Source organism: Eleutherodactylus coqui, chromosome 7, assembly GCF_035609145.1.
Source record: "Eleutherodactylus coqui strain aEleCoq1 chromosome 7, aEleCoq1.hap1, whole genome shotgun sequence".
NCBI classification, from domain to species: domain Eukaryota; kingdom Metazoa; phylum Chordata; class Amphibia; order Anura; family Eleutherodactylidae; genus Eleutherodactylus; species Eleutherodactylus coqui.
In genome coordinates this window covers 148321790-148447803 of record NC_089843.1, presented here as the reverse complement: position 1 = coordinate 148447803, position 126014 = coordinate 148321790, and the positions used below count along the sequence as shown (strand labels likewise).

Here is a 126014-nt window from a genome sequence, read left to right as displayed (position 1 = left end):
GCTTAGCTAAGGTATGCATTGCTAATGAGGGCTTTTCAGATGTAAAAGTTGTTGGGGGGAGCACTCTTGCTGCTATTGTGGCTTAATAGTGGGACCTGGGAACTTCATATGCAGCCCAACATGTAGCCCCTCGCCTGCCCTATCCGTTTCTGTGTCTTTCCCATCACTTTCTTGAATTGCCCCGATTTTCACAAATGAAAACCTTAGCGAGCATCGGCGATATACAAAAATGCTCGAGTCGCCCATTGACTTCAATGGGGTTCGTTACTCGAAACGAACCCTCGAGCATCGCGAAAAATTCGTCTTGAGTAACGAGCACCCGAGCATTTTGGTGCTCGCTCATCTCTACTAGTTACAATGCAAAAACTGTACTAAACTGTGAACAATTACAAAATTCCTTGGCAGTTGGCCTGCTATTATGTAACATCATTGCATTACTTAGTTTCTCCTTTGTCCATGAGTAAAGATACACTGTGGAGAAGTCAACATGGAATTTCCTGCTTCTAAAAACTCTGGCAGAAATCTGTTGCTACGACATGTCATTTCTTTATGCAAATCCGCTTAGAATCGCATTGGAAATTTTGGATGGGGATTTTGCTCATAGACAGGGGTAGATCTGCATGTGAATCTGTGGCAAAATCAGCAGAAATTACTCTACCACTTATGAGGGAATGGGCGTGGAAGTATTGCAGTAGATTTTAAAGTGATCAAGCAATCACAAGTTCCTCTATAAGGACTAACAGGAGAAACAAGTTTAATAAATGTATTAAAAAATTACATATATTAAAAGCAAAAAACCAAACATTTTCCCAGTCTATCCATAGGAAAATGAACCAAGTAGAAAATTAGCAGAATTTGTGCCAACAAATCTGTAAATGTCTGATCTATTAAAATATTGTATTATTTATCCCACATAGATAATATCACAAGAAAAAAAAAACGAGCAATGCACTTTTTTTTAGTAACTGGCTGAAAAAAAAATGGAATAAAAATCAATCAAAAAGACATATGTACCCCACAATGGTTCCAATACAAACTACTGCTCATCCTGCAAAATACAATCATACTACATATAGAATAAAGTTTCCCTGTCAATTTTACTGCATCATGAACACCGTAGAAACAAAAGTTTGGCAAAAATATAATTTTGTGGTTTTTAATATCAGATATGTTAAATGGTAAAATTTAAAAATACAACTTTTTTTCCAAAAAGAAAACCAAGCCCTTATATGGCTAAATCAAAGGAAAAAAAGTTATGATTTTTTGAAAGTGAGGAGGAAAACTGTAAAGGTAAAAAACTAAACTTTTGTGGTCTTGAAAGGGTTAAAGAAGTTCAATAGAAGTCTTACCATACAAAACCTCATTTGACCTTAATTTGGTATGCCAGATATTTTGCAGGAAAATTTAGTCTAGTTCCAATCGCAATCTAAATACAAAAAGTAATATTTTTAACATTTACTAAAAAGTATTCATGTTCAGATAAAATCTACTGGTCGTCCCAAAGCAGAACTTGAGATATCATTATAGCAGGGTCACTAGTGTAAAACAAAGCTGCGGTAATATATAAATCACCAACAACTCGCATCTGTCAAGAGAGGTAAGTGCTGACCACAAGCCACAATTTCCCCTTTAGGTTCTATTCATATCTGCGTTAGGGCCTCCGGTGCAGATCCTGTATGAAATGCAGGATGGAAAAGTCACGCATGCAGGATGCTGAACTGTGTAGGAAGGGCTTAAATATTGTCACTGGGATTCCTTTTGGTATAGGTTGTTTCCGTTATGAGACAGATCTGCTCATCCAGGGGATTCCATAACGGAGCAGAAAAACGGAATCCCTAGTGCAGATGTGAATTTAGCCTTATTCTACCAGCAGTGTAACATTGGTACACCTACATTGGGTGTTGCAGGGCCACTCCGGCAAAAACACATTTTTCCATAGCTGCCCCCTCACCTAATTGCCTATCACACTCTGAAGGTTTTCTCTGTATATTGCAGCTATGTCCCTGCAGTGCAGCTTCCCATCTGATGCTTATCAGGCACCATCTTGATGAAAAATTTTGATTTCTCTTTCACATCTATCTCATGATGCATCAGCACACAATTCGCTAGAGGCTATACCATATCTGCCTGATGGGGGGACAGTTTAATTATCATTACTGCTAGATTCATCTAAATCAGGAGGATGAGCTGTGTGATCATTTTCAGTAACTGCGACAGGATTGTCTGCATCCACCTCTAGGCAGATCCTGTGGTCGGTTCCATGTAACAGCATTACTCAGACTGAGAAATTGACTAGTTTCACACAGCATAAACCCGAGTAGATCTGAGCTGGCCAGAAATGAGATCACATGACTAGCTGAGGAAAAAGAGGCTGGAAGTCTCAGACATAAAGAAATAAGGCAACACTAGCTCACTTATATATACTGGGGAAAAAGCTAAAAAAAAAACACAAAAATCACTGGAGTGCCCCTTTAAAAGACCATAACCTTCAAGGTACTGATAGAAATAGTGTGTATGTGTAATGTTGCCCTTGTATTATTTTCTTATGAAACACTAGCAGCAAAGCGTTTAATCAGTAACAATGGTGAAAACAGGTTAGAATGGACCCTTTAAACAGTCATTACCCCTCCAGTATTCATAATGGAGCCTTGACCTGATGGTAACATTGGCTTAGATTGGATTAGGGTTCCTTTAATTTTGATGGCAAGAATATCATCAAAAGTACCAGCTGTACAGAGATGATGCCAGTGTGGACTCAGCCATCAGTCTTGGTCAATCTATGAAGCCTGAGAAAGTTCTCTAGATACAGCTGCTTTCACACCTGCGTTAAGCCAGCGGCACACGAACGGGTTGAATTACGCATGCGGGAGCCCGCAGTGGAATTCGGCCCTGTGCCCAGCCAGCGACTATACATACCTGTTTAAATCTGTATAGCGGATAGCTGCGGCGAGCCGCCGTCAGACAAGCACACTACAGATTTTTTTTCAAAACTTTGTTTTTACGCAAGGTGATGACGCGGGTACACGTGAAATATCCACAATGTCAATGGGCCACGAGTAGGACGGCTTCCATTGTCTTCAATCCGCATGAAAAATAGAACATGCTGTGATTTTTCCTCTACTCGCAGAAATCGCAATTAGTTTCCAGGAGTGTGTAGGAAAAAGCGATTTTACAAAGCATGTTCCGAACGGTATTTGTTGCGGATCTGCAGTGTGGATGCCGATCGTTGATTCCGCAATGTAAATACGTTCATGTGCTACTGGGTCAGTTCAGGGTTTCTGTCTCCCTGTTCCGTTTTTTGGGGGGGGGGAGAAACTGAACTAAAACTGTAATTAATGGGAAAAAACTGATCATTTTTGTCAGTTTTATTCCAAAAATGGAGCAGAGAGACGTAAACCCTGAACTCACCTGAATGCAGGTGTAAAAGCAGCTTAAGGCCGCCTGTGGACGGGCGGGTCGGATTCCGCATGCGCGGCTGACAGTACAGAATAGGCTGCGCGTTACTAGGCAATGGCGCAGATCCTGCGACCTTTCCGTAATAATGATTGCGGAGGGGCCACGGGACAGACGGCTTCCATTGACTTCAATGGAAACCGCCCATGCGGAGCCCGCACAAAATTTCCGCTCGTGGACATGAAATTGCGTATTGCCATAGCATGCTGCTGGCGGTATTTGCTGCAGAGTCCGGAGGCAGATGTCTGCTCAGTGTCCGCAATGCAAATCCGCCGGCGTGCAGGCGGCCTTGGGAGTACAACAAGGGGTCGCATAATAAAACTGCTTTTTGCCCCCTCATCAGCAGTGCATTCTGTCTTTAGGAACTCCCAATCTGCACTAAACAAGAACACAATACCTAAATTCTCGATACTGACAAACTCTGACTTTAGTTGATCATAGGAAACTACCCCTAGCAGCAAGAGTTAATCTTAAAATTTTAATGGCTACGGACATATGTGACATGTTGAAAAATAATTTTCATGTTAGGGGTTACCTTGAGTTAAAAAATTGAACTAAGTTTCCAACTGCAATCATTAATTTTCAGGCATCTGATATTCATCCATCGACAGGCTCCTCCTTTCATACTTGTCTCATGTGACTGTGTTCCTCCCAGCAATACATGCTAGATGTGAATTCTCTGACCAGATGCCACCACTTCTCCAGTCTCTCCCCCCTATCGTTATCTCAAAGGGTGAGCCAAAACCGGAAGTGGATTAAAAAAAGAATGAGAACTATGAAGAAAGGACTTGTACTTCTCCTTCCTGCTGGATCCACTTCTGGCTTTGGCTCAAATAAGTGCATCAAAAACTCCAAGTGCGTTTTCCCAAAAATTCTGTGTGAAGCCACCCTATGGGTGAGCATACATGTTATAATAGAAGTCATCCTGGAGCTTCTCCTTTGCTATATATGAAATGCCAACAATGAAGATATAAGCTAGTTACACCATATATAGGCAGTCCAGCATTCCTCCGCAAGTGAATCACATCATCCGGTTACTGCTGTGTCTCACCACCACCAACTCTGTCATGTAGCATTCTTTTCCAGACCTCTAAAGAAACTGTTGCGTGGTCGGTATGGTCAGGCTTGTTCACCTCCTACATGTCACTGGTCTATCCTGCACTGCTGTGAGATTACTGCACCTGTGCATATAAAGAAACCGGACGATGATCAGCAACTTCACCAGGAACAGCCAGTGGGACCAGATAATGCTTATTGGATGTTCATCTGGCAGAAGTTGGGGAAAAAAGGATTGGCCATGTTGAATTTCAACATGGTTCACTATTACTTTAAGGTCGCCTGCATACGTTTAGGAATTGCTGCGGAAACTCTGCAATGTTTACAGTATGACCATGTGAAAGGGTTTGTTTTTTTTAAATCACCATCACATGGTGTGGATGTTTTCCGCAATGAATCTGCAGCTGACGATTTTGATTCTGCAGTATGTCTATTTATGCTGCGGAATTTAACCCTTGAAATACACCGGTTAAATTCTGCAGCTGTTCCGCAAGTAAAAACATGGCCAAATCCACACCAATTAGGTAAGGATTTGGGCACCGCAAAACCTTTACGGAAGCCCTCAGCAATTCTGCCACGTGTGAAGGCAGCTGAAGGACTTGTTGAAGGTGCAGAAAAATTAGTAAGAGGACAAATAATTTAAAAATAAAAAAATAAACAGACTCAACGCTCTGATCCTTGCCCGTCCTGCACCACGATCTAGTCCTAACCACCAGTCTGTGTTTACTTGACTGCAGCAGTGACACTCCATATACATACATGACTATTGTAGCCAATCACCCCTCTCTCAGTATTATACGATGGGGGATGGGAGCAAACGAGTCTTAGTTTATTTTTTTAACATAACCTGCCCTGACAACCACTTTAAGGGATACAGAGGGGGCTCTACTACTTTTTGGAGGCACACAGAGTACACTCGTTGTAAAAAAAAACAAAACCATCCAGCACCTAGAAGAAGTTATCAAATGAAACTTTATATTGTAACGTTGCTATAAGTAAGTTATTATAATATCAAAGCAAAAGGCTCTAGTACCCTGTTGTATCGCCTCTAGCTTGGATACAAGATGTGATACTTGTGGGCATGGAGGCTCTAGTACCCTGTTGTACCACCTCTAGCTTGGATGCAAAATGTGATACAGGCGAGCATGGAGGCTCTGGTATCCTGTTGTACCACCTCTAGCTTGGATACAAGACATGATACGGCCAGGCATGGAGGCTCTAGTACCCTGTTGGGCCGTTTATAGCTTGGATACAAGATGTGATAGAGGCGGGCATGGATGCTCTAGCTCAGTGTTCCCCAACTCCAGTCCTCAGGGACCGCCAACAGGTCATGTTTTCAGGATTTCCTCAGTGTTGCACAGCTGATGTAATTATTGTCAGTGCCTCAGACATTGCCACAGGTGTTCTTACCATAGGATATCCTGAAAACATGACCTGTTGGTGGTCCCTGAGGACTGGAGTTGGGGAACCCTGCTCTAGCTTGTATACAAGATGTGATACAGGTGGGCATTGAGGCTCTAGCTTGGATACAAGATGTGATATGGGTGGGCATAGTGGCTCTAGTACCCTGTTGTACCACCTCCAGCTTGGATAAAAGATGTGATATGAACGGACATGGAGGCTCTAGTAGTCTGTTGTACCGCCTCTAGCTTGGATACAAGATATGATATGAGCGGGCATGGATGCTCTAGTACCCTGTCGTACCGCCTCTAGCGTGGATGCAAGATGTGATCCGGGGGGAAGGAGGCGCTATTACCCTGTTGTGCTGCCTCTTAGCTTGGATGCAGGGAGTTATACAGGTTCCGTATGGTATCCTGCAAAATATTGCTCCACATTTACTGTAACTGAGCCTCTAGATCATGCAGACTCATAGGCTGTGAAGGTGGCATCCCAGATGTTCCCATATATGTTCTATTGGCGATAAATCTGATGACAGGGCAGGCCACGGAAGTGTGGTAATGTTGTAAGGACATTGCTGTGAGACCCTTGTGTACGGCTGAGCATTATCCGGCCATAAAATGCCTCTTGGAAGCCGCCATGAGAGGAACACATGTGGCTGCAGGATGTCCTGAACATATCGCTGAGTTGTCATTGTCCCTCGTACTACTACTAGTGGTGACCGTCGCATGCGTTGACCCCCCCATGACCATCACCCCAGCAGAAAGAGTGAGGGGGGGGGGGGGGCGCAGAGTGCCAGAGATAGCCCCCTCCATCAAACTACTCATTGACTGCAGCATTTAAAGGGTTACTTCCATCTCAGGAATCCTATTTCAATGTGTTTGAATTTACATCAAATTGCATTCACCCATAAAAAAGTTAAATTTGAAACCGCTCTAGTCTACGGACACCTCTGCCCTCTGGCTGGTTACTGCTCACTGCCAGATGATCCAATCCCCTCCACTATGGAGCAGGGGCTGCCAGCACTAGCGTACTTCATACACCTTTCCCTAATCTAAGCCTGATGGTCAGGAGAACATGCACACCGACTCCTGGCCCAGGCACCAACAACTGCTGTGCTCTGCTATTCCTTCCCATAGAAGAGGCACTCAGGTTCCTGGCCAATGATCCGTAAACGACCAGATGGCGGAGGACTCTGTATCTGGAGAACAGAGCATTTTGGAAATAAAGATCAGATAGATGAGTGCAGATTCTCAAAACAAAATTCCCCTTAAGGGTGCCTACCCACTTGCGGGTTTTTTTTTTTCCTGCGATGCTAAAATGCGTTTTTTTCTCAAGAGCAATTCGTATAGAATGTGTTCTTGTCCATCTGGGTTTTTTTTACCGTTTCTTGGGGGTTTTCTCACATAGGAACTGTCAGTTGCATATGTCTCCTTATTTTTCTCTTAATGCACCCATGATTGTCAATGGAGAGCTGCAAAAATGCAACGCCTCATGTTGTGCTCCGAAATTAACACGTGAAAAACCGCCGCGAAATTGGCACGGAAAAACATGCAAAAACCGCCACGTTTTTCATGCACGAAAATCGGCAACGCAAGTGGGTAGGTACACTTAGTGTAGGTTCACACATAGAAAAAATGCTGCGCATCTTACGGGGTTAGACAATCAGGCTTGGGAAGATCTGATTCTGGTCCCTGTAGTAACATGAAGGCTGTGGATTACAGACATTGGTGCTCCGTTTACAGCACAGGCTTGCTTCTGAATCTTCTATTCACTGTCTCACATGCCTGCCCCCTTGTGTCAAGTTTGTGAATGACATCCAACTTCCTTCATGTAATATCTTGTTAGAGGCGTCATCCAACTCTTTAAACATGGATGCCAGCAATAGTAGAGCTGTGGCAGTCTAACTCTTGACATCGCTGCTGATCAGCTGTTTGAAGGTACCTTTGCATACCAGGCACAGCTCTGTGGTTACTAGTGGCTGTGACTGGTATTACAGTTTGCTATTCAAGTGAATGATACTATGCTGCAATGCCACACACCTGCTACTAAAAAGTATAGCGCTGGGCCTGTTAACAAAAAGGCTTAAAGAGCCAAGTTACGCCTTAGGCGCATTCAGACAGGCGTATTTATGCCACTTTTTTTTTTTAACACGAACAGAACACATAGATTTCAATGGGTTCATTCACGTGTGCTGTTCATGCGACTTTTGGTTGTATGAAAAAGAAAAAAAACAAAACAAAAACACAAAGCTCATGGCCGGTCCTATTTTGGTGTGCATTATGCACTGTAATAGGTAATTCAAGTCAATGGCCATGTGTAAATACACAGGAAACCTGTGTATTTACACATCTAGACAATGGGCCATTCTGTTTTTGTGAGCATGTGCAGGACCAAAACACAATGAGACACGTAAATACGCAGTATATTACACAACTAGTGCAGTATGCAGTGGGTGGAGCTCAGCTCCCATCCCTTGTCCATAGCCAGCGATGGGAGTGGGTGGGACAGAGTGAAGCTTAGCTCCACCCCTCATCCCACCCCCTCCCATTGCAAACACCAGGTGTAATCTCATTAGTTTAGATGCTACAACACTGCAAGCCGTAGATTCACGAGTTTTGGCATGACTGTAACCAACTGTTCTATGAAGCAGGGCTGTATGTGTTACCACACATCACTTCTGATCTGTAGACTCAAGTATATGGTGCCATGTGCAGCAGCCTACATCTGTGCCAACCACCAATATTTAATGTTGGTTTTGTAAGTTAAAAAAAAAAAAAAAAGTTTACTTGCAAAGTCATGATCATCAGCTTAAGTGCACCAACCGCATGTCAGTGGTGTTCTTCGCTGCCACTAAGTGGGACTGTAACCAGGTACCAAAGTGTCACAAATAATTTGACAACGGAGATGTCTGATCAGTGGAGATTCAGCCATGGGTAACCCTGAAGAGAACATGGACTTGTCTGATCATATTCCTTATGCCAGATACGAGCACCCAACAACCTCCTCCATACTGAAGGCAGGAGATATTCTACCAGGGTTGATCAGGTAAAGTCCCCTTTATTGTACATCTATGAAAAGGATCACAGGAATCTGAACGATTATTGCGTGTAAATGCATGCAGCAACTGAACGACGGATCATTACGTGTAAGTGGACAGTCAATCACTTATGAACATCTGCCTCCTTACTGTGAATGAGGCGGGTTGGCACGATCCCCAGCCCACTCCATCTCCATTCATTAGATATGATGGTTCCTGTATAAAAGCACAGGAACGATTATCACTGGGACAATCTGTCAGGCATCTGTGTCCAACAGGGTGCTTTTAACATGTCCTATGTCCACTGCAAGATGACACAATGCTAAATGATCCAGATGGCCTATTTGTCATGTTCAGGCTTTTGTAAAAATCATCAAAAAGACAACAGAACATTCATCATTTTATTGACTCCCGCTTGGTTATGACACTGTACAAAAAGTATTTTGATCATGGAACGATTCCTTGTTCTAAGGCACTAGAGTATCAATGTGTAGTGTGCTGGGAAGACTGATGTCAACCAGCAAAACGGACCAGTCAGAGCTATCATGTAGCAAGCAGCACAGACTATAAAAATATATGTATTTGCAGGGCAGCAGTTACTTGTATTTATAAAATCCCTCTCCAGTCTTCTTCCCCAGTTTCTTGTCAGCCACTAGTTTATTCAGCAATTCACTGGGGGCAAAAAGTGGGTTTTCAGGCTCCATCTGGTACCAACCTGGTATGCGGGGGATACAAAAGTGACAGAATTAATAGAATTCAAGATAATACAGATAGCTGAAGTTTTTATAAATCCTAGTTACTTCCCCACCAACTTCTGCTCCTGAAATAAAGCATTTCTAAGGCAGCCTGCAGACGGCTGAGTCTGATCCAACTGCGAGCATTCTTGCAGTGGGATCAGACCTGCGCCACCTGCAGGGACCAGCATGGCTCACCTGCTTCCACGTCACCGAAGCTCTGTGCCGGCTGCCGCATGCGCAGAGCGGAGCCGGCGGATCTCTAGTGACGTTTCTGTGCAGGCCTCTGAGACCCACACAGAAATAGAACATGGGGCGATTTGTTTTCCACATATGTTTTTGTGCAGACAAGTCGCGGCTGTGTGCATAGGATTGCATTTTGTAATGCAATGCTATGGCAGCGGGCGGCAATTATGCGGGAAATCCCGCTGCAGAATTTTTTGCCCGTGTGCAGGAGGCCTAACATAATGGATTAGGCAAGAGAAGAAGAAGATCTGAAAGACGTCCACTTGGAAGATTCTTCCACCCAACAGCTTGTATTCTGCTTATTCAGGTAAGTGGCTGTGCCTACCATCAATGATGTATTTACTGGTGTCAAGGCCAACGTAATCCAGGAGTTCAAAAGGACCCATTGGGTAACCAGCTCCCAACTTCATTGCAACATCAATGTCTTCCTTAGATGCATGACCTGGAAAAAAAACCAAAACACCCTTACACACGTACATTAAGCTGTAGCGACGCAAATTCTTTGAGCGTTCTCTGTACAACCCATTAGGGTGTGCATAGAATAGGAAAACTGTTCACATGCCAGCTTGCTTAGTTTTTAGGGTATTTGTAGTTTCTAGATGCAGGAAGGGGGTGGAGATAGAAACCAAATTAGTGGTGAGAATGAATTCTGAGAGGCCCTCCATGACAGCACCCTAGGAGTTAACCGCCTTTATTATTTTAAATAACCACACAGTTTTTCCAAAGGATTTTTAGTTCACTTTTTTAGTCCTAAATTAGTTAGCAGTTATGAGATTTTCCCTAATTTTGGATGCAGCCTTGAAGATAAACAATAACTCTAAGTCTTGAACAAAGTAGATGCCAAGTACTGGAACTTGGACCCTCAAAGTACTGGGTTTTCACACCCTTAGTGATGCGGCCCCTTTTTCTTTTTCCTCCCACCTTGGGGGGGGGTGGGGGGGGGGGAAATCGTAACTCCTTTATTTATCCATCAAGGTTGCTGTAGGAAAGCTTGTTTTTTGCGGGATGCGTTGCATTTTTAAATGGTGCCATATAACATTAGATTTGTATGCCCAGTCATGAGTTTTTACACCACACACTTCACATATGTTGGCTGGCTGTGAAAACGGTGGCCGATATACACTCATGTGAAAGAGCCCTTGGCAAGATAAATTGCATGACCTGTCATACTAAATAAAAAGACATAAAAAAAACATATACATGTGCAAAAAGCAACAAAAAAGTGATCACTACTTTACTGTTGATCACCAGCTCATTTCAATTTATTTTGCCGTGTTGAATGATGCGTCTCCCCTGGAAGGGAAATCTGGACCATCCTAATATACATATAGTAATGTACTCCCCACCAGATAACACTGAGACCGGGGTTGCTCCAGGCTCTGCAGTAGCAGGGCCAGAGGAAGGAACCTTAGTCTCATGCAAGAAAACTTTACATCCTACTTCATTAGCCATAGAATCTGCAGGATTCTATCAAATAGAAATTGCCTCAAAACACTCTTAAGAATTTCTATCCCCTGGTCTTCCCCACTATGGAGCTGCAGGAGGACCGAAGCAGAGCAGGGCAACAACGTCTGCTTTAGGCCTCCCTGTCCACGGCTGTGACGGAATATAGTCAGCCAAAAAGTGGATCATGCGATTTAAACACCTCAACAAAAAGGTGTGAGGGGGATGTCAAGAACTGTTCTGAGGAACAGGTGGTGCAGCCAAGCAAAAACTGCTGGTGCTCCAACCAACATGCCTGAACACACAACTCATTGGTCCTTAGCAGAGAAGGGCTATAACAGAAGATGACTAGTTTGGTATTATGGGTGTGTACATGCATTGGCACCCAACACAAGATAGGAGTTCTTGATGTGGAAAAAGCCAAACTTACAAGGACCAAGCCATTAGTTGCTCTTATGGCAATGTAGATTGGGCTGCTAAGCAACAAGTGACGCAGTGACATACCTTTTTCATGGAGACGGACGGATTCCATTAGGTAGGGTACCAGAAGGCGGTTAACAATAAACCCAGGGGTGTCCTGGAAAGGAGCAATATTGCAATATTAATTCTTGTCCACTTAAAGAAACACTGGTCATGCATGATCACAGTATTACTGGTTACCACAGCAAGTGAACAGAAATACCCATAAAATAAGGAATTAACCTGACATAAGAGCATAACAGCTTACCTGACACGACACGGGGGTCTTTCCTAGTGCCTTACTAAAATCCATGAGAGAATCGAAGGTCGTCTGGCTGGTCATTGGTGTCTTAATAACCTGAAAGATCAACGCAAGGCCTCAGGAAAACTGTCCGCATTCATTTTTTCTTCTTTCGACTGACACAAGTTCAACAGTTCCATGTACGGAGAGAAGAGACGGTTGTACAAACCTTTTTTTTTGCCCAGAATAAAGTTGTTTTAGTTTTAAAAGTTTTGCAAGGAAGAAGTTAAGGTGGTATTCCAGACACAAATTGTCAAACTTTCCTCAACATTTCAACTTATTGCCATTATTCCAAACACTCATCTAAATCAAACTGAACTCCAGTAGCTTTTTGCTGACCTGCACCATGGTTACATTCCAGCCAGATCAGATTTTCACATAGTTATTTAATATGGTTGCCAGGGAGTGCAAAGACTACATCTCCCACAATGCCCCATTGGCAGTTACTGGCAAGTGCACATTCAGCTTTGTTAAACAAGCTATAACATATTGCAAACTTACAGGTTATCACCCTATGAAGCATAGAACTCTTTGAATCACTGGATTACCTCGTTTAGAGAAAAAAAAAATAAAAATAAAAAAAATTAAAAAAAACTTTACTAAGTCTCCATGAAACTTACTCCGGAGTGGCCACTATAGGCCCCCTGCACACAGGTGGAAATTCCGCAGCGGGATTTCCCGCAGAATTTCCGCCCGTGGCTGGTGCCATAGCATTAGAAAACGCAATACTAGGCAGACGGCCGCGATTTGTCCACATGAAATCATGCGTGGAAAACAAATGGCGGCATGTTCTATTGCTGTGTGGGTCTCGCAGAGGCCCGCGCAGAAATGTCACTCCCGGTACCCCGGTTCCGCTCATGTGCCAACTGCCTACCAGCTGGCGCATCACAGAGCTGGAGCCGCGGGAGAAGGTGCGAGCTGCACTGGTCAATGCAGGGGCGCAGGGTCGGATCCCACTGCGAGAAATCTCGCTGGGGATCCAACCTAGCCGTCTGCAGGCAGGCATACACTAACAGAGGGCAGGTATTCTCTACCTTTCTGGTAAGGTTTCTGTGTATAAACCCAAGGTGGAAATGGAAAGTCATACACATTTGCCAGTTTAAGGGTGGCTTCACACTGGCAAGGGAATCGCACGATTTCCCAGTGCTGCGAGAGATTACAAAAATATGAAGCCAATGGCTCCATGTGCATTCGCGATGTTTTAATGCTTGCGATGCAGCATTGAAACAGTCCCGGCAAGTCCATTCTTTTTGCGATCTTGCCCTTTATTTCCAAAGGGTCCAGTGGCAGCCCCATTGGAGGTCAATGGGTGAGGATAGTGATCCCCTGCCAATGCTGCAACAGGGGACTCCCCACAACAAGGATTTTCGGGGAAAGGCTTGAAATATAAGAGCCCCCTGAAAATCATCAATAACTGTAGAAAAATAAAAATGTAGAATACAAACAACTTAGAAGCGCTGTCATCTCCAGTGCTTCTTGCAGGTCCCGGCACTTTTCTGCTCTTCTGGCTGGGGATTAAAAATCCCCAACTCCTGAAGCGCTACCTCTGATTGGCTGAGCACTGTGACCAATCAGAGGTAGCGCCCAGCAGTGATCAATTATATTTCAACACCTACCCTGAAAATCCTTGTTGCGTAGGAGTCCCCTGTGACAGCAGTGGCAGGGGCTCGCGATCCTCGCCCATTGACGTCAATGGGGATGGGGCTGCTGCCACCGTCCCTTTTGGGAAGCAGTGGGAGAAGACCACCATCTCCTGCCGTGGCTGTGACAGCCACAACAGGAGATTCCTTTAGCCCTGCAGGGATGGGAGACTGTTCCGCTGCAGAAACGCCTCGCATCCAGGGCTTTAAGAAGGATTGCGAAAGTGATATCGGGGTGTCAATCACATCCTGATATTGCTCTCACCAGCGTGCAGGAGCCTTAAAAGGCTAAGAAAGAACAAAAATAAAATATCTTTCCCATCTATTGTTGGGTATGGTGAGTACGTAGACAGAATTTCAGCCAATACATACAGGTTTGTGCGACTTCTGTGAAACTGTTAAACACTCAGTCCTAGCGCACAGGCTTACCTCAACCAGCTTCATCATTGGGACAGGATTGAAGAAATGCAGCCCTCCAAACCGGTCCTGCCTAGTCGTGGAATTGGCTATGTCAGTTATTGGCAGTGAAGAGGTGTTGCTGGCAAATATGGTATGTCTAAGAAAGGAAGAGCAGTTAAAGGGATTCACCAGTCAAATATGGGACAAGGCTTTTTCTGGCACTCTATAGAAATTAGCCACACCGCCGTTCTCACCTGGGTTGCCCCCACATAACACGACACCGTATTTGACTGCACTTTTTAGCAAGGCTAAATCTAGCTTAAGTGTCCCTGCACTTTATAGGCTGAAGGGTCCCTTCCCTGTCTGTTCAGTGTCCTTCCAAGAGTAGAGATAACCCTTCTAGACCTGGCAAGCCAAGCTTTCACTTTGACTAAATATTGAGTAACCGATCCTAGCCTATTCCAACTGCAGCCTATACTTTTCTCACCCAGTCTGCTGTCTCCATCCGCCAGCACAGAGGCAATCTGTGACAGTGAGATGAGGCTGAACTTCTAGGCAGAGCATTCAAGTCAGAGAGGAAGCCATACTGTTCAATAATGTGCAGTTATTGGAGCTAGAGAATTACTGAGTTGGAAAGGGGGGAGTAAGTGCACAGGAGACAATACCATAATGTGTCAGGAACGCAGCAGTCCAGTCTCACAGTAAACTCTGTGCACAGAGATGGCATGCGTGAATGTACAAGTTTTCAGGAAGATATACACTAGTGTGTGGTCCTACAGCACAGCTGGAGTTTAAAAACAAGCATTTCTATTTATCTATATCAAGACGAAAGCCCTCACTGACTGACTGACTACTAATTCTCCAACTTCCCGATGTCATAGAAACATTAAATTGGCACAAGCATTGATTAGGTCATGAACAGGAGAAGTTAATGGGTCCCAACTCAATTATTCAATTCTAAGCACAAAAGAATTAGCACCCAAATTTTACATATGGAGTCTAATTCTCTCACTTCCTGATGTCATTTTATATAAAGGAAACGTCGCATGGTTACCCCCACATGGTGTTTCCTGGGTAACGCAAAGAACCATGCAAAATGGTGAACATATTTTTTCCGGTATCTCTAAAGTAACCACGACTGCATAAGATTTTCCGTGTGAACAGCAGAAAAACACCAATATGAAATTAACTCGGGCAAAGCCGGGTATATCAGCTAGTTAGAACATATGGCTGAAAATAAAGGATTGCCATCCAAAGAGAAAAATCCATGTGGATACTTCAGTGCTGGAGAATATAAAGGCTCATTCTGGCAAGCGGTCTGTTGTGCTCCTCCCATCCCCTACTATTACAGATAATACTATTATAATAAATTATTAACCCCCTTTCTATGCTACAACACAAACCTGGCACTACTTGGGCAAATTAGTGACATTATGATATTTTTCTCTGTTTTGCCTTCCAGTAAGCTCTTAGCACCTCGGCACACAGACACGCTGCAGGTGACGTAGGATCATTAGTCAACGCTTGGCATGGTTCTTGAGTTTACCCAACACTTACAGATTTAGTATTTCTTCAGGCGTAATGAATCTTGTAATAATAGGTGCCCCAGGTGACACTAGTGTACTGAATTATCACATTTCTTGGTGAAGTCATGCATTTCCCATAATTAATGGATGAAACATCAGATAAGTCTTGGGGCCACAACAGGGTGTGTATAGTCATTTAAAGGAATAGGTTCTGGATGGGACAGTCAATTTTGGCATTGTGCTCTGTGGCAGGGAAGAGGGCTAAAGTTAGGCAGGTAAGTAGGGGCAGACATTTTCTCCACATGATACCAGTTAACCTGCTCCACTTTGTTAGATTTTCCCACTACCCTTGTTACAGGAGAGGCAATTACTTATCAATTTCATCTGCCTGTCATGAAGGGACCGGTAAGATGAATCTAGGTTTGTGACCCCAGGAGGAGTGTTTATCATGTTTGCATGTTTTAGATTGAGGCCATTTTAATGTGTACTTATTAAATGTTACATTTTAATATTTATACACCATTCTGCTTTCTTCAATATGTGTACATGATAGGCAGCTGTGATGTACAAGTACATAGCCAGAGGGTTAACCCAGCATTTCCTAACTAAAGGCCTCAAGGCACCCAAAACGGTTGGGTTTTCAGGATATCCTATAGTCAAACACCTGTAGCAATGTCTGAGGCACCGACAATTACATCACCTGCGTAAGGGCTTATTCACACGAGCGTATATTGGCCACTGGTTTCACGGCTAGCCGATATACACTACTATCTGATGCATTGCATTCCAATGTATCAGATCACACTGGTGTATTCCTGCGGTGTAAAAAACGCCTAGCGCCTTTACGCTGGCCAGAAAAAAAAAAAAAAAAAAAATAGCTCCAGGACTATCTTTCTGGTTCAAATATGTCAACGGCTGCATAGACTCCTATGAGAGCCTACGACAGCTGCCAGAGACCATCTCCCATTGCCAACAGTTTGCAATGGGAGGGGACATATTTAGCTGCCAAGCTCCTTCCCCATTCCATTGCTGGCTGCCGACAGAGTGGGCCCTATTGCTGAGAGCTGGCGAGGGGGAGGGAAGAGGGAGACAGCTTAGTAGAGCTAAACTGTCTCCCCCCGCCAGATGGCATTGCGGGATCATCGTATATGCGCCAGGCCGTCTGAATGGGCGCAAAAACTTTAACTTTGTGCGCCCATTTATGCGCTTTTATGGCACCGGCAGGCACACGTAAAAAAGCCCTAATACTGAGGAAATCCAGAAGGCATTACCTGTTGGGGTGCCTTGAGGAGTAGGAACATTGGGTTAACCAGAGAAGAGTCCACCAGAGTCGATAAGTTACATAAAATCCTACAAATTTCATTGCCGTGTTATGCAGTATTCGCAGCAAGGGAAGGAGCTTTAGAGCGTACCATCACCCCCCACCACCCCCATTATAGTATTACATGGGTTACCCTCTTACCATTCAATACAACTGACACTGCTATGCAGTTATGAGTGTATCAGGTAGTTGCATTGCACTTTTTCCTGACCGTATTTATGATATTTAAGTATTTTATATAATGTATTTGCACACCATATTAGGAGATTTTTACCACTATAAGTAGCAGAAACTGTTGCATAAACTAATAATTCAATAATGTGTCCTACTCTGGAGCAAATTTATCCAGTCTCTTGAAGAGTTCGTTTTTCACTTCCAAGTTCTCAACGATGGCCTCCACCACTAGATCAGTGCTGTGCACCACGGCCGCTGGGTCTGTGCTAGTACTGAAGTTGGACAGGGTTTTCGCAATAAACTGAGAAGCAGCCTGAAAAATAGAATCCATGAAGAAAATCAGCTACACAACCAATTGCTTTCATGGGGATTTAACAGACAGGTTCCAAAACACATTACAAGCTCTGCAGTGATCAGAGTCCATTACTATTATAGCCCCCGTTATAATGAGTCAGCCCGAGCTCCAGTGGAATACATCTGTAAGAGTTAAGATGTACCTCAACTTCCTGACATTTCAAAAAAGTTAAGATGTCTGCAGGTTGTGACCCCCTTTAGCTCTTAGCTTGTAAATGTGAAAATCTGTTGGCTATGTCGGCAGGTGCTTCCTCGATTTCAATGGAGCTGTATCGCACAAGAAAAGGTTGAGATAGGGAAGAGTATACAGCTTTTGAATGGAATTAATCATTGTGTAATGCGTATATGTTCCAACTTCAAGGAGTTTGAGGGTCGCCTAGCAGTTGTCTGATTGAGCTGAAGTTTTGCCCGGCTTTTTGTTGATTGGAACAGGATTAGGGGGTGGGAGCAGCTAAAGTTTAACTTTTGGAAAATTACATAGAGCTAAGGGCCACCCTAGTGTACCGCTTGCCTTATGGCCCTTTTACACGGGACGATTAGCGGTCAGAATCATTCAGATTCTTGTGCTCCCGCGAGAATTTGAATGATAGTCGTCCTGTGTAAATGCATGAGAATTTTCAGTTACTGACCGACGTGCCATTCAGCGTAAACAGCAGTACTTCACTTTTGAAAGACTGCTTACCGTGAACTGAAGCGGGCAGGGGAGGGTAAACGCTCACTGGTCCGCTCCGCCTCCATGCCAGCAGCACTGTGAGCTATGCCTGCAAAACCTGCAAGCATCACTGGGATGAGTTTCCGGCCATTGTTTGTCTAACACCTCGTCCGTGTAAGGCCTCGTGTCCACGGGAAAAATATGGCCTGCACGGATTTCCTCAGCGGATGCACTTTTAATTGTCTTTTTGTATGCGGCAGATCAATTGAGATAGAGGGCAACTGAGCCCATCCGTGTTAAAAATGGAGCGTTTTAATTTCCACACAGGCCATCCGCAAATTGCTTAAAAAATCCCATCCGCAGCCATTTAATTAACGGGTGGTCAATGATATCCTGTGGGCAATTTTATATGCGGATCACGCATGTGGGAGACCCACACGGATTTAATAAATGTATTTTCCCCGTGGACATCAGGCATTAGGCTCCAAGGGGGCCGGAGGACTTTTCGAAGCTTCTAGAACCCTCATATCACAGAGGAGAAGTTAAAGCAGAGTAAGATACCAGAATGTCACCTCAGGCTTGTCTGCAAACATCTTTTTGGTGACTCTTTTCAAGCTGTCTTCAATACTTTTGGAGGACTTTTTCAAGAGGTCATCAGTCTGGTCCACTAATACTACTGTGTGCCCGGTTGCTGCGGCCACCTACAAAACACAAGCGTGAACAATATCAGCATTACATGTTGAACAGCCACTTTCAAGCAGAGGTCTTATTTATGCGCTCTTAAAGTCCAGCGCTATTGAGCAAGACATTAGTACTGTGGCACCTCAGCGTTATCTTGCTGCCAGGTTCTCTTAACCCTTTTGCTACAAGAACCATCTCCAACAATCCCACTGAAGTAGAAAAGGTGCATATGCGTGACCTCTGCTGCCCAGATTTTGGGATGCGCTGGGGGCTGAAATCTTAGCATTGGTGGAAGGGGGTACCAGTCCACAGGCCCCACCAATCAGCAAGCTAACCCCTATGCTATGATAAGGATAAAAACCCTTGAAAGGGGTTCTGACATGAATGTTTTTATGCTTTAACAGCCATTGTTCCCTGGTCTACCTAATGGACACAGGGAACCCACGATTTAATGGCTGTTAAAGCATAAAAGCATAATACTTACCTTGTCTCCTGTTGTCGTCGACCGCTCCTGCTCTGCTTCTACAAGCCACAGAAGAAGATGCCAGACGATCGGTCCTGGCGAGTAATTTTTTTTTTTTTTTTAATGTCAGAACCCCTTTAATACAATTTCATAATGCCAAAACTGTACTGTAATTTCTAGTAGAGTTTTTGGTGCGCAATGCTCATCAGAAGTCCACAACTAATCTCCCACCGCATAAAGCCTGGTTTAGACAATGATCATTGCTCAAAGAAAAGAAAAAAAAAAGTCTTGAGCGATTATCGTCGTGTGCTTTTTGATAACAGCGCTAGATGATTGCTCAAACGTTGAGTGATCACCTTGTGCTCCGAGCGGGGGATTCAGAAGACAAGTGGAGCCACCCGCTTGTCTTCTGCATCCAGCTGTTCCCTGCTCGGAGCGCCCAGCTGTTATACAGCAGTGCGCTCAGATCTGGTATGGAGAACACAGCTGGACCGCTGTGTTCAGGGAGCGGGATACAGCTGAAACCATAGTATCAGCTGTTTCCGGCTGCGAATTCCTGATCTTTCCGCATGCTGAGAGAGAATGATCAGCGGTTCCTTAATGAAAACTACACTTGGAGACAACGATTTATCGCTCAAAAAATGGCTGAGCGAAAATTGTTGTCTAAAAGGGCCTTAAGTAGTATTTTTCAAATAGGATAGTCTAACACTTTGAAAAGTTGACCTTTACCACATAAGATAATCAGTGATGACTTTAGACCAAAGGTGAAGCCTTGAGACAAGACAGGCCAGTAAAACTCAGCATTTCACAGTTCAGCACAGACCAGATTAAACATTAACCTAATCGGTCAGATCTGCAGGGCACATCACAGGGCCACAATCCAATGTCCCGGCTGCACTCCCTTTACAGCAGTACCTTACAAGTGCTCAGATGTCCTTAGATGAAGATGCATTTCCTCTGAGCACATCAATCTATTATAACAGAGTTAGTTTCCCTTTAGCCCCATTTCTAAGCATCTTCGGGTCTGTGCACCCAGCAGTCAACTGTGGTATGGTTTTGCGCTGTCAGTTCTAGTCCCCTGCCCATTTCCCCACTAGACACAAGTGTGACTACAGCAGCTTCTACTGAAGCATATCCCGTTAGCAATCAAGTCTGCTGTGAAAGTTCATTCGCACCAATACAGATCACACCACCGTCATGACTTACTGTAAGTAAAACTTAAAGGGGTTGTCTCGCGGCAGCAAGTGGGGTTATACACTTCTGTATGGCCATATTAATGCACTTTGTAATATACATCGTGCATTAAATATGAGCCATACAGAAGTTATTCACTTACCTGCTCCGTTGCTGGCGTCCCCGTCGCCATGGATCCGTGTAATTCTGATGTCTTATGGCGTTTAGACGCGCTTGCGCTGTGCGGTCTTCTGCCTGGTGAATGGGGCAGCTCGTGCCGGAGAGCTGGTCACCGCGTCGTCATCGTAGCTCCGCCCCGTCATGTGTGCCGATTCCAGCCAATCAGGAGGCTGGAATCGGCAATGGAACGCAAGGAAGGAGAAGAAAATCCACGGTGCACCATGGGAGAAGACCCGTGGTGCACCGTGGGAGAAGACCAGCGGCACCATCTTTAAAAGACGAATAGAAGAAGCTGCAGAACGCTGATGCAGGTAAGTGCAATGTGCTTTTTAAAAACTAGCCTATGCTTTCTTTTTAACAGGGCAGAATGCGGGGGTAAGTGAAAAAAAAATTTCGCTTTCGCCGCGAGACAACCCCTTTAAGCGTTCACGATATGCCTCCATTTGAACAAAATCCACCGTAATTAATGTCACGTCAGACCCCTTTGTAGTGGATTTTCAGTGGGGTTTCGACATCAGAAGTCCACAAAACTACAACACAACAAGTGAATATGGATTGGAAAACCCCATTCACAAGACAGCAAACAAAATCAATGCAGACTTAAAGGGGTTTTCCAGTGAAATACTGTTGATCCATCATCAGATTAGGTCATCAATAGTTGATTGGCCGGGGTCCGCCGCTCGATCAGCTGAGCGGGCATATGCTGTCAGCACCGCAAGGACACTGAGGTTGGAGCAGAAGCGTCCAGGCCGACCTCCGTGTAGTGGCTGGCGCAGCTCATTGAAATCAGCGGGAGCCGTGCTTGCAGTTACAAGTGCCGTCCACAATACGGAGGTCTGTGCTGAGGCCTCCGCTCCAAAATACACAGAGGTCGGAGCAGAAGCCTCCATGTCAACCTCCTTATAATGTCCGGCGCATGTAACTGCAGGAAAGGCTCTCATTGATTTCAATGAAAGCCATGCCTGCAGTTACAAGCACCAGCCACTATACGGAGGTCGGTGTGGAGGCTTCACTCCGACCTCAGTGTCATTGCAGTGCTGACAGCGTGCGCCCGCTCAGCTGATCAGTTGGGGTCCCGAGCGACAGACCCTAACCCAACTATTGACAGGTCATCAATAACATTTCCCTGGAAAACCTCTTCCCAGAGTCGGGGTATGTATGAAGAGAGATCGTGGGCCAACCTTTTTTTTCATACAGCGCAGGCGTCGGCTGTTTATTACAGCTGACACCCGCCAGCAATAGTTGCAATCAACGCCACAGTTGATCGGCACCATTAACCCTTTACATGACTCGAAAAATGTTCAGGGATCCCATGCGGCCCACCTACGATGAGATTGCAGGTAGCTGTGCGGGTGTCATGGCAGCTGGGGGGGGGGGGGGGGGCCTTCTGAAAAGCCCAAAGGCTGTCTTGGCAGACTGCATATCAAGCCATCTTGATAGACTGCCTGCCCGATCACAGTATGATGTAATGCTATGGCATTACATCATACTGCAGGAGCGATCAAAGCGTCGCTAGTTGTGTTCCATGGGGACAAAAAGGTAAAAAGAATAAGGTTTTACTAAATATTAGTAGAAATAGGTGAAGAGGTCCTTGTCCTAGTCAGGTATCCCGATGGCGAAGCAGTGAACGAGGAATCTGCATGGAATGTAGGGTGCAGCTAACCCAGTACCCGTACAGCCCGCAGGTGGACGTGTAGTCAATGAAGTGATAGAGCACAAACTCCCGGGTTCTCATTACTTCATTGTAGAACACTTGGCATCACCCAATACCCCACTGCTTGGTCACCGGCTAAGACTTTGCAGCTTCCCCACAGCACCAGAGTGTTTCGGCAGTCCAATCCCCAGGCAGATAGCTTTCCACATGAGGTTGTCCAGTTGATATGTTACCAGCTGCTGCAGCCTAGAGATTACCTTCTGTCAGCGTATTACCATGGCTGAGGTATGACCATAGACAGCGAGGAACCATCTGCATGGGGGTGGGGTGCCAAGAGGATAAGTAGATTTTTCTTAAATTATAACTAGAGATGAGCGAGTACACTCGCTAAAGGCAATTGCTCGAGCGAGCATGGCTCTTAGCGAGTACCTGCCCGCTCGAGACAGAAGGTTCGGGTGCCAGCAGCGGGCAGGGAGCTGCGGGGGAGAGCGGGGCGGAACGGAGGAGAGATCTCTCTCTCCCCCCTGCTGACAGCCGCTACTCACCGCTCCCCCGCGCCGGCACCCGAACCTGCAGTCTCGAGCGGGCAGGTACTCGCTAAAGGCAAATGCTCGCTTGAGCAATTGCCTTTAGCGAGTATACTCGCTCATCTCTAATTAGGAAGAGCAGTAAGACTCCAAAGTTTGCAGCTTGTCAATACCTGAACTCTGGCATAAAGCATGTTGTAAGCATCCACTTGGGGGATATATATTTGCATAAATAGTTGGAAAGCTTCACAGTTCGTGAATGTCAGGAGGAGCCACATCACACATCTGCAGAAAGGGGGCAGTCATCCCCGTACCTGCTGCGACATCAACGCTGAATGGAACAATGCTCTTGGTCATTCTAGATCTGCACTACGGACCCTCGTCATCCAAGCGATATAACTAACCCCAAGATGTCACTACCACATGGGTGCATGAGGACTAAAGGCGGCCGCCACATCTGTGCTGGAACCGCTCTTCAGAGTTCCCAGAACAGAATACCAGAAGAAGTAGGGCTGGGATGCCGGTAAAATGCCATGCAGCCGAGCAGAATCCAAACGGACCCCAATATAGTCACTGGGGTCCATTCAGCGCTGTTCATACATTTAGTCTACCTTCACATCTGCAGCAACTATTCCGTTTTTCCAGACCGCACAGAACAGACGCCATTGACTAACGGGGCTCATTTGGTTTCTGCTCAGCTGGCCGGCATGCAGCAAAATTTTTTTACAGTTGGACCTGCAACAGATCCCACAACCGGAGGTTCCAGTGCAGACGCCAAGCTAGCCTCCCTTTGCATACCCGGGGGACGCCAACATCCCCCTGCCAGGCAGCCTTCCCCATATACCCGGGGACACAGATGCCACCCTACAAGCAGTGACATCTGCAGCTCAGGGACTGCTGGGTGTAGCTGTAGTGCAGGACCTGCAGATGTCACGTGACAGGTGCCACCCGCTCCCATACACATGGTATGTACGGTATAGCACTCTCCCGAGCCTCATAGCACGCCGCTCACCTGCGCTATCCCCGCTCCCATCAGGCCTCCTCCGATCACCGTTACGTGCTTGATGGCGAGCTTCTTGGCGGAGGCGGCGCTGGTAGACATACATCTTGCAAGGAGCTGTCGGCTAGCGGAGGCCATGTCTACAGCTGAAGGACACACTGCCAGTGCTCCGCCTACAGCCTCATCACGCCGCGCCGGGAGGTTATAAGGAGATCACATGACCAGGGGCGGGGCTACAGCGCGGGCTAGGATATAAGGGGAGTAGCGCTGAGAGCCGCGCTGGCATCCGCGCTGTGGTAGACGGGGATGACAGGAGAACGCGCGGTCTATGAGGGAGGGGGCGCCATGGTAACCGTGAGAAGCCTGTGAGGGACGGGCTCGTAGAGCGGTCTGTGACACGGGGATTCGGCTGTGAGGACATTGTCTCCTCACGTTTCAACAACTATAACTTTATTTTCTGTCAGGGTAGCAGTCTGAGGGCTTGATGTTTGCAGGACAAGCGGCATGTTCAGTGGTACTATGTAGTGCACCGTATAAAGCGTAACGCTATTATATAATACTGGTTAGCGGTATTATGTAATACTACTTAGTGGTATTACGTAATACTAGTTAGCAGTATTATGGTATACTGGTTACCAATATGTAATATTGGTTAGAGGTATGATATAATACTGGTTATTATATGACTGGTCGATTGCCTTCCGTAGGTGTCTGGCCACAAGCCTGCGTAACATGGATGCACATTTTTCCTCCTCATACAGGCCTATATCCAAACGTTAGTAGAGGCATGCACCCCACACAGCTTTTTTACAATATTGGACCGTTGGTGGTATATGCGCCATCACCAACTCCTGAACCCAGATACAGACGGGTACGGGCCCAGTTTTCATGAACAGGGTCCTAATTATGTGGAACACCAGGGGCAGGCACAGTATAGGCTACATGTGCTGGACATGGGCCAAATGGACTGTTGTGGTCCATCACAAAGCCAGTCAACCATCATGGCCATGCTATGCTTCTGGCCACATGTGTGACTCGCATTCCACTAATCTCTACTTTTTATTTATTCATGCTTTTTTAAGAGTGGTGGTGGGGTATTTGTTTACTGTTGGGAATTTTTGGTTTACCTGGTTTTCTATAATTTTGTTTAATAAATGTTAGCTGTGCAATGCTGCGAGTCCCTAAACTTAAAAAAAAAACAAAACAGAAAGCTGGTTAAAAAAAAAAATACATGGTTTGGATGACTGGATTTCAGAAAGACAGATTTTAATGAAGAAAGAGGGTTGGAAGAATCCAATGCCTGGATGTTCTTAAGGACAGAAATGCCCAAGAAGGTTGGGAAATATTGCGAAATTAGATTCTCAAAGCGCAATCGTTAACAATCCTTAAAAGTAGGAGGAAATCGAAGCAGGATGGATGAACACAGAACTTGCACACATGTTAAAAAGGAAGAAAAATATGTTCATCACATGAAAAGAGGGGGGAATATCTAAAGAATATAATGGGGTCTGCAGAAACTGCAGGGCAAGTGTCAGAAAAGCTAAAGCTAATAATGAATTGAGGCTTGCAACAGAGGCCAAAAGCAATAAAAAGGATGCGTGTGTGTGTGTGTGTGGGGGGGGGGGGGGTGTCAAAAGCAAAAGAAAAGTCAAAGATGCTATTGGATGCTTACAAGATGAAAATGGTGAATTGGTTAAGAATGATGGAATGATGTTGGGAAGGCCGAACTTTTAAATTCCTATTTTGTATCTGTTTTCTCTCAGAAAGTAGATGGAACATCAGCTGATCTTCCCTGTGCTATTGAGGGAATAAAAGAATGCAGGCTATCTGTAAGCAGAGAGATGGTGAGGGAACACTTAGCTAACTTAAATTAATTCAAGTCTCCAGATGAATTACATCCTAGAATACTAAAGGAAGCAGTGGAGGTGATTGCTGAACCACTCGCCATAATCTTTGAAAATTCCTGGAGAACAGGAGAAGTCCCAGAAGATTGGAAAAGGGCAAATGTTGTTCCTATCTTCAAAAAAGGGAAGAAGGTGGATCCAGGAAATTACAGGCCTGTGAGCCTGACTTCTATACTGGGTAAGATCTTTGAACAAATTATTAACAGTATGCATGCAAGTACTTGGATAAAAATGGAGTAATTAACAAGAGCCAGCATGGGTTTGTAACAAACAAGTCATGGCAGACTAATCAAATTTCCTTCTATGACAGAATCACCGACTGGGTTGATCAGGGAAATGCGGTGGATATAGTATATCTTGACTTGAGTAAAGCATTTGACAAAGTATCCCATACCATACTTATTGAACAAATGACCAAATATAGGATTGACAAGGCAGCTATTAGGTGGATTCACAACTGTCTGAGTGATTGTACTCAAAAAGTGGTCATAAATGGCTTCACATCCAAGTGGAAGAATGTATCAAGTGGGGTACCACAAGGCTCTGTCCTAGGCCCAGTGGTGTTCAACATTTTTATAAATTATCTGGAGGAGGGAATTGATGGAAAAATGTTCCAATTTGATGATGACACAAAGCTAGGAGGGATAGCTAACACTATGGAAGACAGAGAGAGAGTATTCAAAAAGATCTACAAAAGCTTGCACAGTGGGCAGTGACTAACAGAATGGTATTTAACAAGGAGAAATGCAAAGTCCTACATCTGGGCAAGAAAAATGAAAAAAGCACATACAGAATGGGAGGAATTGGGCTAAGCAGCAGCACATGTGAAAAAGACTTGGGTATATTAATAGATCATAGACTGAACATGAGTCAACAATATGATGTAGCAGCCAAAAGGGCAAACACAATTCTGGGATGTGTTAAGAAAAGCACAGAGTCTAGATCATGTGAAGTAATTATCCCCCTCTACTCTTCCTTAGTCAGACCTCATCTGGAATACTGTGTCCAGTTCTGGGCACCCCACTTTAAAAAAGACATAGACAAACTGGAGCAAGTTCAGACAAAAGTTACCAAGATGGTGAGCGGTCTGCAAATCATGTCCTATGGGGAACGGTTAAAGGATATGTAAATGTTTAGCTTGCAAAAAAGAAGTCTGAGAGGAGACTTAATAGCTGTCTACAAATATCTGAAGGGCTCTCACAGTGCAGAGGGATCAGCTCTATTCTCATTTGCACAAGTCAAAACTAGAAGCAATGGGATGAAACTGAAAGGGAGGAGACACAAATTAGATATTAGAAAAACTTTCTGACAGTAAGGGTGATCAATGAGTGGAACAGGTTACCACAGGAGGTGGTGAGTTCTCCTTCAATGGAAGTGCTCAAACAAAGGCTAGAGAAATATCTGTCTGGGATGACTTAGTGAATCCTGCACTGAGCAGGGGGTTGGACCAGATGACGGTGGAGGTCCCTTCCAACTCTACCATTCTATGATTCTATTCCACTAGGCCATCCAGCACTTGGACAGCTCCTCTGCAGAAAACTAGCCATGCTCATCTGTTTCCCTGTCTTGGCTCCAACCTGGACCTGTTCCCTCCTTCCTTGCATGATTATTGTGCTCCACAAGCCTTGATAAAGCTCCACTGCTGCCTGCTCCTCTGCTAACTAAACTGAGACCTCCTGATACCGACTTCTGGCTTGCCTTTTGACACCGCTATCCACCTCCACCATTTGTACTGGAACAGGAGACCTTCTGATACCGACTTCTGGCTTCCCTTCTGACAATGCTACCTGCCTCCTCCATTTGTACCGCAACATGAGACCTCCTGTTGCTGACCGCTGGCTTTTCCCTTACTGCTCTCCAGACCTGTGACTGCTACAATTGAGGCTCCAACTTAGTACCTGAAACTGCTACATGCTTACTCATTCTGGAAGCCTTGAAGATGCAAGCATGGGACCTGATATCAGCAATTATAAATCGATAGTTGCTATCGGTGAGAGCCAACAGAACTACCAAAAAGTATGGTTTGTAATTGTAATATTGGAACCCTGAGTTCGCCAGCTTCTTCACATGGATGTGCTTACCATCCAGTGCTCCAACGCAGTTCTGAAACTGCGATGCAGTTTCAAAACCATTGGCAATATCCATCCATGCTTGCGGAGAGGTTGGAGACATCACCAATGGCTTCAGCTGTATCCAAATTACCTTGCTCGTACTCCTGACGATTCCGGAAAGGGTGGAGATGCCCAACAGGAACTCAAAATGCAGTGGTGCAAATGAGTTCCCAGTGGCGAAGTATTTGGTAAGAAAAATGATTACAAAACTTTAGGCACCACACCAAAAGTATACTACCTAGGGAACACATGTGAGAAGGAAAGGGAGCTCTACACTGAATATTTTCTATTCCAAATTCCTAACCCCCTCCAAAAGAAAAATTTATCTCAGGGTTACCAGAAGATGTTCCTCAGAAGAGATATATCAACTCATGTTTGTATAGGTCAGTCCAGAACGTACTACCTCCAGCTTGTCAAATGTGGACACCAACATACGACTAAAGGCAATTAACTTCTCCGGGTGCTGTCTCAAATCGCTGTAGAAATTTACAAAGTAGTCCATAAAGCCTTGCTGTGACAACAGAGGGTGAACCCAGAACCTCCATGTCTTTCTTCTGGGCTCTTCCTACAGCATCAGACCTGGCTGTCCAAACTTAGTAGACACTAGCCATGCCAGAAGCATGTCATCCTGAAAATAAGACATTCTCTCCAGATAACAGCTAGCACCGAACCATTACCACAATACAGGAAAGCTCACTTAAATGGCCCCAGGGGGTTAAATGGCTGTTTATGGGGTGTTTCCTGTGGGTTTGGCCAGTTCTGGCATCATCAGCTTACTTGTTTCACACTCACAAAAATGCAGCTCTGCATGCAGAAAAACTGTGTTTTTACATAGGCTCATGTAAGAGTGGCCTTACTTTCCACTATTAAATACGTGTCATATCCTATAATGTCACAATAGATGCAAATAAACAGTTTTAAATCCTCCTTTACAATAGGTAAGTGCAATTTTTTAGAGTATTATAGATTATTATTGCTAGTGTCAAATACTTTACAATATAAGTTGTGACATAAATTACAGTAAGAATATAAAACCGTATCCAATGACAGAACGATAGTGATAATTTTAAAAGCTCATTTCAAAGACCCCCAAAGATGATATACTAATGTATCTCATGTGGTGCAGAGTGTTAGGGCAGTAGAAATTCAGTCCTAAGCTCTTGCTCATGAGCTGAAGGTTGTGAGTTCATTCCCCGCATGGTTCAGGTAGCCGACTCAAGGTTGACTCAGCCTTCCATCCTTTCGAGGGATAAGTTGGCACTCTACAAGATTTTTTTTTAAATTTAAATGTCATGTGGGGAGATAGCTGCATTATTTAAATATGAACATAGAAAAGATCCTTTCAAAAAATGTCGAATGGGGCTGAGTCGGGATATGGCCACTAGTGTTTTTTTTTTTCTAGCAATATTTTATTTGTTTTATTAATAAGTCAGTGAAATACAAGAACATGCGCATAGTAACAACGAATTGCATCATTTTACATTTTGCTCACGCCAGATCATTTGTATGAAAAGTAACATTGTACTTGAACAGACGTCAATGATAATAATAATTCTGACAATATTTTCCTGCCATCAACTATGTGATTTTTACTTAGTTTCTACATTCTTTTTTGGAAACCGGAACAGTCGAATCTTAAACTCTTTATCATGAGGTAGTTTCTGAACAGCCTTAACTTATAATGCCCTTGACCCATTCCGATCAGACCCTGCTTACTCACCGCTAGCCTGCCCAGCTTTTCCCTCAATTCCTCCATTAAGTCCAAATATAATCCACAACGATACCAAATTTGTATACTTTTTGTCTTACTATTTTCTTTTATTTCTTTTGGTCACCATATTCTGAAACTCATAACTTTTTTATTTTTCGGTCAATGGGTTGTGACGGACTGCTTTTTACAAGTTAAAGGGGTTGTCCCGCGGCAACAAGTGGGTCTATACACTTCTGTATGGCCATATTAATGCACTTTGTAATGTACATTGTGCATTAATTATGAGCCATACAGAAGTTATCAAAAGTTTTATACTTACCTGCTCCGTTGCTGGCGTCCTTGTCTCCATGGTGCCGACTAATTTTCGGCCTCTAATGGCCAAATTAGCCGCGCTTGCGCAGTCCGGGTCTTCTGCTGTCTTCAATGGGGCCGCTAGTGCAGAATGCCGGCTCTGTGTAGCTCCGCCCCGTCACGTGCCGATTCCAGCCAATCAGGAGGCTGGAATCGGCAATGGACCGCACAGAAGAGCTGCGGTCCACGGAGGGAGCAGACCCCGGCGGCCATCTTCAGCAGGTGAGTATGAAGACGCCGGACCGCCGGGATTCAGGTAAGCACTCTCCGGTTTGTTTTTTTAACCCCTGCATCGGGGTTGTCTCGCGCCGAACAGGGGGGGGGGGGGGGGGGTTAAAAAAAAAAAAAAAAACCCGTTTCGGCGCGGGACAACCCCTTTAAGCTGCAATTTATGTAGGTACCATTATGGGACGTATAGTCTTTTCATAATTTTTTATTTAAAGAAGTTCCTGCAAAATGCCACACATTTACGGCATGTAGATGGCACAGGCCCAGAGCGTCCTTCTGAAACGGTGGGGATTGAATAAATTACCGATCCACTCTGTTGACCACTCACATGCCATGATCATCTAACAGAGGAAGGTAGTGCCTTTGTGATGTCATCGTCCCTCCGAGTCTGTCAGGGCTTTCATTTTGAATGAATAGAGATAATAAACTACAGTAGAGAATTATCATAAAATCAAAAGGTCAAGTATAAAAATAGTAAAATTTTTTTTTTAAAAGTGCACTTTTTCCTTTTTTGCCTAAAAAAAGGTTTGATTTCACCATATGCATAAGCACTAGAGATGAGCGAACGTACTCGTCCGAGCTTGATACTCGTTCGAGTATTAGCGTGTTCGAGATGCTCGTTACTCGTAACGAGTACCACGCGATGTTCGAGTTACTTTCACTTTCATCTCTGAGACGTTAGCGCGCTTTTCTGGCCAATTGAAAGACAGGGAAGGCATTACAACTTCCCCCTGCGTCGTTCAAGCCCTATACCACCACCCTGCTGTGAGTGGCTGGGGAGATCAGGTGTCACCCGAGTATAAAAATCGGCCCCTCCCACGGCTCGCCTCAGATGCGTTGTGAGATAGCTGAGGGACAGTGCTATAGTGTTGAAGCTGCTGTAGGGAGAGCGTTAGGAGTTAGTGTAGGCTTCAAGAACCCCAACGGTCCTTCTTAGGGCCACATTTAACAGTGTGCAGTAGTGTGGAGGCTGCTTTTAGCAGTGTTGCACATTTTTTTTTTTGCTATATCGGCCGTGCAGAGCATTGCGCCCTGCAGTAATAGTCCAGGGACAGAAGTGGTGGTTAGGCAGGGAGAGTGTTAGGAGTTAGTGTAGGCTTCAAGAACCCCAACGGTCCTTTTTAGGGCCACATCTAACCGTGTGCAGTAGTGTGGAGGCTGCTTTTAGCAGTGTTGCACATTTTTACTTTTTTTGGTATATCGACCGTGCAGAGCAGCGAGCTAAGTGTTACAGCAGGCTTGCGCAAAATTATTTCCTGGCTCTGAAATCACCGCTCTGTTGCACTTAATAACAGACAGTGCAACACTGCAGTTCCCTGACACACACATCAGGGACAGAATTGTGTAGGCAGGGCCAGAAGACATATATAGATTGAATATACGCAGTGGTCCTTTTGAAAAAAATATTTGAAAAAAAACTATTTGGCCTGCCTGTCACTCTGCTCAGTGTTCTGGGTCTGTGTCTGCTGCGGGTTGTAGTTCTCCAAATAAATACGCAGCCAGCTAAGTGTTACAGCAGGCTTGCGCAAAATTATTTCCTGGCTCTGAAATCACCGCTCTGTTGCACTTAATAACAGACAGTGCAACACTGCAGTTCCGTGACACACACATCAGGGACAGAATTGTGTAGGCAGGGCCAGAAGACATATATAGATTGAATATACGCAGTGGTCCTTTTGAAAAAAATATTTGAAAAAAAAACTATTTGGCCTGCCTGTCACTCTGCTCAGTGTTCTGGGTCCGTGTCTGCTGCGGGTTGTAGTTCTCAAAATAAATACGCAGCCAGCTAAGTGTTACAGCAGGCTTGCGCAAAATTATTTCCTGGCGTTCCGTAAGCGAAGTCAGCCTCCAACCACAGGCCAATAAGCGGCACATTTAATTACAGCGTTCTGTTTCTGCATTACTGGTAATACAGCATGCTGAGGGGTAGGGGTAGGCCTAGAGGACGTGGGCGCGGCCGAGGACGCGGAGGCCCTAGTCCAGGTTTGGGCACAGGCCGAGCTCCTGATCCAGGTGTATCGCAGCCGACTGCTGCGGGATTAGGAGAGAGGCACGTTTCTGGTGTCCCCACATTCATAGCACATTTAATGGGTCCACGCGGTAGACCTTTATTAGAAAATGAGCAGTGTGAGCAGGTCCTGTCGTGGATGGCAGAAAGTGCTTCCAGCAACATATCGTCCACCCAGAGTTCTGCGCCGTCCACTGCTGCAACTCAGAATCCTCTGGCTGCTGCTCCTCCTTCCTCCCAGCCTCCTCACTCCATGAAAATGAGACATTCTGAGGCGCGGGCAGACTCCCAGGAACTGTTCTCGGGCCCCTGCTCAGATTGGGCAGCAGTGGTTCCTCTCCCACCAGAGGAGTTTATCAAGACTGATGCCCAACCATTCGAAAGTTCCCGGGGTCCGGGGGATGAGGCTGGGGACTTCCGGCAACTGTCTCAAGACCTTTCAGTGGGTGAGAAGGCCGATGACGATGAGACACAGTTGTCTATCAGTGAGGTAGTAGTAAGGGCATGAAGTCCGAGGGAGGAGCGCACCGAGGATTCTGAGGAAGAGCAGCAGGACAATGAGGTGACTGACCCCACCTGGTTTGCTACGCCTACTGAGGACAGGTCTTCAGAGGGGGAGGCAAGGGCAGCAGCAGGGCAGGTTGCAAGAGGCAGTGCGGTGTCCAGGGGTAGAGGCAGGGCCAGACTGAATAATCCAACTGTTTCCCAAAGCGCCCCCTCGCGCCATGCCACCCTGCAGAGGCCGAGGTGCTCAAAGGTCTGGCAGTTTTTCACTGAGAGTGCAGACGACCGACGAACAGTGGTGTGCAACCTTTGTCGCGCCAAGATCAGCCGGGGAGCCACCACCAGCAGCCTCACCACCACCAGCATGCGCAGACATATGATGGCCAAGCACCCCACAAGGTGGGACGAAGGCCGTTCATCGCCTCCGGTTTGCACCGCTGCCTCTCCCCCTGTGCCCCAACCTGCCACTGAGATCCAACCCTGCTCTGAGGACACAGGCACTACCGTCTCCTGGCCTGCACCCACACCCTCACCTCCGCTGTCCTCGGCGCCATCCACCAATGTCTCTCAGCGCACTGTGCAGCCGTCGCTAGCGCAAGTGTTTGAGCGCAAGCGCAAGTACGCCGCCACGCACCCGCACGCTCAAGCGTTAAACGTGCACGTAGCCAAATTTATCAGCCTGGAGATGCTGCCATATAGGGTTGTGAAAACGGAGTCCTTCAAAAGTATGATGGCGGCGGCGGCCCCGCGCTACTCAGTTCCCAGTCGTCACTACTTTTCCCGATGTGCCGTCCCAGCCCTGCATGACCACGTCTCCCGCAACATTGTACGCGCCCTCACCAACGCGGTTACTGCCAAGGTCCACTTAACAACGGACACATGGACAAGCACAGGCGGGCAGGGCCACTAGATCTCCCTGACGGCACATTGGGTGAATTTAGTGGAGGCTGGGACAGAGTCAGAGCCTGGGACCGCTGACGTCCTACCCACCCCCAGAATTGCGGGCCACAGCTCGGTGGTGGTATCTGCGGCGGTGTATGCTTCCACTAAACCACCCTCCTCCTCCTCCGCAACCTCTGTCTCGCAATCAAGATGTGTCAGTAGCAGCACGTCGCCAGCAGTCGGTGTCGCGCGGCGTGGCAGCACAGCGGTGGGCAAGCGTCAGCAGGCCGTGCTGAAACTACTCAGCTTAGGAGATAAGAGGCACACGGCCCACGAACTGCTGCAGGGTCTGACAGAGCAGACCGACCGCTGGCTTGCGCCGCTGAGCCTACAACCAGGCATGGTCGTGTATGACAACGGCCGTAACCTGGTGGCGGCTCTGCAGCTCGGCAGCCTCACGCACGTGCCATGCCTGGCCCACGTCTTTAATTTGGTGGTTCAGCGCTTTCTGAAAAGCTACCCTCGCTTGTCAGACCTGCTCGGAAAGGTGCGCCGGCTCTGCGCACATTTCCGCAAGTCCCACACGGACGCTGCCACCCTGCGCACCCTGCAACATCGGTTTAATCTGCCAGTGCACCGACTGCTGTGCGACGTGCCCACACGGTGGAACTCTACGCTCCACATGTTGGCCAGGCTCTATGAGCAGCGTAGAGCTATAGTGGAATACCAACTCCAACATGGGCGGCGCAGTGGGAGTCAGCCTCCTCAATTATTTTCAGAAGAGTGGGCCTGGTTGGCAGACATCTGCCAGGTCCTTGGAAACTTTCAGGAGTCTACCCAGGTGGTGAGTGGCGATGCTGCAATCATTAGCGTCACCATTCCTCTGCTATGCCTCTTGAGAAGTTCCCTGCAAAGCATAAAGGCAGACGCTTTGCACTCGGAAACAGAGCCGGGGGAAGACAGTATGTCGCTGGATAGTCAGAGCACCCTACTGTCTATATCTCAGCGCGGTGAGGAGGAGGAGGAAGATGAGGAGGAGGGGGAAGACACAGCTTGGCCCACTGGTGAGGGTAGACATGCTGCTGGCCTGTCATCTTTTCAGCGTGTATGGCCTGAGGAGGAGGAGGAGGAGGAGGATCCTGAAAGTGATCTTCCTAGTGAGGACAGCCATGTGTTGCGTACAGGTACCCTGGCACACATGGCTGACTTCATGTTAGGATGCCTTTCTCGTGACCCTCGCGTTACACGCATTCTGGCCACAACGGATTACTGGGTGTACACACTGCTCGACCCACGGTATAAGGAGAACCTTTCCACTCTCATACCCGAAGAGGAAAGGGGTTCGAGAGTGTTGCTATACCACAGGACCCTGGCGGACAAACTGATGGTAAAATTCCCATACGACAGCGGTAGTGGCCGAAGGCGCAGTTCCGAGGGCCAGGTAGCAGGGGAGGCGCGGAGATCAGGCAGGATGTACAGCACAGGCAGGCCAACACTCTTTAAGGCCCTTGACAGCTTTATGGCTCCCCAGCAAGACTGTGTCACCGCTCCCCAGTCAAGGCTGAGTCGGCGGTAGCACTGTAAAAGGATGGTGAGGGAGTACGTAGCCGATCACACGACCGTCCTCCGTGACGCCTCTGCCCCCTACAACTACTGGGTGTCGAAGCTGGACACGTGGCCTGAACTCGCGCTGTATGCCCTGGAGGTGCTTGCTTGTCCTGCGGCTAGCGTCTTGTCAGAGAGGGTGTTTAGTGCGGCTGGGGGAATCATCACAGATAAGCGTACCCGCCTGTCAACCGACAGTGCCGACAGGCTAACACTCATCAAGATGAACAAAGCCTGGATTTCCCCAGACTTCTCTTCTCCACCAGCGGACAGCAGCGATACCTAAGCAATAGGTAGGCTGCACCCGCGGATGGAAGCATCGTTCTCTCTCACCATCAAAAACGGGGACCTTTTCGCTTCATCAATCTGTGTATAATATTCCTCCTCCTCCTCCTGCTCCTCCTCCTGAAACCTCACATAATCACGCCGAACGGGCAATTTTTCTTAGGCCCACAAGGCTCAGTCATATAATTTTTCTAAACAATTTTTATACGTTTCAATGCTCATTAAAGCGTTGAAACTTTCACCTCCAACAATTTTTATTTTAACTGGGCTGCCTCCAGGCCTAGTTACAAATTAAGCCACATTAACCAAAGCGATTAATGGGTTTCACCTGCCCTCTTGATTGGCCATGGCCAATTTTTCTGATGTACATTAGTACTGTTGATACAGCAATCTTTGTGGGCCCTCGCCTACAGTGTAATCAAATGAATTTTTAGCCCACCTGCATTACAGCTGACGTTACATCCGCTGTGTTGGGTAATGCAATGGGATATTTTTATGTACCGCCGGTGGCTTCCTGGCACCCACCCATGCTGTGGGTCCACAGGGAGTTGTAAATGCATCTGTTTCCACTTCTAAAGAACCCCAGCCTGACTGGGGCATGCAGTGTGGGCCGAAGCCCGCCTGCATTAAACATGACATTACTACCTCAGCTGTGATGGGCACTGCAATGGGATATTTTTATGTACCGCCGGTGGCTTCCTGGCACCCACCCATGCTGTCGGTCCACAGGGAGTTGTAAATGCATCTGTTTCCACTTCTAAAGAACCCCAGTCTGACTGGGGCATGCAGTGTGGGCCGAAGCCCACCTGCATTAACCATGACATTACTACCTCAGCTGTGATGGGCACTGCAATGGGATATTTTTATGTACCGCCGGTGGCTTCCTGGCACCCACCCATGCTGTCGGTCCACAGGGAGTTGTAAATGCATCTGTTTCCATTTCTAAAGAACCCCAGTCTGACTGGGGCATGCAGTGTGGGCCGAAGCCCACCTGCATTAAACATGACATTACTACCTCAGCTGTGATGGGCACTGCAATGGGATATTTTTATGTACCGCCGGTGGCTTCCTGGCACCCACCCATGCTGTCGGTCCACAGGGAGTTGTAAATGCATCTGTTTCCACTTCTAAAGAACCCCAGTCTGACTGGGGCATGCAGTGTGGGCCGAAGCCCACCTGCATTAAGCACGACATTACTACCTCAGCTGTGTTGGGCAATGCAATGGGATATTTTTATGTACCGCCGGTGGGTTCCAGGGAGCCACCCATGCTGTCGGTCCACAGGGAGTTGTAAATGCATCTGTTTCCACTTCTAAAGAACCCCAGTCTGACTGGGGCATGCAGTGTGGGCCGAAGCCCACCTGCATTAAACATGACATTACTACCTCAGCTGTGATGGGCACTGCAATGGGATATTTTTATGTAACGCCGGTGGCTTCCTGGCACCAACCGATGCTGTGGGTCCACAGGGAGTTGTAAATGCATCTGTTTCCACTTCTAAAGAACCCCAGTCTGACTGGGGCATGCAGTGTGGGCCGAAGCCCACCTGCATTAACCATGACATTACTACCTCAGCTGTGATGGGCACTGCAATGGGATATTTTTATGTACCGCCGGTGGCTTCCTGCCACCCACCCATACTGTGGGTCCACAGGGAGTTGTAAATGCATCTGTTTCCACTTCTAAAGAACCCCAGTCTGACTGGGGCATGCAGTGTGGGCCGAAGCCCACCTGCATTAAACATGACATTACTACCTCAGCTGTGATGGGCACTGCAATGGGATATTTTTATGCACCGCCGGTGGCTTCCTGGCACCCACCCATGCTGTCGGTCCACAGGGAGTTGTAAATGCATCTGTTTCCACTTCTAAAGAACCACAGTCTGACTGGGGCATGCAGTGTGGGCCGAAGCCCACCTGCATTAAGCACGACATTACTACCTCAGCTGTGTTGGGCAATGCAATGGGATATTTTTATGTACCGCCGGTGGGTTCCAGGGAGCCACCCATGCTGTCGGTCCACAGGGAGTTGTAAATGCATCTGTTTCCACTTCTAAAGAACCCCAGTCTGACTGGGGCATGCAGTGTGGGCCGAAGCCCACCTGCATTAAACATGACATTACTACCTCAGCTGTGATGGGCACTGCAATGGGATATATTTATGTACCGCCGGTGGCTTCCTGGCACCCACCCATGCTGTCGGTCCACAGGGAGTTGTAAATGCATCTGTTTCCACTTCTAAAGAACCCCAGTCTGACTTGGGCATGCAGTGTGGGCCGAAGCCCACCTGCATTAAACATGACATTACTACCTCAGCTGTGATGGGCACTGCAATGGGATATTTTTATGTACTGCCGGTGGCTTCCTGGCACCCACCCATGCTGTGGGTCCACAGGGAGTTGTAAATGCATCTGTTTCCACTTCTAAAGAACCCCAGTCTGACTGGGGCATGCAGTGTGGGCCGAAGCCCACCTGCATTAAGCACGACAGTACTACCTCAGCTGTGTTGGGCAATGCAATGGGATATTTTTATGTACCGCCGGTGGGTTCCAGGGAGCCACCCATGCTGTCGGTCCACAGGGAGTTGTAAATGCATCTGTTTCCACTTCTAAAGAACCCCAGTCTGACTGGGGCATGCAGTGTAGGCCGAAGCCCACCTGCATTAAACATGACATTACTACCTCAGCTGTGATGGGCACTGCAATGGGATATTTTTATGTACCGCCGGTGGCTTCCTGGCACCCACCCATGCTGTCGGTCCACAGGGAGTTGTAAATGCATCTGTTTCCACTTCTAAAGAACCCCAGTCTGACTGGGGCATGCAGTGTGGGCCGAAGCCCACCTGCATTAAGCACGACATTACTACCTCAGCTGTGATGGGCACTGCAATGGGATACATTTATGTACAGCGGGTGGGTTCCAGGGAGCCACCCATGCTGTGGGTGCACACGGAATTCCCATTGCGGAGTTGTACCTGCTTGTGACTATTTATAAAAAAACGCGGTCTGACTGGGGCATGCAGACACCTTGACAGAATGAATAGTGTGTGGCACATAGGTTCCCCATTGCTATGCCCACGTGTGCAGCTCCAGATGGAGGTGGCACAGGATTGGATTTCTCATTGCTTCTGTACAGCATTGTGGGCTATCATCCCGCCCCTTTTAAAGAGGGTCGCTGCCTAGCCGTGCCAACCCTCTGCAGTGTGTGCCTGCTTTTCCTGTGGCAGACGCCCTTATAAATGGACATGAGGGTGGCGTGGCATGAGGGCAGCTGAAGGCTGGGCAGGGACAGTTTGGTGTGCGCTGTGGACACTGGGTCGTGGGGGGGGGGGAATTGGCAGCATGTAACCCAGGAGAAGTGGCAGCGGAGTGTCATGCAGGCAGTGATTGTGCTTTGTTGGAGGTAGTGTGGTGCTTAGCTAAGGTATGCATTGCTAATGAGGGCTTTTCAGAAGTAAAAATTGTTGGGAGGGGGGGGGCCCACTCTTGCCACTATTGTGGCTTAATAGTGGGACCTGGGAACTTGAGATGCAGCCCAACATGTAGCCCCTCGCCTGCCCTATCCGTTTCTGTGTCGTTCCCATCACTTTCTTGAATTGCCCCGATTTTCACAAATGAAAACCTTAGCGAGCATCGGCGATATACAAAAATGCTCGAGTCGCCCATTGACTTCAATGGGGTTCGTTACTCGAAACGAACCCTCGAGCATCGCGAAAAATTTGTCTCGAGTAACGAGCACCCGAGCATTTTGGTGCTCGCTCATCTCTAATAAGCACCCGTACAATAAACTGAACACACTTTTAGTACTGAACAAACAGTACTGCAAAAAACAGTCCAAATCCCTTTTTCCATTCATTTTGCCTCCTAAAAAATGCAATACAGGTTATAAAAAAAAAATGTACCCCAAAATAGGGCCAATAAAAACTACAGCTTGACATGCATAAAACAAGCTTTCATAAAGCTCCATCCATGGAAAAATAAAAAGTTATGGGTCTTTTAATGTTCCCATGCCAAAAACAAATTATTTTCCAAAAAATGGTTTTATTGTGGAAAAGTCTAAAAAAAAAGATATATAATTTTGGTGGTGTTGTAATTGTGCCAATGCACAGAAAAAGTTAACATGTCGTTTATACCATATAATAAAGGGGGTGGAAGAAAAACCCTCAAAACGCAATGGCAGAATTGATGTGTTCTTTCACCCTGCTCCTCAACAACCAAAAATAAATAAAAGCTATAAATACATTATATGTACCCCAAACTAGTACCGATACAAAAGTACAGCTCAACCCTGTTGTACTGCCTCTAGCTTGGGTACAAGATGTGATATGGGCAGGGCATGGAAGCTCTAGTACCCTATTGGGCCGCCTCTAGCTTGGATGCAAGATGTGATACAGGCAGACATGGAGGCATACTGTTTCCGTGGGTTATCTTGCGGCATACTCATTGATTTCAATGAGTTTGTTCACATGTGCCTATTATCGTGTGTGCAGAAAAAAATAAAGCAGCATGCTCTACTTTTGTGTGCATTTGCACACCAAAGGTTTTCATAGAAGTCTATGGGGGTGCCTAAATGCATGTGCAGTAGAAAAGGAGCTGCGCAATTTCTTGGGGGAAATAAGCACATCTAGAAAACCCATTGGACGTGTTCGCCTGCTGCATGCAAATGAACATGCCCTGCAGGTGCAAGGGATATGGTAAAATATACCAATGCAAGCGCAAAAAAGACTAGTTTGCAGCACAAATACATTGCGCTGAGGTGTGTGCAGTTGCGCATACACCCGTGGGAAGAAACCCTGAGTTACTGGAGTTAAAGCGATTTGTCTCATTACAGTGAGGGTGCGGGCAGACGAGCGTAGGCGTATTTACGTTCGCACGAGCGCAACGTATAATCGCCCGAGCGATCGTTTTTCACCGATCACGACCAGAGCTAGAAAGCGTATTTTCGTTTGTTCCTACTTTGCAAACGGTCTTTTCGGCGATCGAATATGCGTTGGCGCGTATTTCGGTCGCATATGTTCCGTTTTTTTCGAATTTCCGTTTTTACGCGCCGTAAAATCGCCCATGTGAACGAATACATTCGAAAGCATTGCCTCAGATGGTCACGTATATACGTTTGGTCGCAAAAACGCGCCGTATATGCGCTCGTCTGCCCGCACCCTGACTCCTATTTAGGGATCCAACGGTGACAATAGACATAAGAGCCATGGAATATGCCATCTTGTGTTAGAGCACACCAAAATAGTCCATTAAAGGGATTGTATCACCTATATTTTTTTCCTAATTAAAACCAGATGGTAAAATGTTATGCATTTCCTACTCTCTTTTTAAGTTCTGATTCTAAATTTTTTTATTCTGTTGTCCATCTGTATATTACTATGGGGGCAGCCATCTTGCCTTTGCGTCACAGCTCCTTTTAGAGATCTATTTTACAGCAGTCTAGTGGGCCCTTCACACATGAACTAACTCATTGACGTCTATGGGAGACCGTTCTACAGATGGTCTGTAACCTGTTCAGGGGTCGGGATGTGGGGGAGGAGGTGAGCTGTGACCATGATCTATTGTGAATGATGTATCCCGTATTATCTATATATAGCTGATACCTTTCATTGTAATCCTGCCTGTGATGACAGTGAGATGACTGCTGAAAAGTCTTCTCTATAATGCAGTATGTGTCACTCTGATGCTTTACTTACACAAGCTTTTTATCGTGCCAATTTTGCTGCGATAAAACGCCGACCGACTATCTGATGCATTGTATTCCAATGCATTTGTTCAGATTTGCGATTTTTTTGGTGCATAAAATCGTCTGGGCTGAAAAAGATAGCGCACACTGACTGGACCTGTCTTTTGCCGGAATACGTTGACTGGTCTCATAGGCTCCTATGGGAGCCTATGAGAGCTGCCAAAAAAGGGAGGTGGGAGGGAGTTTAGCAGCAGCTCTGTCAAACTCCCATTCCTTCTCTGCCCCTTGCCGGCTGCTGGCAAAGGGTTGGGCCGGAGATTAGCAGACTAGCTCTGCTAAGCTCCTGCCCCCTCCCCTTGCCAGCAGGGGGCGGGAGTTTAACACACTAGCTCCCGCCCTGTCTCTCTAAACTCTCTCGCCATCACCCAACGGTATTCCAGGCTGCGCCGTATACACGCCACACCCGGCCGTCTGAAGGGGTGTAAAAACACGGGCGGCTGTAAATCACAGCGCTCGTGTGAAGGAGCCCTTAAGGCAAGTTCACACATCTCTTATTTCACCCCACAATTAGAGAGCAATTTAAGTAAATGGAGTTTTAACAAAAACTCGTTTACTTCCAGCGCACAAAATCTGCAGTGGAAGAGTCATGCTGTGAATTTGGAAATCCACAGCATGCTCTATATTTGCAGTGGAAATGGCGCAGGTTTTCACTGAATTAATTCATTTTAATACAATGACTGAATTCCTTGGTTAAAACTGCATCACAATCCACACGTGGATTATTTCCACTATGGATGAACTTACCCTTATTAGGCTTAGTGGTCCGTGCAAAAACTGCAGGAATTTAGGATTTTTTTTAAATATAGATCTTGACATCACAAATGAATAAATGAAAAAAACCCACCAGAGAATCTTTAAAAGTAGGTTTGCCATGAAAAATTGATTCATGGGATAGATAATTCTTTGATAACACATTCCCTTTAATGTAAGGAGGAAGAGTAATCTGATCCTATTGCTTTCACAAGCAGGTAGCTAGTTACCTCTTTTTCTCTGTGGAAAGAACATGTACGAGTCGATTCTCGTTTTAACGCGCGAGTGATGTCACCGCTTACTTGTTGGCTCGTGCAAACGAGAATCATTCAGTCCCTGTATAAGTGAATGAGAAGGACTGAATGATTGCTGTTTAAACCGAATGATAAGTGAATGAGCCAATTTTTGTTTTTACAACTGCATAAATTGAATGATGAATAAGAAGCGAACGATTCTCAGTCATTGGCCCGCGTTTAGACCCAAACGATTATCGCTCACTTTCGCTTGTTTTAATGATAAGTTACATCTACAAGCACCTCAACCATTTACATGGGAGAGTTATTTGCTCCCTGATTATCATTATGCTCTCCAAATGATATTGCATCCCTAGGATATCCTAACATACTGCGCTCTTCTAGCACAATCACTTCTGTTATGAGCGACATAGCAGATCTGTCAGTGTACAGAGTGTCCCCTACTTGCGAACAGGTTCAGTTCCAGAATTCTGTTTGCAAGTACATTTGTTCGTATGTCCAAACAAATGGTAGTATGGAGGGAATCGCAGGTGGATCCCGCTCCATACAACGTCGGCTGTCGTCTGTTTCTTACAGCGGACACCCGGCGGCAGCAGTTCCAACAAGCCATGCCACTTATCGGAACTATTAACACTTTAAAAGCCGCTGTCAGAATTAACAGCGGTATTTAAAGCATTAACAGTAGAGATGAGCGAGCATACTCGCTAAGGACAATTACCCGATCGAGCATTGTCCTTAGCGAGTACCTTCCCCTCTCGGAAGAAAAGGTTCGGCTGCCGGCGCGGGTGAGAGGTGAGTTGCGGCAGTGAGCAGGAGGAAGCCGGGGGGAGAGAGAGATCTCCCCTCAGTTCCTCCCCGCTCTCCCCACCAAACCTTTTCTTCCGAGCAGGCAGGTACTCGCTAAGGGCAATGCTCGATCGAGTAATTGCCCTTAGCGGGTATGCTCATCTCTAATTAATAGTTCCGACGAGCGGCGCGGCTTTTTGAAACTGCTGCTGCCGGGTGTCCGCTGTAAGAAACAGACAAGGGTCCCGTACGGTATTCCGCAATAAGATCGCGGGATGCTGTGCGGTTGCTAGGCAGCCAAGGGCCTTCTGAAAGGCCCCAGGGCTTCCTATGCAGAGCGCCTATTAAGCGCATGGCTTGATAGGCGCTCTGCATAGGAAGCCCTAGGGCCCTTCAGAAGTCTTTAGTCTGCCTAGAAACCGCAAAGCGTCCCGTGATCTTACCGGACAGGCTTGATAGAAGCCGGTCCGGTCCCTGTACAGAATGATGCAATGCCATAGCAATTACATCATACGTTGCAGGACAGATTGCTCGCATCTTGCGAAGTTCGTAACTCGAACATTCGCAGGTAGGGGACTATCTGCATTTAAACCACTTTTCTGCTGTAAATGCATAGAACAACAGGGCATTCAGGTGGAATATCACATTTATAAAGCACATGGGGCATTTTTTCAACATAAGGCTGGGCTCATACGGGTGGGTTGGATTAATCCACATGGACATTAATGGAGGCCGTCCATGTGGATTCTGCAGTAAATCAGAGCATGCTTCAATTTTTCTTATGCTCGCTGAATATGCAATTCTTATCTGCGAGTGTAAAGGAAAATTAAGATATGCATGCCTTTCACTGCCTGCATTTTACCATGGAAAGTCCACGGGGACACAGTCTGCAGAATCAGCAATTCAAATTTGATCATGTGACACCGGCTTCAGGCAGTTTTCATACAGCCGAGAAAGTCGCACAAAAATTGTGCGTTGGGAGATTCACAAATCTTGCACAAATATGAACCCAATTCTTTTGAATGGGGTCATACACATGGACAATTTTTCTTTTCTCTCCCTTCCCACAGCGCAGGAAACAAATCATGGCATGCCCTATCTTTGGGGTTGCCCACACATCGCATATTATCGAGTGTCGTTGAGCCTGAACGAGGGAGCTTTCTTCTCTGTCGCTGGCAGTTCAAACTCCACACTAGAGTGCAGGAGTTTGAAGAAAGAGGCGGGAAGAGCTAGGTGGCACCTGATCTTCCCCGCACAAAGTGGATATAGGGCATGCCCTACATTTTCTCGGCTGTACAAATCACAGCTGAGAAATCCACGCAGTGAAAATAAAACCACTGAACTCCTATTGAGATCAGTGGTTTCGTTTTGTCCCTTTGTAAAGGGATGTAAACACATCCGTGTGTTTAAACCCTTATTCTTTTATGAGAGTTTCATTTTTACAGAAAACCTTTTTTTTTTCTTTTATGACACATATCAATCGCACAAGCACTTGCACTCCGTGTGATTGCTTAGATAATACACTGCACTACTTATGTATAAGGCCTATTACTGTCAGTAAACAAACTGAGCCAAGGCACATGTTAGATTTGGAGGCCATAATTTGGCCTCCTGCAATCTGATCGTGGGGGTGCCAGTGAAGTGAAGGAGAGAGCATCCTCCCTCTCCAAAACACCTAAATGTTGTTATTTGCATTGCAGTCTACAGGATAGGGAATAACTTTATGATCCCTAGAATGGGGTGCTGATGATCACCACCTAAATGGAGCGGAGATAGTTGCCACTTCATTCATTTCAATTGCGTTGCCACACATTGCCGAGTATTAGTGCTTGGCAGTCTCCAGTGCAGTCATTGAAATGAAAGGAGCGGTGGCGCGCATGCACAATCTCTGCTCCTTTTTATGTGAGGATTTTCTTGACCCCTGTTCTCAGGATTTAAGTACCATCAACTAAACCCTTACCGATCATAAAGATATCCTTTATCCTGTGGATAAAGGCTGATTTACACGCAACGATTGCTCAAAATTCGTCAAACGACAGCTTTTGAGCAATAGTCGTTGCGTGTAAATGTGTGCCCATTGTGTACTTACCGTGCACTCTTCGTTCATTGCAGAGTGAAGCTCAGCATAAAAGCTGTCATCCCTGATAAGATGGACGGCATCCTGTGTTCTCTGTTATAGCATCCATGGCAGAACAAAAGCGATGTATTTAGAGAGTAGACTACCCGCTGTTCTCTAAATACATGCAAATGAAGCTAGTTAGCTACTAATGGGCTGATTAGCCTATTAGTAGCTAATGCTAAATGATCGCTTAAAATTGTCAGTTTCTGGTGAATTTTTTAGCGATCATCTTTGATTGTAAAGGGACCTTAAAGGGGTTGTCCCGCGAAACAAAGTTGGGGTATACACTTCTGTATGGCCATATTAATGCACTTTGTAATATACATCATGCATTAATTATGAGCCATACAGAAGTTATTCACTTACCTGTTCCGTTGCTAGCGTCCTCGTCTCCATGGTGCCGTCTAATTTTCAGCGTCTAATCGCCCGATTAGACGCGCTTGCGCAGTCCGGTCTTCTCCCTTCTGAATGGGGCCGCTTGTGCCAGAGAGCTGCTCCTCGTAGCTCCGCCCTGTCACGTGTGCCGATTCCAGCCAATCAGGAGGCTGGAATCGGCAATGGACCGCACAGAAGACCTGCGGTCCATCGAGGGTGAAGATCCCGGCGGCCATCTTCGCAAGGTAAGTAAGAAGTCACCGGAGCGCGGGGATTCGGGTAAGTACTATCCGTTTTTTTTTTTTTAAACCCCTGCATCGGGTTTGTCTCGCGCCGAACGGGGGGGCTATTGAAAAAAAAACAAACCTGTTTCGGTGCGGGACAACCCCTTTAAGGCATAACTCTAGATCTTGGTACAACCCCTTTAATCCTCTTTACTGCTGTACACTGATCAGTGTGTGTTTGTGTTGTAGAGGAGTGTCAGCCACTGCATTTTTAATGCAGAAAACTCAATATAATAGTATCACAGTGATCAGTAATACCCCATTTAGACACAACGATTATCACTCAAAAGCCATCTTGAGCAATAATCGTTGTGTTGAAACACGCGGCCATCGTGCACTATTTGCTCATCGCTAAAGTTAACAATGATCCTTATCAGATACTATTGTTTCAACTGGTATCACGCTCTGAGAACACAGGAGTATGCAGAAGACAGCGCTCCAGCTGTTTTCTGTATACCCTGCTAGGAACGCTCAGCAGGATACCAGCTGAGAGCTCAGAGAACGCAGCGCGTAAATGCACACAACGATTATCGCTCAAAAGAGTGCCTTTGAGCAAATTTTGAGCAATAATCGTGGTGTCTACCTGGGCCTTTATACATTGGCACATTTGAATAAAAACTGCAAAGGGCACAGAAAATGCAACATTGCTTGCTACTGTCTTGCAGATCAGGCATTTTTTTAAAGCTATCTGTATTCTACAGCAAACTCAAGAATTTAGTTAACTATAGGGGTTTTAAAGTACAGTCCCCATGCATCTCTATTGGCTAATGCATATTATTTAGGGTGGTGAAAGTTTAATCCACATTAAAAAAAAAAAGTCTAGTACTGGATCTCAGACCTAGTTTTACCCTCATTGCACAGTTTAAGGGTTTCTAAGGGAAAAACACTTTATGGTGCCTCACTAGACCTATGCAGTGTGAATATGATGCCATTTTAGACACCTATTGTGGGGAGCAAAATGCACAAGAATCCGATTTGATTATATGAGAGGATTGCCAATATATTCTTTAGTCAATACACCAAATACACTCAGTGAAACCATGCAAATAGGAACTTCGCACAATTTTTAAATAAATTCATTTCCTTTATTGCTTTTATTACAAAAAGAAATATCATTGTTAAAAATTCAGGTGTACACACATTGATTTGTCATTGACATCCAATTAAGTGTTAGTGGACAGGGGAGTGCCCACAACATAAGCGGAGGAGAGACAGCGATATTGGTCATTTCTTTGCATTGACATGTCATTAGCACACTTTGTTCATAGCAGTAGTCAAAACTATAGTGATAACTGGAATGTGATTGAAACTTTGTACTATTGTTTAAAGGCAAGCGGTCACATTGCAAATGCCTGCAGAATGGGGTGTATCATGTTATAGAGCAGGAGGAGCTGATCAGACCGATCTATAGCTTTATGGGGAAAGATTATAACCCTTTCCAATCCACTGTCTGACGTCTTAAGACATTCTGATTGAAGGCCGTACAGCTCTGATCCGGCAGGGTATTCTTACTGTATTACTGGCTGCACTGTTGTCGGGGGGCCTCTCCAGCATGTCCCATATCGCAGTATTGGCTCCAGCCAGCAGCTGGTGCCATTGTATAATAGCAGAAAGAGAAAGCCCCTAGGAAACCCTGAATCCAAAATTGGATTGCAAAGGGTTAAAGGAAACCTGCCATATTGAAAATGCAGTTCATACAGAGACAACAGAGCGGCCAGTAATATACAGTAAGAATACCCTGCCGGACGTCTTCCGACATCGGGAGCTGTACAGCCTTCAATCAGAATGTCTTTAGACGTCAGACGGTGGATTGAAAAGGGTTAATATGGAATGTAATCACAATAAAAGGGCTGCACAGCCGAGATAGGAGAATTAGTGCAATCATAATGCTGGATGAAACCTAATAATGAATGTGCCCACCCTTATTCCCATCACAGGGAAAGCACATTGGTTGCTACAGAGTTATAACAAAAGCATAGGTTATTAAATGAAATGTCCCAACATGGTATATCCGCTGCATGAGAGAGATACATCTTTACCATACACTTCAGAAGCATTTTTCTGGGCGTTGATTATAATAATTTATAAATTAAAACAACGCAAACTGTATAAGAGATTTCCTATACTGTATGAATACTAATTAGATGGTCATTCAAATCCTCAAGATTCTTTTAATGTTAAATGTTTCATCTTCTCATGGTCCATGTTCACACCAGTCAGATGTATAGGATCATGTATACTTGGAAAGGTTTTAGAATTTTTCTACCCATATACTATAAAATGTGCCCATAGCTTTCTATGGGGGCAAATGCATGCCAAAAAAAGTGTGGCATGTTTGGTTTACTATGGTAGTTAATACAACAAAAAATGAAAGTAAATGAGCAGACATATACAGGTGTATATGTTTTTGAACACTGTGGGGTATACAATGCCCCTACAACTGGGTAATACATAGTGCATCAGGTACCACAGTATGACATAATAAGCATTTCTGCCCATGATAAGTTGCAAATGCCCCGCGGCCAAACCTATCCCCGGAATTATCATTTGTTCCAAAGACTCACTACTGTCCCCTTCCTAAACTTCAGACCCAAAGACGATAAACTTGGACAAAATCATTAAAATTGCATAAAAAAAATCTAATTTGGGTAGAGGTTTTTTTATTGGATGGTTCTAAAACGTTTTCTGTTACTGTGAGGGACGGCTCAATTGCCACTTATTCCAAGTAGCTAAATGACTGCTTGTGCTTTCAGACAGTATTTACCTTCTAAATGTCAAGTGCAACATAGAAGTGCAGTTAGTTCACGGTACAGTACTGTGTAAAAAATGTAGGCAGAGCTGGAAAAAATGCTGCAAAATAAGACTTTTTTTTTAACAGAAGGCGTCTGATTGGCTCCAAATTTATTCTGCAGCGGGACAACGGCCCCGAACATCCAGCCAATGTTATTAACAACTATCAGCAGCGTAAAAAAGAAGGAGTCCTGGAAGTGCTGATATGGTCCCACAGAGCCCCTCAGTACCATCCAATCTGTCTGGGATTTCACATGAAGGATTTGAGCAGGCTACATGTAGTTTATTCTCCTAAATGTATACGGTTTACAGCAGGTTATAAAACAAATCAGCCTGAGTACTTTGCTCCATGGCACAAAAGTTGTATACTCATGAACTTTAAAGGGTTTGAAGAGATAGTGCAATAAATATGCGGCCCTCTGCCAGCATTATGGATACCTGACTGCGGACCACAAGCATTTATTTTCTGAAATCATTCTAAAACTCAATAGTTCTTTTCACACAGCAGCCATAGAAGACAGGTTAAAGTGCAATCATGGAAACATGTCTGGAAAATGAATAGTAACGATATTATGTTGGCAGATGGTGCTGAACATAAGTATGGGCATAAGAGAACACATAACACAAATACATACCCGCCGTACGGAGGGAAGGCCAACAAGACACATAACATTGCTACACAAATACATACCCGCCGTACGGAGGGAAGGCCAACAAGACACATCGCTACGCTGATCAGACAGACAAGGTTTACTTTGCTTACACGCCGATTTATACTGTATTAGGTCCGTCTTTTCCATTTGGTATAATGGTCTAATTTAAAGCATCTAAAAGGGGTGATTATTGCCCAAATTCTCACTGGAAACAGAATTTGGGCGGTAATCTCTGTGTATACAAAGCCATCCACAAGGCACTGAGTGAGGAATCACCGGAGTTGCTTGGTTTGTAGCGATAGCTGGGCAGTAATCCGTGGGACGGCTGTTGGATGCTTCCACACCCGACAGTCATCCCTTTAAGGCGACTATCCGCATAGACTGTTACAATCTTGTAAAATTAAGAAGAAACCTTTTCATTCATGTAGACGATTGAACGGGGAATTATTCTGCTCCCTTTTAACAATTCACTAAAACTCTGCATTTCTTAACCCCTTAAATGACAAGGCCTCTTTAGGCCTTAAGGAGGCACTACATTTTTCGTTTTTGCCTCTGCAACCTTTTCATTGATAAGGCTGTATGAGGCTTACCATGTGAGAAGTTATATGGGGTTACATATAAAATTACTTACTTGTAATGTATACTTTGCAGCACAAATAGGTGAAAAAAAGATACTTTTAGTTTATGCCTTAACGCCTTATACTAAATAACCTGTTAAATTCCTTAGGTTATTCTGATTGTGTGGATTCCCCTTTTTTGTAAGTTTTTAATACTAATCAATTATATTAAAAAAAGCTAAAAAAAAAAGTTACAAAAAAATATGTATATATTACTTTTTTTTTTCTTAAAATCCAGTTAAGGGATTATGGGTGTACAGGTTTAGTTACAACTTATACTTTAGTAGCATACGTCTGTATGCTAATGCATTATCCTCTGAGTCTTTATGACCACAGGCTGCTGCTAGGGAAACAATTAAGGGCATTACATAGAGCAAATATTGTGTAAAAAAAAAATTAAAAATAGTTAAATTGAGCAAATGTTGCTAATCATTGTGCAGTGTAAATGGGCAGTAGATGCACAATCAGCAGGAATATGCCGGCTTGTTGCTGATCAGAGTTTTTCTGATGACCTAAAAATGATGGTTTGTCAGTGCTCTAAACCCACTGGTAAGTAGCATCTGCTAGCAGGGGAGACAGGAGAGAGACTAACTCCATACGATTATCTGCACATAATTACATGTTTTCCGAATGTTAAAGTGGTATTTTGGTTACACAAAGTTGCTGTCAAATGAAAGCTAATCAAATATTAAAGTCTGCATTCATTCATGATGTAGAGGAGATTATAAAGGACACTCAAGGGGCCGTTTCTTACAGTGATAAGGGCCCTTTTACACGGGATAACCTGTGAGGCCTGGATGCCCGACAGGTCATCCCAGCGATAATAGCTCTGAGCTTTTACATAGGAACGATCATTGCTTAGCGATCTGAGGCGGAGTCGGCCGGGGATCGCAGGCCTCCATTCGCAGTAAGAAGGCAGTCTTTCATAGATGAACAACTGTCTGTTTACACGGGACGCTCCATTTTTCAGTTCTCTGCATGCAGAAACCAAACAACGAGTTGGGTGCATGTATTTACATTGAATGATAATCGTTCAGATTCCCGCTGGATTTATCGGCCCATGTAAAAGGGCCCTAAGCAAAGTTCTATGCAAACAAGTTAAGGCAAACACTCAAGGTGACGTGTTCTCTTTAAAGAGTACCTGCACTTTCAAAAACCTTTGACAGGTCATAGAGACATGTAAAAAATATTGATCAGTGGGGGTCTCGCAGCTCGCTAGAATGAGGGGCTACAAAGCTCACTCGAGTGCTCTGCCCCCTAGTCTATGTTTGCTCATTTCTGTCTGCTTCTGGCAGCTGAAGTTGGCCTCACAGGAGGTGTAGAGGAAGCATGTCAAAGGTTTTCGGAGAGTGCAGGTACTCTTTAAGATATGTTCTAATGTCAAGTGCCGTTAATTACAGACGCTATGCATATGAGCCGAGGAATGGGCCATATGCCAGCAAACAATTGTACTCTTTGTACATTATATATGACGTTTTATAAGTAAGCACTCTATTTTCACCATTTTTGGTTGTCCTGTAGGCTGTAAGTTGCAAGGTTCTGAACGGATTTTTTTAAAGATTTAAAAAGAAAATAAAAAAAACCCCCAAAACTTTGAACGAATATTCCAAAAACAAGATTATCCTGTAATTATCATTTACAGATCATCTTGTAACAATCTTGATATCATATGGGTACGGCGCTAGAGTCAATCCAAAGCGACCCTCCAATTCTGGCTGAAATCTGTCATTAGCAAATGAGAAACTGAAAGACTGCAGTAGGTTGACGAACATCAAGAACAGCTCCATCTTGGCCAGCTGCTCACCCATACAGACCCGACGACCTAAGTAGACAGAATAAATAATAATGAGATACAAGACACAAAGAAACTAATTTCTTACTATTTTCCCATCTAGAAATTCTGACATCCATTTTGGTCTTCCACTACAACAGGAATTAAACATCTGCTACAGGTCTACAAATTTACCCTGCGTGTGAATGGAGTAATGAACCGAAAGACAAAAACAGTTAGTGCGTATACAACACTTATTCTGAGAACTTCTACAAATCCAGGAAAAAGCCTCCATTTACCCAAAGTTTAGATTTAAAGGGTACTTCCACCAATTTATACCATATCCACAAGAGATGGCATAAATGTCTGATAGCTGTAAGTCTACCTTTCAAATCTGCACTTCTCTTTAGAAAGGAGGTCCAGCGACCCCTGTCCTACCTGGAGAGGGCGCTGTTGAATAAAAAAAATAAAAAAATAAAAAAAGAATAAAAGAGGTGACCCTGCAGGTTTGGGGTATTCTTCATTCACTTTTATGCGAGTTACAGAAACAGCTGGGAAAACTGCAGCAGTACTGCATGGTTTACATACATCACATAAAATGATTAAAGGTCTGCCAGGACATATTGGTCTCAGTCCTGTCATGAAGATGTGGATACAGTCCATATCGGACCCCCACTGCCTCTACCAAGGTTAATGGCATCTTCCCACTCTCATTCCCTTTAGGCAACGGTACGCTCCTCCGCAGCTGCTGTCAGTGTGTTATCAGCACTCCTCTATTACTGTCTGCACTAGACAGAACAAGACGATAGAAGATCGCATACTGACAACAGCAAGGAGGATGAGGGAACTTACTGCACAGTCGGTGGGCCACGGAAAGTGAGGTGGCGGGCCGGACATTGTGTTGGTCTAGGGCAACCTGCCTTGATAGGTGCGCCATCCTTTTGCTCGAGGAATGGAGCATACTATGATTAGCATTCTTTAAGCTGTTCGTAATGTTACTGATTGCACTGCCCTCTCAGAGGGACCTGTTCTTTGTTTTCTTCTTTAATAATTTTAAAAATAAATTCTTTATGGTTTTTATGAATTTTCCAAAGGTCATTACCAATGCCAAATGGTATGAAAGCTTCCTTCTTCAGTATCTGTCCATGTTCATCCAGGAATCTGCTGGGGATGAAGTCATTTGGTTTCTCCCACACCTTTGGATCTCTGTGTACGGCCCAGAGATTTGCCAATACCACACTCTCCTTAGGAATAGTATATCCCCGGAACACTAGAAAGATTAAAACACACAGCAAACCATAGTTTGTTTTTATATCTATCTATCTCCATAATATATGTATGCAACACACAGCAAGATCCCTTTAACCTAGTGCCAATGGGGCCAGAATGGTGCTGAATTATTGGATGGTTGTAAAAAAAAGGTGCATAAAACTCACTCATATAGAGAGTCCGCTAAAGAAAACTGTCCCAAATAATATGTTAATGTAGAACCTACTACTATAATTTTTTTTCTAACTGATTCTTTACAAAAGTTTCTAATTTGCCATCTCCACTGCTTTTGGACTTGTGACATTTTTTAACCCCTTAATGATGCAGATTGTTTTTTTTAACAATTAGTAAAACTTTATGGATCTGATTTTTACTTTTTTTTTTTAAGCCCTCCTAGGGGACCACAACTAGCGATGCAATATGACAGTCAGTCTATCAAGCCACCCCACGAGGATGGCTTGATAGGCAGTCTGCCGAGACAGCCCTGGGGCTGCTCAGGAGGACCCCGGCTGCCATGACACCCACATGGCTCCCTGCGATCTCACCGCCGTTGTCAGAATTGACAGCGGAATGTAAAGGGTTAATAGCCGTGATTGGCCGAGTGGCCAATTGCAGCTATTGCCCGCGGGTGTCAGCTGTAATAAACATTTAATAAAGTGCCTGCGATCTCCCTTCATACATACCCCGGTGCTGCATGACGTAAATGTACGTCTTAAGCGGGAAGGGGTTAAAAAGGTTTTCAGATTTCTTTCCTTAATAAGCCCCTCTTCACACAGGAATGTTTGCGAATGCAAAATACGCAGAGAATAGAGCCTACTGATTTCAATGGGTGTGTTCACATGTGTATTTTTCCTGTGCTTTTTGGTAGTGCCAAAAAAAAAAAAAGCAGCATGCTCTATTTGCCTGTTCGTTTAAATTGGTGCATCTTTGTTTGTCGCGAAGAAGTGAACATGCCGCGGGCGGAAAAAGAACAGTAAAATATGTCGATGAACGCACAAAAAGAAAGCCTAGTTCACTCCAGAGACATGCAGAAGTCAGGCAGGCGCAAATAAGCACAAAGCAGAAAAAAAAAGAAAAAACAGGCAAAGGGGGAAAAAAAAAGAAGAAAAACACAAAAATAAAATAGGCTGTACTCGCTGGTTCTGGAAATGCTGTAAAAACAGTGTATGCGAGAGCGGCCTAAGGCTTATTTATTCCTACTGGAGTTGACTTACAGCCGCCATAATGACAGAAAAAGGTAGAACTACTCTTCACGGGTTAAATGCACCCTACAGACGGTCAGTGTGGGCGCCATTGGCGACACAGGACGAATAAAACAACGTACCTCCGGATTCAGTGAATTCAGTAACAGAGAATCTGCCAGGACACGTCTGGACTACCGACCTGACATCGGCCGCGTCACCAGCGGCGCTTGTATCAAACGTGTGTAAGGTGCATTAAAAATCTGAGGAGTTTTTCTACCCTTTTGGCTGTTTTAGGTCAATTCATGTATAAATAAATCAGCCCCACTGTTTCCATGGTTCTTTTTTAATCCCCCTGTGTTTACATTTCCAAGAACCATTTGTAGTTACCGTATTTTTCGGACTATAAGAAGCACCTGACTCGAAGTGCCCAGGTTCAGAACAATAGAAGATATATTTTTTTATCCTATTTCATACTAAATTAAAACTTCAAAAGGGAGAAAAGTCGGTTCCTTAAAAAACACTCCTTTTATTAAAAAAAAAAAATCCACAAAATTACAAATTATTGGTACAGTTCGTAATTTTATGGATTTTTTTGAAATAAAAAGAAGTGTTTATAAGGAGCCGTTTTTTCTCTTTTGTTGTCGCAATTTAACTCACGGTCACCCAGAGCACCTGAAAACCTTCACGCTAAACCGAGGTAAATAAGATTTACTGACCAGATGACAATAATGTGGTGTTACGAGTTTTGGAATTTATAATTAAAACTTCCACGGTGGGCTAAAGAAGTGGAGAGTTTAGTTTCGAATGGACCTAGATAGCCACAGCGACCCTAATAGTAACTGTGCCCCTTCTGAGTTCTCCCCAGTAGTAATCATGGCCCTCAAGTAGTAATAGTGGTCCTTAGTAGTAAGAGTGGCCACCAAGTGGCCCCAGTGGTAAAAGTGGCATCCAGTATTAACAGTGCTCCCAGTAGTAATAGTGGCCTGGTAGTGATCCCAGTAGTAATAATGGCTAGCAATGATAACAGTATCCCCAAAGGTAAAAGCAGCCCCTAGAGGTCCGAGTTGTAATAGTGACCCCTAGTGATAACAGTGCCCCCAGTACCTCTGGTGGGGCAGCAACTCCACAAGGAAATACTTTACCTTCCATGCAGTGTTCTAGTCCCGGCACTACTGAGTATCACATGCTCTGATCTCAGACACTTCCACCTGGCCTTAGCGTTACTGCACTTCCTGTACACACAGACTCCAGGAGGAAGTGTCAGAGGTCAGGGATTGTGATCATCACGTATGAGGGCCCCAATGTATTTGTACTATAAAACTTAAAGTGAATATCCTTGACAATGTTTTTAGGTCCAAAATTTTCTGACAATTATTGTCTTACTATACCCTCAGAGCAGTTGGAGCTCCTTTAATGTAGGCCGAACTACAACTATTAAAGGATAAAAATTTTTGCTACCTGCAGACCCCACTATGGAGAACTTTTGAGCTTGTGGTTTTACTATTCAGTTCCATTCGTAACCTATTTACAATAGCTTTCTAACCGCCTTCCTCCTAGTGGTGGCTGCAAGAAGCGTCAGTGCCTGACAGTCGTCCCACCAGTAATCGCACCTGAGCTTTCACACAGGAGCCCCGATTGCTCAGTGAATGGAGGCGGAGAGGAACACAACGATCTCCGGCTGTCTGCCTTCATTCACGGAAAACAGGACGTCATTCGTTGGTGAAGGACTGCCTGTTCACACGGGCTGATCGTCGTCTGATTTTTATGCCTGCATCAGCTATTCGTCGTTCAGTCGCTGTGGGCATTTCCATGGAACCATTACTGTTCAGATTCCTGTGATCTAGAGAGAATCTGCATGATGATGATGGGGCCGTGTGAGAGGACCTAAGAGATAAGCCATCACTTTATCTCATGGCTATACAGCGGGTTTGAAATTTTGTATCAGGAAAAAAAGTCTTCTCCCCTATAAAGATAAATTCGGTGCCAATTATTTTAATTCTAATAAAATATGTGTGTGTGTGTGTGTGGGGGGGGGGGGGGGGGGGGCTACACACTTCAAACCAATGGGTGGGAAGGGTAGACATAACGAAGCAGCATGGTTTTTGGTAAAATTGTACAGTAAACATGAAAAAGGGCAGCCAGCTTATTCAACCCACATACTAGTTCTGCCTTTTCAGTAATCAGCTATAGAAGTAAAAAATTTAATTAAATTAGTTTATCAATATATTATACAGATTCTAGAACCCCACAATGATCTAAAGCTATTGAGGAGGCCCACTGCAATGTGTGGTTATTAAGTACAAAAGTACAGACCCATGTGACAAGATAAAAGAGGACCTGTCACTGGATCAGGGTGAAGTCAGACGAGTGGTTTCCTTATGCGCGCGCCTATGTGCGCACCAGAAAAAAAAAAAAGCGCACCTGATGGAACCATTGGTTTCCTATGATGTGTTCAAATGTCCGTCATTTACAGACGTAATATACGTGCACCTGCAAAAGATGGGACATCCATGCAGTGGCAAGGTCTGTGCTGCGTGTAAAATATCGCCCCCCAAAAAAGAAGAAGGGGTATTGAGTCAGTGGGTCCCTTGCATGGCGCATTGCTCCAAAGCAGTCAGCCCCACTGACTTGATCCAGTGACAGGTCCTCTTTAAGGCTTAGTTCACACTAACACCATGGCTTCAGTTAGTAATGGAGCCATGACTAATATGATGGATGAATTTTTTGACAAAGCAATAGTAACACGGCTGTATTCTAACCATCGAATGTCTTACAGATACTGTGGAATAGGATGTCGCTTACCTGTAGTTTCAGATGCCATGTGTGGTACTGAGAGGGGAACAACCGCAGTCATCCTCTGCACTTCCATAATAGTGGCCTCTGTAAATGGCATCTTAGTCTTGTCAGTCAGGGACGGAGGCCTCTCACGGCCTACAACAGAGTCAATTTCAGCTTGGACTTTCTCTGATAAAGAGGAAAAGAGAACATGTACAGATTGTGTTCTGATACAAGTATGTGCTAGAGGTTTACTACGAAGGATGCATTCAGAAATCAGTGGGTTCCCCATTCACTTCTACTGGATTTCAGTTGTTGTAGGCCAATAAAATTTCAACTAATTGAAAACAGCAAGTAATGCTAATAAGGGTCATTTTACATGAGACGATTGTCAAGAGTTTAACAGGGATCGCTCCGTGAATGGAGGCGGAGCGGGATGGGGATCGCTGCCACCCATCTTCCCAAATTCACAGTGAACAGGCAGTTCATGTTTATAGAGGACGGTCATCGTTTGTTATTCAGTCACTGGCAGCTTTCACACTGAGGAAAAACCGATGTATATAGCTCCGACACTTCATTATAAAAATGAATCTTTATTAGAATATATCCATAGAAAGTCCGGGTCTTCTTTTTTTTGTACTGCGGACGTGTGTGGAGGTGCCGGCAGGAGCGCCAGCACACATGTGCAGTACAGTTTTTTTTTTTCCCCCTTCAAACTCCTGCTTTGCACGGAATAAACGCGGCCATCCGGCTTCCATTGACTTCAATGGAAGCTATCCACATGGAATCCGCACTAGAATGGAACTTGCTGCAATTTGTTTTCCGCATGCGGAATCTGGAAAACAAATCCGCATGTGTAAATTCAATTGTGGACGCCCATGCTTCTCTATGGGCGGCTTGAACTGCAGATCTTCTGCAATTCATATCCGCCTGTGGACATTGGGCCTTAATCATAGCATATAGCCTGTACAAGAAGTAGGTAATTTAAAAGGTAACAGTTGATCTGGGTCTTGGATTCCAGTAGGAACTTTCAAACATTGCTCCTGGGATTATTCTGACTGCCATTATGGGGTCGGGAAGGAATTTCTCCCCCACACGGCCTAAATTGGCTTCTGCCTCATTGGTTTTTTTGTTTGCCTTCCTCTCAAGGGGGGGGGGGGGGGGTTGAAACAGGTTGAACTAGATGGACATTGTCTCCCCTCAGCCTAACATACAATGTTTCTATATGAATATAACAAAAGCGTGACCACTACTACTAATGAATAAATAATGAGGAAATAAAACACATTAAAAACAATATAAAACTATTAGCATATAAACAGATCAGCTCTGGAGGTTAGGATCATGTAGAAATCTGTTTAACCACTTAACCCAATAAGCCTCTCTTGAAAGCAATCTGTTTAACTAATCTCCACTAAGGTTGGGACATCGAAAACCGATATATCGCTAATGCTTTGGCGATACTTTTCATCGATATTGTTATGTCCGATATATCGGTAACATCGATAGTTTAAGGCCATATATATATTTTTGTACAGATGAACCGTGTCTTGTGGTCCGGTGACCAGATCTTCTTTCTTTACATTCTGCCCTTTCCTTTGTGTTGTACAGGATGCAGTTTCCCTCGAGGCACTGATGAACTTATAAACAAGTTCTAGAAACTTTTGGAAAGTGTGAGGTGACTCTTTGTCACCAATGAGGTTTGCTTCAGGCAAAACGACTGTCAGAAAAAGTGGGGTCTTCGGCCCCGTCTCCACATGCGTTTGTTGATTGTGTTAGACCCATGCTCTGAACGCTTGCACCTAACGCGATGGCTGTGGGCAATGCTTTCTAAATGAAAGCATTTCCACATGCAGATGGAGGGCTGCGCTGAACACCTGAAGGTCGCGTCCAGAAAAGGAGATGCGACATGTCGTGCGTTCAGCGTCTAACGGGACGCAGTGCCCATAGAAAAGATAGTAGACCCTTGCCACCCCCAGGTCGTTTAGGAGACAATCCTATTAAAATATGGAGGGAGATATGCCAACCCTACTCCAATTTGTACCAGCTTGGTAGAAAATATCTTTCTGAAGTTGCTACTTCGGTTCCTGCAGAAAGAAGGTTTTCAAAGGCTGGTGAAATTGTGTCTGCTGGAAGGAGCATTGTGAAGCACTTTACAATAATGGATAGGTTGTTCAGCGATAGTCGATACTATCGACTATCGATATTTTTGTGTCAATGTCCCAACCCTAATCTCCACCTCTTGCTGGACGGAACACCCTTTCAGTGCCAGTGACTATAAAGGAGGATGCATCCCCTTGGAGGATTCCCAAGAAAGGTCTGGATGCTGCAGACGGGGGAACGTATCAATACACCTGAGGAGGGATTAGAGCCAGAAATGATCAGCAATACATAGTTCTAGTCTACGTGATGTGCATTCAACGTATGGCTCACAACGGATTTGACCAGAGGAGCGGTACAGGTTATACAAAAATTCTGGGATGTTGAAGAGGAATAAAATGTTTTGGTTTATTTTAATAGAGAGCGCGGACCACATCCTGATTGGGCCCATCTGAGACCACCTTTAGTCATGAGCATATTGTGAGACGTCAGAGAAGTATTGTTGTATTTGCTGGTCGCTTTCCTGTTGACTATCCTACATGTTTTCTTGGTGACCAGTTGGATACCCAGCTGGAGAATGTGGGCCAGGGAATCGTCTTGCAGAAGAACAGGGAGATTTCTCGGTAGGATTTGTTTAATGTTAAAAAAAAAATCAACACCAAGACTAGTAGAAAAAAAATGAAGAAAAACTAGATGCAGCATCAGGTGTGTCTGGTGGGGTCTGAACTGTCACACAACTGGACTGACATTTAGATGTGCAAAATAGTCAGATCTGGTTTTGGATGCCGCTATATTTTTGGCCCCATTTATAATCCGGTATTAGTGTATCTTGACGCCACCAGGCAGTTCTAACACAGGTGTGAATGGAAGAATGAAAGTCCATAGACTTTCACTGCCTCCATTCACCGCGTGTTACACACAGGAAATACACGGTGACAATATGCCCGTGTGAATGAGCCAATATACCGAGCCATTACTAGCTATAATTGGGTGTAAAGGAGAAGGAAAGTCATTTCATGAATTTTGGGTAATGCATGGGACATCGGGCAGACTGGAGAGTCTACCAACAAATAATCATATGGTTTTATCTATATTTAGTCTATCCCTGAGGACAAACCTTCTTGTAGTTTTTCGGCCTGATATTGCACTCGCCTGTGTGAGATTAGCCTTAGGCTTTATTCACACAAGCGTTTTATTGCAGCAATGTTGCCACACTAAAACGCTGGCCGAGAATTGCGACAATCTGCTGCATTGGATTCCAAAGCATTTGTTGAGATGGGCGATTTTTTAGAGCGGAAAAATCGTCCGGCAAAGATAGCACACACGGTGCGCATTGCGGCCGCTTTTACGCTGACCAGAAAAGATAGGACTGGACCTATCTTTTGCGGGAACACACCAGTTGGTCCCATAGACTCCTATAGGAGCCAATGAGAGTTGCCGGAAAAGGGAGGCTAGAGGGAATTTGCAGTCAGCCAGCCGAAGGGGGGGGGGGGGGGGGGGGATAGAAGGAAGGGGTGGGAAGGGAGTTTAGCAGAGCCGCTACTAAAGGGAGGGGCGGTAAAGTAGTTTAGCACACTAGCTCCTGCCCCGTCCCACTGCCGCCAAGCTGCGGCGGAGCCTGTGCCATCTGCATGGGCGAAAAAAATAGGAGATGCAGCTGCAACTTGGTTGCGGCTGCTTCTCATTCAAGCAATTTTCGTCCACAGCATGGGAGGCCGAAAACCGCAGCACCCGTGTGAAGCAGCCCTTAGTGATATATTATATTCCAGGCAGTACATAAGTTGGCAAGTTCTTTTTCCACTTGAATTTGAAAAGAGTCGATAACTGATGTTCTTGTTTAGAGAGGATATATTTGATTTATTAATGGTTATAAAACCACATCCACAGGAGAGATGGGCTCATCTTGTAAACTGATGAGAGCTGGAGTAGTGTATTGTTCATTTCCAAAGGACGAGCTTGTTGCTCAACGCTATTCAAAACATTACCTTGATCCGGAAAAAAAAAGGAATAACTGGAATAATATTTTCTATAGAAGAAATATTGGAAAAGTGTTTCTCCACACTTAAGGGCTCGTGCCCACAAGTGACGCAGGATATGCCCGTGGATTTCCGCTGCGGGAGTACTGAGATTAAATACAAACAAAAAAGAAAGTGCCTGCGAGTGATCGTGGATTTCCGTTGTCTCCCATTAAATGGAGACCTCCCGCTGTGTTAAACCACGGAAAATAGAACATGCTGCATTTTTTTCTCCGCTTGCGGAAATCTGCTGTAGGATTCCCCATGTGAACATTGGCAGGCAGAAAGTTATTAGGTTCAATAGAACCTAATCGCTCCGGAATTCACGCACGTTTTCCGCAGCGGGAAACGCATAGTGATTCAGTCCGTGGGCATTCACCCTAGTAGTCACATACATTGATTATTCACCTGATGCAGGTTCATATTACAGGTGGGCGCAAAACTGAGACTCTTTGAAAGAGCAGATAATTGTGCAGAATTCAAGATTGTCGCATATAAATTGACAACTGGTGAAACATTGTCCACATGGGATGTTTGTGGTTGTGTTTCCACATGTAGTAGTTGGTTTTTTTACCGGCTCAGTCAGAATTCTTGATGGATTTTTGGCAGTTTGCTGGATGTTTGCAGAGGAAACATGGAGTTGCCTGGTGAGCTGTAGAAGAACGAGCTTTATGTTTATTTGAAGCCACAAAATAATTGGAAGATGCATCCTTATCTGCATAATCGGTTTGTACATCAGACGTATCCGGATCTGAAGAAGAAAAACTCACATTGTGTTGTGGGTATTGGATTCTTTAGAGTACATTTTGGCCTCCTGTTAGGCGTTTTTGCACCGTGAGCGCCAGGTATACCCAGCATTAGTCTGATGGCCACGTGTGTCTCGCTCAGACTTGGATTTCCTGATAGAATTAATATGATTCTCCAATTTAGAGAGATTACCTTGTAAAGATTTGTGCAATGCTATAAAGTCTTTATGAGTCTGATATAGTTCTAGGAAGACTGAGTTTCCTCGAGGACTTTAAGGCCCATTTAGACAACGATTATCCCTCAAAAGCCATCTTTTGAGTGATAATCGTTGGGTGTAAATGTTCCCATCTTTCACTTTTCTGCCGAACGATGAATTTCAGTTAAGCCTGAAATCCATAGTTCGGCAGAACATCTGATAAGAAGGACTGCATGCTGTATTCTGCCCGGGGAGCACTGATTACATTGTCTTAGCTGTCAGCCGCAAGGTAGAACAAAAGAGAATGTATTTAGAGAACAGCGGGGGTTGTGTACTGTGAATACAGCTCCGGATGGCTCACATGCTACCAACTGGTACAAATAGTCATTAGTACCTAGTAGTTTATGCAAAAATGATTGTTTAAAAGCCATCTTTGTGTATAAATGCACCTTAGGCCTAGTGCCCACAGCCGTGACGGGCTACACAGCGGAGCCCGTCACGGCGCCCCCCCAGAGACCCCATACTTACCTCCGGATCCGCCGCCCATGACGCGCCGGCAGCGTCATGTGATACGCCCACAGCATATTAAGCGGTAGGCGGGGAAGTGTTTTCACGCTATCTTCCACTGTGCCACAGCGGAAGATAGCGTGATGGACGGCTTACATTGACTGCACTAGAAGTACGCCTGCGGCAAATAGAACATGCCGCGGGTGAGGACGTGTGATTTCACAGTGCGGAATTCCGCAGTGGAATTCAGGACTGTGAGCATTGCATGATTAGGTTCAATAGAACCTAATAGCTGTGGGGCAACGTGCTGGATTTCCGCCATGTAGTATGCGGTGGAAATCCACCCGTGGAAATTAGCCCGTGGGCTGCATTCCCACAAACGTATATCGGCTCGGTTGTCACGCCGAGCCGATATACGTTGCTCTCCTCTGCAGGGATGGGGAGGATGGAAGAGCCAGGAGCAGGAACTGAGCTCCCGCCCCCTCTCTGCCTCTCTGCACTATTTGCAATGAAAGGAGGTGGGATGGGGCAGGGCTAAGTTCTGAGAATTAGCCCCGCCCCTGGCCCACCTCTCCCCATTGCAAATAGTGCAGAGGGGCGTAGAGGAGGCAGAGAGGAGGCGGGAGCTCAGTTCCTGCTCCTGGCTCTTCCATCCCCCCCCCCCTGCACACGAGGACAACGTATATCGGCTCGGTGTGAAAACCGAGCCGATATACGTTCGTGGGAATCCAGTCTTAAGCTTATGTTCAAGTGAGATGATCAGCTGCAAGAAATCAAGTGAACATGTAGAAAGTATATAGTTCCAGTGAACCAAAGAAGATCCAGGATATCCAAATGTGGGAGTCTTTCTGATTCATCAGCCACGTTGTATCATTTTTGGTGACATGAAAATTGTAAAAGTAGTAACATGCCACCAAATACTCAATTTCTGTGTCATTTGTTTTTCCAAGGTGTTCACGAGGCATTTTATATTATAGGGATCATCATTCACATCAGACTGTCCAGAAAACAGTTCAGCAACTTTATTAAACATGCTGGGTTAGTTAAAACTAGAAGTTACACTGCTGAAGAAATATCCCTTGTAGGAAGAGTCATAAACAGGAAATCACCATCAACCCATTATTAACTTGATAATATCATGGAGTGTGGCAAGGGTTCAATATATATGTATAGAATGAATATGGAGTGGGAGCTCGTAGACATCCGGAGAGAGACACATATAAACAGGAAAATGGTTAAATACAGCTCACCAAAAATTACTCATGTAGAAACCTAAAAGGGTTTAATGGCAACATGCTTTTTGTCAAGCTGCATGGCCATCAACAACCATAATTAATTTGCTGGCTTTGCCGACATGCCGCTATGACTTCAGGCAGCTGATTGACTGGGATACTAAGTGTTGGACCCCCACTGAGCCTACACAGAGGACTCATCCTAAGGGTGCCTGCACACGGGCGGAATTTCTGGTATTTTAAGCACATTGTCCACTCCTGACCGCAGCCAATATACTTCTATGGGGATCCGCAGTTGTCCCCAGACGGACGGATTTGCATCGCGGATTTTCACTCGCTAGAAAAAAACCACGGCATGTCCTAATTTAGCCGCCTGCACACGGGCGGAAATCCCGCCGCGGGATTCCCGCCACTGAAAGTTTGCATAGGAGTGCATTACAATACGCACTCCTATGCAGACGGCCGCGGTTTGGCCGCGCGAAATCTCGCGCAGCAAACAAACCGCGGCATGTCCTATTTTTGTGCGGGGCACGCACTCACCCGGCCGCCGGCTCCGGTCTGGGCATGCGCCGGCTGCGCGGCAGCCGGCACATGAAAGAGCCGGGGCCGCCAGGCGCGGGAGAGTACGCGCTCGTCCCTGCAGGCTCTCGGGTCGGGTCCCGCGGCGAGAATTCTCGCTGCCGGATCCGACCCGCTCGTCTGCAGGCGGCCATATGCGGGTCTGTTGTGTTTTTCCTTCAAAGAATGCTAAAATGGTTATACTTTGCTCTCTACAAAAAAAAAAAATTGATTACGTGTGATGTGATATGTTATCAGTAATCTGACCTGATCCTAATGTCACTTGACAAACTGTTTACTTTTAAAGGACAGCGATCCATGTACTTTGTGCCTGTATGAACTGTTCAATTACATGATTATGTACTATCAGCCTCCACTGCCATAATCACTGCAACAGACCGCAATTAACCGTGAATCCGTTGTAAACAATGTGCTCATTCAGCTGGATATATTGATTAGACTATCCAAGACTGATGAGATTTTCTACGTACTGTAGGTCCAAAGCCCACTCTTTTGTCAGAAATGTAAAAAAAAAGAAAAGAAAAAAAAGACATAAAGAAATTTTTTTTATTTTGAGAATAAACAATTCCAGGGAGCTTGGACTGCGTGAAAAACTTCTGTGCTTTATTAAAAATTGTGCTCAATACATCATGGCTTACAGAGTACACGTTTCAACCTCAATACAGGACATGATCACCTGTATTAAGGTTGAAACGCGTACTCTGTAAGCCATGATGTATTGAGCACAATTTTTAATAAAACACGGAAGTTTTTCACGCCGTCCAAGCTCCCTGGAATTGTTTATTCTCAGCAAAGAGCCAGCTGAACCGAGTGGCGGTGGACAGAAGAAAACTTCTGCATCTGAAGGAGTATAATCATTGCCAAGGAACATAGCAGATTGTATATACACGAGACGTCTAGGTGAGCACGGTTTTCATATTGTTGAAGTTTTTTGTTTTTTTGTTTTGGAGGCAGGAGAGGGGGGCATTCCCACCAAAGAAAATTTGAATTACGTGGCATAGGTCATCTGCTTCCTGGGCAGAAAGAGGTGCCAATCCCAGTTCATTGCTGCTTGGGCTCTTCTGGACACTTTTTTTTCTTACACATATTAGCCCCATGCACCTGCACAGGAGCTAGTATCGCTGGCTCACAGCAGGGTGGCTGGAGATTTCTCTCGTCACCCCCCCCCTCCATTGACTTAACATAGCGGCCGTTCAGTACTGAACAGCTGCTATTTACACCGTACGATCAGCTCATCGTCCATAGTTTATGCAGCATAAATCATACAAGATGAGCTGATCGCTCACTTTAAATAGCAGCTGTTCAGTACTGAACGGCCGCTATGTTAATTCAATGGAGAGGGGCGGGGGAGCGCGAGGAGAGAAATCTCCAGCTGCCCTGCTGTGAGCCAGCTTTACTAGTTCCTGTGCAGCAGCACAAGAGCGAGTATGTGCGGGGACGAGTGTCGGGCATAGTTTGCCTGACATTCATCCTGTCTAAATGGGCCTTAAGTGGTTAATGAGATTCTCTTACAGATAACATCTTCCTACAGCAGCACTAACCTAGCAAAGTGGTTTCCTTTCCATTCATGATGTTTAGTCAATTGCCTTGAGTGCTACAGGAGTGCAATATTTTATATGTATTTCTTATTTACATAGTAATGCAGGAATATAAGAAAAGCCAACAATTCTAAATAAGTTTTCCATGAATATTTAAAAAAAAACAAGCAAAAAAAAACAACACTCCTTTCTGATGGAAGCGCCCCTTTAATAATAACCTTATTTATATATTGCCAACATATTCCACTGAGTGACCCTTAACCTCTTAGATGCCACAGTCAATAGCAGCAGAATCAGACCCTGTTCCCGACTGGAGACCTCTGCATACCTGTCCCGATGGTTATTTTCTGTGCTGTGGATGTGCCAGCTGGCGCGCATGCGCAGTACGGAGAATGCTGCACAGGCACTAGGCAATTACGCGGAATCGGCGACCCTTCTGCCATGTCACTGCGGAAGGGCATCAGAGCAGACTGCTTCCATTGATTTCAATGGAAGCCATCAGCACTAAATAGGACATGCTGCGACTTTCTATAACATGTCTATGGGCAGTATTTCCTACGGAATCCAGAGGCGGACACCTGCCCTGGATTCTGAAATGCAAATCCGGCCATGTGCATTGGGCCTTCAACAAGAAAAAAAGCAAAACAAAAAAAACACAACTTGGCATCACTGCATACATAATAATTTTATCATGTGGGTTGTTGTGTTCTTTATGCTGCACAGTTAAAACAAAAGAAAAAAAAAAAACTAATATAAAAGGAGTTTATAAAAAAAAATATATATATATGATCAGTTAGTAAGTTGGATGTGCAATAAAATGCTATCAATGAAAACATCTAGTCCTGCAAAAAAACAAGCCCTCACAAAGCTCCACTGATGAAAAATAAAGTTACGGATCTTGGATTTACAAAAAAAAAAAAAAAAAGTTTAAATAGCCATTATACAGCTATGTCAAGGAAAAAAAATAGATTTAAAATCACCATGGCCATAAATTCTAAACAAGGCAACATCCTTAAAGGGGGTTGTCTGAATATCCCATGCCGAACTCCTGGTATCATAGCGCCCAGGATATTGTGTGCGGATACCAAGTCGACAGAAGGTGATGCTGCAGCCTCTGATTGGCTGCAGTAATCACCTGACTTCCATCCAGTGCTGACAGCAGGATATTTGATGGAGCAGCTTTGCTGCTTCCAGGTGAGAAGAGAGATTCATTGGATATAAAAAGTTTACACACCCCTATTAAAATGCCGAGTTCCCCCCCCCCCCCCCCCCCCCCTCATGTTAAAACCGCAGACAAGGATGAATGATTTCAGGTTATTTCCTTCCATGTGCCCCGTTATCTGCTCAATTCCACTGAAAATCATTTTGAAGTGGAAAAATAAAAACAAAACCAAAACAATGTGGTTGCTCAAGTGTGAACACCCTCTTATATTTTAGGATGTGGTTGTGTTCAGAATTAGCCAATCCCATTTAAACTCGTGATAATAGTTAGTACATAGCTGCCATTATTTACACTGCTGCAAAAGTGGCTGTAGTCCATTATGAACAGTTACAAATAGCAGTTGATTTTGGCTCAAAACCGTCATGCCTCTGCTAAAAGACTGAAGAGGAATTTCACCTTTCAGCACAACCTTCACCAGAAGATCAGAGTTTTCGAATAGCCCAGACTTGAATCCCACTGAAAATCTGTGGGTGACCTGAAGAGGGCGCTACACACAAGATGCCATCAGATTTGGAGTGCTTTTGCAAGGAAGAGTGAACAAAGATTGCCAAGTAAAGATGTGCCATTCTGATACCTACTCAAAAATGCTGACATAAGGTCAAAAGGGTGTATCAAAGTATAAGTTTAAGGGTTTATTTACACTATCAGCTGGTGTTTTCACGGCCGGCCGATACACGCTTCCATCTGAGCAGTCCCCCCGCCTCACTGGATCTCTGCCTCTCTCCTCCCCTCCGGCTGTTTGCAGTGGGAGTGGGTGGGATGGGGCGAAGCTAAGCTCCCACCCCTTGTCTATAGCCAGCAGTGGGAATGGATAGGACAGAGCGCAGTTTAGCTCCGCCCATCGCACCCGCTCCTATTACAAACACCGGAGTGGAGGAGAGAGGCAGAGAGCCGCTGAGGGAAGGGGGGCCTCTTCAGATAGAAGCGTGTATCAGCCAGCCATGAAAACACCGACCGATATACGCTCATCTAAATAAGCCCGTAGGGTGTGCATATTTATGCAACCACATTTTAGTTTTTTGTTCTTAAAAATTTTCTACCCTGAAATGATTCATCTTTGTTGGATTTTTTTAACAAGACAAAAAAATGGCATTTTAATAGGTGCGTTGAGTTTTTATATCCACTGAAAGTATAATTTTGTTATTTTATGGCATGTCTAGCCGGTACTATTGTATCTCGTCTCCACCATGAAGAATGGGTGGAGACAAGATGGACACCCACAATCTGATTGGCTGAAGCTGCTGGGCGCTGCACTCTGGACCCTGTGCTCAGCTAGGGAGGGCTGGCGCCTTGTTCTGCTTAGCTGCTGCTGGGTGCTGATAAAAGGCGCTTCTGGTCACCTCCGCTGGGATGTCAACCAACGCCGATGGCACCTTGCAGCACTGTGCCGCTGAAAACAGGAGGCAGTACTATAGGAAGGCCGCTACTCCGTAAACCCCATTTAGGTAGGCAGGGTCGGTGCTTTGTACCGCTCTGCTACTGAGTCAGCCGGAAAGGCTGTGGTCCGGCCGATGCCTTGCCACACCTCCTCGTCCTTTCTTTTTTTGAAAGCCGCTGCACGGACAGCATGCTGCCGCTGCTCCCACGTACCGGCTGCTCCTCTGTGGCCCCCTTGCACAGCTACCTTCTCCTGCCCCACTCAGCTGCGGAGTGCATATGCCTTGTACTGAAGACACTACTCTGGTCCTGTGCCCTCCATGGTGGTGCTGATAATTGGGGTCCTGCAGAACACAGCCCCATTAGCAGCTGCAGCCAATCAAACTGAGCGTCGCTTGTGGGCATTTATCACATCTCCACCCATTCTTCATGTTGGAGACAAGATACTACAACACCTGCCTAGCCATTAAAAAAAAAAACAAAAACAAACAAAAAAAAAAAAACACACACACACACACACTTTATATTCAGACAACCCCCTTTAATAGGTCAAGTAAGGGCTTCCAAGATGTTTAATAAAACACTTACCTTGTACATCTGGGTGTACGCACATATACAAGAGAGACCAGAGAAGAGTGTTTGTAGTAGTATCTGTTCCTGCAATGAAGAGATCACCAATAATGTAGAACAAGTAGTCCGTGTTGAAGCTGCTCTCCAACTGAGTTCTCTGCTCCTCATCAATCTGAAGGAGGTACATGTCAATAAAGTCCCGGGGGTTCTTAGGGTCTAGGGAAAGCTCATGTTCCTTTATTATTCTTTTCAGAAAGGCTGTGACATCTATGACAATTTGCCTTAACTCTTTGAATGGTCCAAATGGAAGATAGTACATCCAAGAGCAGACGTTACTCAGGATGGCTTCACTGTTGAGAGAGATTTCTAGTCCGCGGGACATCATTCTCAACATGGACTTGAACTCCTTATCCTCATAGTCAAAGCGTTTACCAAAAGTTATTGAACAGATGACATTGGAAACTGCATTACCGACGATCTGTAAGGGGTTAAAGCCCTTATCACCAAACTTCAACATTTCCGCCTTCACGAATTTGAACTCTTCGATAATTATGGGTTCCAGGCTTATCTTTCCAAGTCCAAAGTGCCTTAATGTAGTATGGGAAAACCTTCTCTGCTGTCTCCAGATAGGACCATATTTAGCAAAAATAACACCTGAAAAACAGAGTAAGCAGTAAAGTAACGGTAGTTTCTGCAATCAGTCAATATTTCTGGTCAACTAAATCCAGATAAATCTCCGTTTCTTCACATTTCAAAAAGTACACCATTTATGCCTTACACATCTTTATAAGACCACTATGACAAACGCCTGGGGTAACCCTACAATGAAACCCAATTCTGCCTCTGTTGTACTAATATCAGGGGCATAGCTGGAGTCTCAGAGGCCCGATGTAAAAGTTCAGCTCGCCTCCACCCGTACTCGTACCCAAATTGTGCAACATACGGCTGCAAAACAAATTTACCTACACGATTTAGCCCCTTGGCATAAGCTTTCCAAACATGCCTCATTTGCTGGACTACATGAAAATGTGTTTGTAGCCCCTTAAGGCTGGGCTCACACGAGCGGGTCTGTTTCCACGTGCGAATATCCACAGCCGGAGACCTGGGAATGATCGCAGAAATGAATTGCGTATGGTTATGTATGCATGTGGTTTTCCAGGGAGGATATACGCATATGGACAGCGCATCGGCCGTGGAAAACCGAACGCAAGCAGAGAAGGACATCAGAAAGTTGCTCAACTCCCTGGAAAAACCCTTCTATCGCTCAGGTGACATTCCCATGTGCTGTCATGGTGAGAGCTGCTCTGAGAGCCTTCACAACAGGCTACTGCTCTCTAGGCTTGGCTGGTTTATACTACTTATTTAGGAAGTAGTATACACTACTTACAAAAACCCCAAAACACTTATTCTTCTGGGCACTTCCTCCACAACAATAAGTCGAGACTGCAGACAATCTGGATGGTGTGTGTTGCTCCCCAGACTCCATCCTGCATCGTCTGCCCAGAAGTTCCGCTTGTTCTAAGGCCCTTTTACACGGGCCGACAGTCTGTTAAGCGACTGCGCAAGTGCCGACGTCACCGATAAGGTAGTTAGTGCTCATGCAGAGCTTTCAAACTGAATGTTTTGCCACCGGCTCGCTGGCTTCTCGTTCCCAGCTTCCTTCGGGAAGCGCCGAGTGGGGAACGGTCACACAGGACAAGAAGCCAGCAAGTGCTAACGAGATTTTTAAGAGGACTAAAAAGTTGGCTTAAACAACCGCGAACAACAAGTGAGCAATATTTTCACTTCTCGTGAATCTGCGTTCATACGTAATTTAATTGTGTATGCACTGCAGATCAAACGCATCCATAGAGATCGATGGAGCTCATACGCACAGAAGCCATGGTAAAATAGAGCAGGCTGCGATTTTTCTTCCCGCATTCGAGGAGCCAAAGCATTTTTATTTTTCCATCGACAGAGCTCTATGAGGCCGGTTGCACACACCCGCGAAACTCGTGTGAGATTTTTGCATTGTGAGACGCACGGATATAAACCCCATTCATATACAAATCGCTGCACGTCTTATTTTATTGCGTTCCTGCGCTCACGGCCAAGTCCGACTGCGAAATCAGACTCTGCGCCCCACAGAGACCCTATACTCACCTCTGCGGATCCGGCACGCATGCGCAGTGCATGACACGCCAGCGCTGGGTGAGCACAGCGGAAGTATCGCGGGACGGACGGCTTCCACTGACTGCAATGGGAGCTGTCCGTGCGATTTTACGCACAAATTAGAACATGCTGCGATTCAACCTCGCAAGCGGAAAATCGCAGTTGATTTCCGCTCGTCAGCATGGAAGAATCGTTTAACATGGCATGTCTATGGACAGACATTGCTGCGGGATTCGTGGCGGGTGTCTGACTGCGAATTTCGCCCGTAGGCATTGGGCCTAAATTATATTAATTCTGCAGGCTGGTAAAGTTATGTCAATACCAAATTTATGTAATTGTTTTTTGCAACTTTTTTTATATCCTTAAAAATAAGATGTATTTTTTGTTTACCGCTGCATTCAAAGACCCCTAACATCTTTCTTTTTTTGTCACTGGTGCTGTGAAAGGACTTTATTTTGCGGGATGAGTTGCACTTTTTAATAGTGCCATTTGTTGATCCCCACAACATTTTGATCATTTTCCATCTTGGTTCTTGTAAGGAGAGTTAGGCAAAATTAGCTATTTTATGTATTTTATTTTTTTCATGACATGTACTTTGCGGGGTTAAATAACGTACTATTTTCATTACGAATGCAGCGATACCACATGTATCTTTTTTACATAGTAAAATGTTGAAAGGTGGGCTTTTGATGTTTTTATTTTTTTTTCACATTTTAACCTTTTATTTTTGTCCCACTAGGGGACGTGATTATCAATCAGCATCTGAGACTGAGCCTCGCAGGCTACTGTAGCTAGGAGACCCTCAGGGGGGGGAATCCGATGGGTAACAGAGAGAGCCTCCTCCCTCTGACAGCCTGTGATATGCTGCGGTCGCACTGACATGTGAAGGGTTAAAAACAGGGGATTCAAAATTTCTTCAGTCCGACATTAGAGCAAGTGCCCGGTTGTCATGCAACAGCTCAGCACTCGCTACCCTTGGCATGGGAGACCCATGCCAGACATGTAATGTAGCGCTGTTAAAAGAAGGCGCTTCAGAATAAAGCCCCTCAACAGCTGGCGTCAAAAAACGTATGGGCGGTTAAGGGGTTAATATGTGTGCTGAGCATTGAGGAACAGTGCTGAGCAAATAGGGAATTTGGCATTTATTAACCAAGAGTACAACACATGATGGTATTGTCAGTCCGTGTGCTGACCATGTCTACAACTGACAGCACATGGACCCATAATGCTAAGGTGTTTTTTCAGCAAGGACTGAAAAACCAAAAATACAGCATGCACTGAAATACACAACGTCACAAATTGTGTTTTTTTTTTTTGGTCAACCTGTCTCCAAGAAAAAAAAAAGTAATAAAAAGCGATTAAAATGTAGCTTGTCCTGCAGAAAACAAGCCAGCCGGAAAAATAATATGGTTAGGATTTTATAAAGTAAGCAAAAAAAAAATTAAAAGGGCAGCGTCCTCAGGCCGCCTGCATATCGCAGAGCCGGATTCCACATGCGGGAGCCCGGATCAGAATCAGACCCTGACAGCAGCCGGCGACCGCGCATACCTGTACCTTTTCCTCTTCATCTATACCGCGGGTGGTCGCAGCGAGCTGTCGTCGGACATACGCGCAGTTACAAAGGTTTAGTTTTTTTTCCAAAATTTTTATTGTTTTTTCCTGCGCCAGGCGATGATGCGGAATCCCCGACCTGTTGGCAATGTTAATTGCAGACAGGCTGTGGGTCAGACAGCTTCCATCGGCATCAATGGAAACCATCCGCATGGGGTTCAAAACGGTTAGGATCACAGGATTCCTTTATTGTATAACGAGGGATGTGAGAGTTCGCCGGATCCTGGTTATACCGGCAGATACATCGTCGGCCCGTTCACACGAGAAATCCTTCGGTTGCTCACAGTCGCTATACAAGTGAGGGAGAACAACCGAACGAGCGGTATTTAAACCCAACGACTAGTAAACGAGCCAACGGTGATTTTCACGCCTGCAGAAAACGAACGACGAACAAAAATAAATTGATCGTTTGTTGTTGGCTGCGTTTACAACAAACGATCATTTTCCTTTCACTCGTTTGACCGCTAATCGTTCCGTGTAAAAGGGCCCCAAGTCCATTCGCGATAACGTTCTATTGCAATGATCTGTACCCCACAATTCCCAACACTGCGCTCCCCCACAATCCCCGTGTGCCCGCATCCTCCACCACCGTACCTTTCCTCTTGGTGATGAGGTTGACCATGGGCACACTGGGCCGGTCAGAGAACACCTCGCTGTGGTTCACCATGGCATCCTTCACAGTGTCAAAGTCATTGAGGATGACGATCAGTCGGTTGCCGATGTACAAGCCCAGGATCTTGCCGTATATATTGGCCATATTGGTGAGGACGATGTGGGGGTACAGGAAGACTCCCCTCCTGGTGGGCCCAATTGGGGCTTTACTCAGCTTATCACCGTCTATACCGAACTGAATCAGCTGCAGAAGCCACCAGGGAAGCAGCAGAAAGCCGAAGTTGCCTATGAAGGGCAGCGGCGTAGGACCGGGCGGGGAGTTCCTGGTGATGATGTGGTAATAGGCCCATAGGGAACTGATGAGCCAGTAGAGCCCCAGGAAGAGGAAGGTGTAGAGCAGCAGCGCCCGCAGCGACACATCCTCGCCGGCCTGCAGCCAGCCGTCCAGGTACTGCCTCAGTGCCGCCAGCCCCATCCTCTGCGCCTGTAGTAGTGAGCCGCGCTCTGCCGTCCGCTCTTATACCGCAGCCCGCTCGCACACTGTTGCCAAACAGCACGACGTCCGCTCATTGGCTGGAGGTTGGAGACCACGCCCCTCTGTAACTGTACGGACGCCGCTACTAGCTGACAGGCAGTGGGACGTGAGGTGGAATCCTCCGGACGCGGCCTGCTGTGTGCCAACGGCGGACGGTCGCACTGTCCCCGCGTCCTACCCGCCGCAGCTTGGCTAGTATCGGCTCTCCTCAAAGTTATTGCGCGGGAACTTACCTCACAGAGAGAGGGGCTCGTGCCGCCCGCCTCACTTACCTCACAGAGAGGGGCATTCAGGCTTTCCATAATTATTGACCCCTCGGGCCGAATGCACACTGCAGTTCCAGACTCTGGCTGCGGAATCCCACACGGAATCCTGCCCTGACGGTGGCAGGTGACCCTGCTCACCTGTTGTCCTCTCCGCCGGTGTCCGCAGGGACGTCTTCTTCCGGCTTCTCTGTACTTTGGATGGTCCGCCACCGGACATGCGCAGTACAGCTTTTTTTTTTTACACTGTTGCGGAATCCGCGGCCCGCGTCGGACAGCTTCCATTGACTTCAATGGAAGCCGTTCGTGCAGGAACCACAGGAAAATAGAGCATGCTGCGATTATTTTTTTCCCTCCGTGAGTGGAAACTGCAATTGGTTTCCGCTCGTGCGCGTGAAGAATCACTTTTGCGTAGCGTGCTATGAAAGGTATTTGCTGCGGAAACCGGAGGCAATCGCCTGCTCTGGATTCCGCAACTCAAATCCGCCTGTGGGCATGTGGTCTAAGGCTGGGTCCCCGCACGATGGAAATCTCACGGGACCGCACGGAAATTCAGTGATATCTCTGCAGCCAAAAGGCTGCTTCAAAATTGCGCGGGTTCGAAGCAGCTTTTCTGTATGTATTCCGTTGCGGAAATCTTTCGCCATAGAGAAAAAAGAGCCCACAGTGATCCAATTGACATGTTGCGCTTCTTGTCCGCAGCGTGTGAACAACATTTTTGCAAGTCTCAGCCACTTTGCTGTTTAGTCTCAGGTTTAAAAATGCCTGCGGAATGTACGTGTGGAATGTTCGCACGGACATTCCGCACTGTGTGAACCCAGCCTTGGGGCTTAAACAGATGGGCAGGATTTTGTCCCCTTTTGTGACTGTGAAAACTACGGCCGCAGAATGAAATAATTGATTTCGGTTCCGCTATCATCATTCGTGTGCGTTAATACAATGCGTGAGAAAACATAGGACTTGTCCTATGTTTCTCGTACGCAGTTTTTCTGCCTGCGAGAAGGATAGGGCAGGACACATTTTCCCACTTTTGTTTTCAAATTTGCACGCAATAGCGTGGAGTTTAATTAGTCAAGGTTCATGTGCTAATATGCTTCGTAGCGATGAGCGTATTATTAGCACATGCGTCCATCTGTTTAAGCTCTTAAGCCGCTTTCACATGGCTGTGAATCTTGCGTGAATTTAGTGTGTTGCGAGGCGCACACAAAACTCGCGTGTATATGCACTCTATTCTTCTGAATGGAGGCTTACACATGAGCGATGTTTTCCCTCACTGTGACGTGGCGAAGGTCAAAATCGTGGCATGTTCCATTCTTTTTGCGTTCCTAGGAACGCATCGCCCATTGATTTCAATGGGACCTTACCATGCCATGCAATGTGACGTTTCCCATTCAAATGAGTGGGAAACCCTTCCAATCTGCTATCGCACATGAAACGCTTACAAAAGGATAGGAAATTCACAGAAGAGACGTGAGTTGATTTTGCATGCAAATCGCCTTACATCCACGGTCAAATGTAGGTCAAAACGCGTGTAGAGGTAACTTTTAAGGAGTTATGTCAACAAAAACGTATCACTAGGATAGGTGATAAATGTGTTAATGCTGGGGGACTTACCTCTGGGACTTCAGGGATCATAAAAAAACAGTACGCCCCCTGGAAGAATGGAGCATGGCTGTGAATGTGTGATCACTGCTACCTTCAGTTCTGTGAAGCTAGTTGAGCAATGCACTTATCTATGACCCTCCATGCTATAGAAGTGATTGGAGTGGTGGTCACGCATGCACACCACCACTCCATCTTCTTTGTCGATTTGGGAGTGCAGTTTTTTCGTGATCTCTGGTGTTCCCAGCAGCTGGATAAGCTAAAACACTCACTGTTGCCCTGATCCACTCTCGGTTTGATTATTGCAACTTGCTGCTGATTGGCTTCCCCCGCACCAGACTCTCCCCTCTCCGATTCATCCTGAATGTTGCAGCCAGGCCCATCTTCCTGTCCAGCCGCTACACTGATGCCTCTGCCCTGTGCCAGTCACTGCACTGACTGCCCGTTTAATACAGAATTCAATTCAAACTCATTATCCTCACCCACAAAGCTCTCAACAGCACTGCGCCGCCCTACATTGCTCCGCTAATGAAATTAGTTTAAGTACCCTTTTAACTCAAACCTCTTATTCCTGCCTGCAAGACTTGTCCAGAGCAGCACAATTCTGCTTGAATGCACTACCTAAAACTATCCAGACAATCCCCGACACACAAAACTTCAGGCGTGCTCTAAAAACGCACCTCTTCAGGGAGGCATACCATATCTCCTAAGTCAAACCCCTCTGTACTCCGTCTGATAACATGCTCCCTGTCCTACTGACTACAATTCCTGCTAGCTGCAGTCAACCGCCCCCTGCAGTCATACCGATTCAGCCAACACACGGCTTAAGTGGGATCATTGTCTATATGTATAGCATCCCTCACTCTCCACCTCACCATGTCGTGCAGATCTCCAGCCCCTTAAGGCCTCCCTCACACAGGACGTTTTAAACGGCGTTTAGTGCTGCCTTTTCAGCCCGGCGCTAAACGCTGTACAACACTCCCATTCATTTCAATGGGGCTGCTCACACAGGGCTGAAAACGCAGCGCCTCCCAACGCTGCGCTTTGACAGCGATGCAAGTTCTATTTTTGGGCGTTTTCAGCCCTGCGTCGCCCATTAAAATGAATGGGCAGCGGTTTTAGCACTGCTGAAAACGCGGCAACACTTGGTGCCGCGTTTTTGGCAGCGTTAACCGCTCGCCGATTTTCGGGGTGAGGGCTTGCAATAGAAGCCCTCACCCCGAAAATCAGTCCCAGCTAGGCTAGGTAGAAAAAAGAAAGTAAATACTCACCTAGCCTCTGCAGTCTGGGTCGCGGCCGCTGGTCTCTGCCGCTGATCCGGGCTTCCTCGGCACTCCCAAGTCTATTGCCGGAGGCCAGGTTTGAGAACCCCGGCTCCGGCAATAGAGTGCTGTGATTGGGTATCGAGCAAGCGCCGACAACCAATCACATCCCTTCATTGACTGTCTCAGCCAATCAGAGCTTGCCGACGCTGATTGGCTGACACAGTCAATGAAGGGCTGTGATTGGGCATCGAGCAAGCGCCGACAAACAATCACAGCACTCTATTGCCGGAGCCGGGGTTCTCAAACCTGGCCTACGGCAATAGAGTTGGGAGTGCCGAGGAAGCCCGGATCAGCGGCAGAGAGCAGCGGCCGCGACCCGGACTGCAGCGGCTAGGTGAGTATTGCTTTTTTTTTTCTTTTCAGCATTCTATGCTGCGTTTTCAGCCGAGCTGAAAACACAGCCAAAACGCTGGCATGAAGTATGCCAGCGCTGCTGAAACGGGGCGGAATCTGCAGCAAACGCAGCGTTGCAAAACGCTGCGTTTCTGCAAACGCCCTGTGTGAGGGAGGCCTTACCTTCTGTATCACCCCATTATATTAGTATGCAAGCTCGTTGGAGCCTTTTACCCCTACTGTCTCCATCAATTGATTCCTACATGTAACCGTGGTTTTGTTTGTTTCCCCCTGCTTTGTAAGTGGGTGTGGAATATGTTGGCGCTATATAAATAAAGACTATTATAATCCTGTTGATAGGTGATGTTTTTCGTAGGACAATTCTCACCTTCCCAATTTGAACATAGTTTGTTAGGCCCAAAAAAGCCCTATGTCCATACAGTTCAGCCTATTATGCCCCAATGGTGATCCATAGGAAGGCAAAAAAACCTCTAATGAGGTAGAAGTGAATTTTCCTTATTTGGGGGAATAAAATTACTTTCTGAATCTAAGTCTGGCAATTGGAAGTAATTAGTGTCTATAACATGTAATATTGTAACGCTCAAGAGAGGCATCCAGGTTCCTCTTATACTCTTTTATCAATTTCTCCATCACCATGTCTTTAGGGCTCGTTCACACAAGCGTGTGCTGGTGCGTACATCCTCGCGCACAAAACTTGCGCGCCCACATACGTGCGCAAACGCATGAACACAGGTCCATGCAGTATTACTTTCAATGGGGCCGCGGCTCCTGCTGGCGGCCCCATTGAAAGCAATGCTCTGCCGGCAGCCCCTGCAGTGATTTTTTTAGGGAAGGGCTTTAAATATAAGCCCGTCCCTGAAAATCATCCCTAGCAAGTGTAAAAAAAGGAATGGCTGAGCGCTCAGTCAATCAGACGCAGTCCTTTCAGCTGATAGAACTTTATTACAGTGACGGGACGTAAGCGGCTAGGTGCAATTCATCCCCGGCAGCGGCGGAGAGGTGAGCATATATATATTTTTTACTACAACTAGGATTGATTTTCAGGGAACGGCTTTTTTTTTTTTTTTTTTTAAAGCCCTTCCCCGAAAATCACTGTGAGGGTGCAGGCATCCTACTGCTTTCATTGGAGCCGCCGTCTGAATGCACCTTGAGGCAGAGAGTTCTATACTCTCTCTGCTCTTACAGTAAAGAACCCCTTCTATGTTGGTGTAGAAACTTTCTTTCCTCTAGACATAGAGTATGCTCACTTGTTAGGCCGGTCTCACAAATGGATTTGAATTGCGGATTCCGCAATCGCCATCTGCGCATATAATACGTTGTAATATGCGGCAATTCAAATGCATTGATTTCACACTTGCGAGTACGAATTGCGGATTCTGAGAGCGAAAGAAAAATCCCAGCATGCTCTATTCTACTGCGGATTCCACACATATGAGCTCCATTGATCTCTATGGATGCGTATGGACGCGGCTTCGTACGCACGTTCCTAGGAGACTAGATGACAAATGGTCATATAAAGAAAGCAGGAATTTGTGGGCAGACAATGCAGGATGGAAGCAACACACCCATCCAGACTGCTGTCTGCAACCTCCGTTTGTTGCAGAAAATGTAGTAAACCAGCCAAGAGAGCAGCATCCCATTCTGAAGGCATGGTTCTCAGAACAAAGCTAACAGTTCTTACAATGACAAAAGTAGAAGAAAATGTCGCCTGAGTGATAGAAGGGTGTTTCCAGGGGGTTGGGCAACTTTCTGATGTTATTATTATTACCTGCTTTCGTTCGTTCTTTTGCGCGGACATACACTATCCATACGCTGTATATCCGCTGTCTCTAACACTATGTCCTCCCTTTTTCTCAAACTAAACCTCTCTAAAACTGACCTCCTTGTCTTTCCACCTTCTAACCGACCTCCCCTCAACATCTCCATTCCAGTGTCTGGCACCATCATAACCCCCAGACGGCATGCCCGATGCCTTGAGGTCACACTTGACTCTGACCTCTCCTTTGCCCCCCATATCCAATCTCTGGCCCAAACATGCCACATGCACCTCAAAAATATTGCTAAAATACATCCGTTCCTAACCACGGACACGCTAAAGACGCTCGTGGTTGCCCTCATCCACTCCCGGCTTGACTACTGCAACTCGCTACTCATTGGCCTCCCCCGCTCCAATCCATACTAAATGCAGCAGCTAGACTCATTTTTCTATCCAGTCGCTATTCAGACGCCTCTGCATTATGCCAGTCGCTGCATTGGCTGCCCATCCACTGCAGAACTAAATTTAAACTCCTCTACCTCACTCACAAAGCTCTGCATGGCGCTGCGCCACCATATTTCACCTCCCTACTGTTAGTACACCACCCAGCGCGCTCACTCCGATCGGCTAACACCCTCAGACTAAACACCCCTGTAATACGAACCTCACATGCTCGCCTACAGGACTTCACCAGAGCAGCACCCATCCTCTGGAACGCTCTACCCCAAGGCATCCGGACAATTCCCGATGCACAAAATTTCAGACGTGCCTTAAAAACGCACCTCTTCAGGGAAGTAGAGAAAAGTATGGCAGCAAACCAGGTGCAGATAAATGATGCAGAGCTTTATTCCTCCTCAAGTCACAGATACATGACGTTTCGACACAAAGTCTTTTTCAAATGCAATGAAAGCAATGGTACAACAGGGTATATATGCAGTCAAACAGCCAATCAGTTGTTAATTGCAAATTAGTACCTCATGTGGAGGGTTTAGAATCAATGCATGGATACTTGTGGGCACTTCCGGCATCAGGCGTCGTCACGGAGAAAGTCATGTGATAGAACGTCATGATGTCACGACGTACCACGCATAGGGGCCTCATACAGCGTGTGTACACTGTCACGTGAACACACGTCATCGAATGTGCCACATGTGCGCATCAGAATAAGCGCTTCCAAATAGGGCGCATAAATTAATCGCAAGCTTGCGAAAAAAGGCCTGCGTGTCAAAATGTGCGTTCCAAAGCGGGGCGCATAAATACTACGTATTCAATGCGAAAAAAGGTCAAAAAAAGCCCAAAGTGTCAACAAAAGTCCATGCATTAATTAGTCAAATACAAAAAAATAATTCATACAATACAGGAGGAACAGGGGCAAAACACAGAGCAAACATCCAAATATGGCAATGTATAGAAACATAACAAATATAACAGCTGGGATTAGTAGCACCAAGGAAAAAGGTGCATAATGTACAAATCGCTACAAAAACGCAGCAGAAACCGCTGTATATGCATATGTACAAAATGTGTTTGCAAATAAAGGATGTAAGTCTCCATGTGTGGCTCCAAGTTCACTCCGGTAGATTCCAATATCCAATATCTCAAACGAATATATATTTCACCACTATAACAGAAGAAAAAAAGTATAAATAAGCAAAAATATGACAAACATATCAAAATAAATACCAAATACAAAAAATGCACAAATAAAAATAAGACAGATACAGTGAGGTTCAACAGCACTATAGATATTGCGTGATATTGTAATCTATATTGAGGCCACGTGGCGTCAAAGTGTCTAAAGTATAGATCCAGCGGAGTTCTTTTTTAAGGAGAATTTTATCACGATCGCCACCACGTGAGAGAGGGGGCACACAGTCGATCACTCTAAATCGTAGTTGACCGACCGTGTGACCACTCTCCACAAAATGGCGCGAAACAGGTAATGACAGGTTCTTAGTACGAATTCGTACTAAGAACCTGTCATTACCTGTTTCGCGCCATTTTAGATTACAATATCACGCAATATCTATAGTGCTGTTGATCCTCACTGCGCTTTCAGGCATGGATAAATGCAAAACAGTACAACAATTGCAACAATTACAATGTGAGGTACATTGGGTTAGACACAAATGGGTTGAGCGTGGTACAGGAGGTGCAGGGGTTGGGGAACACAGGCAATAGGAAATTTCATGTACAGATCATTTATTAGAAGGCAAACAGGGTGGGGCACCATAGGGAGGGGCGAGGGACTAGGTCAGGAGATTTGGTATGCTTCCCTGAAGAGGTAAAGACAAGCAGAGTTGCAGACAGCACAACCTTAACCCAATAAGGGATGAACCGGTAACTTGCAATCGCCACAAGGAAATTGATCCAAATAATTTCCAAAGTAATCCAAGTATGTAGAGAAAAGTATGGCAGCAAACCAGGTGCAGATAAATGATGCAGAGCTTTATTCCTCCTCAAGTCACAGATACATAACGTTTCGACACAAAGTCTTTTTCAAATGCAATGAAAGCAATGGTACAACAGGGTATATATGCAGTCAAACAGCCAATCAGTTGTTAATTGCAAATTAGTACCTCATGGAGAAAGTCATGTGATAGAAAGTCGTGACGTTCTATCACATGACTTTCTCCATGACGACGCCTGATGCCGGAAGTGCCCACAAGTATCCATGCATTGATTCTAAACCCTCCACATGAGGTACTAATTTGCAATTAACAACTGATTGGCTGTTTGACTGCATATATACCCTGTTGTACCATTGCTTTCATTGCATTTGAAAAAGACTTTGTGTCGAAACGTTATGTATCTGTGACTTGAGGAGGAATAAAGCTCTGCATCATTTATCTGCACCTGGTTTGCTGCCATACTTTTCTCTACATACTTGGATTACTTTGGAAATTATTTGGATCAATTTCCTTGTGGCGATTGCAAGTTACCGGTTCATCCCTTATTGGGTTAAGGTTGTGCTGTCTGCAACTCTGCTTGTCTTTACCTCTTCAGGGAAGCATACCAAATCTCCTGACCTAGTCCCTCGCCCCTCCCTATGGTGCCCCACCCTGTTTGCCTTCTAATAAATGATCTGTACATGAAATTTCCTATTGCCTGTGTTCCCCAACCCCTGCACCTCCTGGACCACCCCCAACCCATTTGTGTCTAACCCAATGTACCTCACATTGTAATTGTTGCAATTGTTGTATTGTTTTGCATTTATCCATGCCTGAAAGCGCTGCGGAATAAGTTGGCGCTATACAAATAAAGATTATTATTATTATTATTATATAAATACCTTACGGATATGCGACTATACGCAATTCGCTTCATGATCATACTCTGGTTTTCTGTTGCTGATATATGCTTACAGAATCTGACCCATGGACCCGTATGAACCGTTTATGTGAGCCTGGCCTTACAGTCACAGTCCTGGGTTTAAATAGATGATGGAGGAGATCCCTGTATTGTCCCCTGATATATTTATACATAGTTATTAGGTCGCCCCCTCAGCCGTCTTTTTTCCTAAATTAATAGCCCCAGTTTTGATAAATTGTATAGTAGCCCGTCCATTCCATTTATTACTTTAGTTGCCCATCTTTGATATGTCCTTCTTGAGTACTGGTAGCCAAAACTGTATTACACAGTTCCGCTCACATTGGTGGGTCGGAATTGCGTAATCCGCTCGTGGAAAATAGAATGCAGCATATTCTATTTTACCGCGGAATCCGCGACATATAGCCTATTGTGCTCTATTGTTGCAGATATACCCACAGCCCATATGCAAATATATTGCATATAGGCCGCAGTTATCCACATCAACGTTAAGCGATGGCACAGGAAATATAAAAAGTTTTATAAAAGCCATACTGCGCATGACCACCTGCGGGGGTACGTGGTCATGCATAGTATATTATGTGGCCGTACACTGGGTCACAGCCGGGCTCACAGCCTGAATACACTGCGAACCTTGTGCAGTGGATACCACATACGGCCATGTGAGCCTGGCCTAAAGAGGAAGAACAATAATCTATGTCTTCTTAATGTTCAGTTGAAATTGTGTCTTCTCACTTTCCTCTTTAAGCTTCAGGATCAGTGTTTCTAGATGCTTTGCTATCTCAGCTACCAGGGTTGCATTGTCTGCGTATCTTAATTGCTTATGGTTCTTCCACCTATTTTTCAGCCCGATTCCCTGATCATTTAAGTCCAGCTGCTTCATGATCACTTGCGCATAGAGCTTGAAAAGAAAAGGGAATAGGATGCATCCTATGCAAAAATTCAAATAAATAAGCAGTAATTCAATAAAAATTGCACTTCTAAAGTCCTGAATTTAAAATCACTAATCCCAAGTTACACACTTCAGACACGGTACTCTTAGAATGTAGTACACTTGGAATGCAGCACACTCAGCTCACATGTTTACTTATGTTTTGATTTATATAGCACTTTTCTGAAGTACTTCTGGTCCTTCTCTGTTTTGGTATTTCTAAGGCTTTATCCACATGGGCAAGAAACTCATGGAAGTTCCATCTGATACAATTTGGCCGGAACACATGCGAGTAAAAAAAACATTGCTTTCGATGAGTTTATACACAAGGGCAATTTTTCTTTCAAACTGACAGTCCCAGATAGAAAAATCACAACATGTCCTATTGCAATTCTGTTTAAGAATCATTCATTATTTCCTATAGGTGCGTGAAAAAAAATTGCAACCCACTCACATGCTATGTGATTTGCATGTAAGTGCAATGTATTTTCTTTTTCATTTTAAGTTTTGGAACTATATGATTTTCCATATTGTCTCCACGACAGCACCAGCTGAGATTATCTTCCCCTGCTAGGACAGGAAGCATACAGAGAAGTTTAAAGCCCCCCCTTCTCCACCTTTCTCAGTATTCTGCCTGCCCTGTCAGTGGAAGGACAGCCTAGAGGTGCTAGGAGCAGTGGAGGTTTCCTGGCAATTTATGTGAAGGGATCGGAGGGCTGGACCAAGAAAGATCCCTCCCCTCCCTGATAACGTCTCCTTCGGTCGGCTGTGTGCAGTAAAGCAGCCCTCCCAGGCTGGCTACCTTCCCACCGCGGTCCCTAGCCATGTAGGACTAAGTGTGGGTGCCTGTACCTGACTTCTGGTACTTGCTTGCCGGGTCTGCGCTTCCCGCTGTGTGCCGCGTGTGGCTGGCTGGGCTCTGCCTAGTTGCGTCATCACGCGGGATACAGGGCTATCTGCTCATGTGATGTGTCATGTGATGCGGATACACCGGCAGGCGGATAGTGAAGATCTGTTTGGCGGCAAATTTAAAAAGGAACCGAGAGAAGTGCAAGAATCTGGTGTCAGACCTTGAGCAGAGTGTCTTATTTCTGTGCCAGTGAGCCTGCAGCACTACATCGCTTAGGGTTGAGTTCTCCAGGACCTGAGAACCCCATACGGGCTGGTTTCTCCAGTGTTGTAAGTAGCCAGTGCGGCACCTCACGAGCAGATATGGATTTTGTGGCAGAGAGATTTACTGACTTATTATGTTTTCTTCGCAGGCGGATAAATCTGCAGTGGGATCTTTAAAAACCAAACCTAAAAAATGTGTTTCCTGCAGAAGGAGTTTACTGCAGGATTACGCTGAGACGTTATGTAAGATCTGTATAGCCCAGCTAGTAAAAGAGGAGTCAGCAGGCTTTATGAATGATATAAAAATGCTGATGAGGGACGATCTCCATTTGGCATTGGCATCCCATAGTATGGCTCCTCCCTCTTCCCCCAGCACTCGGGGAATTAGGAGACCTCATAGCGAAGATTTAGAATCAGATTCAGAGGAGAGCACTGGATTCTCTGAGGAAGATTTAGAGGGAACATTTATAGATTCCTCTGATGAAGAGGAGTATAGAAGATTCCAGTTTACCCTGAGGACATAGGAGAGTTAATCAGAGACGTTAGGGGCATGTTAGATGTAGAGGAACCAGGAGAACCTAGGTCTATCCAGGAAGAGGTTGTTGGGACTCTGGGAGAGCGACAACGACCTACCTTTCCGATTCATAAAAATATTCCAAAGATGATCCGGAGGGAATGTAAAAAACCCGGGTGGAGGATATAGAGGCATTAAGAGACATTATTCTTTTTCAGAGGATATCTGTACTGATTGGCATACTATTCCAAAGGTTGTTGTGCATGTCGCAAAAGTAGCAAAACATACATCTCTATCCTTTGAAGATGCTACACACCTGAGGGATCACATGGATCACAAAGCAGAGAGTCTCCTCAAAAAGACCTGGGAGGTGGCCTCAGGTCTTAGGCCTGTGGTGGCAGCTACCTGTGTACCAAGAACTTTGCATGTTTGGCTGGGGCAGTTAGAAGTGCATGTCCAAAATAAAATGGCAAGGGAGCAGATTCTGAGCTTATTACCAATCCTTAAAATGGCGGCCGCTTTTCTGACAGACTCGGCGGCCGAGACGGTCAAGCTAGCAACTAGATTCCGCTAGATGTGTACTGTGGCTAAAAACTTGGTCAGGGAATTCAGCCTCTAAAGCCAAATTATGCTCACTACCTTTCCATAGACAGTTGCTGTTCGGTCCTGACCTAGATAGAATTTTGCAAAAAGCCTCTGACAAAAAAGGAGGGTTTTTAGAGGAAAAAGCCCGGAGATTTTAAACCTTTTTTGGAGGCCCCAGACAACAGGATAGTTATAGGGGAAAGGGAAAGTCAGGGCGCTGGAGCTATCCAAAAGGGGAGAAAGTGAGGAATTTTCTCCTGAATCCCTCCCAGACGGATTTTCAGGGGCTTAGACAATGATGCCATTCCAGAGGGGCGAGATTGCAGGCATTTGCAGAAAGGTGGGCCAGGTTAAGCAAAAATGCCTGGATTTCAGAGATCCTAAAGGTGGGTTACCAATAGCAGAGGAGTTTAGGTGCCCAGAAATCAGAAGGAACCCACAAAAGACCCCATTTTGGAAACTACATACATAATGATTTTATCTAGGAATGTAGTGAGCATTTTTACCTCACAGATATTTCATTGAATTTATTAGAATTGGACCATGAAAAATGAAAAATTACATTTTTTGCAATAATTCCTTTTTAGCCCCAGATTTTTCATTTTTACAAAGGGTATTATGAGAAAAACTATCTCTCAATTTGCTACTTAACTTCTCCTAAGCACAAGGATACCTTATACCATATTTTCTTAGTTGCATTTTTCAGAAAAAGCCATGGTTCGTAAGGCACTTACAACACATCAAAGGGAACTTATTTTTGAAAGGTATCAGTCAAGAGAAAGGCACCAAAAAATTTCCATTTACATATACCATGGAACACAGTGAAGATGTTCATCAACAACTGGATTTAATTTGGCACAACAGTGACATTCCCAAGAACTGGACGTCCCTCAAAAATTTATGAAAATTGGTCTGGAGGTGGCCAAGAGCCTTACAGCAACATAAGGAACAAAGAAACTGCAGGAATTTCTGGCAAGTATTGGTTATGCAGTGCACGTGACAACCATCTCCCATATCGTTCATATGTATGGACTGTGGGGTAGGGTGGCAAGAAGAAAGCCTTTTTCTAACAAATAAAAACAACCAAACCCGGCTATGTTTTGTCAAAATGTACATCAAGTCTGCCAAAAGTATGTGGAAGAGCGTGTCATGGTCTGATGAGACCAAGGTTGAACTTTTTGACTGTAATTCCAAAAGGAATGTTTAGCACAAAGACAAAACTGCCCATCACCAAAAGAACACCATACCTGCAGTGAAGATGGTGGAGGCAGCATTATGTTTTGGGGCTGTTTTTCTGCTGCTGATACTGAGGCTTTAGTCAAGGTGGAGGGAATTATGAACAATTCCAAATATCAGTCCATTTTGGCACAAAACCTTCAGTCCTAGGCTAAAAAGCTGAAGATGAAGAGCAATTGCACCTTTTGACACTATGACCAAAGGTTGAATTTCAGAAAGGCAGATTTTAATGAACTCAGAAAGAGGATAGGAAGGATACAATCGATGGATGTTCTTAAAGACAGAAATGGGAAATTTAGCAAAATAAGACTCTCAGTGCCATTCACATGTATTAATCTCTCCTCCATTTAGCAGTCTGGCTATTTGCATGTTGAGGGATAAGTGGTGTATATACCTGCCCTCTTGTATTAGTATATCAGAAAGTATAGGGCTGCTTTCCGTGAATTTTTTTTTGTCTGTTTGATATCTCCCTTTCTGTGATTTTAAGGCCTGTTTCATACAGGCTACAAAATCGCCCGATTTTGTAGTGACGCAACATCGCTACAAAACGTGTGTATGTGAAGGCCATGGTTTCTTTAACATGAGCGATGTTTTGTAGCCTGAAAGAACCTATAGGAAAGCATGGACTTCGCAGACATGTGTTTTGTAGCTATGTTGCATTGCTACAAACTAGTGCGATTTTTGTAGAAAATAGGCCCATGTGAAATAGGCCTAACAGTGTGATCAAACAGCAAAAAACACAATTCTGGGTTGTATTAAGAGAAGCATTGAGCCTACAGCATGTGAGGTGATTATCCACCATCTATAACACTGTGTCCAGTTCTGTGCAGAGTGATCAGCCCTATTCTCATTTGTACAAGGAAAGACTAGAAGCAATGGGATGAAACTGAAAAGGAGGAGGTGCAGATTAGATATTAGAAAAAACTTTTTGACAGTGTGGAACAGGTTACCATGGGAGGTGGTGAGTTCTCCTTCAATGGAAGTCTTCAGAGGCTGGAAAGACATCTTTTAGGATAATTTAGTGAATCCTACATTTAGCAGGGTGTTTGCCCCAATGATCCTGGAGGTCCCTTCCAACTCTGCGATTCTGATATTTCCAAATCAACAAGAGAATGGCTTCACCAGAAGGAGATAAAAGTTCTGAAATGGCCCAGTCATGAATCCTATTGAAAATCAGTGGGTTACCCTGACAAGGGCTATACACACAAGCTACCATTGCAATCTAACAGACATGGAGTGCTTTTGCAAGCAAGAGTGGGCAAGGATTGCCAAGTTAAGATTTGCCATGCTGATATGTCGTAGAATTCCTTTGCGGAATCACGGCTTACTCAATTTGGAATGTTTACAGCCCTCCATATTAATTCTGAATTGATAATGCGCATAAGAAGTTCCCACACTGACACGAGGTTCAGCATGCATAGCTTCCTCAATTCTAACTTTAATGATCGGCGTGTAGCCTATTTTAAGAGTTTAACAAATCCGCCCATCTGGGCAGGTCAAAGATTACATGCATACAACGTATTGTTTAATTATTGGATAAGCATCTTGCAATTCTTCCATCCTCCGGTCATCTGTGATTGGCCATCAGGTGGTGGATGAAATGAGTGGGTTGTCTTGGAGCCACGTGGGGTTCCTTCGATATGATTGGATGTTACATCATGAACTATAAATTGCACAAACCTCCCATGTTATTTGCATACGTTTCCAGTAAAGTCGCTGGGGAAATTTTCGCGGTAACTTGAAAGCGGAAGCTTGTCTCAGATTCGGTTCATTGTCTACTTCCTAGTTCCTTTAATCACCCATGCAACCGGACAAACAGATATATTTATATCTTGGTTGCGTGCTAAATCCCATCCAGCAGAGTTTATAAAACAGATATTTCATATAAGCGGAAGTACCTATTGCATAACTTGTAGCAAGACATTATATTTGTAGCAAGACAGAAATATGTATACAGAATGTTAAATTGACAACTGTCTACTGCCAAAGCCCACCGATCCAAAATATAGAAATACTGGACTTCCACCACAGACCCCCCTTGAAACTATCTGTTTCACTAAACTCGCCCTGCTCCGTCCCACCCCAATTCCCCACCGCTGACCCTAGACTCGCATTGTGTTGTACACTGGAGCTATTGCTGTCATGCGGGTATAGGATGGTTCAACATCATCACATTCTGGATCCATGATGACGACGGTTGCGCTGACAGTGGGCTTTTTGTTGGACGTCGTAGTGGGACAGGTGGACCAGGCAGTCATCAGGGTCGGAATACACTGTATGCAACAACAAACAGAAATTAGGATGACTATAAAGGTGACAAATATAATGAGGTTAGGAGAGGTGCGACTTTCACTATTTCAGGTAAACTCTGCATAACTTGTATAGAACCCCGCCTTCTTGACGTTACCTCGATTCATCAACAAGAGTGCAAAGTCAGGACTATCTAATGACTGATCAACATGACTGAACCCCTGTCTTATTAGTAAGTGCATTATCATATATATTAGTCTGGAAGGAAAGAGCTACAAGCTGATTATTCCCACTTCCCTTTTCCAGAGGCGGCAAGGTAACAGGACCAGGGGCATTGTAACACCGGCATGTTGCGTGGACATAAGCAGAGTGCACTGCAGATAAAATAAAGCAAAATCTTAGCGAAAACCTATCACAGTGTTCTAAATACACAATGTTTCAAAACTTATTTTTCTATATTTTTCCCTTCTCCTGTTAGGTACCTAACTGAGGAAAACAGACTAAGGTTAGCTCTTTTTATTTAGTGCGGTCAGCTTCTTAATGGCAACTGCGTTTTTACCTGTGGGTCACGTTTTGTCTGGAATGTAGGTACAAGTTTCCCCCATATCATCTTACAGACACTCCCTTTTTTGGCTAAAATCGTACCTAGTGCCATTCTATTTTGAAAAGTCATAGTCGAGGTAGGTCCTATTGGTCGACTAGTCCCTATAAGGCGTCTCTAGTATAATTTATAAACCGCTGTTAATTGTAATAAACATAATTAATCCAGTCAACATTTATTTACCCTAATGATCGGGAAAATGGACTCGAATCTAGTTTTAACTTGGTCTCTAATTTTTAAAACTTGTCAGGTACCCCCCTTGGCTATCCTATGATGTCAATGTATACGTGTAGATCAAAACTATCACCAGGAGCCTCTCTTCTCACTCTAATGTGTTGTACTAGAAGTACATACTAGTAGTGTGCACAGGTACGCACGGCGTGGGACTCCCTAATCTTCACCCACACCATTGTCCCTCCTGGAGATAGTCCTAATGGTGAACACGTCCAGGTCGCCTCACCCTTGCGTCAGGGTTTTCCCACTGCCCGTAAGTCCCTACTCCTAAAAGGGGAGGGATCCCTACCTCACCTCAGAAGGAGGCCATGGATTCCCTGGGCTTATTTCCGGGCATCCATACCCTCTATCTGTACGAGTTAACACCCCACAGGGTGTGCCCTCGCCGGAACCTAAGGTCTTCTGCACTTTCCCTAGGCAAATGGGAAGTCCACTGACCGTCCATCTTATGAGACTGAGGCAGGCGCAGTACTGGTACATTTCTCCATTCTTCTGGTAACGTACCTGGTTGGCATTATCGGAACTGGCTCTTCATCTTTTTCAAACAAGGGAAACATTGGTCACATTAAAGGGAGAATACACGTACAGGAAATTACATACCCCACCTCTTTCTGCGAAAATCATATCCACGGCCACTCTATTTTGGAACGCCATGGATGCAGTGGGCCCTAACTGGTTAGCTAACCCTTGCAAAGCATCTCTGGTGTAGTTTACAAACCTCTGCTGATTGTAAGAGATATAATTTATCCAATCTACATTATTATTAACAGTGACAAAAGCAAATGAGGAATCAAAACCTGCTTTAACCTGATCTCTAGAATTAAATTAATCTCGCTCCCCCCTTGGCACTCCTATTACATCTATGTGTACATGTGGATCAAAGTTACCACCTGGAGCGTCAACGTCTCTCTTAGCACGATGCAGTGTTAGATTCTCACCCTCAGTGTAGGCTTCATATTGCACATTTGATTGTATTAATTTGTTCTGAAACAGGGGGCTAGTGTACAGTAGTCAAAGGTGTGTGTTAGAGAAATTGTACCACATTAAAGGATATGCAGGATCATTAGTTTTTTTTCCACGCCAACATGTGGGTCCAAGTGGGCTTTCCTTTGAGCTCGACTGCAGTTGGGGTGGTGAGCAACATCTGGTAGGGACATTCAAACAGGGTTTCTCTCTTAAACTTTTCCACATAGACCCTGTCACCTGGTTTTAGATTGTGACACTCATCTGTAGGACCTGGGGAAAAGCAGAGACTGCAGAATGCATTACTAACAATTCCTTGGAGAGGCATATGACGAAATTAACAAGAAAATCATTCCCCAAATTCAGCTACTGTGGCATGTACCCTCCTGGGAAAAAGAACAACTAATGAAAGACACTCCATTCAAAATTTACCCATTTTCTCTATTGCCTTTTGTATCTACTTTCCCACTACTCCGTGGATGGTAGGGTGTGTGAAAAGCCTGAAATATACCCAAAACAGACATGATGTGTTGCATTATTTCACCTGTGAAGTGTGTACCTTTGTTCGACTCAATCACTTCTGGTACCCCATATCTGCAGATTACCTCATTCATGTATTTCTGTGTGGTTATCTGCTCATTTACCTTAGTATCCGGGTGGGCCTCCAACCTGAAAAAGACTCGAGCAACAACAAGCACATATTCATACTCCCCAACAGGTGTGAGCTGAATGTGGTCAAATTGGCAATCTCTGAAATGGGTAGAGTGGTCAAGGCAAGTGTTATATGGCCACCTTACTTCTGTCCGGACTCGCACATGGCAAAGATCATGCTAACTGGACAAATGATGCAGCAGCTACAGAGAACCCAGGTGTCACCCATTCTTGTTCAGTGTCGCCGTCATCGCTGCTTTTGATTCTGTATACCAGCTGGGCCATCATGGGGAACAGGGACCTCTGTAGGCAAGTTCTGTTGATTGTTCGCCATACGCCGTCCTGTGCTGTCGCTCCCGTATTTTAGCCCATCTGCTTTCTTTCCTCGTTGACTTGTAACTGTAAAGTCCTTGACATATCAAAGTCCAAAGTCTTATCAAAGTCCAAAGTCTTATCAAAGTCCAAAGGTTTTATCAAAGTCCAAAGGTTTTATCAAAGTCCAAAGTCTTATCACTGACTCATGCTGTCAGTATCTATTCTTCTTTCTTCCACGGCTTGAGGGCCGCTGCCTTTGCTGTGTTGTCGGCGAGGGTGTCATCTCTCGCTTCTCCGTTGTAGAAATTGGTGTGGATTCTCCATTGCCAGGTAGTAGTAGTAGGGTTTCCATGAGACCCTGCACCGCTGCACCATTCTTAATTGGCTGTCCTACTGAGATAACAAGCTGTCTGGCCTTCCATATTGGGCCATAATCATGAGCTATGCCAAATGCATTCCAGGAGTCAGTGTAAAAAGTTGCCGACTTACCTTCTACCACTCCACACGCCCCAGTGAGGGCCTCCGGTTCCGCTTCTTGCCCTGAGACATGCGGAGGCAGAGCTTCTGCGTTTAGGACATCTTGTTGTGTGACCTCTGCATATCTGGTTCGAAATCATCAATCCTCACCCTGATACCATCTACAAAAGAAAACTCAAAATATGCATCATTAACAGTGTGTACATCATTACAATAATGCTATTTAAAAAATAGCTGATCCGCCATACTCAAATCACCTATGCCTCCCCTCCCCCCAGGAATACCTGATTAAAAGAAGAGTAGCCGGATTCAAGGTATTACAACATTGGGAAGCTCAGAGCAATATTGGGGGAGGCATGGAAAGAGCACATTGTAGCCGGATCTAATAGGCCAGAGATAAGTGCTTGGGTTGCACTTGCATAAGTATGTTCTGGGTGTCATTTGGGGTGTGGACCACTAGGGGGTAGTCCAATACCAACTTAGAAGATTTGTCAACCATTGCCTGTACTGCTGCCACTGCAAAAGCAGATGAGGGAGCTCCTCAAGTCACTGGATCCACCCTCATGGCTGTGGTTGTCCTCCGTGCTTTTGTGTCAATACTGTCGTATAGGTGGCAGTATGAAACAAGGTCCAGAAAGGTGCGGAATTTGGCAACGGGTGTATGTACAGGTATGGCCTGCAGAACTTGGTTAGTCCTTGGAGGCCTCCAGGCCCTACAGCCTTCTGCAAGAGAAATTAACAGTGAAATTGTGGCCGGTTGGCAGTTTTTTCCAAAGCATCAGCACACAGCACCTAACATGTGTGGCTGACCCTTCACCCTTCTTTTTTTTTTTTTTTTTTATCTAGGGGGATACTGTTTGACCCAGGGGTGTGTATCTGGGTCTCGTGTATATTATCATGGTGGGTATATTCAATTTCCCTATGCCTGTCTTGTAGGTGTCCCATAATTTGTCAGGAACCGTGGAAAGCTGAGTTTGGGACAGGAGAAAAAACAAACCTTTTCTTCTGGCTATCTATGATTCTTACCCCCTCCTTGGATAAGAGACGTGTTCTTGCATCATCTAGCTCCACCCCTCTGAGTGTGGCTAATCACTTCCTTATTCCCTCATTCAATGTTTGGCAGTCCTTGGGTACACATCACAACTCAATAAAGATAAAGTCTTATGCACCACACAATTTACATTTTACAAATTACGGGTCAATCTGCCCCGTTCCTCCTGTGGATACCTGGCCTTATCCTTACCTCCTTGTTTCCTATTCCTTGGCTTCTCTACTGTAGTTTATTTATCTATTTTATATTGTCTGTGAATATACGTTACTTGTGCTGGGACTACAGGGCAAGTAACTTCCTCTTTTTAGGTCTCTTACTCATGTGACAGCCCAGCGACAGGATTATAAGGGAGATAACGGGAGTACGTGGCTAATTTTTACTTTTACAACAATTTTTGTCAGACTTCCGGCGACCGGGCAGATGCAGTCTTAGATGCCGGGCATCTCCATCTGATTGGTAATGTACTGCAATTCTCTCTATTCACTAAGCTGGTGTCTTTGTATATTAATACAGACGCCATTGCAGCCCACCTTCACTTCCTCTTTTCTGACACTTAGAGAAATTCTAACGTCTAATGCATAAATCACATAGATTATGTTGTAACTTCTGTCACAGCGGTGACCACCTAACATTGTATGTGGTTACAATTGAATTGGGGACTAAACACCTATTGGGGACTTGGCAAACATAGACGTATTTTCTTGTGGGCACGGTGTATTGGGATTTGGTGGGCTACGCAGTCTGTATTCTTAAGAGCCCCCTCAGGATGTGAGTGGCATATAACTTTTTACATTTGTATGACGGATGTATTTGTCTGAAGGATTAGGTTACATAACAGGCCATCCGCAGTAGTTTTAACATCCAACAGTAGTTATTTATTACAGCACAGGAATTGCTCCGCTTCTATTAAGAGTTCCACTTCCTCTTTTTAAATGTAGTTAGCAGCTTTTTTTTTTTTTTTCCTTTCTAAACAATTACGGGCACAGTTGAGCAGGACTGATACTAATTCTATATTGTAGACAAACAAACTATTCCTATATAACAACTCAGCAGGATTAGCTCTACACAACAAACAAGCACACTAACTTTATATAGGTAGGACACACAGAAAGATTGCTTGATTAATCAATGATAACTTGACTCTCCACCCCTTCCAGACTTTTCTGGAGGGTGTAAGAATTAACCTCGGTACATTGTTTGCTGCCTTTCAATTTCAATCATGGCTGCCAGATTTATGATTATAGAAGTCTCCTCAGACGCCGGACACAGTATGCCCCGCCCTAGAGTCTCTAGCATTTCTGTCGCTACACAGTTTATCAATCTACCCTCAGACGGAAGGATCTACTCGTGGACATTTACATGATAAACAAATATTTGTGGACACACACAAATAGACAGAGCACCAGTACGGCTGGCTTAGTCTCACTGCCCCTCGGGATACGTGTCTGACAGCTCCCTTCTCCCGGACCCTACAAGCAGGCCTAGCAGGAGCGGAAATCCCATATCAGACTTTTCTCTGGCAGTCTCTCCCTCCCTGGACCCTACAAACGGGCCTCAGGACTGCTGAGTCTCTGCGACAGGCCACCTGAACGGCTCCCTCCTCCCTCAGGAGTGGAAACACCCCGTACAGGCCCTCCCGGGGGCAGCTATTGATGTCACCAATTTACTAGTACTCTCAAGACAACAGGCATGTAAACATTCCTTTATATCTTATGACAGGTTCTTATCGAGTGATGGAGACTTAAAGAAGTACCTGTCGATCGGGTCCAAATCATTCGGCCTTGACACAGCACATAGGCGAGCCTGAACTTAGCCACACAGGTATAGATAATTAATTTATCTCACCGTGTTCTGATGATAGTGGTGGGCCCACCAAGTCCAAGGTCGCATATGTCCGTGTCTTCTGTCCGAATTCTATGGAACCTGTCGATCACTCCCCGTATGGGCCACCACTGTCGTAGAATTCCTTTGCGGAATCACGGCTTACTCAATTTGGAATGTTTACAGCCCTCCATATTAATTCTGAATTGATAATGCGCATAAGAAGTTCCCACACTGACACGAGGTTCAGCATGCATAGCTTCCTCAATTCTAACTTTAATGATCGGCGTGTAGCCTATTTTAAGAGTTTAACAAATCCGCCCATCTGGGCAGGTCAAAGATTACATGCATACAACGTATTGTTTAATTATTGGATAAGCATCTTGCAATTCTTCCATCCTCCGGTCATCTGTGATTGGCCATCAGGTGGTGGATGAAATGAGTGGGTTGTCTTGGAGCCACGTGGGGTTCCTTCGATATGATTGGATGTTACATCATGAACTATAAATTGCACAAACCTCCCATGTTATTTGCATACGTTTCCAGTAAAGTCGCTGGGGAAATTTTCGCGGTAACTTGAAAGCGGAAGCTTGTCTCAGATTCGGTTCATTGTCTACTTCCTAGTTCCTTTAATCACCCATGCAACCGGACAAACAGATATATTTATATCTTGGTTGCGTGCTAAATCCCATCCAGCAGAGTTTATAAAACAGATATTTCATATAAGCGGAAGTACCTATTGCATAACTTGTAGCAAGACATTATATTTGTAGCAAGACAGAAATATGTATACAGAATGTTAAATTGACAACTGTCTACTGCCAAAGCCCACCGATCCAAAATATAGAAATACTGGACTTCCACCACAGATAGACAACCAAAAAGACTGAATGGTGTCATAAAGTCAAAGGGTACCTCAACAAAGTATTGATTTTAGGGTGTGCATATTTATGCAACCACTTTTATTTATTTTTTTTCCATCCTAAAAATTTCAGTTTGTTTTTCAATGGAATTGTACAGATAACGGGCCACATTGAAGGTGTAAATAAATCTGAATAATTAATTAATCGTTGACAGATTTTTTAACATGACAAAAACTTGGCATTTTAGCATGGGTGTGTAGACTTTTTATTTCGACTTTTTATAGTCATAAACCGCTATTTGGATGCACAGTGAGGCTCAGAAGGGATGAAGAGCAATTTAGCTTTGGGAGTACATATTTTCCCAGAATATTTTTGGATGCAAAGCCTCAGAGGTACTAATACAGTGAAAACTCCCAAAAGTGATGTCATTTTAGAAAGTACACCCTCAAGGAACTTATCGAGGAGTGCAGTGAGCATTTTGACACCAAGGGTGCTTCGTAGATTTTTTTTAACACTGGACCATGTAAACCTATTACAATTCTTCCAAAATTACATTGTTTTATCTCCAAATTTTTCATTATCACAGGGGAAGGAGGAGATAAAGCACCTCACAATTTGTCTAGTGTATAAAAATGGCCTATATGGAGGGCCATAAATCTCTGGATGCACAGCAGGGCTTAGAAGGGAAGAAGCACTATTTGGCTTTTGAAGTGCAGGTTTTGTTGGAATAATTTTCAGATGCCATGTTGCATTTGCAGAGCTCCTGAGGTACCAGTACAGTGGACACCACTAAAAAGTGACACCATTTTGGAAACTATATCTTTCAAGGAATACATCAAGGAGTGTGTTGAGAGATCTAGTGTTTTGCAAAATGTAAAAATCTTCAGGATGTGCATGTGCTATCAGGGAATTAAACGGTTCAGCCAAGTTCTTTTCTTAGTGTATGGGTCCCTCAATACCATAACAATAGGTAACTGTTGGAGGATTCCCCTAATGCAAATAGCATCCTTCAAAAATCTAAAGTGTGCGGCAGTCCGACTACCCACGAATGATGACCTAAGGATCAGGTATGTTAAGCGCTGCAGAATAAGTTGGCGCTATGCAAATAAAGACTATTATTATATTATTTTTATGTTTGTCATTATATTGTATTCTATGTAACAAAATGGTTGTGGCATTGACTCCTTTCCGCCATTGACCGTACCGTTATGGTGTTGGCCAGGGGTTTTCCTACCATGAGGCTAATTGAGCCATTTGCCTCGGGCGGCTCCCTCTGTTGGAAAGAAGGTGGCAGGGCGGCAGTCAGAGTGCAGCGACATGCTTAGGCTCAGCTGAAACTTTTGATTATATGTCAAGCTGCAAGCAGCCTATGATGATCCATTGCACCAAAAGCAGTACATCCTGGGTTAGTTGTACAGTTGTAGGCAACATTGAACTGATGGCAGCTGTAGACAGAGTAGAAGTGGTTTGAGCATACAAAATAGGAATGATGCAGCTTGTATCACTGTTCAGGACTTACCCAACCCAGTAAAACCTATCCGCTTGAGCCAGGGCTCTGGAGATGCTGCGCCTGCACTAGTTCTCTCTGACCATCACTATAGCTCACAGCCCAGCCACCATAGACCCTTCATTCACTGCTCTCCAGGTCTGATCATTCAGGTTATTGGTTAATCCAAAAGGAGGTTTAATTTCAGCACCAAACATTGGTTGGCTGAGCCTCAGCCAATCAGTGCTAGGCTTCTTTTTGCCTCGCCCACAGACTCAGTAGAAACAAAGAGAAAAAAAGAGTGCCAGCATTCAGGGTTGCAGAAAATAGAAAAATACCTTAATTCTTCAGTGACGTTTCGACCTACTGGTCTTTATCAAGCTGTCACAGTTGTTTGCTGTGACTCATGCTGTGCTGTCCATGAAGAAGCAGAAGGACTGCTGAGCTTAGTCACTGAGGACACAATTTGACACATCATTCTTGTCGCCACTAAGATATGAACAGTGTGCCAGAAGCAGTGTATGGCGTCGGGGCCCATCAACCATAAGGATATTAAGAGCGCTCTGCATATTACCCGTATTATTCATAACTGACTAAAGGCCCCCTTACTCCACCACTGATGCGTTTACTGAAGGACCCATCCCAAGCAGTAAGTGTATACGTAGTGTGGGAGGGGAGATCTTGGTCAGATATAGATAATAAGCAGAGCAGCTTTTAATACGTTTCCGTGGAGTGGGGCTGTCCCATGGTAAATATATATGTAGGGGGGAAGGGGAGCCCTCAGTTCAAAAAAAAACTAGTATAATTTAAAGAAAACCGTCATTACCTGTAAGCACCAGTGCACACGCACTGACTGCATTGATGAGTCTGAGGCTCGGTCCGTGCATCATTTTCCAGGGCTGACAGTGAGGGAACAGGAAGCAAGGATTAAAAGGATATCCCTGGACTCCTCAGTCCCTGTCCATTAGGACCATGAACTTAGTTTATGGTGCTTATAGGACAGGTTCCCTTTAAATAGCTCAACACAACTAATGGCGGTTTATCCAAATTCAACATCAAATGCCAGTTTTAATTACTACTGCAGTCTCAGAAATATTCAACCCCTTCGTGACAAGTATCTTTAGTACTTAGAGCAACTATTGCTGTTATGACCTGGTGCAAACATGACGCATAGCCAGACACCAGCTTCTGACAGCCTTCTTAAAGGGAATCATAGCCCATTCCTCATGGACAATGGCCTCTAATTCACTAATGTTCATCGGCTTGTGTGTTGCAATCCCTTTCTTTAAATCCCACGATAGATTTTCCATGTCATTAAAATCAGATGACTGTGACGACCATTCCAGAATCTACCAGGACGTCTGAAGCCAGGTCTTGGTGAAATTTGAGATATGCTTGGGATCATTGTCCTGTTGGAGGATCCAGTGATGCCTAAGCCTAATCTTCCTCACAGAAGATGCTGTTTCATCACTCCACACAACAAAATCTCCAAACTTCTGATCGTTATTTAGATGCTTTTGGGCATACTGAAGTCAACTCTCCTTGTGCTTTTGGGGCAGTAGAGGTGTAAATCTTGGAGTTCGGGCATGAAGACCTTTTAGCATTTAGTATGTACCTTAATGTGCGAACAGAAAGCTTGGTGCCTGCTGCCACCAAATCTTGCAGGTTTTTTTTGCAGTCAGTGGAGGGATTTTGACCACCTGCCTCCTCCGGACCCTGATGGCAGCCAGTTATAGCTTCCTCTTTCTGCTACGTCCAGGTAGTGCATCCAGTGATCCTTTAACTTTAAACTTTTAAACTATGCTTCCAACTTTATCGCTTAGAACATTCAGTGCCTTTTGCTATATTTTTATATCCTTTTCCTTGTTTGTGCAAGGCAATGATCTCTTCTCTTTTGGACCACTCTCTTAACTTAGGGTGGTTTTACATGGAACAACTATAATCACTCAATTAAGAGATGGAGAAATGGAGGTGGAGCAGGCTGGGGATTGTTCCGACCTGCCCCCCTCTGTTCAGAGTAAGCAGGCAGTCGTTTCTAAATGAACAACTGCCTATTTACACAGGTTGATCCATCATTCAGTTTTATGCCAGGTTTCGCGACAGATTATGTGTAATTGCTATTAGAAAGGAGGACTCTTTGTTAGCTAACAAATACGGATTGTCTAAAATGGAGAAGCTATTTAAAAGTGGAAATTAGAATATCTACGAATTAGGATGATGTATACATTTTAAGCCCTTGATGTTATCCTCCATACATGTATGGCAGATGCGCGTGGGAATCATACGAAGTGGGATCAGACAGAGTCCGTTCCATACACAGCGGGTGTCGGCTGTCTTTGACAGCTGAGGTCCGGCTGCAGCAGCTGCAATCTAAGGTAATGCTGATTGCAGCTGTTAACCATTTAAATACTACTGTCATTTGCATGTCATGACAACCTGGGGCCTCGTTATGTGTTAATCTAGCAAAGAGTACACTTGGATTTATTTATACAGATTGTGATTGTTTATGACTGGATTGGAGGGAGAGTGCCTTTTTATAGTTTGCGTCAGGCAGCAGAGAAGTTAAGTTTACCCCTTGTAGGTGCCAAGTAGTTAGCACCAAGCGGAATAAATGTTCAACGCAAGGTTGCTGCCCACACTATCCGCAGCGTCTATCAGCTGTATATTGCAGCTGACACTCTGCTGCAATCCCTGAGATCAGAGATAAGTTTATTTAACCCCTCTATCTATACTGACTGCAGCAAGTGGAAAGAGACAGAGAGCTCTCTCTCTCATCAAACTTTCACATTCCTTGTCACTGGACTAATTATTTACTGTTATGCTCATCCCTTTCTGGTATTTATTAGAGATGAGCGAGCACCGAAATGCTCGAGAGCTCGTTTCGAGTAACGAACTCAATTGAAGTCAATGGGAGACCCGAGCATTTTTCAAGGTGACCCATGTTCCGCATAGGGGAGGTTGTGTGAATAACCTAAAAACATCAGAAAGTCATAGAAACACCACAGAAATGGATAGGGAACGGCAGGGGCAGCATGCATGGGTGCATCTGAGGCTCCCAGGTCGCACTATTAAGCCAAATTGGGGGCAAGAGGCTGGCGGTCACCCCCCTAACAATTTACTTGGGACAGACCATAATCAGCAAGGCACATGCACTGGCACATCTTAGCTAAGCACCACACTAGGTGCAATGAAGGACAATCACTGCCTGCGGGTGACACCACTGCCTCTTCTCCTGTGTTACATGCTGGCATTGCTGTCCAATCTCCCGCATGAGTTTGCAGCCACAGCACACACAAAATTTTCCCTGCGCAGTGTTCAGCTGCCCTCATGCCACACGTTCGCTTGATAGCCACACCACCCTCATGTCTATTTATAAGTGCGTCTTGGATGAGCAGGAACCGGAGACACACACTGCAGAGGGTTGGCAGGGCCTGGCAGCGACCCTCTTTGAAATTGTGGGCGATAGCCCACAATGCTGATGAGAATTGCTGATAAATTAACGTACGATCATAATTCCAATCCCGTGCCTCCTCCATCACTAAATTGTCAGGAGCCGCAAACGTGGGCATAAAGGGGACTCAGATGCCAGTTCTTCTACACATCTCCACAATGCAGTAGCGCATACTAACACCAAAGATTGGTTTGAAGCAGGTGTCACAAAAGTAGCCACCACAGATATACAGTGATAATTCCAATTCCGTGCCTCCTCCGTCACTAAATTGTCAGGAGCCACAAACGTGGGCATAAAGGGGACTTAGATGCCAGTTCTTATACACATCTCCACAATGCAGCAGCGCATATTAACACCAAAGATTGGTTTAAAGCAGGAGGTGTCGCAAAAGTAGCCACCACAGGTATACAGTGACCCTGTGAAAGTCTCATTAAATCAGTTACGCTTCCTGTGAATGCTCCAATCCAGTATCTCGGATAACTGTGGTAACACGAAACACGAGAAATAATACATGCCGACCAGCGCTGACCCCCAGGGATGTGTGTGTTTATCACACCTAAATCAATCCAGCTGTTTACCACTCAGGGCATTATACGTCAGCGGACATCCAAAAACAGGCAGTGTACAATGAGTTGACCTGTTATACAGCCCTCAACAATCGTGGGCATAAAGCGGACTCGGATGCTAGTACTGCTGTGAATGTCTTATTAAATCAGTTATGCTTCTTTTGTTTGATCCAAACCAGTGTCTCAGATAACTGTGGTAATGCAAGAGCAAATACATGTTGACCAGCGCTGATCCTAAGACACCAAGCAGTAGGAGGAGGTGGCATAATTAGCCCGAGAAACCGTGACTGAGGTAGGACCACCAATCCTCTGTGTGGGAAGTACGTGAGCGGGCTCAGGGCCAGACTCGATCCCAGCCTCCACCTTGTGTGACCCAATGTGCCGTCACGGTTCCTTTCATCGCTCCAAAGACTGGATGAACCACAAAGAAGTTCCACAGGCCAAATGTGGCACAGTTGCAACCCCCCCAGAACCTCGGCCTCTGCCCACACCCTCAACAATCGTGGGCATAAAGCGGACTCAGATGCTAGTACTGCTGTGAACATCTCATTAAATCGGTCCTAGCCTCTACCTTGTGTGACCTAATGTGCCGTCAGTTACATCATTATGGGAAACCCTTGTGTACTCACACAATTCATTCTGTGTATGTGTCAGATAGCTGAACACCGCGCTAGGAAACCCTTGTGTACCCACAGTATAGATGAACCCCTGAAACCTTTCTGTAGAAATTCCACAGGCCAAACCTGCAAAGTTGCACCCCCCCCCCCCCCCAGGACCTTGGCCTCTGCATAACGCAGACTCGGATGCTAGTACTGCTGTGAACATCTCATTAACGGTTCCTTTGATCGCCCCACTGACAGTATTAAGTATGAAGAAATTAGAGTGCCTAAACATGGCAGAGTCGCACCCCGCCCAGGACCTTGGCCTCAGCCCATACCCTCAACTAACGTCGGCATAAAGTGGACTCGGATGCTAGTACTTCCAAGCATCAGCCAAATTCAGCAACTCTTTCTAAAATGAAAGAATTCTTTTAAGCAGGAGGTGTTCCCAAAGTTTTCACCACCGCAATATAGTGACCCAGTGAAAGTCTCAATAAATCAGTTACGGTTCCTTTGATCACCCCAAAGACTGCATAAAGCGTGAAGAAATTGAAGCATGAAGAACCCTTAAACATTTCTGTGGCAAGAATATAGGCAAAACCTGAAACCTTTCTGTAGCAAGCGTATAGGCAAACCCCTGAAACATTTCTGTAGCAAGAGCATAGGCAAAACCCTGAAACCTTTCTGTAGCAAGTGTATAGGCGAACCCCTGAAACATTTCTGTAGCAAGAGTATAGGCGAATCCCTGAAACATTTCTGTAGCAAGAGTATAGGCGAACCCCTCAAACCTTTTTGTAGCAATAGTATAGGTGAACCCCTCAAACCTTTCTGTAGCAAGTGTATAGGCGAACCCCTGAAACATTTCTGTAGTAAGTGTATAGGCGGACTCCTGAAACATTTCTCTAGCAAGAGTATAGGCGAACCCCTGAAACATTTCGGTAGCAAGAGTATAGGCAAACCGCTCAAACATTTCTGTAGCAAGCAAATAGGCGAACCCCTCAAACCTTTCTGTAGCAAGAGTATAGGCGAACCCCTGAAACATTTCTGTAGCAAGAGTATAGGCGAACTCCTCAAACCTTTCTGTAGCAATGATATAGGTGAACCCCTGAAACATTTCTGTAGCAAGCATATAGGCGAACCCCTCAAACATTTCTGCAGCAAGAGTATAGGCGAACCCCTGAAACATTTGTGTACCAAGAGTACAGGTGAACCCCTGAAAAATTGGTGTATCAAGGGTATAGGTGAACACCTAAAAAAAATTGTTTACCAAAAGTATAGGCAAAGCCCGGAAAAATTAGCTTGCTATGAGTATAGGCGAAGGCCTGAAAAATTGGTGTACCAAGAGTACAGGTGTACCCCTAAAAAAATTGGTTTACTCAGAGTATAGGCGAAGCACCGAGAAATTAGTTTGCTAAGAGTATAGGCGAAGTCCTGAAAAATTGGTGTACCAAGAGTATAGGCGAATGAACACCTGAAAAACTTTGTTTATCAAGAGTATAGGCGAAGTACTTCCTAGCAATAGCCAAATTCAGCAACTCTTTCTAAAATGAAAGAATTCTTTTAAGCAGGAGGTGTTCCCAAAGTTGTCACCACAGCAATACAGTGACCCTTTGAAAGTCTCATTAAATCAGTTATGGTTCCTTTGATCGCTCCAAAGACTGCATGAAGCCTGAAGAAGTTGAAGCGTGAAGAACCACTTAAACATTTCTGTAGCAAGAGTATAGGCGAAACCCTAAAACTTTTCTGTAACAAGCATATAGGCGAACCCCTGAGACATTTCTGTAGCAAGTGTAAGGGCAAACCCCTGAAACATTTCTGTAGCAAGAGTATAGGCGAACCCTGTAGCAAGACTATAGGCAAACTCCTCAAACCTTTATGTAGCAAGAGTATAGATGAACCCCTGAAACATTTTTGTAGCAAGAGTATAGGCAAACCCCTCAAACCTTTCTGTAGCAATGGTATAGGTGAACCCCTGAAACATTTCTGTAGCAAGCATATAGGCGGACCCCTCAAACATTTCTGTAGTAAGAGTATAGGCGAACCCCTGAAACATTTGTGTACCAAGAATATAGTCGAACCCCTCAAACATTTCTGTAGCAAGAGTATAGGTGAACCCCTAAAACATTTCTGTAGGAAGAGTATAGGCAAACCCCTAAAACATTCGTGTAGCAAGCATATAGGCGAACCCCTCAAACATTTCTGTAGCAAGAGTATAGGCCAACCCCATGAAACATTGCTGTAGCAACAGTATAGGCGAACCCCTGAAACATTTGTGTACCAAGAGTGTAGGCAAACCCCTGAAACATTTGTGTACCAAGAGTATAGGCAAACCCCTGAAACATTGGTGTACCAAGAGTATAGGCGAACATCTGAAAAAATTAGTTTACCAAGAGTATAGGGAAAGCCTGGAAAAATTAGTTTACTAAGAGTATAGGCGAAGGCCTGAAAAATTGGTGTACCAAGAGTACAGGTGTACCTCTGAAAAATTTGTTTACCCATAGTATAGGCCAAGCCCCGAAAAATTAGTTTGCCAAGAGTATAGGCGAAGTCCTGAAAAACTGGTGTACCAAAAGTATAGGCAAACCCCTCAAACATTTCTGTAGCAAGAGTATAGGCCAACCCCATGAAACATTGCTGTAGCAACAGTATAGGTGAACCCCTGAAACATTTGTGTACCAAGAGTATAGGCAAACCCCTGAAACATTGGTGTACCAAGAGTATAGGCGAACATCTGGAAAAATGAGTTTACCCATAGTATAGGCCAAGCCCCGAAAAATTAGTTTGCCAAGAGTATAGGTGAAGTCCTGAAAAACTGGTGTACCAAGAGTATAGGCGAACAAACAGCTGAAAAACCTTGTTTATCAAGAGTATAGGCGAAGCCCGGAAAAATTAGTCTGCTAAGAATATAAGCGAAGGCCTGAAAAATTGGTGTACCAAAAGTACAGGTGTACCCCTGAAAAATTGGTTTACCCAGAGTGCAGGTGAAACACAGAAACATTTTTTAAAGATAGAGCTCGTTGTTGCTTAATTTGCTAACAGAGCCTGGAGGCAGCCATCCGAAAAAATAGTTTTAACAGAGCCTTTTGGCCCACAGAAAAATTCAGCGTAATGACATGCTGTTTTAGGAGGAGGAGTAAGATCCGAGAGGGATAGACCAAACTACTTTCCCCCTTTTTTGGGGTGATAGAGGATGCATGGTTCTCCTGTTCCAGCCGAAAGAATCTTTATGTTCCGCTGCTTTCCACCAGTGGAGAAGAAGAGTCTGGGGAAATCCAGCATTTGTTCATCTTAATGAGTGTAAGCCTGTCGGCACTGTCAGTTGCCAGGCGGGTACGCTTATCCGTGATGATCCCCCAAACAGCACTAAACACCCTCTCTGATAACATGATAGCATCAGGGCAGGCCAGCACCTCCAGGGCGTACAGCGCAAGTTCGTGCCACGTGTCCAGCTTTGACACCCAATAGTTGTATGGAGTAGAGGGATCATGGAAGACGGTGGTATGATCTGCTTTGTTTTGCCTCACCATCTTTTTACAGTGTTCCCTCTGACTCAGCCTAGACTGGGGAGTGGTGACACAGACTGGATTGGGAGCCATAAAACTGGCAAAGGCCTTGGAGAGTGTTCCCCTGCCTGCGCTGAACATGCTGCCTGATCCCCGTGCCTCCCCTGCTAGTTGGCCCTCTGAACTACGTCTTCTACCGCTAGCGCTGTCAGATGGAAACTTTAGCATGAGTTTTTCCACCAGGGCCCTGTGATATTGCATCACTCTCGTACTCCTTTCCTCTTCGGGAATGAGAGTGGAAAGGTTCTCCTTATACCGTAGGTCGAGAAGTGTGAACACCCAGTAATCCGTATTGGCCAGAATGCATCTAACGCGAGGGTCATGGGAAAGGCAGCCTAACATGAAGTCAGCCATATGTTCCAAAGTCCAAGTATGCAACACATTGCTGTCCTCACTAGGGGGATGACTCTCATGATCCTCCTCCTCCTCCCCCTCTTCCTCCTCTTCAGCCCATACATGCAGAACAGATGAGAGGAAAGCAGCATGGGGCCCTCTGCAGTGTGGGCAGCAGTCTCTTCCCCCTCCTCCTCCTCCTTCTCCCACCCTCCTCCAAAACGCGCTGAGATACAGATGTGAGGGTGGTCTTGCTATCAAGCGACATACTGTCATCCCTCATCTCTTGTTCTAACCGCAAATCATCGGCCTTTGTGCTTAGCAGCGAACTTCTCAGCAGGCAAAGCAGCGGGATGGTTACGCTGATAATGGCCGCATCGCCGCTCACCATTTGTGTAGACTCCTCAAAGTTTCTGAGGACCTGACAGATGTCTCCCATCCCTGCCCACTCCTCTGTGAAGAACTGCGAAGGCTGACTACCACTCCGACGGCCATGTTGCAGCTGGTATTCTACAATTGCTCTACACTGCTCGTAAAGCCTGGCAAACATGTGCAGCATAGAATTCCAGCGTGTGGGCACATAGCACAGCAGTTGGTGCTCTGGCAGCTGCAAGCGATGTTGCAGTGTCCTGAGGGTGACAGCATCCGTGGCTGACTTGCGGAAATGTGCGCACATGCGGCGCACCTTGCTGTGCAGGTCAGACAAGTGGGGGTAGTTTTTCAGAAAGCGCTGAACCACCAGATTGAACATATGTGCCAGGCATGGCACGTGTGAGGCTGCCAAGCTGCAGAGCTGCTACCAGGTTACGCCCATTGTCACACACAACCATGCCTGGTTGAAGGCTCAGCGGCGAAAGCCAGAGATCGGTCTGCTCTGTCAAGCCCTGTAACAGCTCTTGGGTGGTGTGCCTCTTGTCACCTAAGCTGAGTAGTTTCAGCATAGCTTGCTGATGCTTCCCCACCACAGTGCTGCTGCACCTCGCACTACCGACTGCTGGCAACGTGCTCACACTTCTTAATTGAGAGGTGGAGGTGGTGGAGGAGGAGGTGGAGGTGGTGGAGGAGGAGGAGGAGGGGGGGGGGGGGTTGGAGGAGGTGGCATAATACACTGGAGAAACCATCACCAAGGTAGGACCCGCTATCCTCGGTGTGGGTAGCACGTGAGCAGTCCCAGGGTCTGACTCTGTCCCAGCCTCCACCAAGTTCACCCAATGTGCCGTCAGGGAGATGTAGTGTCCCTGCCCGCCAGCACTTGTCCACATCTCCGTCGTTAAGTGGACCTTCCCAGTAACTGCGTTGGTGAGGGCACAATTTATGTTGCGTGAGACGTGCTGGTGTAGGGCAGGGACGGCGCACCAGGAAAAATAGTGGCGACTGGGGACTGAGTACCGAGGGACCGTCGCCGCCATCATGTTGCGGAAAGTCTCAGTTTCGACTAGCCTGTATGGCAGCATCTCCAGGCTGAGTAATTTTGCAATATGCACGTTTAAAGATTGTGCAATTGGGTGGATGGCCGCGTATTTCCGCTTTCGCTCAAACGCTTGTGTTAGCGACAGCTGAACGCTGCGCTGGGAGACATTGCTGAAGACAGTGGAGGACTGTGAAGGTGAGGGTGTGGGTGCAGGTCGGGAGGCGCTCGTGCCTTCGTCCTGGGAGGGGGATTGGATCTGTGTGCCAGGTTGTGGCACAGGGGAAGAGGCAGTGGTGTGACCCGTAGGCGGTGAATGGCCTTCGTTCCACCTCATGGGGTCCTTGGCCATCATATGCCTGCGCATGCTGGTGGTGGTGAGGCTGGTAATGGTGGCTCCCCTGCTGATCTTGATGCGGCACAGGTTGCACACCACTGCTCATTGGTCATCCGCAGTCTCACTAAAAAACCTCCAGAGCTTCGAACACATAGCCCTCTGCACAGAGGCTTGCCACGAGGGGGTGCTGTGGGGAACAGTTGGGGGATTATTTGCTCTGGCCCTGCCTCTCCCCCTGGCCACCCCACTGCTTCTTCCAATCTGTTCTGCTGTTGCACTTCCCTCCTCCTCTGAAGCCCTGTCTTCAGTAGGCTTAGCAAGCCAGGTGGGGTCAGTCACCTCATCGCCCAGCAGCTTTTCCTCTGAATCCTCTGTCTGCCCCTCCCTCGGACTTACTACCCTAACAACAACCTCACTGAAAGACAACTGTGTCTCATCATCCTCATCCACAAAAAGGCTCTTGAGACAGTTCCCAGAAGTCCCCAACCTCATCACCCTGACTCTGGGAAAGTTCCAAATGTTGGGCATCGGTCACGACAAACTTCTCAGGTGGCTGATGAACATTTTTTTCCAACTCAGGGCAAGGAACCGAGAACAGTTCCTCGGAGAATGCCTGTTCAGAATCTCCTTTTCCTGGCGTGACCAGGCTGGGAGGAAGGAGGAGCAGCCTGAGGATTCAGAGGTGCAGTCCCTTGGCCAGCATGAGTAGACTGCGTGGAAGACTGGGTGTTGGATAAATTTCTGGACGCGTTATCCGCGATCCACGTCAGCACCTGATTGCACTGTTATGCTTGTAATAAAGGTCTACCACGCGGACCTGCAAAATGTGAGATGAAGCTGGGGAGTGGATATATGCGGCGCTCTACTAATCCCTCAGCAGCAGGCTCTGATTCACCCCGCCCAGGACCCCGGCCTCTGCCCACACCTTCACTCAGACACCTGCGTCCACGTCTTCTACCTCAACCCTTACTCTTCATAATGTAGGATAAAGGATAGAGCAGGGCCCAAATAAATTAACCCACTGTATAGCGCTGAGAACTGGGGCTAATTCACCGCACACAGAGACTTGTAGATACCAGAGGCTCTATGCTATGACAGAAAAAATAAACCACTGTATTGCGCTGATCCCTATGGGTAATTTACCGCTCATAGAGACTTGTAGATAAGAGAGGCTGTATGCAGTGCCAGAAAAAATAAACCCACTGTATAGTCCTGAGTACTGGGGTTAATTCACAGCCCACAGAGACTTGTAGATATGAGAGGCTATATGCAGTTCCAGAAAAAATGAACCAACTGTATAGTGCTGAGAACTACGGCTAATTCACAGCACACAGAGAATGGTAAATGTGAGATGCTCTGCACAGGCCCAGAAAAAATTAAACCACTCTATAGCGATGAGAACAGCGGCTAATTCACAGCACATAGTGAATGGTAGATGTGAGATGCTCTGCACAGGCCCAGAAAAAATTAACCCACTCTATAGCAATGAGAACTATGGCTTATTTACCGCACTTAGAGACTGGTAGCTTTTATAGACTCTGAGCAAAGCCAGAAAAAATGTAAATTAAGAATGGTAAATTGAATTCCTATGTACTGTGTGTACACCCCTGGCAGTACATTGCATAAAACCTCTACCAGTGGGCACAATACAGCCGGGATGTTTGAAAAAAAAAAATTGGTGCACTACTGGTCCCAGCCAGCCAAAATGCTAATGCACACAATGAGGAGTAGCCCTAAGAAGGACTGTCGGGTTCTTGAAGTCAGGATCCCTGCCTAACCGCACACTACACTGACACTTTCCTTATCTCAGCAACTCTTTCCCTAACCTCTGCCAGCATGCGTCTGAGGCGAGCCGCAGGCCGCACCAGTTTAAGTATTCGGCGGTCACCTGATCCCGCCAGCCACTCACTGCTGTAGACGTGCACAGGGTTTGCACGTCACAGCAGGAAGTAGTAATGCCTTCCCTGCATGTTTAGTGGCTAAAAAATGGCACTAAACATGCGGGGAGGGAAAATGAAATTTACTCAAGCACCGCGTGGTGCTCGACTCGAGTAGCAAGCATCTCGAGTAGCCTAATACTCGATCGAGCATCAAGCTCGGATGAGTGTGCCCGCTCATCTTTAGTATTTATCTAAGGGCTATTAAGCGCACCATGTTTGTGCCCTCCCATGTGATCATGTGTATATGCTTTTATTTAAATACATCTTTAGATCTGTTTCATTAAGCCTAAAGGAAGAACCCTGAGTAGGTTTGAAAGCTTGCTATTAGAGATGAGCGAGCGTACTCGGAAAAGCACTACTCGCTCGAGTAATTTGCTTTATCCGAGTATCGCTGTGCTCGTCCCTGAAGATTCGGGTGCCGGCACGGAGCGGGGAGCTGCAGGGGAGAGCGGGGAGGAACGGAGGTAAGATCTTTCTCTCCCTCTCTCCCGCCCGCTCTCCCCTGCTCCCCGCTGCGACTCACCTGTCAGCCGCAGCGGTACCCGAATCTTCAGGGACGAGCACAGCGATACTCGGATAAAGCACATTACTCGACCGAGTAGTGCTTTTCCGAGTACGCTCGCTCATCTCTACTTGCTATAACATTATGTATTTTTGTTAGCCATTAAAGGTATCATATGTACAAAATTACTTGGTTTCTCTAACTGAGAACAATCACACTGGCTCTTCTGAGATGCAGTCCCTCAAATCTGCCATTTGTGCATGCCTAACTGCAATAATTATTTCAGTGAATTGTTAAAGTGATCACATGGTGAAGCCCCATGAAGGAAATGAAAAAAAATGAAAGACAAAATTAACTTTCTGAAATTTAAAAAACACAAGAAAATATTTTTTTTCTCATTAAAAATGTTTTATTATGTAAAAAGTTAGGAAAAAGTACACATAACTGGTATCACTGCAACTGTAAAGACCAGTATTATAAGACTTAAACATTACTTATCCAACACAGAGAACCACGTAAAAAACAACAGCAGCAGAATAGGATTTTTTTTTTAAATCATCCCCTTTCTCAAAAACTGAAATAAAAGTTAATCAATATGAACCTTTTCACACCTGTATTGGGACTCCGTTAGGGTTTTCCATCTCTCTGTTCCATTTTTGGAACAGAGAAACGGAATGAACACAGAAATAAAAGTTTCCTTTTTCCTCATTGATTTCAATAGGTTTTAAAAAAAAAAAATGGAAAGCTTTCCTTTTGCTTCTGTTTCATTTGGTTTCTGCTTTTGAACGCAGTCTGCCAACCCCAGGATCAGTTTCCAGTTCTGGCATTGCTGATGAGTTAGTGATGGAACTAAGAAAGGTTCTCACGGCTGTTGTTGGCTGTGTATATGTATATGTCTAGCAAAAAAACGTACTGGTAAGTCAGACCAAAAACAGTCCTCAAGGTCAAAATTGGCTTGGTCCCTAGGTTTCCTTCACAGAGCCTTTTTTGTGCCTTTTTTGCTCTTGTAAAAAATATCACCATCTCATTAGTTTTCACAACCTTTTTTTTATACATTTTGCCAAGTGTTTTTTAATGTGTTTTTTTATTTGCTATTGAGAAGCCTGTGGAAAAATGCTTAAAATAATGCCACAACCAGACATTAAAAGTGATTAAGAAAATGTTACAGAACAACAGTTTATAGTGCATTTCATATTTTCTAAGAAATGCCAGGAAAGGCTTAGCAAAAGAAGAGATTTTTTTCTAAAATCAACTTTAATGGGATAAAGTGTTATTTATATTTTTTTTGCTTAAGACGGTTTTGATATAATAATAATCACCTTTATTTATGTAGCCCACAAATATTACACAGCACTTTATATAAAGTGAGCCAAATTTTATTGTCCTTTTTCTGTCTTGAGCTAAAGAGCAGTGTAATCCAAGATATACAGGTTGCTGGGGACAATCTGATCTAGGACGAATGCCCAAGGACGGATTATCGTTGCCGAATTCATGGTCAGACACCCGCCACGAATTCTGCAGCAATGTCCATCCATAGAAATGCTGTGGTAAACGATTCTCCCCTACCCACTAGCGGAAATCAACTGCGATTTCCCGCTCGCAGGAGAGAATCGCAGCATGTTCTATTCTGTGCGGAAAATTGTGGAAAAAGCCGTCTGTCCCATGATATTCCGCGCAGTGGGCACTGCAGAAGACTTTTGGTGTTCCTCTTGGAAATCTATGACCAGCATACAGTTAAATACATCGGTGCCATGTATTCGTCAGAATTTAAATGAGCAGAATTTGAATAGGACACTTCTTCTTTCTTTCTGTACAGCACCGTACCACATGAGTTGCAAAAGTATAGATATGCAACATGCAGCAACTCCCTCAGCTCCAGTTCACAGTTTACTACTGCAAGAGTTTGTCTTTAAATTGTGTCATACATGTATTTTAACACTAGAGGGCTCCCTACTACCACTAAATAGAATCACATTTGGCTTCAATGGTTTATCCACAATACGTATATTGTAGATTCGGATACTGTGTATATAAATTTTTATTTCTAATTTGCAGTTGTAAAGATAGGTGAAAAAATGTTTGCCATTTTATATGTAGCACACCCAGCCAGCTCCATTATCCCTCACCTGTGAAGGTGTGCTGCTGGAACCCTGTAGTACAAAAGATCCAAGCAGCACAACCTGACATGTGCCATGTAAATGAAGCGGAGGTGCACTACGCATGCATGACCACTATGGAACTAAGGAAGATGGATGAATGCACTTGGTTGTATCTCTGTTTCATAAAAGTGAATGGGGCGTTGGTCACTCATGTGCATCTTTGCTCCATTTGCATGGGGCATTCAGGATGCACCATTCTCAGAATTCCTAGGGGTCCTGAGACCCTGTGCATAGGAGGGAAATGTCTTTAGCAGGAAAACCTCTTCCCATTTAACTTGTATCATACATGGAAAATCCTCCTTTCCATCCGAAACAGTAGGAAATAAGGCAGTGTTATCAAAATATACTGTGTAGGTTCCTATTAATGCTGTTTCTGGATGGTGAGCAGATGGTGTAGCTTTTCCCAAGGGGATCAAGTCTTCAGCCTCAACAACCGTTGACTATAGATATAAACATAGACTAAACATAGTCTGACACTGTAAATACATAAAAAAGAAATGGAAACTTATGTACTCACACACAAAGCATATCAGAAGGCATAGGATAAAGCAACCACCCAACCCTTGACTTTGAATGTTGGCTTACTCTGGGGCACGTAGGCATGTCTTCAAAGTGACTAAATAGTTAGAGCAACCCTCCGGTTTCAGGGGACAGAATGGGAGTATATTACTTACAGTTGTTATTCCTTGCTGTCCCTCTGCAGTGTCCCAGAACCAAAGTTCCTGTTACACCCCAGTGCAAAGTTGTCATGTGGTTGCATAAAGCATATTTTACACATGCATAATAATATACATTGTTTGTACCTTGCATTGCACTGTCTTATGTTTGCAAAACCTTGCATCAGCTCAGACTATGCCGAGATATAAGGATTACATTGTACAGATGAAATGTGATTTTGGTTATGAAGTAGACCCTTTATCAAATTTTGCAGAGTTATATCAGTTTTGGCAAAACTAAATTGTATGAGTTTTGCAGGGCAATCCCTGGGAATGTGGGATGAGCCAGAGTACAGTTTTTAGGGTGTAGAGTTAGAGAGAAGGAGTGCAGCCTGTCAGCTCAGTGAAAAGCCACGGGGAAGAACCCCTGGAGTCTTCACCCACACTGTCATTTGTGCAATGCTGATTTTTGTGCCAGTCCATGCTGTGAAGACAATTACTGAGTCATGAGCTCTGAGAAAAAGGGACAGAGCTGAAGCTATAGACAGAGAGGATAAGTTGTACAAGGACCCTCTGCATATGATGTGTTTTCTAACCTCTGGTGGAAAAAGTGCTAGTCAGCTATAACGCTGATGAATCGTCCCCGCATGCGTCTTTCCAGGTACCACGTAACAGAACTGAAGAGTGAGTAACAAGTGGATATTGTAATGCAATTTGGGTGGAGCCCTACAGCAGAGGTTAATCTAAACTGGTCTGTGCATGTTAAGAATTGAATTAATAACTGTTAGAAGAGATATTCCTGTTACCAACCAAGTAAGAGATATTCCCAAAAGCATTATAGGTTGTTTAAGCAGCTCTTGCCAATGAGAGAGCGTGTATAGAACATTGGTATTCCTAACTCTATCAATGCACTGAGGAGATTAGGTAGTCTGAAGATTGCATTGGCCATCTGGGATAACTGAAAACAGAACCCAAAACTGGCAGATCAGAAGGATGGATGAGAAAAAGAACTACAGGTAATATACTTCCTTCCTCATACGGTCCCAAGACAGAATTATGCTTCGAAATCAGACGGTCTCTTTATAGAGGTTTTCTGGAAAAATACTATTGATGACCCATCCTCAGGATAGTTGATTGGGATCCACTGCTCAGGACCCCAACTTCTCAACTATTTGGGTGCCTGCTTCAGCGTCACAACACACTGGGGTATGGGGCACAAGGAGATCACTCCAACCCCTGCGTAGTAGGTGGCGCTGTTAATTTCAGTCTGGGGTCTCATTAAAATGTATGACAGTTGTGCATGCAATTACGACTGTTGACCACTACAGAGGGGTCGGAGCTAACTGCTTCCACTCCATACCCCTGTATGATTTGGAGTTGACAGTGTGTGCCCAATCAACCTATCAGCCAGGGTCCAAACAATCAACTATTGATGAGCTATCCTGAGGACAGGTTATCTATAGTATTTGCCAGGAAAACTCCTTTAATATCGCAATTTAAAAAGTCTTTAATAATAAAAAAAGGATCATTGTTGTACAAATAATTGAAAACTACAAACATATAATTTCGTAAACCATAATTAAATCCCAATTATGTTCAGGGAATGTCAGAATTAATAAGACTTCTGTACATTGATAAAAGGGTCATATGTTACAGAGGACCTAATAGGAGCTTCTGCATATTTAAAATATGATGGTAATGCAGCATTCCAAGCGAGACGCGCCAAAGTGGGGAAGATCAGGGGGATTGCAAGATGGATGTCACTGGTGGCTCTGCAATCTCTCCCAACAATTTCGGCAAAGGTGTCCTACTCGGTCACAGCACAGTGGCACAAAATACACAGAAGTGTCCTATTATGATTAATGGTGGTTTGTCACGTGACCCCAGCACTTCATCCGGGAATATGGTAGTTAATGGCAGGAAATAATTTGACACGAGTCCTGGTAACTGTTTCGTTAGCAAACCGGAAGTACACAGTTTACTTGAGTATTTTAAAGGAGTTGAAACACGGTATAATTAACAATTAAAGTCTTGCAAAATGATAGCAGAACAAACGGTTATGCAATACAGTTGATTCACTTGTAAACACAATTTTCCTCTTCGACGCTCTCTCTACTTAAAAGGTTACTCACTATGAATTCCCACAGACCTAGTTATCTGTTGGGGCAACTGTAAGTAGATTATGCAGGTGTTGAAACTTAGACCTAAGATGGCCGCTTTACTATCCCTAGCTTTGAATTCATCAGGTTTTGTGTAACTCACTGTTAGTGGAACCGCTTCAATCTCACTCCTCCACACTGCTGGTAAGACTAGGGAGCTTGTGAATCCTGGCTTCCCTGAAGTTAAGACGCTCCGACTCCTTCTGAAGACTCACCACTGAAAACTGTTCTCACTCCTCCTTCACTTCCTGCCTCGTTCCCGCACTTCCTCTCCTCTCCTCCCCCTCAGTGTAAAGGCTCACTGTGTAGTTTCCTGCTCTGAACTCCAAACACACACCCTGACCAATCAGTGGGGGCATGACATACAGCCAATTAGCAGCCAGCTGTTGTCAAGCTTTTAGCTCAGGAAGGGTTGAAAAAGGGTTTTGCTGATGTAAGGCACCTCCTATGCCTCCTTGAAGCTCATAGGCAGGTGTGACAGGACAATGATTGTGTGGCTATTCTGGAAGACCCTCCGGGCCACTACAGTAACATTATGATAGCCCACGGAATCAATGGACTTCACATATTACTGCAGTGCATCTAATCGGACCTAGAAGCCTGGCACCCAATTCCTTTTGGAAAGCTACAGCAATGACTGACTATCCAGAGAAACAGCAGTCATAGGAACCTACACACCATATTTGGATAATGCTGCTTTACATGGACAGCAAACGGATGGGAAATATGCCCATCTCGAAGGGCCTTTGGACTATGCATTCAACAAAGTAGCTGAATGTGGACTTATTCACTCTGTGCCACAAAAATATATGTCTTTGCAATACAACTTAAATAAACATTCTTTATTCTGTAAGGTAGAACTGAAATGTAGATGCAGTGTCCCAGCAGGGTGCACCAAAATGGGGGAGACCACAGGGAAGAAAGATGGTTGTCATGGGTGGCTCTGCAATCTCTCCTGGCAATGGCAGCAAGGTGACTGGCTCGGTCGCCGCATAGTGGCTAAAAGGGTTTTGTAATGTGTAGTTTTCTAAAGGTGGTTTGCCACATGATGCCAGCACTTCATCTGGAACTCCAGTAGTTAGTAGCAAAATAACTGACACGAGTCCTGGTAGCTTTGATTTAGTAAACTGGAAGTGCACAGTTTTACTTCAGCTTGTTTTATAATGCAACAATAACAACAACGCCAGTCTTGCAGAAGTTAGCAGAGATATTACTTTGAAGAAGAATAAACGTTGACGCACAGTTGAATTCAATATGGCACAATTTAACCTTCAAAGCTCTCTCTCTCTCTATTTGACTCAAGAGGGTACTCAGTAGAATTCCCACAGTCCTAGTTATCTGTTGGGCTTACTGGAAGATTATGAAGCAATTAAAGAAGTGGACTTTAAGATGCAGCCTATTTACTTTCTCTGGCTTTGACTTCACTGGGTTTGTGTAACTCACTGTTTTAGTGGAACAGGTTCTAAACTTTCTCTTCCACACTGCTGCTGATGAAGAAGCTGGTGAATCCTTGCTTCCTCACTCAAGGACACGATATCTCTGCTCTCACTGCAGAACTCCTCCTGCATGTCCTCCTCCTCCGACTGCTCACCCCAAACTCCTCTTCACAACTCACTAACTCCTCCTTCACTTCCTGTCCCTTTCCCGCACTTTCTCTTTACACCTCCCCTGAACATTCTCCCTCACTCTGCAGCTATTTTTCCGGCTCTAGGTTCTCACTATTACCCTCTACCAATCAGGGCTTGTATGACAAGCAGCCAATGAGCAGCCAGCTGATGCCAAGCAGTTTAGCTGTAGCTTGAGAAGAAAGGGGAAAACGGGCAGTTTCCAACGTATGGCACCTTCTATGTCTCCCAGGAGCACATAGCTAGGTGTTACAGGACTGGTTACTGAATGAATACCCTGTAGAACCCACGGGACACTACATAGAATACACATGGCTGGAGAGGACTGAGAGTCCAGTTGTAGGGACCATAAACATGACGTCCATGAATTGCAGCACTTATAGCTGATTAGTTTCTGATAATCAAGCAAATTGTTCTAATAGTAGGGCTTATTCTGCTATTTCTTACTCATCCTTTTTTATTTCTTGAATTTAAAGTGTACCTGCAGGCATACTCCCTGCACCGATATCAGGCATGGACAGATGCAACGTCACGCTGGTTGGTACTGTTGCCATGGCAATCATACAGTGGGAGAATCTTGCATAAGGGTGCTTTAAGATGGAACCTCAAAAAGCGTTCAAACAAATGAAAGTGAACAATAATCGTTCAGTCTAAATGAGAGCCAACAACCAAATGACAAACGATATCGTTCACTTTTTGCTTGTCATTCATTTTATGCAGGCATAAAAATCATTGGTGACTCATTTACTTATCATTTGGATTAAACAGTGCCATCATTTTTTTTTTTTTCATTTTACTCCACTTAGGACTTTTAAAAAAGTTTTTCAGTACATTATTTGGTACATTAAATAGTACCATTGAAAAATACAACTCGTCCCGCAAAAAACAAGCCCCCATACAGCAACGTCGAAGGATAAATAAAGGAGTTACGATTTTTTAAAAGGTGAACGAGCTGACTCTGACGCCATTTGCTTGTTCAAACAATAATTGGCGTGTCTAATAGGACATCACCAGAATGTTTCTCATTGTACTTTTCTCTGATGCATCGAAAAATAATTAAGCATACCTGATTGATAAGGCTACGATACCCCATGAGTATCACCTAAGTTAAGTGATTACTTTACCAGTGCTTAAAGTGAATTGCCACCTTTTATCAACACTTTGTTTTTAGATCCAAAATCCCGAACTAACTTCTCAAGATATATTTACAGAGGATGGAGTATAGATTTAAAATAAAAATAATATGCTAACTGCCTGCAGCCACCACTAGAGGGAGATGGGGACCTTATACATTGAATTCACTAAAAATACAGTATGCAGTAAGCTCCTATGCTCCCTCTAGTGGTAGCTGCAAGTTGTCAGGATCTTATCTATGAAATTTAGATCTATCTATTCAGGTGGGAGAATTGGTGATGCCCAGTGGTAGAGGCTCAGGTGGTTTATTGTTTACTGACTTATTGCTTTTGGATGCCTGTTTGAAAATATGATTGTGTAGCTAGAGAACAGATAAGGGCAAAGGGAGTTTTGGTTGTTAATCAGTGTTTTGGGTGGCGATTGTTGTCCATCAAGTTCGATTACGGATTTCTTGAAGATTCGGGTTGTTAGTCCCCAGCTTTTGGTACATAGCAACAGGTATACTGTCTGTTTTCAAACGTTATTTGAGCCACTTGGGCCTTAATCCAGCTGAGTTTAAGACTCTTTTAAGAAAAAAACGAAAATTTTAAAAAAAAGGGCCAAATCCTTAAGGGGTTAAGGTCCCAATGAAAACAATGGGTGACACCTTTCAAGGGAACACCCAAAAATAGAACATAAGGCGATTTCTTTTTTTTTTCCTCACTCATGTCAAAGCATGCATTCATAGGAATAAATTTCATATTTGTGCGAGTTTTAGGCGCTTCACATCGCACAAAACTTGCAAGAATATCACTTATGTGAATAAGCCCTCAGGTGGACAGTTCCACAGTCTAAATGCTCATCGCAGATGTGATATCTCATGAGGCTGAAGTTTGGTCTCACTGACTTTTTCAGATTATAAGCCTGCGTGATATCAGCATGTTCTTTAAGCTCTCCTCCCCTCTCATCTCATGTCCCTGAAATTAGTGTGAGTGCCCTTCTGCTGTCACAACCCCTCTGTTTCCAATTAGGTATACTGAGAAAAACAGCCCACGGTGGGCAGTAATGGCCATGGCCCGACAGCAATGAGCTCAGGCAATTCTAGTTATATAGCAATGACATTGAGGAGGGAAGTTTCAGACCTTAAAGACTGGAATCTTTACTCAGAATAAAAATATCCAGTATTTCTGGTAGTAGAAATTCTTTCTAGCAGATTTTATGGATCAATGAATATAGTATATGATAGAGGGTTACAATGTCTATAGCCTAATTCACCATCCATTACCGTATCTTCTATTAGACAAAACCGATAATATGTCAGTTTTACTAAAAAATATTCTGCACACAATCAGAGTTAAATGCACAACCTCCAGGAATAGAAATCTGTACGTATGCCGCACCGCGGCTCATCCATCAGTCAATACTTGGGCCATCCAAGAAGAGCTGTGCTTAGTGTTATGCTCATGCTAAGTGATGTGCATTAAACTAAATGTTTGTTATCTCTTCACCTCAAGACGTAGGCTGCAGTATGAATACAGCGCTCGGTTAAATGGATTATCAAATTACATTAACGGCAAAACAGCAATGAAAGAAAAATTCTGCTTGTCATTTCCTTGCAATTACCTTAATGTCAAGCGTGTGCTGCTTCAGATTCGGTTCTAGCGAGCTCAGGTCTCGAGGCCTGCAGCCATTGAGTGATTCAGGAGTCTCCTCTAATGCTGGCAGCTACTGGTGTCATCTCAACAAATACTTGTTTTATAGCCTTCATTTTTTCTTCTGTGACTTAGATGCAATTTACATCATGCACTGCGATCTAGTGTCATGTAACAACAGCACGGCGCTCTGTGCACAGGTCTAATCATATGGTTATGTTCAGAAGCAGGTCATTTAAAAGAAATCTAAATATTTTTTTTTAGATTGTGAATAAAAAAAGAACAATGTTGTAACATTCCAGAAATAAAAGTACAATAGGATGATATAAAGCTCATCAGGGCGTTTGTGCAAATAGGGATCCATAAACAAAGGACCAATAGAAGTAAGAACCATGGGGTACTGGTGTGTCTTGTCTCCACCGAAACTGTGGGTGGAGACATGGCTTGAGTTGGCTCAGGGACAGGTGGATTGACTGTAGTGCTCCTGGATCCCTGGGAGGGGACTGCCCCCACCAGTGTCTAGCACATAAGGGGTCAACACGGAGAATGACATCATCAATCGTCCAGGAAGGGGTTCTGCCCAACATGCAGGCTGTGCTACTGCCCAAGAAGACCGGGAGCAGCAAGACGTACAACACCAAGTGAGCGCCGCTGAACCCAGATTCCCCGCTATAAGCAAAGGCTCTTCAGTCCTGGAACAGGCACCCCTCAGTGTGCCACAGACAGCCCTCTGTCCCATCACCGCTGCTAGGTTTTGTCCCGTCCACAGCCAGCGCTCTGTCCACTGCCGGCTATCAGGCGCTGTCTGGCCACTCATCACCGCTGCTAACTTTAGTCCCGTCCACCAGACCTGAAGCCGGCACCGCTGTCCCCTGCTTGCGGCTGGTATGTCTACATTCACACAAGCGAGCATAATATCAGCTGGATAACACGCTTGCCAATGCTTCTATGTAATTGCAATCCTCCCACATGTACATGGATCGCAAGTGTTTCCCATTGACTTCAATGGGAAACACCGTAATTGCATACATGTCATGAGTGCCATGCGATGTCTTTCACGGTCACATTGAAAACAATGGGCGAGGCAATCCGAGGAAATGCCCAAAGATGGATTTCTTATTCGTGCGAGTTTTGTGCACATCGCGTAAAACTCATGCAAGAATGGGGTTTGTGTGAATGCACCCTTACAGGGGGAGTCAAAGGATATACGAAGGGTGGAGAGTAGCTGAGTCACCCATGTGAGACAGTCAATAATGTCTTTAAATGAAACACTCAAGTGGTTGGAAAGGCATAGGCCTTCCAAGATTCCCAGATTTTCTCCAAACATATAAACAGTGCCTCGTGATGGGGCAGTAACCTTCATCATAAAGTTCATTTACTGACTTCGGAGAAGTCAAGACTTAGTCTCACTGTGAAATTTTGTGTGGCGCATCAGTTCAACAGTTTTATAGAGGGCCTCTCATGGATTTCCAATTAGCTGTTAAAACCAGTAAAAGTACAAATAAAGTGATAAAAACAAAGTGAGTCAGTATGCTGATTCTTGTGAAAGTCCAGTCATATGTGGGGCATGTCTCCATGGGGGGAGGTAAGGGGTGGGATCTCTATTTCAGTGGCAGTCACCCTGCACATTAGTAGCTGTCTACATATATCCGTAGCCCCCTCCTGATGTTGCAAGCATACAACTTCCATTATACTTTGTCAAAATGCAGCATGGCCTATTGTTTTTTTTCAGTCGCATTTAACCGTTTCCAATCCAATTTTGGATTCAGGGTTTCCTAAAAGGCTCTGTCTTTTCGCTGTTATACAACGGTGCCATCTGCTGGCTAAAGCCAGTGTATGCGCCACAGAGGCTCCGACAGTGGAGTGGCTGGCAATAGACGGTGAGAATACCCTGTCGGACGTCTTCTGACATTGGAGCTGTACAAGCTACAATTAGAATATAGGAAGACGTCAGACAGTGGATTGGAAAGGGTTAATGAATGGGACCTTTTTTTATATGGACGCCAGTGATCCATTACCTACAAGGTGCTGACCAGCTAAGATAGCTAATGTAACAAAGAAACATTTACGTTTCTTCCCATCAACTCTACTTTTCTCCTTTATTTTTGCACTTTTTTAAAAGTTCTATTTCAACATTGTATGCAACATATTGAAAGTTCAAGAGCCGGCTCGTATGTTGAACTCGTATGTAGGCTCATATGTTGAACCTATAATGTATGAAATGTGACATTTCTTTCAGAATCTTATTATTTATTGACCTTTTTAATCTTAGTCTCATTAAATGATGTATTTCCATTTGTTGATCACTTGAAAATGTTATTGATGTTTTTGGCTTAAAATAACTATAAGGACTCTTACCCACTAGCGTTTTTTTAACGCGGTGTATATCCCTGCGTTTTTTTAATACAATTGTCAATGGGACTTTCTAATGTTAAAAACGCATCACACAAAAATCAAACTTGCGATGCGTTTTTTAAGATTAGAAAGTCCAATTGACAATTGCTTTAAAAAAACGCAGCGATATACACCGCGTTAAAAAAACGCAAGTGTGTGTGAGCCCTAAATGTGTCCATAGCAGTTGTCATTTCCCATCCTTCAGGCATCTGTGAAAATCATGTCGAGCAACAAAGCATCAAGCTCCAAAATTTCTGTGTTCCTTTATCTTTGAGGGCAGCTTTAGGGCGCCTACCCACTTGCGATTTTTTTTCCTTTGCGTTTTTTCTGAAGAGCAATTAGAATTGAATGTGTTCCTGTCCACTTGCGTTTTTTTTTTCAGTCCGTTGCAATTTTTAACATAGGAACTGTCAGTTGCATAGGTGTCCTTATTTTTCTCTTAATGCACCCATGAATGTCAATGGAAATTAACGGAAAAGGCGCGAAAAAGCCGTGAAAATGCCGCAAAAACCGCGCCAAAAATGCGCGGAAACCGCTGCGTTTTTCACGCACGAAAATCGCAAACGCCAGTGGGTGGGCGCCCTTAGACTGGCGCATGCGCAAAATACGCTCGCCGCTACAGAGCGTATTAGCTCATGAACCTGGGATTTTTTTTTGGACTATTTAAACTCTGCACGAGTTTGAATATAAAGCAGGAAGATACATCCTGCCCTATCTTTTCTCACACATAGAAAAACTACTCGCAAGAAAGATAGGGCAAGTCCTATCTTTTCTGACATGTAATATTAACCCCTTTTGTGACGCCCCATTGCCTTTTTACATCCTAGCTAAGTGGGATTTAATCCTCAGGGACATAAAAACATGCTTCCTCTGAGGATTAAAGCCAGGTGGGCTGAGGACGTGAAGGCGGAGGTATCCGACAACCTGGAGCTGTCATGGGGGGCCGCGGTAAGCTCGCCCCTGGTTATGCGATTGGCGCTATCCGATAGCGCCGATCACATTAAAGAAAATAAAAAGTGAGGAGAACTGAAACTACTCACCCCCATCCTCCGAGATTTCCTGTGACGATCTGGTCCGAAAAGGACCTCCGGCCACCTTCTGCGCATGCACGCCAAAGGAAAAATGGCAACGCATGTGCCGAAGACCGGATTGTTGCAGGATATTTTGAAATTTCCTGGTTCCCGGCTACCTTCAGTAGGAGCAGGAGATGTCATCGGGGACCACGATGACCGGTCCCATAATCACTGCTATCAAATGGATACCGGCGAACTTGGAAAAGTTCCAAAAAGTAAAATGAAGTTAATATTTCACCTCCGCCCATGGATCGGATCCATGAGAGGAGGTGAAAATACTCACCCAAGTCCTCCGCAATGTCCTTCCACGATCTGGTCCTTCCAGGACCTTATGTTGTCTTCTGGGCATACATGCCTGACAAAAACGTTAAGCGTGTACTCAGAAGGGTTTGTGACCCAGGAGATTTATAATCCCTCTGCTTATGGGCAGCGTGTGTAGCTGGGAGCAGAGAGATCTCACCGGGGACCACTGTATGCCAGTGGATAACAGTGATCATGTAAAAGTAAAAAAAAAAAAAAAGTTAAAAGTAAAAGAAGAGAAAAAAAAAAGTTTAAAAAGTTTGTTTCATCTCATGGATCAAATATGATCCAAGAGGGAGGATGAAATCACGTATCCAAAGCCCCCGTATTTCTCCGCAGACCTTACCCGAGCTTCTGCGCATGTCCCCAAAATGGTGGACGCATGCGCAAAAGCCGCGGATTACCCGGGTAATTTAAAATCTACCAAGCGTAGCAGAGAGCCTGGAGATTTCACGGAGTGCCGCTGCACGCGGTCCCTGGTCACGTGATTGCCGCTTTACAATGGATAATGTCAATTACAAAAAAATTAAGAAAAAGTTTAAATTTTACCTCCCGTCACGGATCCGATCCATGACGGAAGGTGAAATTACTTACGTAAGGCCTCCAACGATGTACCCTGATGGAATCTTTACCTGCGGGCCTTTCCCCAACTTCGGCGCATGTGCCCATGGGCAAAATGGCAGACGCAAGCACAGAACCTGGGTAGTTCCCGGGAAATTTAAAATCTCCTTGCTACTACTGCCTGCAGCAGTATCCAAGGGTTGCGGTGAGCAGTCTCTGGTCATGTGATCGCCGTTATCCAACAGATAATGGCGATCACGTAAAAGTTGAAAACAGTTGAACTTCAGTGCTCCATTTGGTTTGGGCCCCATTGTTCAGCCAGACATAAGATTAGGGTCACAATGGGTATATTTATGAACACGGAACAAACAGGGGAATGCATGTTGGGGTGCAAGCCTTCATTCATATGTGTGCTGTACAGAAAAAAAGTTTTTTTAAAAAGGACACAATTGCCAAAAAAAAATGAAAATCGTATTTTTTTTCCTTCTGCTTTGCTTAGATTCATTCAAAAACTGTGGGGTCAAAATACGCAGTACACCCCTAGATGAATTCGTTAGGGGTCTAGTTTGCAAAATGGGGTCATTTGTGGGGATTCTCTGTATTCTCTATATTATATCATGTATTTATATTCATTTATTGTGCTCCTGCTACGCTTAATTTTTCCCACGTTGCTGAAGTGGATGTTCAACATATTTGTGTTTCTTGCATGAAGCATTATTGCATCCAGGAGTAACCCAAGTGTGTAATGATGAATACACCTGACACCAGCAAGGAGCCTGGGGGACATTCAGTGACATCAGATTGCAGTCATCACTCAGCGCATCTTTAATGGTTTCTGCGAGTGCAGCCACAGACTGCCGGATATTTTACTATTTAGAAACCTCCAACAGACAGCAGCGGCTTGCCAGTGAAATCTCACATGCAAGTGAAGACCTTTAGTTTCGGGTCTTCAGAAGTCCCAACTGTATGCTGTAGTCTCTGATTTAAAGAAGTTGACTGGTTACCGTACAACAGGACCCCTATAGCTCCAACTGTGCTAAAACAACCTAAAGGAGCTCTACTAACCCATCCTCTACTGTGGGATCCAGCGCTGCAGCCTCGCTGTCCTCCCTAGGTTTGTTGTGGAAGATGTCATCATCAGATATCACCTGACGGCTGCAGTGTCACCATTCGGGTGATATTCGGTGAGGTCATCTTTTACAACAAACACAGGGAGAACATCGGGGCTGAAGATGGGCAAGTATAGCTACTTTTGCTGTTAGCTTAGTTGGAGCTACAGGAGGGGGGGGGGGGGGGGATGTTGTACGGTAACTGGACAACCCCTTTAATAGAATAGGCTGTTTTTCCATATTCATGGAAGGGTAGCAGGTTGCACGTTTGGTAAGAAAACAACAACTAGAGCTATTTGCCAATTACAGTCAAGCAATGGCCCATTTACACGCAACGATTGTTGCTCAAGCAAACGAAAGTGAGCAAGTATTGTTACATCTAAGTATGTCTGACGACGGAATGATTAATAATAATTGTGCACTTCTGGTCATTCGTTCAGTTTTAGCCAACATAATAATCATCAGCGGCAGAACGATTCTCAACGATGATCTAAACAGGCTGCGAAAGCGCCATTGAGTTAGCGGTGCGCTCGTTCAAACGAGAATTGACTCGTGTAAAAGGGGCATAATAACTCTTCACTATCAGAAGAACTTTATTTGTAGTTTAGATATAATGAAGCCAGAGCCAAGAGGTCTGTACTTGACTACTCCCGTGTACTTTGGGTCTAGATTGCATTGTGTTGCTATGAAAGTTGCTTAGCAGTTTTGATTTATAGTCCAGATAAATTTTTAATGGAAACGATATACATTTGTCAAAGATCATCTAAGAAGCAAAGACAGCAATATTTCTGAAAGTGGTATAAACCGTGTTATCAGTATGAAAAGGTCTTCGAGGTAGATTAATGGATAACCTGAGTGAAGGGCAGGAAAAACCATTAACAGCCATATACCTTGTATAAGTCAGCAAAGTCTGCGCAGCACTTAGAGCCACACTACTGCCGATCCATCAAATGCATAGCATGCAAGGTTC

General features: G+C 44.9%; 2 protein-coding genes across 2 annotated transcripts; both read right to left on the bottom strand.

Annotated features, from left to right (window-relative positions):
* Nucleotides 1-9334: 9334 nt before the first annotated feature.
* On the bottom strand, nucleotides 9335-24069 carry HADH (hydroxyacyl-CoA dehydrogenase). Its single transcript, XM_066573814.1, has 8 exons — nucleotides 23887-24069; nucleotides 18769-18897; nucleotides 17346-17503; nucleotides 14200-14326; nucleotides 12098-12187; nucleotides 11875-11947; nucleotides 10253-10369; nucleotides 9335-9662 (listed from the first exon to the last, which is right to left on the bottom strand). The coding sequence occupies exons 1-8, from the start codon at nucleotides 24010-24012 to the stop codon at nucleotides 9544-9546; spliced, it is 939 nt and encodes a 312-aa protein (XP_066429911.1). The 5' UTR covers nucleotides 24013-24069; the 3' UTR covers nucleotides 9335-9543.
* Nucleotides 24070-46847: 22778 nt separating this feature from the next.
* Nucleotides 46848-73838, bottom strand: CYP2U1 (cytochrome P450 family 2 subfamily U member 1). The gene is made up of 5 exons (XM_066573813.1): nucleotides 73271-73838; nucleotides 68933-69568; nucleotides 56859-57020; nucleotides 52706-52873; nucleotides 46848-51654 (listed from the first exon to the last, which is right to left on the bottom strand). Exons 1-5 carry the CDS (start codon nucleotides 73761-73763, stop codon nucleotides 51476-51478), a joined length of 1638 nt encoding a protein of 545 aa, XP_066429910.1. The 5' UTR covers nucleotides 73764-73838; the 3' UTR covers nucleotides 46848-51475.
* Between the last annotated feature and the right edge of the window lie 52176 nt (nucleotides 73839-126014).

What these genes read in the sequence shown, in the direction of transcription:
- HADH (XM_066573814.1), bottom strand. Translation starts at nt 24,012, where the DNA reads ATGGCCTCCGCTAGCCGACAGCTCCTTGCAAGATGTATGTCTACCAGC. An exon ending in TGGGAGCGGGGATAGCGCAG is followed by an intron (nt 18,898 to 23,886) that starts GTGAGCGGCGTG and finishes TGTGTTTTGTAG; the next exon opens with GTGGCCGCAGCAACCGGGCA. An exon ending in CTGGATAAATTTGCTCCAGA is followed by an intron (nt 14,327 to 17,345) that starts GTAGGACACATT and finishes TTCCTTTCTTAG; the next exon opens with ACATACCATATTTGCCAGCA.
- CYP2U1 (XM_066573813.1), bottom strand. Translation starts at nt 73,763, where the DNA reads ATGGGGCTGGCGGCACTGAGGCAGTACCTGGACGGCTGGCTGCAGGCC. An exon ending in CGTACACCCAGATGTACAAG is followed by an intron (nt 57,021 to 68,932) that starts GTAAGTGTTTTA and finishes CCTCTTTATCAG; the next exon opens with AGAAAGTCCAAGCTGAAATT. An exon ending in CATGGCATCTGAAACTACAG is followed by an intron (nt 52,874 to 56,858) that starts GTAAGCGACATC and finishes TAATCTTTCTAG; the next exon opens with TGTTCCGGGGATATACTATT.